The 144179-nt window shown below is 47.7% G+C and overlaps 5 protein-coding genes and 1 long non-coding RNA gene across 8 annotated transcripts; 3 read left to right on the forward strand and 3 right to left on the reverse strand.

The window, feature by feature from the left end:
- Positions 1-34087: 34087 nt before the first annotated feature.
- On the reverse strand, positions 34088-37819 carry LOC100382104 (putative WAK-related receptor-like protein kinase family protein). Its single transcript, NM_001174865.1, has 3 exons — positions 36911-37819; positions 36733-36795; positions 34088-35333 (listed from the first exon to the last, which is right to left on the reverse strand). The coding sequence occupies exons 1-3, from the start codon at positions 37701-37703 to the stop codon at positions 34234-34236; spliced, it is 1956 nt and encodes a 651-aa protein (NP_001168336.1). The 5' UTR covers positions 37704-37819; the 3' UTR covers positions 34088-34233.
- A 2298-nt stretch (positions 37820-40117) lies between these two features.
- Positions 40118-48395, reverse strand: LOC100277089 (uncharacterized). The gene is given in 6 exon segments (NM_001150753.1): positions 40118-40408; positions 41676-41888; positions 41961-42041; positions 42133-42187; positions 48007-48062; positions 48154-48395. Coding segments are annotated over 5 exon segments (609 nt in total). The 5' UTR covers positions 48362-48395; the 3' UTR covers positions 40118-40408; positions 41676-41679.
- LOC103653371 (uncharacterized) lies at positions 42201-47370 on the forward strand. The gene is made up of 2 exons (XR_565437.2): positions 42201-42356; positions 47268-47370. It is a non-coding gene; the product is annotated as an uncharacterized lncRNA (long non-coding RNA).
- Positions 48396-63607: 15212 nt separating the features above from the next.
- On the forward strand, positions 63608-75325 carry LOC100282400 (uncharacterized). Of its 3 annotated transcripts, XM_020551555.2 has the most exons (3): positions 63625-64092; positions 64261-64324; positions 70538-73709. In XM_020551555.2, exon 3 carries the CDS (start codon positions 70970-70972, stop codon positions 73445-73447), a length of 2478 nt encoding a protein of 825 aa, XP_020407144.1. In that variant the 5' UTR covers positions 63625-64092; positions 64261-64324; positions 70538-70969; the 3' UTR covers positions 73448-73709. The 3 variants fall into 3 exon arrangements, with proteins under 3 accessions (XP_020407143.1, XP_020407144.1, NP_001148783.2); XM_020551554.3 differs by lacking the exon at positions 64261-64324 and having other exon boundaries at positions 63608-64092; NM_001155311.2 differs by lacking the exons at positions 64261-64324; positions 70538-73709 and adding an exon at positions 74561-75325 and having other exon boundaries at positions 63671-64092.
- Positions 75326-76190: 865 nt separating this feature from the next.
- On the forward strand, positions 76191-77534 carry LOC109946021 (uncharacterized). The gene is made up of 2 exons (XM_020552555.3): positions 76191-76827; positions 76974-77534. Exons 1-2 carry the CDS (start codon positions 76653-76655, stop codon positions 77270-77272), a joined length of 474 nt encoding a protein of 157 aa, XP_020408144.1. The 5' UTR covers positions 76191-76652; the 3' UTR covers positions 77273-77534.
- Positions 77535-97567: 20033 nt separating this feature from the next.
- Positions 97568-100494, reverse strand: LOC109945743 (noroxomaritidine synthase). The gene is made up of 2 exons (XM_020552087.1): positions 100216-100494; positions 97568-98833 (listed from the first exon to the last, which is right to left on the reverse strand). The coding sequence occupies exons 1-2, from the start codon at positions 100492-100494 to the stop codon at positions 97568-97570; spliced, it is 1545 nt and encodes a 514-aa protein (XP_020407676.1).
- Between the last annotated feature and the right edge of the window lie 43685 nt (positions 100495-144179).

The following is a 144179-nucleotide window of genomic DNA, read 5'->3' on the forward strand; positions in this document are numbered from 1 at the left end:
CCAGTACTGCTGAGGCTGAGGAGGAGGTGGAGGAGGAGGCATCTGCTCTGCATCAGCTTCAGGAGCTTCTCCTGCATCATAACCAGCTTCTTCCTCATCATCTGGGAAGGGAGTGAGAGGCCTGGTGAGGAACCCAATCTCATTCTTGAAGGGCCTAAAAGGTGTGTGAACTATTTCACAGTGCCCCTCAAATCTGGTCTTGGCTTTAATGAGAGCCATAATATACGGAGCATAGGCTAAGTTCTGGTTTTTGTCCATTTTGAGGTCATTTAATTGTCTCATCATGAATAGCACAACATTCATTATCTCACCATTCATGACATGGTGGATAATGTTCCAGAACTTGTCTCTAATTTTTCTCTTGTCTCCACTCTTGGGAAGAATTATGACTCTAGCAATTTTGTTAATCACAGCAGGATGATGCCTCAATCCTGCTGTCTCTCCAAACCTTCTAGGAATTCTCAGCCTTGCTGGCTCATAGAACTGCACAAATTCTTCAAAGTTATCTTCAGTGTATAATTCAATCCCAGCTGAAATTGTACCATAATCCAGACTGTTTGCAGTAGCAAATTCAGCAAATGTTGCAGAATACCTCTTGAAACCAGTCATCCATGTGATGGATTCCTCATCGATATCATTCTCAGCAGTGGATAGGAATTGCTTTACAGCCATCTCACTGAAATCAGTCCTCTGACCCATAAAGTGATAGAGACCACATGCCTCAAATTTTGGAATCAGGTCCTCCATAACTGATTGACCCAGCATAAAAGTCCAATCTGTCACTTGATGCTTGTGAAAGTTGGTATCCATCAGTGTGCCCCAAAAGACATCAAATTGGAGCTGAGTGTGAAAGAATTGAATATTGGTGTTTGAGGGCAAAGCATATTGATTGACAGTCCTCCTGGAGCAATATTTTGCCATAGAGAACCTCCTCTTTGGATAAGTCCATCCTGTGATGTCAATAGGATAGTCAGGATGAGCATGCGGAACATCTTCTGTGTCCATAGAGACACTACCCCCAGCTGAAGATTGGGCTTCTGAGTCTGTGGTTGGATTATAGTCTGCATCGTCTGCACGAGGGCGCTTTGATTTGAAACGACCGGCAAGCTTCTTCCAAAGACCACCTAGATCACTGCAATATATGTGAGAAATAACCATAGGTGAATTGTTGATAACGCCACAATCATAGAGAAAGGTAGTGCAACTTTCTATCAGGGGCCGGACCGTCCGCGCTAGGGGGCCGGACTGTCCATGCCAAGGGTCCAGACTGTCCACGCCCACCAGGCGGACGGTCCGCGACAGTCCAGGAGCGATTCTCTAGAACCCTAGCCGCCCTGATCATTCAATCAACGATTCAGCAGAAAATAACCATCCAAACTTGTTCAAATTTTTGCACAACATTCACAATGAGTAGCACTAGCAATTCCACCAATCAAATTTGTGAATCCATTGCTTAATTCTAGATCAGAGAGAAAATCCGAAGAATCCCCAAATTTGATGAAATCCATGAGATTATGAAATACCAGTATGAAGACATGATTGTCGAACTTCTCACAAGCTTCCGGACAGTCCATGCGCAACTTCACTTCACCGTTCGCTCACAATCGACAAAAGTGACCTTTAGGCGTGTGGAGAGTGTGAGAGGAGAGGCAACGGATGAAAGTGACAAGTTGACTGCCTCTGCCCGATTTAACTGCCTGTCGCGGACGGTCCGCGTAGGGGCAGCGGATGGTCCGTGCCCTAGTAACTCAGACTGTCTGCTCTGCTGACTCGGACTGTCCAGATCCTGATACGGCGGACGGTCCACGGCTTGATACTCAAATCTTCAAACTTTGTCCACTTTCTGATTTTGAATTTCAAATCTGATTTGATGCTCATATATGGACATTTCAACCAATCCAAGGGTTAGTATGCATGCATATACACATTATGTATTTGAGGAATACACATTTTCATATCAAACTACTTATATCAAACTAGAATGAAAAATTCATCAAAAATACCGAATAAATAGCCTAGAGAGCATATTTAGAAGCGAAATGCAATACTACACATGTGCGTTCAACCTCAAGCCACATTTGAGAGATCAATCACATTCATTTCACTTCTTAATGTGCAAAATCTAGTTTCATCCAATGGTGTTGTAAAAATATCGGCCAATTGATCATACGTGCCAATTGAATATATAGAGATGTCTCCCTTTCCAACATGATCCCTCAAGAAGTGATGTCGTATATCAATATGCTTAGTTCTTGAGTGTTGGACCGGATTTGTAGCCAATTTTACCGCACTCTCATTATTACACATGAGAGGCACATTCTTAAAAATGATCCCATAATCCAATAGAGTTTGTTTCATCCATAATAATTGAGCACAACAATTACCGGCCGATATATATTCCGCCTCGGCGATAGAGAGAGCAACGGAATTTTGCTTTTTAGATGACCATGAAACAAGAGATCTTCCAAGAAATTGACAACCGGAGGTGCTCTTTCTATCAACTTTGCAACCCACGTAATCCGAATTCGAATATCCAATTAATTCAAATTGAGCACCTTTGGGATACCATAGACCAATATTGGGAGTATACTTCAAATATCTTAGAATTCTTTTTGCGGCCTTCAAGTGAATCTCTCTAGGTGAAGCTTGAAATCGAGCACACATGCAAACACTAAACATAACATCAGGCCCAGATGCGGTAATATAAAGTAAACTACCAATTATTGAGCGATAAAGTTTTTGATCAACCATAGTACCTCCCTCATCTAAGTCTAGATGACCATTTGTTGCCATAGGAGTCTTGATAGGCTTTGCATTCTCTAAGCCAAACTTCTTGAGCATGTCCTTCAAATATTTTGATTGACTTATAAAGATTCCATCTTTCAATTGTTTGATTTGAAGACCAAGGAAGAAGCTCAATTCTCCTATCATATACATTTCAAATTCTTTTGATATCATTTTTCCAAATTCCTCACAAAACAATTCATTAGTGGATCCAAAAATAATATCATCAACATAAATTTGACAAACAAACAAATCTTTGCCAATTATTTTAGTGAATAGGGTAGTGTCAACCTTCCCAATTTTAAAGTCTTTGGAAAGCAAGAAATCCCTAAGCCTTTCATACCAAGCGCCTGGGGCTTGCTTAAGCCCATAGAGAGCTTTAGAAAGCTTGAACACGTGGTTAGGTCTTTTGGGGTCCTCAAAACTGGGAGGTTGTTCAACATACACTAGTTCACTAATCTTACCATTTAGAAAGGCACTCTTTACATCCATTTGGTAGATCTTGATATTATGAGCACAAGCATAAGCAAGAAGAATCCGAATTGCTTCCAATCTTGCCACGGGAGCAAATGTCTCGCCAAAATCCAATCCCTCTATTTGAGTATATTCTTGTGCAACTAATATTGCCTTGTTTCTTACTAATACCCCATCTTCATTGTGCTTGTTGCGAAACACCCATTTTGTACCAATAACATTGTGGTTCTTTGGTCTCTCAACAAGCTCCCAAACTTCATTTCGAGTGAAGTTTATTTAATTCTTCATGCATCGCATTCACCCAATCAACATCAAGTAGAGCTTCATCTACACGGTTAGGTTCCATACAAGATACAAAAGAGACATGTTCACAAAATGAAGCTATACGAGAGCGAGTTTGAACACCCTTACTAATGTCACCCACAATTTGATCAACCAGGTGATCCTTCACAATAGAATGATGAATTCTTGATACCGTTTGATAATTGCTAGTTGAAGCATGAGGAGGAACCGAATGACTTGAAGTATCTTGATCATGAGTATCCATAATTTCATCATTTTGTTGGCTTTGGTGATCTTCTTCATTTAGGGTTGAAGAGGAAGGAATGACAACCACACTATTTTCATCATCATCTTCCTTTGGCTTTATTTCACCAATGGCCATTGTTTTCATAGCATTTTTCAATTGAATTCCACCAACATCATCAAGATTATCACTTTCATCTTGAGACCCATTAGTTTCATCAAACTCAACATCATATGCTTCTTCAATAATACCATGAGTTTTGTTGAAAACTCTATAAGCCTTACTATTTGATGAATATCCAAGTAGAAAACCCTCATCACATTTCTTCTCAAATTTAGAGAGTCGGCTTCCCTTTCTCAAAATATAGCATTTGCAACCGAATACCCTAAAATATGAGATATTTGGCTTTCTACCAATGAGCAATTCATAGGGAGTTTTCTTCAAAAGCTTGTGACAATATAGCCTATTTGATGAGTGACATGCGGTGTTTATTGCTTCGGCCCAATAAGAATCCGACACATTATATTCCGCTAACATAGACCTAGCCATATCAATGAGAGTCCTATTCTTTCTTTCAACAATACCATTTTGTTCTGGAGTATATTTGGAAGAGAATTCATGTTTAATACCCTTGTCATCACAATACTCATCAATTCTTGCATTTTTGAATTCCGACACATTATCACTTCTAACTTTCTTGATATCAAAATCAAATTGGTTTTGAGCCAATATAGCAAATGACTTGAATGTTTCAAACACATTGGATTTATCCCAAAGAAAGTAAACCCAAGTGAATCTAGAATAATCATCCACAATCACAGGACAATAGGAATTACCGCCAATACTCACAAACGATGTTGGCCCAAATAAATCCATGTGAAGTAATTCCAAAGGTCGATGAGTAGACATTTGACTTTTATTTGGATGAGTATTTGCCACTTGCTTCCCAGCTTGACAAGAGCTACACAATTTGTTCTTCTCAAATTTCACATCTTTCAAGCCACGGACTAAGTCATGTTTGGTTAACCGATTGAGTTGCTTCATCCCAACATGACCAAGTATTTTATGCCATAACCAACCTAGTGAAGCCTTTGAGAATAAGCAAGTTGTGAGCTTTGCCTCACTAGATGAGAAATCAACAAGGTAAAGATTTTCATACTAAAACCTTTAAACTTAAGATTGCTACCATCAACACTAGAGATAATGACATCATCAATGGTGAAATTGCAACTAAATCCTAAATCACACAATTGAGCTACGAATAGTAAATTAAAATTTAAAGACTCAACTAAAAGCACATTTGATATGGAATGATCATTTGAAATAGCAATTTTACCCAAGCCTTTAACCTTTCCTTTGCGATTATCTCCAAATGTGATACTATCATAATTTGAGCAATCTTCCTCACTCATTTGGATGAACATCTTCATATCTCCTATCATGTGTTGAGTGCATCCACTATCCAACACCCAATGATTCCCGCCTTGTAGTTCACCTACAAAAGGAAATCAATCTCTTTTAGGTACCCAAATTTGCTTGGGTCCTTGGATGTTAGTGACCAAGGTCTTTGGCACCCAAACAGCTTTCTTCTTGTTGCCAACAATTGAAGTACCAACAAATTTAGCATGAACACCTTTTGCATTATGAGAAAAATAACAATGCTCAAAACAAGTGGAGGATACATTCTTGAGCTTAGGACAATTTTTCTTAATATGTCCCTTCTTGTGACACTTGTGACACACTTTGTCACATTCTTTCACAAACAATGTCTTTTGCTTTATAAAAGCATTCTTTCCTTTCTTGGGTACATATCCAAGACCCTCACGGTTAAGTAAGCACCATTGACTTCCCAATATGAAATCCAATTTAGCATTTCCACCATATGCCTTCTCTAGAGCATGAGTTAGAGCATTTACTCTATCTACTAACACTTCATTCTTAGCAATGATTTGTGATTCATCAAGAGAAATATTATCATTTATAAGAGAAATTTTGCATTTATCACAAATAGAGTTAGTAGGTAGTGGTTCACTTGTAGGACTATCAAGTAAGTCACAAGTGACTCCAACATCCTCGGTGACCACCACAACTTCATGCACAATAGATGAGTTTTGAGCTTCCGCAAGCTTCTCACAATTCTCTTTTAGATAGTTGTGAGAGGTCTTGAGCTCCTCAAAAGACACTTGGAGGTTTTCATACAATTCCTTCAAGGTCTTAAATTTTTCTTTTTCTTTGTGCATGTAGCCATTGGCCTCACCTAACATTCTAACAAGATCATCATATGAATAGCCATCATCATCAACATCATCAACATCATCATCATCATTTATATCATTTAAATTGGTGATGATTTTTACCTTAGCATCTCCCTTTTCCATGAGACAATGAGGGGATGAGAAAAGTGATGGAGCTTCCTTGATGGCAATTCCGGCATTAAGCTTGGATGAGGTGTCATCATCATCATCATCCGAGCTATCATCTGAATCCCATTCAACTAGGTAGGCTTTGCCATCTTTCTTCTTGTTGTAGAATTTCTTCTTCTTCTTATCATCTCCATCTTTGCCCTTCTTCTTCTTGTTAGGGCAATTCATGGCAATGTGACCGGGTTCCCCGCACTCAAAACATTTTCTATAATTGAAAGCATTCCTTCTTGATGTTTGGCCTCTTCTAGGTTGACCTCTCTTCATCTTCATGAATTTGTTGAATTTCTTTACAAATAGAGTCATATCTCCATCACTCTCACTTTCATTTTCTTCTTCATCACTATCCTCTTTTTCAATTGCCTTAGAAGCTTTAGCTTTGAGGGCAATTGATTCATTCTTCACTTTCTTTGCCAAACTTATAGCATCGGCTTGAGATTTCTTGAATATATCTTGAGTAAGAATTTCCCCCAATACTTCGGTTGGAGAAGTTGTAGATAGATCACTTCTTACTAACATGGTCACAATGGTCTCATACTTCTCCGGAAGAGATCTAAGGAACTTATGAGTGAAATCCACATCCGGTACATTAAAACCAAGTCCCTTGAGTTCATTCACTATCTCATTTAACCGGTTGAACATATCAGATACACTTTCATCTTCTTTCATAATGAATTGCTCAAATTTTCCTTTGCACACATATAGCTTGGAACTCTTCACAATTGTAGTTCCTTCATGAATTTCCATTAGCTTAATCCAAATCTCATGAGCGGTTGTGAGATTCTTGATATGGTTGAACTCATTTATATCAAGAGCATCATAAAATACATTCATGGCTTGATCATTTGTAAGAATGTTTTCATTGTCACTAACGGATGGTTCATCTTCTTTCAACACAACAAATCCATCCTTGACAATTGGCCAAATTTTTCCACCCATTGCTCTAAGATGCATTGACATTCTTATTTTCCAATAATCATAGTTATTTCCATCAAAATGCGGTGGCTTCACAATGTGCACATTGTTGTTACTAGCCATTTTTTCCCACTCCGGGATGATTAGATCCACAAACAATGGAGTCCTCGGCTCCGATACCACTTGAAGGATCTAGGACACCGGCTAGAGGGGGGTGAATAGACGGTTTTGACTAAAATAAAAAACACTAGGGAAATTTAATCAATATAACAAGAGATATAAATTCTCTAGTGATAACAAGTAAATAATCTATGAGAATCAACTAAGGAGATTGAATACTTGAAGAACAATATGCAAAATACTAATTACTTGCACGGCAATAAGTAATACAAGAAAATAAAGACACCGGATTTTATCCCGTGGTATCGGTGATTTGCCGATCACCCCTAATCCGCATTGAGGTGGACTTCAAGCTCTCACTTGCTCCTCTATCAAGAAATAGCTTGATCTTTGAGCCAAGTGGACAAGAAATCACTCAATACCTCGATTCCACTAATGTCACCTTTGCCGCTCCGGCGAGGTAGGCGCGAACCCCTCACAATCAACACCGCGGCTCCTCCACAATCTTCTTGGAGAGCTCGATGGAGACAACACCTGAGCCGTCTAGGAGGCGGCTGTAACACCCTGGGGTCCACAAACACCCCGGAATGCTACTGAACAACACTTCTGACATCTATATATAAAATTTCAGCAGCATCCCCTTTGCAAATTGCATAAATGAGGGGGGCAACAGTGTATAAACATATATCATGACAAAAAAACATACTAGACATTAATAATCTGCTAGCAAAGGGAAGATAATCGTAACGACATGAACTGAATTGACCAGTGTGCACGACTAGTTAAAAACAAACATCCTTTGACAAGAAGTTTCTAATTAAATCATGGATGTGTCTGGGCAGCGTTATTATGATATAATTCTCATCAAGGACAATTAATCACGAATGAACCAACTTATGCCTACATCATACTCTAAAGTATGAACCTCCAAAAGTCAATAACCCAAGCTAATTATTTGGTTCTTTAAGCAATGTGTGCAACGTGTCGCTACTTCCCACTCCCCTTGATAAGCATCAAGCACCTGCATTGAGTAATGCAAGAGTGAGATGAAACATCTCAGTAAGCACATTGTTTTGACGAGATATTTAAACCATAAATGAATTAATAAACAATTTACAAGAATCACAATTAAGATCAGAAATACTTGTAGATATAGAACTCAATAATCCCAATATAATCAATATCATCTCACTTCCTCGAACAACCACAATAGTTTGTATAACATTTCCCTGCGTCAACAATATCTGCGAATATCACTTCAATGAATGCATGTGAATGCAATGCATATGTCCTCTGCCTTCATACCTCTGAGGGTATGAAGCCGCATCGTACCCCTTCTCGGGCAACGTACGATGCTAAGTTGTACCGGTACGGTCGGACCATAGGTCACGACAAAACTTCAAATGCAAATGAATCATGCAATGCATATGGCATGCTGCATTTATCAATATACTTCACTTCCTTCAGATACAATACAAACCTCAAATAATACTTCATCTTCCATTAGATACAATACAAACCTCAAATAATACTTCATATTTCTTCATATACAATACAAACCTTAAATAATACTTCATCTGCCTTCAGATACAATACAAACCTCAAATAATACTTCATCTGCCTTCAGATACAATACAAATCTCAAATAATACTTCATCTTCCTTGAGGGGTGTGAATTAATCTCATGGGTCATACTCGAACATAATCATCATCAATATATGATAGAGCATCAATATAATACAATCAAGTAAAATATCATCATAGAGTTCAATTATGAAAGAATCCAATAATTCTGAATATTAAAGTGTAGGCGATAAACATAACAAGTCAAAACAGTAGCAAACCACCGCTACATTTACTTGCCTTCTCCTAAGAAGAAAAGTTCACGAGCCACGATCCGGAGCAATGCCATCTTCTATAGAGTACACAATTCAATACAAACAATCCATACAACATTTATACAATCAACATGGTGCTTCTATAGTCCAAATCGATATTCGGCCGAACCGACATCACAATAATCGGTAAATAATATAATCGTTGCTTGTCATTGTTATAAATAATTAAAACTGCAATAGCAATGATAACAAATCAATACTCTACATCATCTACACTAAACAACCTTTAAATTTTGCATTCAGAAGATAATTCTATTTTTTACATATACTAATCCATAAATAGTTAACAACTTAACTGAATGATTCAGTTTTGGACAGCAGCCAACTCACTTTGAAATTCCATAGCTCCCAGACGACGCATCCAAATTCAGAGTATAAGCATCCTATGGAAAGCTCATGTAATATACTAAACAACATTCCATAGTGGTTTGTGCAGATTAGGTACTCAAGGTAGATAAAAATGGGTTACAAATTAATAACTCATTGTTGTAATCATTAACTGAATAATTCTATTTTGGACAGCAACACATCTGACTTAGAAATTCCATAGCTCCCAAACGACTTATCCAAACTGGATGAGTAAACAATCTATAGAAAGATCAACTAACCTACCACAAAACACTCCATATAATTCAGAGTCCATTTTGGCTCTAATTATTTATAAAACGGCACCCAAACCTAAACATTGTAACATGTACTGAAACATAACAGAACGCATCGCGTAACTTCAGAAGCTGATAACTTTGTCAATACCCAACCAAAAAAAGTAAATAAATACTTGTTGGAAAGGTTAGAAGATCCTCTACAATTTCTTCCATTATGACTTAACCGGATTTGGACTCTAAAGGCCTCCAAAACGCCCTGAACTACTACAGGCGCATGGTGTTAACCTGACAGCAACAGTAGACGACTTTCATACCTCATAACACCTTTAATCCACAACAGAAAAATGTCGGTAAGTACCCATATGGAATGTACTGATAAGCACTATAAGTTTTGTTTAAAAAAGTATTTCCAGATTCAAGCTCTAAAACCATCAAAACGTCTACACTTTGTTGTAACCTTAATCTGAAAATGAAACTGAAATCGGGATTTCGCGAGTAGGGTTCCTTGGCTGACCAAGAATTGAATTAAAACGACAAAGGAAAAAGTGATTACACAGTTAGTCACCCGAAAGACCAGGATCTCCTTCCTGATATCTCCCTTCTCCCTCCACTGCGCTAGAATTCAGATTTGTCCCCACTCTCCAATCCTTCGTAGGTTGCGCTATGGGATGGAGAGCAAGGGCTGGTCGCAAGAGAGAGACGGCCCCTATGGCTGCTAGGGGTAGGGAGGTAAAATAGAAAAAAAACTCCCGCAACCCTAATATCCAATGGCTCATATCGTCTGACACTCGAAAAGACTCATTGGACTCCAAACAAGACAACTATTAATTGATCGGAATCATCTCGATGAGATCTATACATCTACGACTTCCAATCATCCATATGACACACCATATTTGGGTTACAAAACATGGTTTAATTTTTAGGGCGTTACATTCTACCCCCTTAAAAGAATTCGTCCTCGAATTCTACCATTTCTACAAATCAAGACATTCACCAACTGTGAAACTCAGTCAAAGTCCCTAAATAGACTCATATAATAGACTAGTAGCATTGATGCCATCTTGAAAAAAAGTTTTTCCCGAAACAACCTCTAACTCAGACTAATTTATCAAAGAAAACAATATACCTTGACAACAATCATAAAACAATATAAAATGAAACCCAAGGCATTCTCATAGGTGCAATCAACACTAGGATTTCCCATCATCGAATTTGAATGCAGCTCCCCAGTCTTTAAACAACACTTCACCAAATATGTTAGAACACTAAGCACAACAATCTTCAAATTCAACAACCTCGTTTGTTAATGCCACTAAGGCCAAACATCCATATATCGTCAATGTATCAAACACCTGACATACCACTCTCAAGCACTATAAAACATGGTTGTTTTTACATTAGAATCCAACTACTGGGTACCTCTAAACTATTCTGTTGACATGAGGCAAATGGTGCTCATGTCATATAACGTCTTTTTCTCCTCTCAAAAGAGATAAAATTTGCAAGACTCATAAATCAATGAAGGGATAACAACAAGAAAAACTAATGTACTTCTTGACACAGACTCATGCAAAAGCTCCATAAATAATACTTTCAACACTAAAATAATAACACGATACTATGCTCAATAGGAGTAATTGGACTGCAATAAGATAATCCACATAACCAAACTACCTTGATTAACCACACATACAACAAAACCTCCTATTACTGCACTTGAACAATTTGTACCTCGTGATATCACATGATGCATTCAAAGTAGTAGACATACATGATCTATCAAACCATCATTCATATAAAAAAAATCTCAATCTGATGCAACAACCACATCATTATAGAGATAGATGACTAACAAACATAAGCAACTCCCAGTTAAGCATTGACTTCGTTTAAGATAAAGCGGTCCAAAACAATGATTCAACAAGCATGCATAAGGAAAATGATCATAAAAAATCAAACTACCATATATCGTCATCGAATAAAAAATATATAAAATGGGTTGTCAATATCGTCCACATGACTAGCCTGCAACAACAAAAAATTATGCATAGCCTTTATGGCTATTGAAACAAACCATAGAAGGAAAACATGCACGCCTCTTCAACTATAATATTGACATAAAATCCACTTGAAACCACCCTATTTATTGTTAAAAATAAGGTTGCACACCATAAGAAAACCTATCAGGTAAACATGGTTGGACTTATCAATCTACGTCATCTCACAAATTCACTCGAGTTCTACTAGTCTAAAGATTTCATAGACATTACAACATTGCCTCTGCTCTATAGAGACTAACCAATTTTATACTAAGATCAAGTTAGCAAGTAGCCACACTAGCCTAAAAAAGTGAGGCGCAAAGCATTGCACCCATGGAAATATTACATTGATAAGTTGGGTTGTTACCCAACAGTCAATCAAACTCAACAACACCATAAAACTACATTATATAGTGTTTTCACACTACACCAAGTCGGATTAGACCTAATATACACAAGCTCAATAAACAATCGGTCCTATAAGTACAAGAACCCAAGAATCCTTTTGGGAAAAAACATCCACAGTCAAGCATATAGAAATATATGATGGTAATAGCTCAGAGATTTGAAAACATTGCATCCCAAAAAACATCATGACGATATGTATATAAAACAAGTACATTAGTAGCTTCACTTGCATAATATCTTCAATAACAACCACATCAAGAAACCAATATTAAATAGAAGTAACATATCATATCAAGCATTACGTCGTTAACGACATACCCCATCAAACCATAAAGGGATTTGGAGTAAGGAAGTTTTAGTCATCTATACAATAAAATACTAATATGAAAGATATACGAACCCATACCCTTCCTATATGTGCAAGTGTGTCAAATTTATCTTCAAATTGCATAGAATCTACAGCCTATGCTCTGATACCAACTGTAACACCCTGGGGTCCACAAACACCCCGGAATGCTACTGAACAACACTTCTGACATCTATATATATAATTTCGGCAGCATCCCCTTTGCAAATTGCATAAATGAGGGGGCAACAGTGTATAAACATATATCATGACAAAAAAACATACTAGACATTAATAATCTGCTAGCAAAGGGAAGATAATCGTAACGACATGAACTGAATTAACCAGTGTGCACGACTAGTTAAAAACAAACATCCTTTGACAAGAAGTTTCTAATTAAATCATGGATGTGTCTGGGCAGCGTTATTATGATATAATTCTCATCAAGGACAATTAATCACGAATGAACCAGCTAGCTTATGCCTACATCATACTCTAAAGTATGAACCTCCAAAAGTCAATAACCCAAGCTAATTATTTGGTTCTTTAAGCAATGTGTGCAACGTGTCGCTACTTCCCACTCCCCTTGATAAGCATCAAGCACCTGCATTGAGTAATGCAAGAGTGAGATGAAACATCTCAGCAAGCACATTGTTTTGACGAGATATTTAAACCATAAGATGAATTAATAAACAATTTACAGGAATCACAATTAAGATCAGAAATACTTGTAGATATAGAACTCAATAATCCCAATATAATCAATATCATCTCACTTCCTCGAACAACCACAATAGTTTGTATAACATTTCCCTGCGTCAACAATATCTGCGAATATCACTTCAATGAATGCATGTGAATGCAATGCATATGTCCTCTGCCTTCATACCTCTGAGGGTATGAAGCCGCATCGTACCCCTTCTCGGGCAATGTACGATGCTAAGTTGTACCGGTACGGTCGGACCATAGGTCACGACAAAACTTCAAATGCAAATGAATCATGCAATGCATATGGCATGCTGCATTTATCAATATACTTCACTTCCTTCAGATACAATACAAACCTCAAATAATACTTCATCTTCCATTAGATACAATACAAACCTCAAATAATACTTCATATTTCTTCATATACAATACAAACCTTAAATAATACTTCATCTGCCTTCAGATACAATACAAACCTCAAATAATACTTCATCTGCCTTCAGATACAATACAAACCTCAAATAATACTTCATCTTCCTTCAGGGGTGTGAATTAATCTCATGGGTCATACTCGAACATAATCATCATCAATATATGATAGAGCATCAATATAATACAATCAAGTAAAATATCATCATAGAGTTCAATTATGAAAGAATCCAATAATTCTGAATATTAGAGTGTAGGCGATAAACATAACAAGTCAAAACAGTAGCAAACCACCGCTACATTTACTTGCCTTCTCCTAAGAAGAAAAGTTCACGAGCCACGATCCGGAGCAATGCCATCTTCTATAGAGTACACAATTCAATACAAACAATCCATACAACATTTATACAATCAACATGGTGCATCTATAGTCCAAATCGATATTCGGCCGAACCGACATCACAATAATCGGTAAATGACATAACAGTTGCTTGTCATTGTTATAAATATTTAAAACTGCAATAGCAATGATAACAAATCAATACTCTACATCATCTACACTAAACAACCTTTAAATTTTGCATTCAGAAGATAATTCTATTTTTTACATATACTAATCCATAAATAGTTAACAACTTAACTGAATGATTCAGTTTTGGACAGCAGCCAACTCAATTTGAAATTCCATAGCTCCCAGACGACGCGTCCAAATTCAGAGTATAAGCATCCTATGGAAAGCTCATATAATATACTAAACAACATTCCATAGTGGTTTGTGCAGATTAGGTACTCAAGGTAGATAAAAATGGGTTACAAATTAATAACTCATTGCTGTAATCATTAACTGAATAATTCTATTTTGGACAGCAACACATCTGACTTAGAAATTCCATAGCTCCCAAACGACTTATCCAAACTGGATGAGTAAACAATCTATAGAAAGATCAACTAACCTACCACAAAACACTCCATATAATTCAGAGTCCATTTTGGCTCTAATTATTTATAAAACGGCACCCAAACCTAAACATTGTAACATGTACTGAAACATAACAGAACGCATCGCGTAACTTCAGAAGCTGATAACTTCGTCAATACCCAACCAAAAAAAGTAAATAAATACTTGTTGGAAAGGTTAGAAGATCCTCTACAATTTCTTCCATTATGACTTAACCAGATTTGGACTCTAAAGGCCTCCAAAACGCCCTGAACTACTACAGGCGCATGGTGTTAACCTGACAGCAACAGCAGACGACTTTCATACCTCATAACACCTTTAATCCACAACAGAAAAATGTCGGTAAGTACCCATATGGAATGTACTGATAAGCACTATAAGTTTTGTTTAAAAAAGTATTTCCAGATTCAAGCTCTAAAACCATCAAAACGTCAACACTTTGTTGTAACCTTAATCTGAAAATGAAACTGAAATCGGGATTTCGCGAGTAGGGTTCCTTGGCTGACCAAGAATTGAATTAAAACGACAAAGGAAAAAGTGATTACACAGTTAGTCACCCGAAAGACCAGGATCTCCTTCCTGCTATCTCCCTTCTCCCTCCACTGTGCTAGAATTCAGATTTGTCCCCACTCTCCAATCCTTCGTAGGTTGCGCTATGGGATGGAGAGCAAGGGCTGGTCGCAAGAGAGAGACGGCCCCTATGGCTGCTAGGGGTAGGGAGGTAAAATAGAAAAAAAACTCCCGCAACCCTAATATCCAATGGCTCATATCGTCTGACACTCGAAAAGACTCATTGGACTCCAAACAAGACAACTAGTAATTGATCGGAATCATCTCGATGAGATCTATACATCTACGACTTCCAATCATCCATATGACACACCATATTTGGGTTACAAAACATGGTTTAATTTTTAGGGCGTTACATAACCTCCACGAGTAACAAGTCGGTGACGCTTGCTCGGTGTACCACCTAGTGCCTCAAGAATCACCAATTGATGCAAATGCACTAGGAACACTCAATCTCTCACTAGAATGCAATCTCAAGCAAGGAGTGTGAGAGAATGAGTTGGAGGATCACAAATGAGCTCAATGTGTGCAAGTAATGGCCAAGAGAACCCTCACACATGAGCTCCCCTTCTATTTATAGCACACAACTCAAATCCAACCGTTATGTGCAATTTGCACATTTTCTGCGCACACGCGGACGGTCCGCGCCCTAGGGCCGGACGGTCCGCCGTACACATAACGGCTATTTTTCCCGTTTGAAATCTATCAGAGCTATCAGAAAAGTGAGGTACGAACAGTCTGCCAACCTTGGCCGGACCGTCCACGACCTGGCAACTTGGAGCACCAGAGCTCTGACCAAGAGAAGTTGGCACACGCGGAAGGTCCGCCCTACAAGGCCGGACGGTCCGCGACCTGGGAGTCAGTACTGTCCGGGCTTATCCTCCGGACAGTCCGTAGTACAAATCCCAAAAACCACACAGTCCCTGCCCAAACCAATTTGGCACCTGCGGACAGTCCGCCCTACAAGGCCGGACGGTCCGCACAATAATTCAGGTACTGTGCCGAGAGCAGCCTTCTCTGGTCAGGACTGCAGACGGTCCAGCCCCAAGGCCCGAACGGTCCGCAGTACAAATGAACAGGACCAGTCCGAAGTAAACATACTTCGGACCCCACTGAAGGATCGCGGACGGTCCGCCCGCAAGGCCCAAACGGTCCGCACATCCCAAAACTTGGCAATTTTTCAAACATGCTTTTGAAAAGATTTTTAACTCATGAAATTGGAAGCGATGTTAGTCCTCATGCAAATGCAACCACTAGATGCTCTATGAGGCACTAAGTTTTACACAGATCAAAGTCATTGACCCCTCTTAATAGTACGGCTATCTAGCCTACTAATCTGGTCAAATATCTTGTCTAAACTCCTGGAGACTTGCAAAAACAAAACATATGTTATACCTTTGCCTTCACTTGATCCACAACCAATTCTTATAAATTTCCAAGATTTTTTGTTCTATTTGGTCCAACCCTGCATTCTTATTTCTCCAAGAACTGTTAGTCCACAAACAGTTGTCATTAATTACCAAAACATCACTAAGGGGCCTAGATGATTCACACATGAAAGCCACACATTCATGCCTCCATGTTAATATCAAGATTCAAGGAATAGATTTTCCAGTCAACCTAGTGGTCTTAGGATCCAACGGTATTGATGTGATTCTTGGATGCGACTGGTTGAAAAGTTGTGATGGAGTGATACAATGTGCCAACGGAACAATTATGTTGACAAGTCCTCAAGGTGAAAGAGTCAAAGTTAGCACAGACATGTCAACAAATGCAAAAGGAAAGACAGTGGTAAATCACTTGGAAGAAAAGCCCTTGGAAAATATCTAGGTCGTGTGTGAATACCCAGACGTATTTCCTAAGGAATTACCAGGTATGCCACCTGACTGCGATATAGAGTTTTCTATTGAATTATTACCCGGAATTGCACCTATCTCAAAAGACCTTATAGAATGGATGTCAAAGATTTAGTTGAACTGAAGAAACATATAGAAGAATTACTAGAAAAAGGTTTCATTCGCCCAAGTTCATCCCCTTGGGGAGCCCCAGTTCTATTTGTGAGCAAGAAAGATGGTTCGAGGAGAATCTGTGTTGATTATAGAAGTTTGAATGAAGTAACCATCAAGAATAAATACCCATTACCTCGGATTGAAGATTTATTTGATCAGATGAAGGGAGCTAAGATATTCTCGAAGATAGATCTAAGGTCAGGATATCATCAGTTAAAAATTCGAGCAGAAGATGTACCCAAGACAGCCTTCACTACGAGATATGGATTATATGAGTTTTTGGTCATGTCGTTTGGACTGACTAATGCACTGGCATACTTTATGAACTTGATGAATAAAGTATTCATGGAATATCTGGATCAGTTTGTGGTCGTATTCATTGACGACATACTGATATACTCTCCGAATGAAGAAACACATGAAGATCATTTAAGGCTAGTCCTATAAAAGCTTCGTGACAACCAATTGTATGCAAAGTTCTCGAAGTGTGATTTTTGGTTGAAGGAAGTTGCTTTCTTAGGACATATTGTTACTGATGGTGGAATTAAAGTGGACCCAGGAAAGATAAGTGAGATACTAAATTGGAAGCAACCAAAGGATGTGTCCATGATCAGAAGTTTTCTTGGATTGACAAGATACTACAGAAGATTTATTGAAGGTTTTTCCAAGTTAGTGAAACCTCTTACCTCTCTACTGGAGAAAGGTAAAGAGTTCAAGTGGGATGAAGCATGCCAGAATTGTTTTGAGGAACTCAAGAAAAAGTTAACCACTGCACCAATATTGGTAATGCCAGATATTCACAAGGGATTTGATGTGTATTGCGATGCATCACACCTTGGACTTGGATGTGTGCTAATGCAAGAAGGAAAAGTAATAGCCTATGCTTCAAGACAGTTGAGGAAGCATGAGAAGAATTATTCTACGCATGATTTGGAATTAACTACCGTAGTGCATGCTTTGAAGATTTGGAGGCACTATATGATTGGAAACAAGTGCAAAATTTTCATAGATCACAAAAGCTTGAAATACATATTCACTCAGAAAGAACTCAACCTAAGACAGAGAAGATGTCTTGAGTTGATCAAAGACTATGATTTGGAAATACAATATCACCCAGGAAAAAGCAAATGTAGTGGCTGATGCTTTGAGCCGTAAGGGTCAAGTGAACAACATCACTACTCATTTGATGTCACAGGAATTGTGCTGGGAAATGGAGCAACTCAACCTTGGAATGCTACAGTTATGGAAGCAACAGTTATGGAAGTTGAATCTACTTTGGAACAAGAGATTCGTAAAGGACAAGAAGCTGATGAGAAAATTAAGGAAATTAAAACTTTGATTGGGTTGGGTAAAGCCCTAGATTTCACAGAAGATGATCAAGGAACAATATGGTTTAAGAAGAGAATCTGTGTACCAGAAATCGAACACCTACGCCAACTTATTTTGAGAGAAGCTCATGATTCGGCTTCCTCTATTCACCCTAGGAGTACAAAGATGTACCAGGATCTAAAGGAAAAGTATTGGTGGTACAGTTTGAAAAGAGATGTTGCTACTCATGTTGCATTGTGTGACGTGTGTCAGCGAGTTAAAGCCGAACACCAAAGACTAGCAGGATTGCTACAACCTCTCAAGGTACCGGAATGGAAATGGGAAGAAATCGGTATGGATTTCATAGTTGGACTACCCCGTACTCGGGATGGCTATGATTCAACATGGGTCATAGTAGACAGGTTGACTAAAGTGGCACACTTTATACTTGTGAAGACAACTTACTTAGGAGCCCAGTTAGCAGAGTTATACATGTCGAGGATTGTTTGTCTGCATGGAGTACCGAAGAAGATCGTATCAGATCGAGGAACCCAATTTACCTCGCGTTTTTGGAAAAGACTACATGAGTCCATGGATACCAAGCTAAACTTTAGTTCAGCTTATCATCCACAAACGGATGGGCAAACGGAAAGAACAAACCAAGTGTTGGAAGATATGTTAAGAGCTTGCGCTCTAAAGCATGGTAGAAGCTGGGATAAAAGTTTGCCTTATGCAGAATTATTGTATAACAATAGTTATCAAGCAAGTCTAAAAATGGCACCATTTAAAGCACTTTACGGACGTAAGTGTAGAACACCGCTTTATTGGAATCAGACCGGAGAAAGTCAAGTATTTGGTCCAGAAATTTTCCAAGAAGCAGAAAAGCAAGTGCAGATTATCAGAGAAAATATGAAGACAGCATAGTGAAGACAGAAAAGCTATGCTGACAATAGAAGAAGAGAATTGATATTTGAAGTAGGAGACTTCGTATACCTTAAGGTTTCACCAATGAGAGGAATGAAAAGATTTAAGGTTAAGGGAAAATTATCTCCTCGCTATATTGGCCCATTCAAGATTTTGGAAAGAAAAGGTGAAGTAGCGTACCAGTTAGAGCTACCCGATAGTTTATCGGATGTGCATGACGTATTTCACGTGTCACAACTCAAGAAGTGCTTAAGAGTACCAGAGGAACAGTTACGTATGGAAGAACTGAATGTCAATGAGGATTTGACTTATTCGAAGTACCCTGTCAGAATTCTGGAAACATCTCATAGAGTTACACGGAGTAAAGTCATTAACATGTGCAAAGTTCAGTGGAGTCATCATTCGGAAGAAGAGGCCACTTTGGAAAGAGAAGATGAACTCAGAGCAGAATTCCCCCAGTTATTCTCGGAAGTTTCTTAATCTCGAGGACGAGATTCTTTTAAGAGGGGTAGGTTTGTAACACTATAAAAACCATCAACTAAAAATATGCATTTAGTTATTTATGGTAATTAGGGTAATAAATTTTTATTCAAGCGTTTATATTTATTTGCATTTGAAATAATTTTTGATTGCGCCTGATTGATTATTGGATATTTAATAGCATTTCTCCTTATAGGAAAATCCTAGTAAATAATATAATATAATATAATTATTAGTCTAAAAATAAATATTTTTATTTATAAATAGTTTTGGTATAATTATTATTAATTTTAGAGTTATTTAAAAATGTATTTCAAATTTAGAAAAAAACAACAAACCCTAACCCTAAGGCCCACTAGGGGCCCAACTAAGCTCCCAGCCGCCGCACCCTCCTCCCAGGCAGCCGCCGCCGCCAACCCTCTGTTCTCCCCTTCCCTTTCTCTCTCCTCCCTCTCACCTCTCTATCGTGCGCCGCCAGGGGCTCTTGCAGCCCGCCCATCCGGTCGCCAGCGCCCCGCGCCTCTGCTTCCGCACGCCAAGCCGCCGAGCTAGGCCGACTCGATGCGCCCCGCGACCCCGCCCCGAGGCTGCGCCCGAAGACCCCCGTGCCCTGCAGCCGTCTGAGCCAGCCGACCGAGCAGCGCCCAAGGAGCAGCACCGACGCACCGAGCCCAGGCGCGACGCCAACCGCCCGAAGAAGCCAAACCACGCCACCCGTGCCATGAAGTCCCGCGACCGTTTCTTCTCCCTCTCCCCATTACTCTCCTTCGAAACCGACGCATCTATGGCGTCTTGAAGAACCGTCGGCGCCTCTCTCCCTCCCCGGCCGACCTTCCCTATTCCCTCCCTCTCCTCTATAAAAACCGAGCTCCTCTCTCCCTTCTCCCTACCCGAGCTCACCCCCATCTCTCTCTCACTCTCCTCGCCGTTAGAGCCACCGCTGTCGTCGCCGGAGTTTGCCACGCCGTCGCCGGAGCCTGTGGAACTTGCCGGAGCTACGCCCCCGCCGTACCAAGCCTTCACCTAGACGCATGACCAAGTCATCCGCTGTTCGTCGCAAGATTGAAGACGACCCAAAATATTTTATGTATTTTTGAAATTACTTTTGATTCATTTTGTGGATTGTATATTGATTATGTTGTAATATGAGCATGTTGCGATTCGAAATTCACGTGTATGCGCGCTATGGAATTTTTGGTAGATATATGCGATAAGTAGTGCACCGTGATTATTCATGTTTTCGCTATGGAATTTTTGTTAGATATATGCGATAAGTAGTGCACCGTGATTATTCATGTTTTCGATACGATGACTTTTAGAATGTTGGATTAGAGAGAAATATGACAAAAATTAGTAGTCACACGCTCGTGATAAAAACGCTAGATATGAAATTTAATAGTTAATTTTGGTCACATTGAACTTTGGAAACTATTTGAGAATTATAACCATAGGTTCATTTAAATGGAATTAGTAAATGGTATAAAATTCATGACCATAAAAACATTATAGGATTTTAGATGATTTTAATAATACTTTCTTTTAGAAAGAAAGAAGAAAATACCACTAGTCGTATGGAAAATAGATTTTTACTAGCCAAAATAAAAATGCTCATAAGTATAGCACTTAACTTTTTAGAATTAATAAAATACTTGTTTATATCAAATTAACCCCGCTTATGATATAAAAAAACCCAATTGGTGATTTATATTGATTTTTAGAATATTAATGTTAGTAGATTCATTTTTAGCTATACACATAAATTCTAGTTAGAAATAAAAAGAATAAAATCTATTAGTCTATTTATTAGTGTTAAAGAAAATAATTAGCATTTATTTTCATAAATAATGTTAATACGTATTAATACTAGTTAAAACTATTATTATAGCACCTACTCATAATTTTACCATTAATGACTCGCAATAATAATCATAAATGAATTAATAAGTATTTACGCGTTAGGACGTATTTATGAGTGTGATAAGTGTGATGAATGTAATGTTGAATGATTACCCCTATACTGGTGTATGTTTATTTATTTGGCGTATGTATTCTTTTTTATGTGTGATACGCAAATCGATGCTAGAAGTAGACTGTGAGGTAGACGAGCCTAACACGTTCGAGGACGACCCGCAGGATACGTTCGAGCAAGGCAAGTGGATTCTCCCTCTGCATATTCTATTTATACCCAATTAATGCATACAATAATGTTTACTTTTTGGATATACTGCATAATTTGATGGGATTTACCTAATTAAGGATTTCCAAGATTTACCAACTGTATTCCTTGATTACCCTGGAAAATTACTATGCTTTGCAAATTGATGCTACCGCTCAACTTAATAATTGTTATGTCACTCATGTTTATGATATTAATGTTCTATAAATGAAATTGGTATTATGATGTTAACCCGATGGTTAAACAAGATTATTGCATATTATTTGGAACATTGAGTGACCACCCGGGAAAACAGTGCTACCATGAGGGTGATATGGGACGCCCTTGGCTAAATAACTAGGGAAGTCTTATGTTGGGTGCTGGTCGTGGTCGACCGGAATGGGGGCATCTGGCAAGCGCTTATAGTTCCGGCTCAGGCAGATTGGATACGGGCATAGTTCCCAAAGCTTTACCCTGCAGTCTGGACTATAAGATGGTTACATTAGGTGTGCTCTATGCAGTTTGACCATTTCCAGCATTTGCATATTGAGGACTCTAGGGAAAAGCCTCGTAGTGAGACCCTAACCATTCACCTCGGAAGTGAATTGGGTCTAATCAACCTAGGTAAGAAGGGAATCGTGGGTCATGGGTAAAGATGCGCCACCTCTGTAGAGTGTAAAATTGATATGTCAGTCATGCTCACGGTTAAGAGCAGCCTGGACTACTCACATGATAATTGAACTTGAAGATGGAAATAAATCGAGATCTGATGATCTACCAATGGTTTGCTTAAGTGGTTTCACTTAAGTGTTTTTGATATACTCTTATACCTTTGTTTAATGGGAATATTTGGGATACACACTTATTAGTAAGACAGGTGTTGTTAATAAAATACTGACCAACTAAAATGCTTACTGCTCAACCTTAGCCTCACCTTGTTAACTTGCATTAATTTTCCCCCACTTGCTGAGCCTCGACCATAAGTGAGCTCACCCTTGCTAATATTTTGATCAGAAGGTGATGCTGGAGACTTCGCTGATGACGACGATGAATTTTAAGTTTAACGATGCGCCAATCATCTTCCTGTGGAAGATTACCCATGTTATTTAATTTCGCCTTACTTTGATGTTGATACTTATTAAAGATACAATGATTCAAATGATGTAATAAAGTACTCTACTGTTTTACACCTTTATTGCATTGTCTTTTGATATATTACACTTGGACGTCAACGTATGTGTGAAAATGGTTCTTGGCACACATATGCTATGCGCTCGGTTCTGCCCCCTGGAACCGGGTGTGACACTCGGATCCTACGATTCACACCGGCCCGGCCGAATCGTTACATCGCTTCTAATCTCGGCCGCACGCATCTGATCGAAGGGCTAGGAGACCATCGTCCACCTCACGCATATCTGACACGGTGGAGTTCTCTCCCCACGGCGGTGATCATGGTCGGAGAAGGTGATGTTGCGCCCCAGAGCCCCAAACTCCAAATCGAACAGCGCTACATGAATCGAGTAACCATGCGAACAAGAGGGTGGGTGCCATACCGTGAATCGCTCAGCCATAATCTTCGGCCACGGCGCATGGCGGCTTCACGGAGACGCCCCACGACGTTGAGCAATCCATGCGACATCGGCGATCCTTGCAATTGGCAGCTCCATCACCCAAGTACCGAGGCCCCTAGTGACACCATAGATGCCGATAGCCAAGGATATGTGGCCCTAGGCGTAGATTTCCTTGACGGCGGCCACTCCCTCCCCGTTCCATGGTTCTCGGCGACATTGCCCTAGATGGTTGTGAATGGAGGCAGCATTGGCCGTCTTATATTGCTTAAGGGAGGCTAGAATCATGGGAATACCAACAGAATCGTGATTTCACAGGAGTTTGCAACAACTCTTTGTTGCGGCGCTTTCGGGAAGAAGACTGACAGTGGTGGCCCACCACTCAGCGAAGAAATCGGCTCAGGCGCGCGCGGCGTGCGCTGGCAAGCGGGACCCACTATACAGTGACACGAAATGCGCGGGTGGAGGTAGATCGACGGCGCGTGAGGGGTTGAGATGGGCCAGTTTGAGCAACTGGGCCGAGGTGGAGGGCTACTGAGGGAGACATTCGGCCCAAGCGCAGGACTGTCTATTTTTTTCTTTTTTATATATTTTCTATTTTGATTTCCATTCAAAACTAAGTTGTGCACAAATAAGAAAACTCCAGTGTTGGGGACTTGTTCTCAAATGCTATGAATTAAGAACAAGGCAACATAGAATATTAAACATCAAAGCCCTTCGTCCTTCGAAACATTATTTCCCCTTGGGTATAATGAATTTCGGACGAAGGTTATAAAGGTCATACCTTCATAATCATAATAAGAGACAAGAAAAGATTTATGCATGAAATAGAGAGAATAACATAATTATTTTAAACATTATTATTGATTTATTTCTATTTCATTTTACTTGTATAAACGATGACAAATTATAAATGTACCTTCGGTCTGAAGGAAAGCGAGGGTACAAGCGTGATGCAAATGCCAAGTCAGCGTGAACAGTACGGGAGTACTGTTCATCTATTTATAGGCACGGGACGCAGCCCGTGTAAAATTACATTAGTGCCCTTTACATTTATCAATAACTCTACAGTAATTCTTCAGGGTCTAATTTGGCTTTTCATCTTTAAGTCGGTTCCCCTTTTCTACTGTCATGCCGAAGCTTATCTGCGCATAGCTTCGTGATGATCTTTTCCTTCGTCACAATCGCCTTCCGTCTCACACAAGCTTCGTCTTGACCATACTCTTATATACTCGTAATCCAATTCCGAAGATACCTGCTCACACATTTCACTTGGAAAACATTGTCAAATCATGTTTTTGAGGACCTTCGGAAGCCGAAGGCCCCCAACAGTAGCCCCTCGCAATATTAATTTGTTGTACTGATAAATTCATATTGCGATATGGACGAAGGCCTTAAGCCGAAGGTCCGAAAAAACACCCTCCCTTTGCTAGAATAGCAATCAGTCTTTGACAAGCGGGACCCTCCAGTTTTCAACGCTCTGGGCGTATAAATAAGAGCTCATCCCGAGTTATTTGACACGCTCTCTTGCCAACTGCTTTTACTCACCCAACCTTTAGCCTACGCGCAACAACCTTTGCTCGGCCTTTTGAATTTTAAGGCTTCGGCATTGAGAGCACTTTCTCAGCGTTTGCAAGGATGTCTGAAGATAACAAAGTTGTTGGTGATTCGAAGCTGAGTCTTTCTAAGGAAATGCATCTGGGTTTTCTTCAATCTATGTCGAAGACTAATACAGAGAAGATTACTAAAGACATTTTGGAAGGTTTATCTGAAGATACTGGTGACAGCGACAGCTATGATGTGGATAGTGGTGGTGAAGACTCCGAAGATCGACCTTGGCGACCAAGCCATGCGGTTTTCGGCAAATCAAGTATTAAAGAAAATCATCTTGTCAATATGAGGGGAAGATATTTCCGGGGCTTGTCCGTTGTGAGGGCCGACGAAGGAGAGAAGACTTGTCCAACTCCTGAGGAAAATGAAGTCGTAGTATTCCGAAGCTTCTTGAAAGCTGGACTACGATTTCCCCTAAGCAGCTTTGTTGTAGAGGTGCTAAAGATATTTGAAATCTACCTTCACCAACTTACCCCCGAAGCAATCATAAGGATGAATATCTTCGTGTGGGCCGTGAGAAGCCAAGGCCTGGAACCTGATGCGAAAAGTTTCTGCAACATACACGAATTGTTATACGAGACAAAACCCTGGGGTAAGGAACAGTATCACAACAATTTTGGCTGCTACAGCTTCGGCTCCCGGTCTGGGTCAAGCTGCCCAGTGCCGACCTTTCGAAAGAGGTGGCTTGGCGACTGGATGACGGAATGGTTTTACGTGAAGAATGACTTGAAATCACGAGAAGATATAAAGAAGATCATTATGTGTCCCATCTGGCAACGCTTCGGCCTGCGGAGGCCGAAGGTGGAAATGAATGAAGCAGCCGAAGGATGCCAGAGAGCCTTCGGAGTTGTTTGCTCTTTTATTGGGACGAGGGATTTGGTCCAAGAACACATTGCCTTCAGAGTATGGCCGCTTGTGGAAAAATGGGAAATGCCGCAGGAGACCATTAAAGAGGCTGACGAAGGTGGACTAGTCAGGCTGAAGTACACTTTTAAGTTCGGAGATAAATTCATTGAGCCAGATGATGACTGGCTAAAAAGCATTGAAACTGTAAGTGATGAACTACTTGGGGTATATTCAAAGGCCGAAGATACTGCATTGTCAGCAGCCTTCGGAGGCCGAAAAAAAGAAGAGACTGAACCGAGTGTTTGACGCAATTGGGTTCGTGTACCCCGACTACCACTATCCAGTGCGGGGTCAAAAAAGAAAGAACACTTCCTCTGCGAAGGAAACTACTTCAGCCGCTCCTAGTGAGCCGGCGCCGAAGAGGAAAAGGGTAAAGGTTCTCACACACCGGCCACGTTACATTGAACTGGCCACAGTGCCTGAGTTCGCCGGTGAGACCTCTTTGGCCACCGAAGCTAAAGAATCAACTCTGCTGCCAGGAATCAAAGAGCTGGTCGAAGAGCCAGCAACAGAAAAGATAGAAGAAGCAAAAACTGAAGAAGCGAAAACATTAGAAGTTTTAAGTCCTTCAGCAAAAATTGAGTCAGAAAAAAGCCAGAAGGGTCCAATAGTGACCCCGAAAAGAAAAAGGATGGTTAATGTGTTAGATGTTTTAGAGACAATTAAATTTTCGAGCATAACTCTAAAGAAAACCATTGGAACTTCTGAAGTGTCTACTGAAGCCTTTGTTGCTGAAACTTCGAAGCAACAACTTGAAGCTGAAGCTGGGCCTTCAGAGCCCTCCAAGGAACAACCTTTGGAAACCGAAGAAACAAAGGTTACAAAGGCAGCATTGGAAGCCGAAAAAATAAAAATGTCAGAGCCAATTTCGGTTGAAGGACTTGACACTGCTGCCCCCGAAGCACCTTCCAACATAAGCGATTACATTGTACGACATGCTTCGGGGAAAAACTATCTGAAGAAGAGATTTATGAAGCTAATCACTATGCTAGAGAATTAAAATATCCGAAGGGAGCATTAGTGTTCAATGGAACAGACAAAGATGACTTCCTATACTGCCTCTCTGACAATAAAGAATTATCTGTCTGCCGGGAGATGGCTAGGAGTATGGGGTTTCCGAAGCTTGAAGCTGGATTATGCGCTATGATGAAGGAGGATCTTGCGGATAGCCTTGCATACAATAGCCTGAAGGTGCGAGAATTGTATATTTAGAAATTTACAATTTTGAATCATTCTTTTATTCTTATACTAATTCTTGTATATATAGGGTTTAATATTGAGTAACGCGCTGAGAGCGCAAAAGAATGCCGAAGACGAGAGCTATAATATTGCTTTCGACAATCTACGATCAGAGGTTATTAAGCTGAGGAACGAAGCTTTGGAAAAAGATAAAATTCTGCTTACATTGGTGGACAAGATAAAGGAAGACGAAGCTACCTCTAAGGCTCAAGCTGAAGCCCAAAAACGCGAAATTAAAGATCTTCAGAAACAGCTAGCCAGAGCTAAGGAAGAGCGTATTCTTGAAGAGACAAAACGAGAGCTTAGTGATCAATGGGCCAATCATTTAGAAATAAATGTTAAAGAGCTTCGTGCATCCCAGAGAAGATGCTATGATAAATCCATAGTGTGTGTCAAGAAGATAAAATCTAGCTTCGCCAATGTTGGCGCATTCTCTAGCGAAGAGAATTTCTCAAGAGGCAATCCCGAAGGTCCGATGGAATGGATCAGTCACGAAGCTGAGGCCTTCAAAGAAATCCTGAATAGCCGCGGAGACATATGTGCTTTTTCAGGTGCTAGAGGAATTGCTACTGTTTTGGAGAAGAAAGGTTGTGAGCATGTAAAATCTCTAGCGCAATCTGAAGCTACCTTGTCCTCCGAAGACATTAAAGACCCCTCAGCCGAAGCAAGCATGATCGGCGGAAAAAATTTCACCGATATCTGGGACAATGGCGGCCGAGAAATGGCGCAAGAAATTATTCAAAAGAGCGAAAAAGGCATCCATGATGCTAGAAAAGTAGCAGAAGCTGCCGAGAAAAGTACAGAGCCCGAAGGGCAAATAGGTATTAACTAGTGGTTTTTATTATGTTGTAATTTCTAATTCCAGACTTTGTTCGCGGTTTGTAATAGTAATATAGTCGTATCTTCTCTTCCCTCAGAACCTGCTGAGGCATCTCCGGGCCCCCACCCGAAGGGGGATGATGAAATTAGAAAAATGGCCGAAGCCATTATGGACAAGGTTGTCGACCAACTACTGAACGAAGCTGCAGAAATAGTTCTTAAGGAGGATTAAATGCTATTGTAAAAACATTTGGAACGTAACATGTGTAATACATTGTAACTTTGAATGTAATATATAATCTATTTATAGTTTAATTCTTTACGATGCATGAAATTTTGCATACATACCATTTTTTGAGCCTTCGGCGAAAAAACACCTTCCCTTCTTTTCATGCTTCGTGAAGAAAATCTTTTCTATATCACAAGAATTTGCATACTTCTCTGATGAAGAATATCCAAGCTTCGTGAAATATTCTCCGAAGCTATAAAAAAGTTTTATGTTGCCTCTCTGATGAAGCTACACTTCTTCTCGATTTATCTTGTGCCTTAGCACGATTTTCTCTTTTCCAAAATATTCTCTGAAGATCAACATTGTATCCCCTTCTTGTTCCACATGCAATATGCTGTATGATGCTTATGTTATGCAGAATGATGTGATGATGTTATGTTATGCAAAATGATATTTGTATCGCAGATACATATCCCTGTAATAGAGCACACACACTTTTTATATCAGCGCTGACTTTTCGCTGTAAGCCTCCCTTAGGAGCTTCTTCGCCTTTTACTTTCAGCGGAATCAACGTTTATTTTTCACTGTAAGCCTCCCTTAGGAGCTTCTTCGCCTTTTACTTTCAGCGGAATCAGCGTTTATTTTTCGTTGTAAGCCTCCCTTAGGAGCTTCTTCGCCTTTTACTTTCGGCGGAATCAGCGCTGACTTTTCGTTGTAGGCTCAGAAAACTTACACTGTGCTCCCTTAGGAACGACTTTTTACTGTTTCGAACAATTTGCACTGTGTCCGTTAGAATAAATTTTTGATAATACAAAGGTCCTTCATGCCACCATAAATTCGTATGCTTCGGCAACTCAAGCCTATGGAAAAGACATATTTTTATTATGGTAAAAGACGAAAGTGTTACAAGAAATTGAAAAACGATAAAAGACACTTAAACTTCCCATAATTGTTCCTTATTAACAAAAAAGTAATACTGAATGTAAAAATGCGAAAAAACTGCTGTTGAGGTAGGATATTTATCAATAAATGTGCTTCGACTCTGGCATAGTGCTATTGACTGTGCGAGCTTCGGACTCCTCTCTGAAGTCCCTCTGAAGGTGATTGTGCTGACTCCCTTCTGGCTGCTGTCCTCGCTGCGTCGGCGGTGGCGGTGGAGGCTGTTGCCAAGATGCTTGAGGTTGGCTTGCCGAAGCAACAGAAGCTGCAGGGTGGTTGCCTACATATTCTGGAATATAAGGCGAATGATACGAAGTTGTATGCATGACCTGCTTCGGCTGACTTTGTTGTGCTGCTGCTTCTGCTATCTCCTTCTGCTTCTGGATGGTAACGTGGCACATCCTGGTGCTATGGCCCTTGTATGCACCAAAGAATAGGCAGTAAATTTTTCTTGGCTGATCTCCAAACCTTCCCCCGAAGCCCCTGGCGCCTCTGCCCCTTGGCGCTGACAGCCGAAAAGAACTTTGCTACTGCCTCGAAGCTTGTGAAGAGTATTGTGGCCTTTGCTGCTGGCTCCCTCGATCATCACTTTGAGTAGAGTTATGAATTGACCTAACATGCCTCGGGTGAAATCTTCCTCCGAAGCCCCTGGTCATCTCAGAGAACCTGAATGCTTCCTCCCTTCTTTGGCGGAAGTCATTGTCAGCTCGAATATACTCGTCCATCTTCTGGAGCAGCTTCTCCAAAGTTTGTGGTGGCTTCCTGGCAAAGTATTGCGCTGAAGGTCCCGGCCGAAGCCCCTTAATCATGGCCTCAATGACAATTTCATTGGGCACTGTTGGCGCCTGTGCCCTCAGACGCAGAAACCTTCGGACATATGCCTGAAGGTATTCTTCATGGTCCTGGGTACACTGGAAGAGAGCCTGAGCGGTGACTGGCTTTGTCTGAAATCCTTGGAAACTAGTTATCAACATATCCTTCAGCTTCTGCCAAGAGGTGATTGTCCCTGGCCGGAGAGAGGAGTATCAGGTCTGAGCGACACTCTTGACGGCCATGACAAAAGACTTTGTCATGACTGCAGTATTGCCACCATACGAAGATATGGTTGCTTCATAGCTCATCAAAAATTGCTTCGGGTCTGTATGACCGTCGTACATGGGGAACTGAGGTGGCTTGTAAGACTGGGGCCATGGTGTAGCCTGCAATTCTGTTGATAGAGGAGAAGCATCATCGAAAGCAAAATTTCCATGATGGAAATCTTCATACCAGTCGTCCTCATTGTAAAAGCCTTCCTGATGGAGCTCTCTGCGCGGAGGCCTTCGGCTCTGGTCATCTTGAACAAGATGACGAACCTCTTCGGAAGCTTCATCTATCTGTCTCTGAAGGTCAGCTAAACGAGCCATCTTCTCCTTCTTGCGTTGCACCTGTTGCTGAAGGATCTCCAGGTTTTGGATTTCCTGATCCAAGTCATCTTCCGGAGGCGTTGGACTAACAGCCTTCCTCTTCTGGCTTCGAGCCTCTCTAAGAGAAAGGACGTCCTGATTGGGATCCAACGGCTGCAGAGTAGCAGCCCCTGTCGCTGAAGCTTTTTTCGACGGCATGATGAAGGTGATGCTTGCCGAAGGTGTTCAAAGCTCAAGAAATGGAAGTGAGTTCACTGGAGGTGGGCGCCAATGTTGGGGACTTGTTTTCAAATGCTATGAATTAAGAACAAGGCAACATAGAATATTAAACATCAAAGCCCTTCGTCCTTCGAAACATTATTTTCCCTTGGGTATAATGAATTTCGGACGAAGGTTATAAAGGTCATACCTTCATAATCATAATAAGAGACAAGAAAAGATTTATGCATGAAATAGAGAGAATAACATAATTATTTTAAACATTATTATTGATTTATTTCTATTTCATTTTACTTGTATAAACGATGACAAATTACAAATGTACCTTCGGTCTGAAGGAAAGCGAGGGTACAAGCGTGATGCAAATGCCAAGTCAGCGTGAACAGTACGGGAGTACTGTTCATCTATTTATAGGCACGGGACGCAACCCGTGTAAAATTACATTAGTGCCCTTTACATTTATCAATAACTCTACAGTAATTCTTCAGGGTCTAATTTGGCTTTTCATCTTTAAGTCGGTTCCCCTTTTCTACTGTCATGCCGAAGCTTATCTGCGCATAGCTTCGTGATGATCTTTTCCTTCGTCACAATCGCCTTCCGTCTCACACAAGCTTCGTCTTGACCACACTCTTATATACTCGTAATCCAATTCCGAAGATACCTGCTCACACATTTCACTTGAAAAACATTGTCAAATCATGTTTTTGAGGACCTTCAGAAGCCGAAGGCCCCCAACATCCAGCATGATGAATATTTATTATTGTTATTCTTATTTCTCTAAGTAAGAATATTTTAAAACATATAACTTAATAAAGATTAAACCACACCATCAAATAATTAGGGATCTCTTTTCCTATCACTCATTGAATAAAATAAGTAATCAAATTAAGTATTTATTACATATTCATCATGAGACCTTTATTGGTCCACACTTTGGTGAAACTCATTTAGGGAATCCTTCAAAGCATAAGTTGTAAATGAAAGGATTATTTTAACTCCTCGGGTCTCTTTTCATTTAGTAATTTGTTTCACATTATTTTTTCATCTTGAGATAAGTTTTTCCTATTTTACCTAAAACATGATTTTGGGGTATTACAACGTTACAAGGGAGCTGGGCCCCGATAGGTGGACCCAGGAGTTACTACAGTACCAAGCGACGGGTAGAGCTAGCGGTGCCAGAACTTCTAGGCGTGTAACTCCTCTTGGTTGTTGTGTTGGCTCTTTGGCGTCCTATCCTCTTGCCCGTCTAATCGAAACACAGGCGCAAGCCTCGGTGTAGGTTGCGGCGTAGTCTGATACGCTGTCGTACGTAGGGGTGTATGGACGCTGTTGCCCCTTCTCCTCCGTCTGTCTCTTCATGTGTCGGTAACACACGAGGAACAATAAAGGTTATAATCAGGGGCGTCCAAGCGGTGCATTGAGTCAATGCCCTTGCCTTGAAAATGTGCGTGAAGTGTATATCGTACGTTGCAAACTGGGCGTACCACGTGCAGTTAATGCGGGGGTATGCCACCTGCCCTTTAGTGTGGGCAAGTGCACATTCCGCCTGCACCTAGTGCTGGTGGGCCCCATGCCAGAGGCTTAGGCTAGGCACCACCTGACGGCTTACGTCAGGTGTGCCTAGCCACATGTCGGTACTAGACCTCTGTTTGGATGGGAGCAAACCCGGGGCGTGTGGCGACTTGGCACCTCCAGGCCCTCCCTAACTGGGGACTCGGATCATGCTTGAGGGGGTCTGGCCCCCTAGCGGTATTGGCCTAGACACGTAGCAGCACCTGATCTCGCTTGGCTTGAGGTTCGGATGACACACGTGGGCTCTGGGACCACTTCGGGGGTCCAGAATCGATCTCGCTACTAGAGGGTGCCTTTTCTCCAGGGTCGCGAGGGCCCTCTAGACCTCCTCTTCGAGAATCTGAAGGGTCTATGTGTAGGTCCGAGTTCCATCTGTGGGACCCTAGACATACGATTGAAGTTGTTGATTACTCCCTTTATGGGACTCGTGGCGATGGCACTCCAGCCTAGGGAAACAAGCCCGGATGGCCCCGCGGTTTCGTATGGTGGATCTTAACCTAGAGCTGGTCTAGCCACCTGGTAATCTCATGGCTATGGGCTACCATAGGGGTCTCATCTTGACCCAGCATGAGTGGGTACCCCATATTTAGGGTACCGACAACGATGTTGCATTTAGCGATTCTATTAGGTTTATTAGGGTGCCTAATATATTGTAGAGCTAGTCACTAGTCTTGGCTTAGAGCATTTGTTGGCCTTGAGCTAGGGCTAGGATAGATGCTATGGCAAAGGCTTGGCCCATGCCCCCCCTAGGTTAGGAATCTAGATGCATGGATGAGCCCCCAATTCTTGGGTGATGGTTTGCTCGACTTGACACCTTAACATTGTGGGCCTTCTCGAGGGAGTATATTTTATGGTAGTTGAGCCCCTTTTTCATTGTAGTCCCTCTTTGGAATATAGGGATTTTAGATGAATCATACAAGAATTTCACAGGAATCAATTAATGTTCATAGAAAAAAACACATGAAATAGGAAAATTTCATGCATTCCAAAGGACGCCTAAGCTTTTGATTTTCCACTATGATAAGTGTCCCGTTGTGTATCAGGACGCATCCGGCTACTGGTTGATTCGATGACATCCTACTTGTTGAAGGATTGATTGTGAGAGCGGCCATTTCAGAATTTTTTTGATTGGCTCTCAATCACCTCATCTCTGATAGTATATAGCCTCCAAAGAATTGGGATCATTGATTTGTCTTAAGTATAGTTGTTAGTGGTGCTACAAATTAGCAATTATACATGTCTAATTAATAAATACTCCATCCATGGCCAGTGATCACACCCTACAATTACATAGGTCACACAGGCTTTATCTTTGAAACTAAATCCCACTAATAAAGATGCAATCCATACCTGTTTAAATCTATAATATTTAGATTAGATTCTAAAACATGGTATGTTTTGTTCTTTACATCTTTTGGGATTAATGATTTGTGAATGGAGTTTATGTTACTCCAGACTTTCCTTCCAAATGAAAATATGGGAACGCCTAAATTTCCGAACTTTCTCAAGCGTAAATCATATCATGATGACACATCTGTTGCGTATATAGTAATTATTGACTATTTCAACAACTCTGGTATCAGAAGAGTATTACAAAATAGGAGTATCTTGATTTCCGAAGATATTCATACGTTCTAGACAAGTTCATATCACTCGCTGGAGTCTAGGCAAGTTCGCTGCTGCTCGATAGGATGGCCGGCGGCCTCGATGTTGATGATGTACTCGATCTCCTCTGCAACCTCCTTCATGGACGGCCGGTTCTGCCGGCGCTCCTCGAGGCACCCGAGCGCTAGGAACCCGAGCGCCTTCATGGTGTCGAGCTGGAGCTGCGTGGCGCCGTCCTTGATGGCCGGGTCGACGACGTCCATGAGCCTCTCCTCGTCCGCCGCCCGCTGCACGTGCACGGCGAGGTTGACGTCGTCGGCGCCGCGGGCGAAGTCGATGGCGCGCTTGGACGTGAGCAGCTCGAGCAGCACGACGCCGAAGCTGTAGACGTCGCTCTTGTCCGTGAGCTGGTAGTTGCGGTAGTACTCCGGGTCCAGGTAACCCAGGGTGCCCTGGGCGCAGGTGGACACGTGGCTCAGCCCGGGCTCCGCCAGCCGGGACAGCCCGAAGTCGGAGACCTTGGCGTCCAGGCGGGCGTCCAGCAGGATGTTGCTGGACTTGATGTCGCGGTGGTAGATGGGCGGCACGGCCGCGGAGTGGAGGTACGCGACGCCCTCCGCCGTCTGGCGCGCGATGGCCAGGCGCTGGCGCCACCCGAGCGTGGGCGGGCGGCTCAGGCTCGTGGCGCCGTGAAGGTGGTCGGCGAGAGTGCCGTTGGGGACGAACTCGTACACCATGAGCGGCTGGTCCAGGTCGACGCAGCAGCCGAGCAGGCGGACCAGGCTGCGGTGGTTCACCTGCGACAGCACGCGCACCTCGTTCAGGACCTGGTCCGTGGACTTGGTGTTGCCCAGCTTGGCGCACTTGACGGCCACCACCGTGCCGTCGCCGAGCACGCCCCTGTAGACCTCGCCGTAGCCGCCGGCGCCCAGGAGGTTGTCGCGGGAGAAGTTGCCCGTGGCGCGCTTCAGCTCGCGGCCGGAGAAGTTCCTGGCGGTGCGCCCGCTCGCGTTGTTGGCGTTCAGGATCTCCTCCCGCTCCTTGGCCAGCCTCTCCCGGGCGAGCCGGACGCGCCGCTGCCGCCGGTACGCCAGCAGCCCCGCTGCGGCGAGCAGCAACGCGCCGCCGAGGCCGCACACCAGCCCTGCGTCGCGTCACAAAAACCATCACAACATTTGAATCGATCGCTGAACTTTAATTTTTGAAGGCGAGGAATTTTAAGTTGACTCATCAAAAGCCTTCGACTAATTGACTGCCGGCCGGCCGCCCGGCCGTGTGTGAAATTCCATTGGAGACTTGTCTTAATCTACGGAAAGTCAGATCTGTCGCGTCGAGTATCGATGAGCTTGACAACGAGAACTGATGACTCGAAGTTGTGTTCGGTTTATGTGGCAGTAGTTTATGGACTTGGTGAATAATGCTTGTCATGGTTTTTTACAGAGTGGAGCCTAGGCTGTAAATAATGCTTGTATAGTTTTAGGCCTGATTTTCTTTTTTTAAATGAATCGATTCTTTATTTTTTCTTCTTAGGTTCCGTTTGTTTGGTTGGAATTAAATTCCATTCCAATAATCATAATTTAGACACAAACTAATTAAGTTATTATATTTGTATATGTAATTTATTTGTATATTAGCTTAAATTATATGAGAGAAATAGTTATACACTGTAGGATGTTGCTGGACATCTATAAAAAACAAGTAGAAAAGTGTATTATAAGTTGTATATTAGAAAAGTAGCATGTAAATCTATAGAATCAGTTTCTATATGTCACCCATAAATTTGAGATATGTTTATATATAAACGTTGAAAAGTTATGAAATATCAAATTCTAAAAAAATAGACTACTTCATTAATTAGTTTTCAATTCCTCAAAATCAAGGTAAACAAACGGGCCCTTATACTAATATATGCCGGAACAAAACGTTCTCAGATCTTTATAAAAACATAACGTAGAGTGAGCCGTTGATCTGGACCTCATGGGCTGATAGTTGTCTTGTCTGCTGCCAGCCGCCAGTCTTTGCAACACACATTCATGGAGTGGTCAAAGCTTATCCCTCTATGACTATGGTCCATGCCATGAGCCCCCCAAAGTTGACCATACCATTGTGGCTTATCAAAAGGGTAAAGGGTTGAATGCAGCGTACCTACTGTCGACTGGACTAGAAGGGTCAAAAGGGTTGCTTGAGTCGACCAAACCACTACCTCCTCTTTACCCAACGCGTCATATGAGGGATTTGTACTACGCCGAGGAAAATTGTTGTCAAAGTTTTAGCGGTTAATATGAGGTATGTATTATACGGTTACCCGTGACAGTAGATGGCAATAAAAAAAAGACGAAGCAAGCACTGATCTAGAATTTTCCGGTAGGGTATGTCATCTAAAATTTGTATATATATTCAATCAAACTATCTAGCAATTTAGAAACATTTTTATGTGGCATCTAATCATTTGTGTCAAGCAGTAACTAAATATTTTCTTTTTTTTTAGGTTTTGAGATTTGTCGAACACTCTGAACGACAAGAACACGGAAGCAAGCGGTTACCTGCAATGAGAGGCGCATGGTTGGATCCTCCGCAGCCCCCAGCGATCTGGCAATCAGAGGGATCTGCACCAAACCGAACAAGTAGTACAGGAGTTCCATTTAATTCAGGACCTGTCCATCCTCGTCCTCGAGTCTTCGATTCAACGGCGTGCAGATGCAGCGGAAAGAAATTACGTACTCAGCTGGCACGCGCCGGCGAGGGGGCTCCACGAGAGCCCGGGCACGCAGAAGCAGCGGCGGGCCGCGGGCGTGAGCGGGTCGTCGGCGCAGGTGGCGTTGGCGCCGTCCTCGCAGTCGGCCTGCGTGCGGCAGAGCGGCTCCCTGGGCGTGGCCCACTGCAGCTCCAGCCCGAGGCGGCGGCCCCACGTGGCCGGCGGCTGCGCCGCCGGGTCGAGCCCCACGAAGCTGCGGTACGCGCTGCAGAACTGCGGGGACACCCGGATGCTGTAGGACGTGGACGAGCCCCCCGCCACGAAGGTGCAGCAGAGCGGCAGCGGCGCGCAAGCCGCCGCCGTGGACCCCGTGGCGTTGGCGTAGACGTGGCAGAGCGAGTTGGAGGAGCAGTTGAGCGGCGACAGCAGCAGCGCGCTGGTGCAGTTGAGCAGCATGATGGTGTTGGACGAGCTCACGTTGAACGGCAGCGACGCGTTCAGCTGCACCCCGCCGCCGCGCCCCTCCGACACGCACCTGCTGCCCTGCGCCACCAACGGCGCCGGCGCGACCACCAGCCGCTGCGTCGCGGCCGAGATGGACGTGATCCGGTACGACGTGCCGTTCAGCGCATCGAACATGAGCGTCGGCGACGACGTCGACGAGTTGGTGGCGGCGGCGCACCGGACCTTGTACGCCGGGTCGCCGCAGCCGTCGCCTGTGCTGAGCGGGTACGGCACGGCCGTCGACCCGCACGGCGGGCACACCCGCGCATGGCTCGCCGGCAGCACCAGCAGCAGCGCGAGGAGAGCGATACCCATCTCGGAGACGGAGTGGAGGACCCAAATGCTTACCTTGTCTCCTCGCGCTTGTCGTATGTAATATGTATGAATTATTTCTTCTATTAAGGAGGAGGTTTGACTTTTTATCTGCCTGCTGTCCGTCCCCATCAACCTGCATGATTTTGGCCTTGCGATGAATATAAGAGGAGAACTCCCAAAACGATTCCATACAGGAGTAAAAGCATCATGCATGTTAGAGTGGGTGTTTCGTCGTTGCTGGTTGTTTGGTCGGCACTACAAATTACATTTAGAAATCGGTAAACTTAAATTTTAGATAAATCTGTTTTCATGGTTCGACGGTTCCACGGACGTAAACTTTTGAAAACCCCCTTAATTTTGCTTCAATCAACTCGTGATCATCCCACCTTCGCGACATATAAGCCCTTGCAATTTTAAAACCCCATCAATTTTTCCTAGATCAACTCACGATTAAAAGACCAAAAATGAGTGCAATGCTAGAGTTTGAACTATCGCCCTCCCTTCTCACATGTATAGGTTCTAACCAATAGAATTCGCAACCGTTTGAGTTTAATAGGGAATAGGTATTGTAAATATTCTGAATATAGAAACTGTAGTAACACACAACAACCAACTAAAATAATTGGTCTTCAACTATTCTAATGAGGACATGTTTATCATTGGAAGACTTGATGGCTCACTGGATAAGAAATTTATGGAGTGTTTAGTTTGAGGAATGATGTAGTCCATCATCTTCTCACTCCTTACTTTTTTGTTTGGTTTGTGGAATGGAGTGAGTTAATCCATCACCACCTCATTCCTCATAGTTAGTTGTTTAGTACTAATATGTGAAATGGAGTCATCCCACCAAATTTGAGAAATGAACTCATGATGCACCACTTCATTTTGGATAGAGTGATTCATCAAACCAAACACCTCATTAGAGAGCATGTCAAATACGTTAATTATATATATAGTGTACCACACATATTCGGTGTGGTACTGAATACCACACTATATATGACACCAAGGGAGCATGTGAACATGCATATTTTGGTTTTGAACTCATCGGACACCTCACATAGTTAACAGCTAGTTTAGATCTATTAGATAGGTATTGGACGTATCCAATGCAGTGATCGATGGTGCACTAGACATGTTTGATGCCCTCAAGTTTAATTTTTCAAGTGTTAATAGTTAGATTCCTTTGTGGGGCTACAAATAGACTCCTTGGCCAGCCTTAGTCGACATCTCTAAACCACCAACACTTGCATAACCTCTTGAGGATAAAGAAAAACACTTCACTCATAACTCATAGTTCGTCACTTGAGTGAGATTGGAGAAATCCTAGTGCATTGCATATAGTTCAAGCATTTTGTGGCCCTAGTTGAGTAACTTCGACTGATTACACTATTATTACTCTTGGTGATTGATGTCAACTAGATAAGCTGGAGTTTGTGGGATTGTTGAGCAACTATTGAGGATTGACATCGGCTCTGGTCATCGTTGTAAGGAGCTCTTATGCTCATTCCTTGGAGGAGTTTTGTGAAGGGCAACTCTACTGATATCATGGCTACTTGGAATGACTATCTAGAGTTACTCTTATGGCATCCTTATTATAGGCTTGGCTTGTAATGTCAAATAGCATATGGATCATCTAGCTTGGATTTGCCACAATGAGGATGTAAGTTTCTAACAAGCAATCGAACCTCGAGGGTGATTCTTGTCTCATATTTTGCCTTGTGTGGTTTACACTCCAAATTATTCTTGTAATTACACTTACTTGTTATATCATTTCTTCATCCTCTCCTCTTGTTGTCTGCAAAGTTTAAAGGCAGTCAAAGAAACTTTGCTCGAGCGACACCATCGTACCTCTGAACAACACTACTACACCCCGACACTAGGACATTTGAGTGGCACTACCGCTCTACTGTGAGGGTCTTTTGTTTGGTCTTTTGGTGTTCAAATCAAGCTCTTTTGGTTTAATGGATTGTTTGAAGCATCCAATCAACAATTAATTAATATATTCTTGATTTGACCCATTTTGGAGTTTTTGGTATCTATAAGGTTGGGTTGAGCAAAGAATGCTTCAATGTAAGAATTTTTATTGGCTCTCATTCATCACCTCTAGTAATTCATCACCTTCTAGTCGCTTATTCTATCCTCCATAGGTAATATGATCTTAGGTTTTCAATTAGCTAGAGTATCCAAACAACGACAGCTAAACTTAAGTTTAGCTCTAGCAATTAGCTAGCTAAACTTTAGTTGGGTGGCAATTAGCTATCTAAACTTAAATTGGGGTGGATTCAATCGAGACCTATGTCTTGTACAGTCTGAGTACTCCAAATTGCTGGAGGTCATAGATCTTGTTGTCATTCGAATATATAGATAGATAGCACTCATTATATGGGGTACTGTAGCACATAAATCATATATTGCTGCTCCAGTTCCACTAGCAAATAGAATGTCAAAATTCTTTCCGGAAAGAAACTCAGATAAATTGCACTCAAGATTCGAGGCCAATTGCTCCCAGAACTGGGGAATTAAGCAAGCCTATGCAGCTTTGCTCCATTCCCTGTTACATGTAGAACAACACAGCAATGCAGATAAATTCATCTTCATCACCACAGCAATGTACATAAGTTTATCTTCATCACCAGGAACTTCTACCTTCCTTTATCCTAGCCGATGAATCAGGCATGTAATCTGGTAAGCGCCCATTTTTTCTGCATGCAAACAGAACATAGCCATAGGTCAGAAATGTCCAGAAAGGAAAACAAGCTACAGGCCTACAGTACATACATGACAAAAAAAAAGACATATCTCTAACTAGGTCAGAAGACACTTTGTAGAAAGAGTATGATTGCAGTGAAACAGTGATTGATGGAAGCTAGGAGAGGGTTGTTTGTCATGTTACATAATCTGAAACTTTTTCCAAGCAACAAAGAATATGTACACACATCACAGTACAGATAACTCTTTACCCAAATAAGTATAATGTCAACATTTTAAGTTGTGAATTGAAATTAACATAATTAAAAAAATCATTCCAATACATGGCCCTATCAATTGATACAAATGTGCCATCTACTAACACTTTTGCAAGCAGAATGCGTGCAAGGAAACATACAGTTGGCCACAAAAAAAAAGATTGCTGTATTGTATATACCACAATCACCAATAGATACTTCTATCCAAGAAACTGCTGCTCACAAGGCCATGGCCCTGTCAGTTGCGTGTGTGTGTCTACCAAAGTATCAAATTCTGATAATCGAAGATCTTATACTGTTAACAACACAAAGTATAGGGCACAGAAAATTTGCTTTCACTGGCAAAGCTGCCATTGTCTAGATAATCAAATGATTTACATCTTCCATCAAATGGCCATACTCAAGATAAAATTTTCACTATAAGACCTAGCACGACATCAACATTCCATGTTTAACTTTCGCAGTAACAGCTAGGCAACTGTTTAACAGAGCACGTGTTTCACCAAATATGTTGGCATAAAATGATTGCGATGCTAAAAGTTAATCTGAGACTCAGTGTGCTTATCGTAGAATTATGAACATAGACTGAACCATTATTACATAAATAAAGTTACTTAATTTAAGTTTTCACCATTGACATTATTGTACAAGAAAGAACTATTTAAACATGAGACAAGATGAGATTTGTGTTAGCTAGCGGAATCTCACAATTCTGATGCCAAGTGTCTGCAAACTGCAATAATCTATAAGTATCTATATTAACAATCAAGGATTGTCAGTGCCATTTATTTTTATGAAGACAGATCAGTGGACCATGATTTTGTGGCCAATATGCCATATATGTCCTCATGTCTGAGTATGTTACAATGTTGTACACATCAGCATGTAATGTAAGTAGGCCTGGTGTGTCCAGCATTGCTTTTGCAGTAAGAACAAAGTCAACAATGACAAATCAGCAGTATAAATATTTGATTATTTCACAAATTGACAAAAAACAACATACTGATCTAGTCCTCATCTTCATCAGAAATGAGTATAACAGGACCCTTGACCCTGCTATCACTATGTCCAATAAGTTCCTGAGAAGCCTTTGCAAGGAACTCTTCTGCAGCAGCACGAACAGACTTCTTTTCTACTGAAGGTTCAGGCTTTCTCTTCTGCCCAGACCAACTCCGCCTTTCTCCTCTACTTATTTCATGCATGCTCCTCTTCTGATCTGAATAAAAGAATCTCATTTCCATGCCATAATAATCAAGAATCCACATAAACTTAATGTCCAAGTATGTACCGGATGTCAGATGGGAAAGTGAGTGTCCAATGAACCTTGCTGCTGCTTGTGTATTTAGTGTAGTAGAAGGGCGAAGTGGTGCTGCAATTTAGTTCAGGTAGTAACTGAGTACCAGCATTACATATTTCAGATAAAAAAGAAATGAATAAGCGTGAAATACAGAGTAAAGTACCTTTGTCCCAGTTCTCAAATTGATTTAACTTCTCCTGCATTAGGCTTAACCTTTCCTGGAAAGAAATGAATCAGAACTCAGGAAACAAAACTTCCAGTTGGAATGGAAAACCCTAACCCTAATCAGGGTTGGGTGTAGTATTAATAGACTTAGGTAATTGGGCCTGGCCCATTACAAAGGGTTGAGATAGTAATTACATGGGGAAGACCCCAAACCCTAGACAGGTAATCTAACACCCCCCCGCAGTCACAACTCTATCCTGTACAGATGTTGAGACTGGATCGAAAGTCTGAAAAGACACTCGACGGTAACCCCTTGGTGAAGATGTCGGCGAACTGTAGCGTGGTGGGGACGCTGAGAACCCGAACGTCACCGGCAGCGACACGCTCGCGGACGAAGTGCAGGTCGATCTCCACATGTTTCGTGCGCTGATGCTGCACGGGGTTGGTGGAGAGGTAGACCGCGCTGACGTTGTCGCAGTAGACGAGGGTGGCGCGCTGGAGGGGACTGTGGAGCTCGTGGAGGAGCTGGCGCAGCCAGGAGGCCTCTGCCACGCCGTTGGCCACGGCACGGTACTCGGCCTCAGCGCTGGAGCGAGAGACGACAGGCTGACGCTTGGCGGCCCAAGAGACGAGGTTGGCGCCCAGGAACACGGCGTAACCTGAGGTGGACCGACGCGTGTCGGGACAGCCAGCCCAGTCAGCGTCGGTGTAGACCACGAGCTCCGACGTCGGGGATGGTCGGAGAAGGAGGCCGTAGTCGAGGGAGCCGCGGAGGTAGCGCAGAATCCGCTTGAGCGCGGTGAGATGGGGCTCCCGCGGAGTGTGCATATGCAGGCACACCTGCTGGACGGCGTATGAGATGTCGGGCCTGGAGAAGGTGAGGTACTGGAGCGCGCCGGTCAGGCTCCGGTAGGACGTCGCATCGGCGACCGGAGGCCCGTCGTCCTCAGAGAGCTTCGCCTGAGTGTCGACAGGCGTGGAGCAGGGCTTGCAGTCAGACATGCCAGCCCGCTCCAGGATGTCGATGGCGTACTGGCGCTGGTGGAGGAAGAGACCCTGGGGCCGGCGCTCGGCGGTGATGCCGAGGAAGTGGTGTAGGGGCCCCAGGTCCTTCATCGCGAACTCCCGCTGAAGGGCGACGATCGTGCGGTGAAGAAGGTCGGCGGTGGATGCCGTGAGCACAATGTCGTCGACGTAGAGCAGGAGGTAGACGGTGTCGTCGCCGCGCCGGTAGATGAACAGGGACGTGTCCGACTTGGCCTCAACGAAGCCGATGGAGGCCAGGTAGGAGGCGAAGCGACTGTACCATGCCCGTGGCGCCTGAGCGCCCGCCACGACACCGTCCGCGCGTTGCCTGCTTGAGGCCGTACAGGGACCGGTTCAGCCGACAGACCAGATCCGGACGGTCAGCGTCGACGAAGCCGGTGGGCTGGCTGCAGTAGACAGTCTCCGACAGAGTGCCATGGAGGAAGGCATTCTTGACATCGAGCTGATGGATCGCCCAGTCGCGGGAGAGGGCGAGGGAGAGGACGGCGCGAACAGTGGCGAACTTGACGACGGGGCTGAAGGTCTCGTCGTAGTCCACTCCGGGGCGCTGAGTGAAGCCCCGAAGGACCCAACGGGCCTTGTAGCGGTCGAGGGAGCCATCCGAGGTCAGCTTGTGGCGAAATAGCCACTTGCCGGTGACCACGTTGGTGCCTGGCGGACACGGCACCAGGTCCCAGGTGTGGTTGGCCAAGAGGGCCGCGTACTCCTCCTCCATAGCACGACGCCAATGTGGGTCGGCGAGGGCAGTGCGAACGGAGGAGGGCACCGGGGAAGCGTCGGGTGGAGTGCTGGACGTATCAGCTGCCAGGATCAGCCGGTCAACGGGGCGAAGAACGCCGGCGGCGCGTCGAGTCACCATCGGGTGGACGTGTCCGGGGTCGCGGTGGATGGCGACCGGGTGGTATACGGACGGCTCGGAGTGGACCGCCGGAACGTCGAGAGCGGCGGGTGTGGTCGGCTCGCGGCGGTGATAGACGACGGCGGGGTCGGCGAAGCGGGTCGCGCGTGTCGACGGGCCCGAGTCGGGGGGCGCTGAGGTAGTGGCGTGGCCGCGGCGGTGGTAGACGAGCGTGGGGTTGGCGAAGCGAGCCGGGGTCGACGGGGCCGCGCGTGGCGCAGGCAGGATCGACGGGGCCGCGCGTGGCGCAGGCGTGGTCGACGGGGTCGTGCGTGGCGCAGGCGGGGTCGACGGGGCCGCGCGTGGCGCAGGCGGGGTCGACAGGGCCGCGCGTGGCGCAGGCAGGATCGACGGGGCCGCGCGTGGCACAGGCATGAGCGACGTGGCCGCGCGTGGCGCGGGCGGGGTCGACGGCGCCGCTCGTGGCGCGGAAATGGGCGCAAGCTGTGGCGTCGTGGCTGTGCGAGGAGCAGGTAACGGCGCAAGACGGGGCGCCGGGGGTGGGGGGGAACCGGGTCGGACTCGAGGAGGGAGTCAAGATCGGTGGGTGGGGTGGAGCCTGCAAGGGGAAACACATCTTCGTCAAAGACGACGTGACGAGAGATGATGATGCGGTGGGAGGTGAGGTCCAGGCACCGATACCCCTTGTGGTCAGGGGAGTAGCCGAGGAAGAGGCAGCGAGTGGAGCGAGGAGAGAGCTTGTTAGGGGCGGTAGCGGAAATGTTAGGGTAGCAGGCACAGCCGAACACGCGCAGGTGGTCGTAGGAAGGTGTTGTGCCGTACAGGGCGAAGTGAGGTGTAGGGTGGCTCACCGCCTTCGAGGGAAGACGGTTGAGGAGATGCGTGGCGGTATGAAGGGCCTCTGCCCAGTAGGTGGCAGGGAGAGACGCCTGAAAGAGAAGGCAGCGGATCATGTTGGTGGTGGTGCGAATCATGCGCTCGGCCCGACCGTTCTGAGCAGAGGTGTAGGGACACGAGAGACGCAACTGGACGCCGTGAGTGAGGAAGAAAGATCGGGAGGCGTTGTTGTCGAACTCGCGGCCATTGTCGCACTGCAGGGCACGGACCGGGCGCCGGAACTGGGTGGATACCCAGGCGAAAAAGTGAGTGAGGGTGGTAAACGTGTCGGACTTCAGCCGAAGGGGGAAAGTCCAAAGGAAATGGGAGTAGTCATCCAGAATGACCAGGTAGTATTTGTAGCCGGAGAGGCTAAGGATAGGAGATGTCCAGAGATCACAGTGGACAAGATCAAAGGCCTGAACAGCCCTGGACGTGGAAGTAGAAAAAGGAAGACGGGAGTGACGGCCGAGCTGACAAGCATGACAGAGGCGCTCAGAAGAGCCCCGAGTATATGATATGTCGGAGTGGCCGGAAAGCTGGGACATGACGTCAGGTCCAGGGTGCCCGAGGCGACGGTGCCAAATGGCGGAGGAGGTGGTGGTAGTAGCAAGAGCATGTGATGTGGTGGTAGTAGTAAGTACAGGAGATGAGGTTACTCTGGTGTGGGGAGTGGAGGGCAAGTGAAGAGAGTAGAGGGGGCCGGAGCTGTCACAGCGAGCGAGCACAGCATGTGTGGGAAGGTGGCGAATGGTGAGGCCCCAGGGGTCGAACTCCATAGAGCACTGGTTGTCACTAGTGAAGCGACGAACCGAGAGGAGGGGATGAGTTAGTCCGGGAGCAACAAGGACGTCGTTAAGGCAGAATGGTCCTGGAAGAGCCGATGTACCTACTGAGGTGACCGGGAGGGTGGAACCGTTGCCGACGACGATGGAGGTAGGATGTGAGGGGTGGGGTGGATGGGAGTGGAGTAACGAACTAGTGGTGGGGGTAGTGTGGAAGGAGGCCCCGGAGTCAACCACCCAATCGGTGGTGGTTCGGGGAGGTGGTGTTGGCGAAGGTACGGTGTGAGTGGAGAGGGCCAAAGAAGGTGCCCCGAGGGAGGCACTAGGAAGGGAGGGAGATGACACGGGCTCAACCGCTAGGGAGGCGATCGCAGCACGTGGGAAGACAAGCGGACCAGGGACGTGACGGCCGGCCTGAGGGTGGACCTCGACGCAATCCCGAAGAATAGGGTTCCAGACTGAATCGAAGGACACGAACGTGCCCCGGATGAGCGGACCGTCATGGAGGATGACACGCACAGTCACGAGAGCGGCGGGCGAGGTAAAGCTCATGGATGGCGGGGGTGACGCCATGGAGCCGGTGTGGGAGGAGATGACACTGGTAGGAGAAGCGCAGCTGCGCGAGTAGTGATGGGAGTCGTCAAGAAGGGCGCGCGCAGCCGCTAGGATCAGGTCGGGCGGCGAGGCAGGGAGCCGCGGCGGGGAGCGCAAGGGCGCGCGCAGCCGCTAGGAACGGGTCGGGCGGCGAGGCAGGGAGCCGCGGCGGGGAGCGCACGCGGCAGGGAGAAGGGCGGCTGGGGACTAGCGCCCGACGGAGAAGACCGGCAGAGAGGGCGCGCGGCGCCGGGGTTGGAGGAAGAAGGCGAGGCCAGCAGCAGCGTGGCCAAGCAGAGGAGGAGACGTGCGAGCCACGTGGTCCGGTGCCGGGCGCCTGGGCGCGGCTCAGGACATGGCTGGACGCGCGGTTCCGGGCGTCCTGGGCGACGCGACAAGACGGGGCAGAGAGGGCGCGGCCGGCAGGCCGCAGGGCGCCGGGGGCGCGGTGGGGAAGGGGCGCGCTCGGCGGGCGGGGACGGCTGGCGGCCGAGCGCACAGGCGCGGCGCGAGCGACGGTCAGCCGCCGGGACGGCACGAGCAGGCAACGCGCGGACGGTGTCGTGGCGGGCGCTCGGCCGCGGTCCACGACCGGGCGCGTCGGGGCGTGACGCGCGACGAGCAGGTGGCGGCGGCCGGCTAGCAGAGGTGCAGAGCGCGGCGGCCGCAGGAGCTCCTGGCGGGCGCAGCCGAGGAGGGTGGAGCCGCGCGCCGCCGGTGGGAGAGCCGGGCGGAGGCGGCTGCTGGGAGGCCGCCGGCTGGGAGGGGGGAGCAACCTGGCGGCTGTGGGGAAGCAGCCCGGCGGCTGTGGGTGGGAGGGAAGAGAAACTGGCTCTGGTACCAAGTTGGAATGGAAAACCCTAACCCTAATCAGGGTTGGGTGTAGTATTAATAGACTTAGGTAATTGGGCCTGGCCCATTACAAAGGGTTGAGATAGTAATTACATGGGGAAGACCCCAAACCCTAGACAGGTAATCTAACACTTCCAACTGCAGAGCCAAACTAGCTGGCAAATCAAACATTGCATTTTCACTTCAAGTAGTGGCCACATAGACTCCACAAAAGAGTCACAAACATCAAAAGTTTCTCCCAGCTCAAGTAGCAGAATAGCTGGAAAGGTATGAAGATTGAATTCACATGGCTATGTACGACTCTCCATTTAAGGATAACAAAGTATCAAACCTTTTTATAACATATAACTTCGAACAGAATAGCTGTCAAATACGAAGACTGTTTTTTTCAGTTCATGCTGCATCAATAGAACTCTTCATTAATGAACTATTATTGTTAAAAAACTATTCTTCTTAAATTGAAGTTCCAACATAATTAGAACAAGTGTGACAGATAATCATAGAATTTTCTATGTAAGATGACCCCATAAAGAATCCCAACTCAGCCACACAAATCCTTCCCCAAAATAGCCTCTGCCAAAACAGCAACAGCAGTACACCACAACATGTCAAAGGTGATATTACAAACCTACAAGCTCTGTTCTGACCTAAAAGAAACCTACAGTAAATCCATGTGCATATTTTCAAAGGCCCATGCCAAACCTCTCTATCTTCATGCTCAATACTCCCAGACAATATTACAAAAAAATATACTGTCATATTGTTTTGGTCAATTAATAACATCAAAACAATCCCCTACTCCAAGGGCATCTGAAAGATACACTGAAAGATCCAGGATTTAGAGCTAAGAGGAGCTTACAAACTCCTTTCTGATGGGGTGCTCGTCAGGGTCAACTCCCGAACACCTTAAACGAACTGCAAAAATCCCGTAAAAAGAGAATAATCAGAAAAAAAAAACCTAAGCTTATGCAACGAGAAGGAGAAGCGCCGGAAGTGCGGTGCCTACCTCCGAGAAGGGAGGTCGCGGCCTGCGCCAAGGCAAGGAAAGCGCGCGCCCGGAGAAGGGGTGGGAGCTCGGCCACGGCGTCGGGGTCCGCCGCCGCCGCCGCGAGCAGATGGGAGAGATGGTCCCCTACGGATTCGGTATATCCGAGCGTCTCCTCGGCAGCTGAGACCACAGACGACGGAACTGCCGAGGCGGTGTCGGAGGCCATGGTTCTGGTGGACGAAGACGGCGGCGAGGAATTCAGGGTGGTGGGTCCTCTGAGTGAACAGTAATAAAGGTTCTCTTATTTCAGATTTGGGATCAATTCGCATGCATCTCTAGGCTCTGGAGGTTCACCAAATCGGTTACTTCCAAAAAGCGGTAGATAATATCCGATTAATCGCGATAAATCGAGAGAAACAGATAGAAACCGACTAAATTCACATCAAGACCAATTTTTGATTTGAAACGGCTCGAAATTGATTAATCGACCGATAAGACCGATAAATTTGTCATTAATCGGTCATTGAATCGATAAATCGATAGAAATCGACCAAATTCACATCCAAACCAATTTTTGAATTGAAACGACACGAAACTAATTAATCGACTGATAAGACCAATAATTCAGTCAATGAATTAATAAATCGACAACACTGTCGGCGTTTCGGACCCGCGGGGACGGTCAACTGACCAGTAAATTTGTTGCTGCGTGTCCCTGCCCAGATGGGTTGATACAAGATGGAACACAAGAGAAGAAATGATGCTTATGTTATCTCGCACCGGGGTGCTCGTAGTAGGGGTTACAAGCGTTGCGAGGGAGCGAGGGTGAGAGCGAGAGAGAGACAGAGCCCCTGCGTGCGTCCGTCTCTGCCCGTCTCGTTTGCCCCGCTTAGACGTGTGTTAACGTGAACGTCAACCCCCCGTCGTCCCTCGTCGACCTGCCTTAGGAAGACCCTGAACATCTCCTTTTATAGACACAAGTAGATGCCCAGCTATACAATGGGGTGTAGCTTTGTGCTATCGTGGTTGTCGGAGAAGCGCCTTGAGCCCTGTAGACGGGCTAACGTGGCCGTCGGAGAAGCACCTTGAGCCCTGTAGAAGCACAGCTGTCGGGCGGCATGGATCCTGATGACGTTGTCTTGCTTCCGTAGGGAGTTTGAGAGCAACCGGCGTCATGGGCGCACGCGGGGAACCATCATTACCTGTTACCGGAGTAACCTTAGATGGGACACCGGTCTTGTTCCTTCATAGCCTGAGGCAGCTAGCTAGGAGTAGGGTAATGATGTATCCCCTGTAGCGTAGTCGGTCCGAGGCCCAGGTCGGGCGAGGCGGAGACTTCTCCCGAGGCCGAGGCTGGGCTCAGGCGAGGTTGTGACTCTTCCCAAGGCCGAGGCCGAGGCCTGGGGTCGGGCGAGGCAGAGATCTTCCGAGGCCGAGGCCTGAGGTCGGGCGAGGCGGAGCTCCCTGTTGCGCCCGAGACCGAACTCGTGGGAGATCGTGACTCAGTTTTATCCTGGTGGTTGGCACGGTAGCCGGAGCGGGGCGAACAGCGCTATTTTCCTGTCAGATCGGTCAGTAAAGGGGCGAAGTGACTGCGGTCACTTCGACCTTGCCGACTGAGGCACGCGTGTCAGGATAAGGTGTCAGGCGATCCCCGCATTAAATGCGCATGCGATACGGTCGGCTGGTAAGGCGATTTGGCCAAGGTCGCTGCACGACAAAGTCTGCCCGGGTTGGGCTTCGGGCGAGCCGAGGGTGCTTCTGCCGACTGAGGGGACCCTCGGGCGAGGCGTGAATCTGTCCGAGACTACTGTTCCTGCCCGAGGCTGGGCTCGGATGAGGTTGTGTCCCTCGGTAGACGTGGCCTTGACTTGAACCGTGCTTTATCAGCCGTGTATGGTTTGTTCTGGAGATGTTTTCCAGTCGGATTAAGGAGCATCAGGGGTAGCCCTAATTACGGTACCCGACAGTAGCCCCCGAGCCTCCAAGGGAGTGCGGGCACTCGCTTGGAGGTTCTGCCGGATTTTTGCAAGGGGACCGGCTCTTCTCGGTTATATTCTGTTCTGGTGGGTGCGCGCGAGCGCATCCGCCGGGTGTAGCCCCCGAGGCCTCGGAGGAGTGGTTTGACTCCTCTGAGGTCTTAATTCTTTTTGCGATGCCTCGGTCGGCCTTGTTGTTCCCTCATGCGGTCGGGCCGTAGCCCGGGTGCATGGTCAGGTTTCGAGTTTTCACGCTGGTTTGTTGATGTGGTCAACGGTTCGGCCGTAGCCTGGTGCGAGAGCAGCCCCCAAGCCTCTGCACGAAGCGAGAGAACGATCAAGGACCGTCTCGACTTTTATTGTATGCCCCTTCGTCGCCTTTCCGCAAGGAGGAAGGGGGGAAAAGCGCCATGTTACCCTCGGAGGGCACCGAACATGGTGTTTCCGGTGAGTTGCTAGCGGGTGATCCGAGTGGACGCCCGAGCCCCGTTCGATAAGGGTCGGCTAGTGGCCCAGAGGCGCGCTCCAAAAGTACCTGCTGGTGATTTGCCGGACCCGAACCCATTCGATAGGGTCCGAGGGCTCGATGCCTCCCTCCGGTGGGATTCCGTTATAAATCGTTCCTGCTGGTCTCGGAAATGTCCTAGGGTACCTCGGGAGCGTAGCCCGAGCCTCGGCCATGTAACGGACGTACCCAGGGTCATCCCTGACTCTGCGTGCTCTGGGGCGGCTGTCGATCCCTTCCGAGGGGCCAGCCTTCGAACCCCTGATCAGTAAAGGGCACAGAGCCCGAGTGCTCTGGGGCGGTTGCCGAACCCCGGAGGGCGCAACCTTCGAACCCCTGATCAGTAGGAGGGCTCGGGGCCCGTTTCCTTCGCTGGGAAGGATCATTTTTCGAAATACCCCTTTCCTGGTCCCTGTGGCAAGAGAGAGAGAGAGGGAAAGAAAAAGGACATTAATTTTAATAAGGCGACGCACCTTTTTTGACGCGGTCATCATGATGGAGGCGAAACGGCGCCCGTTTCTCCTGCCGGAGGTGTCGCTTGCCCTGCCAAGGAGTTAATGCGATGGGACGGGTGATTCGTGGGGCGCCTGTTGCGCGTGCGCGAGCTGTTCGAGGAACAGAACACGGGCGCGTCATCTTTACTCCGTGGGAGAGGGCTCCCCTGCCGTTTCTGAAGAGGGTGCGAGCCTATAGGTGATTGGACCACTGCTTCCGCCCGCCTGCTGCTGCAATTACTGTCGGTTCGCTTTTGGCCATATCGACCGTCGCGCCTCTCCCCGCGGCTGACTGACCCGTGATCGTTGCACTCAATTGGCAATGTTGCGTCACGCGCAGGGCTGCCTCGAGTCGTGGTACTGGTTTCGCAGTCGAGAAGACGCGGCATTGGCGCGAGTGGCGATGCGATTTCCTTGTACGCAGTAACCGTTGCGCCGGTTACATGACATGTGGGCCCGGGCCTCCATGCTGGTCCGCCGGATGCGACAGAGCTGAAAGGGTGTACAACCGTGGTGCGGTTGCATGCTTCCTGCGTGGCGGTCCACCCTTTCGACCGCTGGTTTCAGCGAGGATGGGGGATGCTTATAACCGCGAAGCGGTTACATGCTTCATGTGCGGCGATTTGGCTTCTTCTGTTTTGGGTTCGCTCGCATGACGTGTGGGACCCAGCCCCCGCGTCGGAGGGTGAGAACCCTGGAGCGCGTTGGTGAAGACCTTGCCCGTGACGCTTGAAGGTGCGAGTGAGGAGATCTGCCTTTAAAAAGGGACCGATCCCCCGGGCAGTAACCATGCCTTCACACTTCTTGCATTCATCGCGCCCTTCCACCTTCCGAGCCCCCAGATGGGGTGCACCTGTGTTGCCTTCTTTTTGCTGTTGTTTGAGGAGAGCGACCCCGTGGGGTTGGCGCTCTTCAATCACCGCTCGGCTTTAAGGATTTTCATCATGCAGCCCGGCTGCAGTCCCTCACCAATGGTCATCCGTAGGGATGATCACCGGCCTTGTGGTGGGGAGAAGCAAGTCGGGCTGTGGCCTCTGACCCGCCCTCAGCTTCAAGGATGTTTATCATCCGGGCTGGGGAGGAGGGCGCTCCGAGTTGGGGCCTGTCTCCGCGTGGGCCGGCGACCCGCTTCTTCCTCCAGCATTAGGGGGAGAAGGGCATCCTCCAGCTCTGCGGAAGAGGCGTCCTCCAGCCATGCGGGGGAAGGCGAACTGTTGCTGCCTGGCCAGGGTGCAACTGTCCATCCTCCGTCCGGGCGATGGTCGTGCCGTGCGCAGGTGGCTGCTGTCGCCGGTGCTGAAGTGGTGGTCACCGCTGGTGAGGCTTCCCACCGCAGCGGTCGCCTCCGCCGACGAGACCGTCAGTGCCACCTGCGCTCGGGGCCTCCGGCTCTTTGGCTTTAATGGCTGGTTCTCGTCCCCCGTGAGGGGACGCGAACGATGGCCTTTCAGCAGTAGCGTTTTCCCTGAGGCCATTGCTGCTGTTGTCTAGCCGTCCGAGGCGGAGGTCGTTGTCGCGCTGCTGGTGCAGTGGTCGCCGGCGAGCCACCTGGAGTTTGTTATCCCGCAGGCCTTCCAGTGTGGAGGTTGTTCATTCCTGCGGGAATGGACCCAGGGTCCCGTTTGTAATGGTACCCTCTTGAGAGCAAAGTGTAATAGCTTTAGGTACTAAGACATCTGCCGTAGGTCGGGACAACCGCCGAGGGCGCTGCCGACGTCTGAGTCTAGGTACCATTGTTATCCCAAGTATGTGTGTTTGTTTTTTGTGGCTGCTGAGGCCTGAACATTTGGGTATAAAGTCGTGCTTCTTTCCTCTTGTTTCGAGCATTAGGACTTGTTCGTCGGTAGCAGAATCACTTATCCGAGCGTGAGCTACCTTTCGCTGAAGGTGACGAGTGAGGTATCCGTATCCCGGAGGCATAGGAGTCCCTCGGCTCGGTCGGCCTTGCCGCTCAAGGTCTCTCTTGCTCGTCATTAGGATTCTGCTGTCGACGCAGTGGAAAGGCACGAAAGTCGTTTTGGCGAAAAACTTCCGAGGAAAGTTTTGACGCAGAGGGGGCTTCCCCCTTTCTAGATCCGAGGCGACCGCTCGGGCCGGGACCCTTGCGGAGGGTCTGGCTGTGGTCGTCGGGTTTGCCCGAGGCATGGCCTCATAGCGGCGTGCCCGGGCCGAGGGTATGTTTTGCCCGCTCTGTGACTTTGTTTTTGTCTCCATTCTTCTTCTTGCGTCTGAAGAATGTTGTCCTGCTGTCTACAGGGTTTGAGACGGCTCTTGACGAGGCCGTCAAGAACTGCAAGGCGCTTGCCGAGGCGGCTGAGCAGAAGGAGGCCGAGCGTGTGGCCATGTCCGAGGCTATCTCGGCTTTCTGCCAGGCCTTTGGCCTCGACGGCGTCCCCTCGGGTAGCTCCCCCTAGAGTCATCTGTGGGCCTTGGGCGGCCATGTGCGCAACAGACTCCGCGGGGCGCTGCACCACGGCGTCAGGCGGGCCTTCGCCGTGCTCGCTTCCCACTACGACGTGGATCTGGAGCGGGTTAGCGAGGGGTATTGCTTACCCGACGAAGAAGAGGTTGCCTTAGCCGAGGTCCAGAGGCTTGACACGGCTGTCGAGGATCCAAGTGCGGCGCTGGCTTCCTCCTTCGAGGTGGAGGTCCTTCCGCCCGTGTCGTCGCCTGGGGCCACGCCAGATTCTGCCGAGGGTGGAAATGACACCGAGCGTGCTGCTCCTCCCCCTGCCGATGTCTGAGCCTGCAAGAACAGTTTCTAAGCATGTGTATGTTTTTCGCGGCCGCCGAGGCCTAAGCATTTAATCGTCGGATTATAAAGCTGCGTTTTCTTTCCTCTCATTTCGTGTGTTAAGACTTGTTCGGTAGCAGAATCCCTTGTCCGAGCGTGAGTCACTTTTCACGGAAGGTGATGAGTGAGGTATCCGTATCCCGGAGGCATAGGAGTCCCTCGACTCGGTCGGCCTTGCCGCTTACGTGGTCCCTCGTCGTTTTTAGGATTCCGTTATCGACATAGTCGGAACGGCACGAAAGTCGTTCTGGCAGAAAAGTTTTCGAGCGTTAGGACTTGTTCGGTAGCAGAGTCGCTTATCCGAGCGTGAGCTACTTTTCGCGGAAGGTGACGAGTGAGGTATCCGTATCCCAGAGGCGTAGGAGTCCCTCAGCTCGGTCGGCCTTGCCGTTCAAGGTCTCTCTCGCTCGTCTTCAGGATTCTGTTACCGACGCAGTCGAAAAGCACGAAAGACGTTCTGGCAAAAGACTTTTCCGAGGAAAATTTTGACGCAGAGGGGGTTCCCCCCTTCTAGCCCCTGAGGGAGGGTCGGGCTTTGCCGAGGCAAGGTTGATCCTTCCTTGATGGTTAGACTTTATTTATGCATGTAAAGAAAGCAAGGTATATAAACGACTTGAAACATTTTAAGGGTAAAAGCGACGTAGCTGTTGGATGTTCCAAGCGTTGCTGTAGACCTCGCCTTGATCATTGGCCAGCTTGTATGTCCCGGGCTTCAAAATCTTGGCGATGATGAAGGGCCCTTCCCAGGGAGGGGTAAGCTTGTGGCGCCCTCGGGCGTCTTGTCGCAGCTGAAGTACCAAGTCTCCCACTTGGAAGCCTCGGGGCCGAACCCTTCGGGCGTGGTAGCATTGCAGGGACTGTTGATACCGCGCCGAGTGTAGTAGGGCCACGTCCCGAGCCTCTTCCAGCTGGTCCAACAAATCTTCTCGGTTGGTCTAGTTGCTTTGGTCGTCGTAAGCTTTTGTCCTCGGGGAACCATATTCTAAGTCCGTGGGTAGGATGGCCTCGGCCCCATAGACTAGAAAGAACGGCGAGAAACCCGTGGCCCGGCTCGGCGTCGTCCTCAGACTCCAAACCACCAAGGGTAGCTCTTTTATCCACCGCTTGCCGAACTTGTTGAGGTCGTTGTAGATCCTCGGCTTTAGTCCCTGCAAAATCATACCGTTGGCGCGCTCCACCTGCCCATTTGTCATTGGGTGAGCCACGACAGCCCAGTCCACACGGATGTGGTGGTCTTCGCAGAAGTCCAGGAACTTCTTCCCAGTGAACCGCGTGCCATTGTCGATGATGATGGAGTTCGGGACCCCAAAGCGATGGATAATATTTATGAAGAACGCCACCGCCTGCTCGGACCTGATGCTGGTTAAGGGTCGGACCTCGATCCACTTGGAGAATTTGTCGATGGCGACCAGCAGGTGATTGAAGCCCCCGGGTGCCTTCTGCAAGGGACCAACGAGGTCCAGACCCCATACGGCAAACAACCAAGTGATGGGTATTGTTTGCAGGGTCTGAGCGGGCAGGTGTGTCTGTCTCGCGTAGAATTGACATCCTTTGCAGGAGCGTACAATCCTAGTGGTGTCGACCACTGCGGTTGGCCAGTAGAAACCTTGTCGGAAAGCGTTTTCGACGAGGGTCTGAGGTGCTGCATGGTGACCGCAAGCCCCTGAGTGTATTTCTTGTAGTAGCTGTTGTCCTTGGGCGACGGATATGCACCGTTGGAGAATGCCTGAGGGGCTGCGGTGGTACAACTCCTTTTCATCACCCAGTAAAACGAACGACTTGGCGCGCCGAGCTTCGGCCTTGTCGAGGGGCAGCTCTCCTCGGAGGAGATATTGCAGGTACGGGGTCTACCAGTTTTGGTTTGGCGCAACCCCATTCCGCTGTTCCTCGATGCGCAAGGCCTCACCCTCGGCGGCCGAGGGTACCTCGGGCTGGGCCGAGGTCTCGTCGGGCTCGGGCGCGTCGTCGAGTTTCACGGATGGTTGATATATGTCCCTGGAGAAGACGTCCGGGGGAACCGTCGTTCGCCCCGAGGCTATTTTAGCTAGCTCATCAGCGGTCTCGTTGTACCGTCGAGCAACATGGTTGAGTTCCAGCCCGTGGAACTTATCCTCCAAGCGCCGAACTTCGTCACAATAGGCCTCCATTTTTTGATCGCGACAGTGGGAGTTCTTCATGACTTAGTCAATGACAAGCTGCGAGTCGCCCCGAGCGTCAAGGCGCCAAGCCCCTAGCTCGATGGCGATGCAAAACCCATTAACCAAAGCCTCGCACTCGGCCACGTTGTTCGACGCCGGAAAATGGAGGCGCAACACGTAGCGCACATGTTTCCCGAGGGGTGAGATGAAGAGCAGGCCAGCACCTGCTCCTATTTTCATCAGTGACCCATCGAAGTACATGGTCCAAAGTTCGGGCTGGATTGGAGCTGTCGGCAATTGGGTGTCGACCCATTCAGCCAGGAAGTCCGCCAAGACTTGGGACTTTATGGCCTTCCGAGGGGCACATGAAATTGTTTCGCCTATGAGTTCCACTACCCATTTTGCTATCCTACCCGAGGCCTCACGGCACTGGATGATCTCTCCTAGGGGGAAGGATGACACCACAGTCACCGGATGAGACTCGAAGTAGTGTCGCAACTTTCGCCGTGTCAGAATTACTGCGTACAGTAGCTTCTGAATTTGTGGGTAGCGGATCTTGGTCTCGGATAGCACCTCACTGATGAAGTAGACCGGCCTCTAGATGAGCAGTGCATGCCCCTCTTCTCGTCTTTCTCGACTACGATTGCGGCGCTGACCACCTGAGTGGTTGCGGCTACGTAGATCAAGAGGGCTTCTCCTGCAGCGGGGGGCACCAAGATGGGCGCGTTAGTAAGGAGTGCCTTTAAGTTTCTAAGGGCTTCCTCGGCCTTGGGGGTCCAAGTGAAGCGCTCGACCTTCCTTAAGAGGCGGTACAAGGGCAATCCTTTCTCACCGAGGCGCGAGATGAAGCGGCTCAGAGCCGCAAGGCATCCCATGACCCTTTGTACTCCTTTTAGATCCTTGATGGGTCCCATGTTGGTGATGGCTACGATTTTCTCCGGGTTGGCCTCGATGCCTCTTTCGGAGATGATGAACCCCAGGAGCATGCCTCGGGGGACTCCGAAGACACACTTCTCGGGATTGAGCTTTACGCCTTTTGCACGCAGGCACCCGAAAGTTACTTCGAGGTCGGAGAGGAGGTCGGAGGCTTTTCTTGTCTTAACAACGATGTCGTCGACGTATGCCTCGACCGTTCGGCCGATGTGCTCCCCGAACACATGGTTCATGCACCTTTGGTAGGTTGCACCTGCATTCCTCAAGCCAAACGACATAATAATATAACAGTACATGCCAAAGGGTGTGATGAAAGAAGTCGCGAGCTGGTCGGATTCTTTCATCTTGATTTGGTGATAACCTAAATAGGCGTCGAGGAATGACAGGGTTTCACACCCAGTAGTGGAGTCCACAATTTGATCGATGCGAGGCAGAGGGTAGGGAACCTTCGGACATGCTTTGTTTAGACCAGTGTAGTCTACGCACATCCTCCATTTTCCGCCTTTTTCTTCACAAGCACAGGGTTAGCTAACCATTCGGGATGGAATACCTCTTTGATGAACCCTGCAGCCATCAGCTTGTGGACCTCCTCGCCTATGGCCCTGCGCTTCTCTTCGTCAAAGCGGCGCAGGTGCTGCTTCACGGGTCGGGCTCCAGCTCGGATATCCAGCGAGTGCTCGGCGACATCCCTCGGTATGCCTGGCATGTCCGAGGGACTCCACGCAAAAATTTCGGCATTTGCACGGAGAAAGTCGACGAGCACTGCTTCCTATTTGGGGTCGAGCTCGGAGCCGATCCTGACTTGCTTGTCGGCGTCGTTGCTGGGGTCAAGAGAGACGGTCTTAACCGCCTCAGCTGGTTCGAAGTTGCCGGCGTGGCGCTTCGCATTAGGCGCCTCCTTGGAGAGGCAATCTAGGTCGGCGATGAGGGCCTCGGACTCGGCGATGGCCTCAGCGTACTCCACGCATTCCATGTCGCACTCGTAGGCGTGGCGGTACGTGGATCCGACGGTGATGATTCCCTTGGGGCCCGGCATCTTGAGCTTGAGGTATGTGTAGTTGGGGACGACCACGAACTTGGCGTAGCATGTTTTCCCCAGCACCACATGATAGGTTCCTCGGAACCCGACCACCTCGAACGTGAGGGTTTCCCTGCGGAAGTTGGAGGGAGTTTCGAAGTAGACGGGCAAATCAAGTTGCCCAAGGGGCAAGACGCGCTTACCGGGGACGATCCCGTGAAAGGGCGCTGCACCGGCCCGGATTGTGGACAGATCTATCCCTAAGAGCCCTAGGGTCTCGGTGTAGATGATGTTGAGGTTGCTGCCTCTGTCCATGAGGACCTTGGTGAGCCTAGCGTTGCTGATGACGGGGTCGACGACGAGCGGGTACCTTCCTGGGCTCGGCACATAGTCGGGGTGGTCGCCTTGGTCGAAGGTGATGGGCTTGTCGGACCAGTCTAGGTAGACCGGCGCCGCTACCTTCACCGAGCAGACCTCCCGACGCTCCTGCTTGCGGTGCCGAGCCGAGGCGTTTGCCACCTGTCCGTCGTAGATCATGAAGCAGTCGCGGACCTCCGGGAACTCCTCATCCTTGTCGCCCCCTTCTTGTTGTTGCTTTGGTCCTTGCCACCTTCTGCCGAGGGTCCCGCTTTGACGAAGTAGCGCTGGAGCATGTCGTATTCCTCAAGGGTGTGCTTGACGGGACCCCTGTGATAGGGGCACGACTCCTTGAGCATCTTGTCAAACGTGTTGACTCCTCCGGGGGGCTTCCGAGGATCCCTGTGCTCGGCAGCAGCGACGAGATCCGCATCAATGGTGTCGCGCGTTGCTTGCGCCTTCTTCTTGGCCTTCTTTTTCGAGCCACGCTGGACGGACGCCTCGGGGGCGTCTTCCTTCTATCTTCCTTGAGGCTGCTTGTCCTTCCGGAAGATGGCTTCGATCGCCTCCTGACCAGAGGCGAACTTGGTGGCGATGTCCATCAATTCGCTCGCCTTGGTGGGAGTCTTGTGCCCCAGCTTGCTCACCAGGTCCCAGCACGTGGTGCCGGCGAGGAATGCCCTGATGACGTCCGAGTCGGTGATGTTGGGCAGCTCGGTGCGCTGCTTCGAAAACCGCCGGATGTACTCTCGCAGGGATTCCCCTGACTGCTGGCGGCAGCTTCGGAGGTCCCATGAGTTCCCAGGGCACACGTACGTACCTTGGAAGTTTCCCACGAAGGCCTTGACCAGGTCGTCCCAGTCGGAGATCTGCGCAGGAGGCAGATGCTCTAGCCATGCCCGGGCAGCGTCGGAGAGGAATAGGGGGAGGTTGCGGATGATGAGGTTGTCGTCATTCGTCCCTCCCAACTGGCATGCCAGTCGGTAATCCGCAAACCACAACTCTAGCCTTGTCTCCCCTGAGTATTTGGTGATGGTAGTCGGGGCTCGGAACCGGGCTGGGAACAGCGCCCGTCGTATGGCCCAGCTGAAGACCCTCGGCCCTGGCGGTTCGGGCGAGGGGCTCCGGTCCTCCTCACTGTCGTAGCGTCCTCCGCGCCTGGGGTGGTAGCCTTGGCGCACCTTCTCTTCGAGGCGGGCTCGACGATTGCGGCGGTGGTGCTCGTCGCCGAGGCGATCCGGGGCTGCAGGCGTCCCGTCCCGCGTGCGCCCGGTGCAGACCGAGGCGTCCCGCATGAGTCGGGAGGACGTTGCGCGAAGCTCCGAGGGGCACCCTTGCCTTCGGGAGGCAGAGCTCTCGGCTTGTCGGACCACTGCGTTTTCCAGGAGACCCTTGAGTTCACCCTGGATACGCCGCCCTCGGTGGTGGACGGCTCCGACATTGCTCGGAGTAGCATCGCCGCTGCAGCTAGATTCTGGCCGACCCCGCTGAAGGCCGGGGGCAGCCCTGCCCTGGCATCGTCAACGACACAGCGTTGGACATCTCAGGCCCGATGAGGCGCTCCTCCGGCAAGTGCTCGGCCTGCCCACTCCTGCTCGATGTTTTGTCGGAGCTGCACAAGCTACCATGCTTCTTCGTTGAGCCTGGCCTACATCTCGTGGAATTGCTCGAGTTGTGTGTCCTGACCCCCCGCAGGGACTGGGACCACAGCTAGCTCCCGCGGGATGTCAACGCGAGACGCAGGCACATGGGCGTTGTCATCTTGCGGCATGCCGAGGTGGTTGTCCTCGCCGTGATCCCCTGATCGATGTGGAAACACTCGCGGCTTGGGTCGCAACCCCCGTTGCCGAGGCTATAGCCATCGTCAGAGCAGCCGGAGAGGCAACAGTCACATGCGGACATGAAGTCTCGCATGTCACTGGGATCACTGAGTCCGGAGAAATCCCAACCGAAGTCAGAGTCGTCGTCTTCCTCGGAACCCGTGGGTCCGGAGGTTGAGACGGTCGTCAGTCGGTCCCAAGATGACCACATATGATACCCTGGAAGGTCAGGGTATGCCCTTGCGAAAGCGCTCACCGAAGCGGGGTCGCTTGGTGGATCGAAGCTGAATCTAAAAGGGACGGGGTGGAAAACGGACGGTACCTCTTGGTCGAGGGACGGTGGCGAAGTCGCGTCGGGGACGGACTGCACCGTTATCTCAAGTACGAGGCTAACGCCCAGCACGTCCTTTGCGAGGGTGCTGGCATCATTAGTCCGCTTGGGGTTGGCACGGAGCGGGGAAGCGATACCCGTCGTTGTCTCAGGTGCGAGGACAACACACGACATGGCCCCCGCAGGGGTGCCGGCGTCGTCGACTCGCTCTAGCCCGACAGCCAACGAGGTGCCACCTCCTGCATGGCCACAGTTGCCCTGTCTCCTCCTCCTTCGGCGAGGAGGGTGGCGGAGCAAACCCGGGTGTTCCTCTTCTGCCACGGTGGGAAGTCGTCGTCGAGTTCGCCGCTGCCGGGCGGGCCGACGATCGTTGTTGTTGTCGCGCTGCGGGGGGAGGAGTACCATGTCGTAGCTGCTGTCAAGGGACATGAACTCGAGACTCCCGAAGCGGAGCAGCGTCCCCGGCTGAAGAGGCTGCTGGAGGCTACCCATCTGGAACTCAACGGGAAAGCGTTCGCTAACACGCAGCGAGCCCCTACCTGGCGCGCCAAATGTCGGCGTTTTGGACCCGCGGGGACCATCAACCGACAAGTAAATTTGTTGTTGCGTGTCCCTGCCCAGATGGGTTGATGTAAGATGGAACACAAGAGGAGAAATGAGGCTTATGTTATCTCGCACCGGGGTGCTCGTAGTAGGGGTTACAAGCGTTGCGAGGGAGCGAGGGCGATAGCGAGAGAGAGAGAGAGAGAGAGAGAGAGAGAGAGAGAGAGAGAGAGAGAGAGAGAGCCCCTGCGTGCGTCCGTCTCTGCCCGTCTCGTCTGCTCCGCCTAGACGTGTGTTAACGTGAACGTCAACCCCCCGTCGTCCCTCGTCGACCTGCCTTAGGAAGGCCCTGTACATCCCCTTTTATAGACACAAGGAGATGCCCAGCTGTACAATGGGGTGTAGCTATGTGCTATCGTGACTGTCGGAGAAGCGCCTTGAGCCCTGTAGACGGGCTAACGTGGCCGTCGGAGAAGCACCTTGAGCCCTGTAGAAGCACAGCTGTCGGGCGGCATGGATCCTGCTGACGTTGTCTTGCTTCCGTAGGGAGTTTGAGAGCAACCAATGTCATGGGCGCACGCGGGGAACCATCATTACCTATTACCGGAGTAACCTTAGATGGGACACCGGTCTTGTTCCTTTATAGCCTGAGGCAGCTAGCTAGGAGTAGGGTAATGATGTATCCCCTGTAGCGTAGTCGGTCCGAGGCCCAGGTCGGGCGAGGCGGAGACTTCTCTCGAGGCCGAGGCTGGGCTCGGGCGAGGTTGTGACTCTTCCCGAGGCCGAGGCCTGGGGTTGGGCGAGGTGGAGATCTTCTTCCGAGGCCGAGGTCTGAGGTCGGGCGAGGCGGAGCTCCCTGTTGCGCCCGAGGCCGAACTCGTGGGAGATCGTGACTCAGTTTTATCCTGGTGGTTGGCACGGTAGCCGGAGCGGGGCGAACAACGCTGTTTTCCTGTCAGATCGGTCAGTAAAGGGGCGAAGTGACTGCGGTCACTTCGACCTTACCGACTGAGACACGCGTGTCAGGATAAGGTGTCAGGCGATCCCCGCATTAAATGCGCATGCGATACGGTCGGCTTGTAAGGCGATTTGGCCAAGGTCGCTGCACGACAAAGTCTGCCCAGGTTGGGCTTCGGGCGAGCCGAGGGTGCGTCTGCCGACTGAGGGGACCCTCGGGCAAGGCGTGAATCCGTCCGGGACTACTGTTCCTGCCCGAGGCTGGGCTCGGATGAGGTCGTGTCCCTCGGTAGACGTGGCCTTGACTTGAACCGTGCTTTATCAGCCGTGTATGGTTTGTTCTGGAGATGTTTTCCAGCCGGATTAAGGAGCATCGGGGGTACCCTTAATTACGGTACCCGACAAACACGTATAAAGAAACCGAACCACTTGCATTTGGCAAATAAAGTATATTGATGTCACAAAGTTTAAATAAAAGATGACTCAAATATTATCACAAATTAAAAGATTTGAAGTTAAAAGGAAGAAAATTCTCAAAACCTAGCTACTAGAGGCCACTGGTTTATCCCTACCTAGGACAGCTAGGGGCGACTAATTAGTAAAATCGATCGATTTTTATTTTTCATAATTTATTTGATTTTTAGTTTGAAATCGGTAGTGTCTATTTGTTTTAAATGGAAAGTTTTAAAACAATATATATTATTTATAGAAAAATTGATATCAAATTTGTTTAAAATTGATAAAAATATATTAAATTCAAATGGATAAACGGGTGATACGGCTAAACCCGCAGGGACCGATTACCGATTAATTAGTTGGTTAACCGAATTTATCGACGGGTTTGATGACCCTTGCTAGCAGCCTCACCCGAATCTCTTTTCAAGCTCCGTACAAAATAGAGCATGTTCCTGTACATAATCTATCTGTCTATATATTCACAAATTAAATCTAGTCTCTTTGTCTCATAAATTTTATAAAAAAAACTCTTTGACGCTTTTTTTTGTCTCGTGTCCAGCTATATATTTGTAAAAAAGATATTCTTAACCGTTTAATGCTTTGTTTGATTACATTTAGATCAAAAAAAATTAAGAGAAATTAAATCCTTTTCTATTTAATTTTGACTAGGGAGAGATTTAATCTTCTCTAACAAGCCTTAAGCCTTAATTATTGGATGAACTCAGATCAAATTTATACATATGCTTACGGTTGAGTCATCTGGCCTGTTTGTTTCAAATTTTGGCCAGATTCTAGCCATTGGAAACAGTTTTTGATCATCAAAAGTTTTGCTTGTGTAAAAATTGTCTAAATCAAAATGAATGTAAAATCCATCGTGACAAGAAAAAATCATCACTTTCTAAAATCTAAACCAAGTAGACTTTCTCATCCTCATCACTTAAGCCCATCAATATTTAGATAATCGTGATAAATTAGGTTTGTTCGAAATGTCTAAAACTAATAGTTAGTAGCTGAAATTATCTGAGGGGTTTAGAACCTGTTAGCTAATGAACTAATTAATTGTTAGCTATCCGTTGTTAGCTGGTTCAACATTGCTAAAATTAGCTAATAACTTATTAACTGGATAATAATTAGCGCAATAGGTTTGAACAGGTTCTTAGATAATCCATTCTCACAAAAGCTGTTCTGACAGCCCTACATAGGATATGTTCGCCTTTCCAAAGGAAAAACAGAGATAGAATCCTACCTATCTAGCATGGCGACCGGCGACGAGTCGGAGACGGCGGTGCGGGCGTCTGAGGAGTTGCGGGACTGGTCCGACATGACGCCAGTGTGTCTTGCCGAAGCGTTCTCGCGGCTGGCGCTGGAGGACCTGTGGCGCGGCGCCATGCCGTGCTGTCGCTCCTGGCGGGACGCCGCGCGCTCGCGCCCGGGACTCTTCGCGGTGCTTGACCTCGAGCCCGGGTTTGCTGAGTCCACACCTGGCGCCGAGGCGGCAGCGTGGTGGACGCCCTCCTTCCAGCGCCGTGTCGACGCCATGGTGCGCTCCGCCGCCACGTTCGCCGTGGGGGAGCTGTGTGAGATCCATGTCCGCCACTGTTCCGACGACGCGCTCGCCTTCGCCGCCGAGAGGTTTGTAGGTTCTTTGATTTGTTAGAATTGATGCCTGGAGGGTGTGGCGTGCTCCCGGCCTCACGCGCTCACACGAGGAAGTGTTTTAGCAACATTGGGGCTTTTTTTTCAGCATGTAAATGTTTATTGGTAATTCTAATGCAATTGAAGATCTACATGACTTTGTAGGAGAATCAGATTATCTGAAATGATGCGTATGCAATTGGATGCACCTCCCTAAGCAAAATTTCTGGTTAAGTTGTTTAAATTGCAGAGGCAATTCTATGTGTGCATCTTTCTGCTTGAGGTTTCGAAATTTTATCTTTTCATACAAAGTAGCGAATTCCCTAGAGAACCCAAAATTCCAAGTTCTGGTCCTCGTTCATGTGATGGTAATGGCTTGCTGCATACTCTCATTTCATGACTTTTTAGGCAGTGGCTTGCTAGGACTAATGAATTGACAGACATGTTTATGGTAATTTGAACTGAGCTAAAGCAAAGAGGGATATCTTTGAAATGGAACACTTCAAAGATGGTGAGTTTATGGCTGGATTTTATTCTCTAAGGATGGTGCTACTAATGTTTGTATGTTATTCTGAACATATTATAAACGATAAACGAGCACTGAAGATTCTAGTATTATTCCTCCCGTGCAGAAAGGGGGTCATCTTGTCCAAAATCTAAAAATCCAAACCATTTTGGGTGTTGAGTTGCTATCATTTCAAGGAACTCAATTGTTGGGTTTTGTTTTGGCTCTTTTTTTTTAAAAATAAAGGAACTTAAACAAGAACAAACAGGCATAAATTTTTAAGTAATGCATTTTCAGGTATAAACTCGGAACCAGCACATATATTCTATTTTTACACAAGCTGGTAGGAACATGTTTATAGGAAACAATATCTTCTGAACTAGACATCCCGAATGTATAACAGCTTTTAGGATTTGTTGTGTTCTGGGCATCAATTTCGGGACTGTATTAGACAATTATTAGCCTTATCACGACAAAATAGTCCCATTCCCATATGTTCTTGATTTAAGCTTGCCAGTGTATTGCTCTTTTGTTTTGATCTTTTCTTGTTTTCCATGATTGAGTCATGACATTTTGATCTGGTAGAGTCGGATTTGGTAGATTGAATCATAGTTTGATCTATTAACCTTGGATTCATGCAAGGCAACCCAAATACCCAATAGTCTCCATTATTGAAGGTTTTGATAGATTGTGGTTTGCAAAGTCTCTTTTCGGGCCTTCTTTTAGTACAACAAATTCAAGACGTGTATACCAGGCAACAGAGGATTTAGTGCTTTGTGTGTGTGTTTGTGTTCTAGAAAAGGCACTTTGCCTCTTTCATTTGAATTTCTTTTTTAATGATGGCACACAATTCTCTTGTGTAGTTTTTGAAAAAAGGACTTGTGTCAACTATCTAGTTAACAGAGTCAAATTGTAGCAGTGTGCACATGTGCAGTTGACATTTATGGATACTGAACGTCTACAACTCTACGCAAGTCTTAAGTCTTAACCATGGTTTTTAAAGCGGTAAGGTGAGCCAAGGCGTTGGACCACCGTCTGGACGCCTAGGCGAGGTAGGCGGGCAAGGCTCCTACGCGTTGGACCTCCGCCTGGATGCCTAGGCGTCGCCTAGGGGCTAGGCGACGCCTTAAGAACAGGGGTCTTAACGCATACATGTTTGTGGACTGAAAGAATTGAAACACAGTGTTAAAGAATTTGCTTTGTTTGTTATGGACCAAATTACAGATTAGGCCCACTGTTTTTAAGGCACCACCTAGGTTAATGACACTCAATGGGGGCAAGGCATGGCCCATGTCTAGAGGGAAGAGTGGTCTCCGTCCATGGAGAAGAAGGAATAGAAGGCGTACTACTAGGTGACTATTTGGGGGTGGAGTGGGGCTCCATTTGTGTGGATGCAAGTCACTCAAGATGCTTGGGGACGGGCCTAGGTGATAAGAGGCTGGTAGATCACCACGCCTCACCTTAATGCTTAAGAACATTGCTCAGGTCACTTGTATAGGTGGTTCAAGTAGTATGTGCAGATTCCAGAAACTTGAAAAGTAGATATTAACCTGGACTACCAAACAAGTGTACATGCCTGAGATACAACAACAACAACAACAACAACAAAGCCTTTTTATCCCAAGCACGTTGGGGTAGGCTAGAGATGAAACCCCGTATGAAAACCTCAGAGCTCAACCCCAAAGAAAAAAAGGGGAAACAAAGGCAAAGGAGAACCGAAAAACGATGAAACGGGGAAACACATAAAAGAGATAAAACCCACAAGAACCAGCAAGATCTAAATGGGCACAAGAAAAGGTCAAACGATTAAAGAGGAGAAGCGAAACTATAAATCAAGGTTCTGGCACGTGAATTGCACACTTCCACCCCTTCCTATCCACGGCGAGCTCTTTATCAATATTCCACTCCTTCAGGTCCCTCTTCACAGCCTCTGTCCACGTCAAGGTTGGTCGACCTCTACCTCTCTTCACATTCTCGGGACGCCTAATTATTCCGATATGCACTGGTGCCTCCTCAGATCTTCGTTGGATATGTCCAAACCATCTCAAACGATGTTGCATAAGCTTCTCCTCAATTGGCGCCACTCCTACCCTCTCTCGTATATCATCATTCCGGACTCGGTCTCTCCTTGTGTGGCCACATATCCAGCGCAACATACGCATCTCTGCCACGCATAGTTGTTGGACATGTCGTCTTTTAGTGGGCCAACATTCTGCTCCATACAACATAGCCGGCCCGATTGCTGTCCTGTAGAATTTGCCTTTTAGTTTGTGTGGCACCCGGGGGTCGCATAAGACACCCGCCGCTTGCCGCCACTTCAACCATCCAGCTTTAATTCTATGACTGACATCCTCATCGATGTCTCCATCCTTCTGAAGCATTGATCCTAAGTAACGAAAAGTGTCTTTTTTGGGTACCACTTGCCCATCAAGACTAACATCGCCATCTTCATACCCCGTGGCACTGAAATCACACTTCATATATTCCGTTTTAGACCTACTAAGCCTAAAACCTTTTGCTTCCAGCGTCTGCCTCCACAATTCCAACTTTTGCGAAACACCACTCCTACTCTCCTCAATAAGTACCACATCATCGGCAAAAAGCATACACCACGGTATATCTCCTTGTATGTCCCTTGTGACCTCATCTATCACCAAAGCGAAAAGATAAGGGCTCAAAGCCGACCCTTGATGTAGTCCTATGTTAATTGGAAAGTCATCGGTGTCCCCATCACTTGTTCGGACACTTGTCACAACATTAGTGTACATATCCTTAATAAGATTAATGTACTTTGTTGCTACTTTGTGTTTTTCCAAGGCCCACCACATTACACTCCTAGGTACTTTGTCATAAGCCTTCTCCAAGTCTATAAAGACCATATGCAGGTCTTTCTTTTGTTCTCTGAATCTCTCCATAAGTTGTCTTAGTAAGAAAATGGCCTCCATAGTTGATCTCCCGGGCATGAAACCGAACTGATTTTGGGTCACGCTCGTCATCTTTCGCAGGCGGTGTTCAATGACTCTCTCCCATAGCTTCATTTTATGGCTCATGAGCTTAATTCCACGGTAATTAGTACAACTTTGAACATCTCCTTTGTTCTTGAAGATTGGTACTAATGTACTCCGCCGCCACTCGTCGGGCATTCTGTTTGTCCGAAAGATGGTGTTGAAAAGCTTAGTCAGCCATACTATCGCTATGTCTCCAAGGCATCTCCATACCTCGATAGGGATACCATCAGGGCCCATCGCCTTTCCTACCTTCATCCTTTTTAGCGCCTCCTTAACTTCATATTCTTGTATCCTTCGTACAAAACCCCTGTTGTTGTCATCGAATGGTTCGTCCAATTCTATTGTAGAACTCTCATTCCCTCCATTGAACAATTTGTTGAAGTACTCCTTCCATCTGTTCTTGATCTCTTCATTCTTCACTAATAGTTGGTTTGCTTCATCCTTGATGCATTTGACTTGGTTGACATCCCTTGTCTTCCTTTCACGAATCTTGGCCATCCTATAGATATCCTTTTCTCCCTGCTTTGTGTCCAACCGTTGATAAAGGTTGTCAAAGGCTTGACCCCGGGCTCTACTAACCGCTCGCTTTGCAGACTTCTTCGCTATCCTATACTTCTCTATGTTTTCCGCACACTTGTCATGATGTAAGCGTTTGTAGCAATCTTTCTTCTCCTTGATAGCCTTTTGGACATCTTCGTTCCACCACCAAGTGTCTTTAACTTCCCTTCTGTTTCCTTGACTCAACCCAAACTCTTCTGAAGCTATCTTTCGGATGCACACCGCCATCTTCCTCCACATTGTTAAGGCCCATTAGGCCCAGGTCTACTGCCTATATATATATTATATAGTCCTTAGGGACTAATCATCATTTGTCAATCCTAAGGTTAGTAACATGGTATCAAGCAGGTTACGATTAGGGTTTTTCCTAATTTTTTAGCCGCCGTCGCGGCCTTCCCATCCTCAGCCGCCGGCCGCCGTCGCGGCCTTCCCATCCTCAGCCGCCGGCCGCCGTCGCGGCCTCCCTATCCTCAGCTGCCGTCCGCCGTCGCGGCCTTCCATCCTCAGCCGCCGTCGCGGTCCCCCCATCCTCCGCTGCAGTCGCGGCGCCGCCGTCCCTGCGCGGATCTCCGTCCCGCGCTGCGGCCCGCGCGGATCTCCGCCCTGCGCTCCGCCGTCGGCTGCGGATCCGTCGCGGCCACCCATCCTCCGCTGCAGTCGCGGCGCCGCCGTCTCTGCGCGGATCTCCGTCCCGCGTTGCGGCCCGCGCGGATCTTCGCCCTGCGCTGCGCCGTCGGCTGCTGCGGCTTGCTGTCGCGGCCACCCGGTGCCGCCGCTCTTGCGCGGACTCCGCCCCGCGCTGCGCCGTTGGCTTCTGCGGCGCCATCTCCTGCACGGATCTCCGCCCCGCTGCTCTGCGTCATCCATCTGCGCTGGTCGCCTGCACCGTTGTGGATCTGCCCCACCACTCTGCGCGGATCTCTGCCCCTGCGCGGATCCTTCTTTCTGCGCGGATCTCTGCCCGTCTGCTGCGCCGTTGCTGTCGCTGCAGTCTCCTGCGCGCTGTCCCCGCAGGCTCCTGCACGGATCCGTCCGGACTCCTGCGTGCCATCAGCCGCACACAGGCCTGTGCACTGTCTGCAGCGCCGGTCAGATCTGCTGCTGCAGCCCCGGCCAGATCTGCTGTAGCAGCCCCCGTCAGATCTGCTGCTGTCCTGTGACTTCGCACAGTCTCGGACTCTCGGTACCATCAAGCCAGTTTTTTTTTTCAGATCTGCTAATCTTCAGCATTTTATTGCTATTCACTATGTCGACCAACGCTATTGTTGTCAATATTGTGCTTGATGGGCAGAATTATCCAGAATGGGCTTTTTGTGTCCAGACTGCATTAAGAGGTCACGGATTACTATTTCATTTGACTGAAGATTCTCCAGTTTTAGCAGCTGATAGAAGCAATGCTGCTGCAATCAAGACTTGGCAGATAAATGATGGCAAGGTAATGGCTGCAATGGTCAACAGCACTAAACCAACTATGATTATGAGTCTGTCCAAATTTACCACTGCTAAGGCTATCTGGTCACATCTGAAGGATCGATTTGTTCAGGATAGTGGTGCTCTTCTACATACCCTTATGCAACAGACTCATGTGATTGAGCAACATGATATGTCCATTGATGAATATTATTCAGCTTTTGATCGGATTATGAGTGCATTGACCTCCATGGTGCCCGCTTGTACCGCTGTGCCTTGTCTAGCCCACAAGTTCATTGATAAGTTCTTTACCTACAGATTTGTTATGGGAGTTCGACCTGAATTTGATTCCCTTCGTGCAAGGCTCCTTCACAGTTCAGATACTCTCACCATGGCTCAGGCTTTGTCCGAATTGCTTGCTGAAGAGACTCGTCTGAAGTCTATGTCCTCTATTACTGGTGTGAGTTCTCATAGTGTGTTGGCTGCTACTCAGAGGTCTAGGAACACTTCCTTTCCGCCTTGTGAACACTGCCAAAAGACCACTCATCGGTCTGAGAACTGTTTTGCTAAGTTTCCAGAGAAGCTGGCTGATTTTCGTGTCCGTCGTGCTACTCGTGGTCGTGGTACAGGACCATCTTCTAGAGGCTCAGTTGCGGTTGCTGCTACTTCATCTGCTGGTGCTTTGTCATCATCTTGGGTTCTTGATTCTGGAGCTTCCTTTCATGTGACATCTGATAAGTCACGGCTGACGTCTACTACACCTGTCACCGAGGGTACTTCTGTTCAGACTGCTGATGGTACTTTATGTCATGTCACCCACAAGGGTTCTCTTTCTGATTCAACTTATACTGTCCCAAATATATTTTTTGTACCTCAATTATCCATGGATCTACTATCAGTTGGTCAAATTACCGATCACAATTGTTTTGTTGGATTTGATGACTCATCTTGTTTTGTACAGGATCGCAAAACAGGGGATGTGATTGGGACTGGCCGTCGCCGTAAATCTTCGCCTCGCCTTTACATCTTGGACACCTTGCGCCTTCCTTCATCCCCTACAACTACACCTCATGTGCTCGCTGCTTCGGGCCCCACGACGTCATTCGCCCAGTGGCATCATCGTCTAGGTCACTTATGTGGATCCCGTCTGTCTACTCTAATAAAGTCAGGATGTTTAGGCTCTACTCATGTTGAGTCTAGTTTTCATTGTAAAGGTTGTCATCTTGGAAAACAAATACAACTTCCATATTTTACTAGTAATTCCCATTCTGCTAAACCTTTTGATCTAATTCACTCTGATGTTTGGGGTCCAGCTCCGTTTGTTTCTAAAGGTGGTCATAAATATTATGTCATTTTTATTGATGATCATTCTCGTTATACTTGGCTTTACTTCATGAAACGTCGCTCGGAATTGCCTTCTATTTACAAGTCCTTCACTCGCATGGTTCACACCCAGTTTTCTGCTACTATTAAAGTTTTTCGTTCAGATTCTGGTGGTGAATTCCTATCTGATCATTTTCGCCAGATATTGACCATAGAGGGTACTCTAGCTCAACTTTCTTGTCCTGGTGCTCATGCCCAAAATGGTGTTGCTGAACGCAAACACCGTCATATTATTGAGAGTGCTCGTACTCTTTTGATATCTTCTTTTGTGCCTTCACACTTTTGGAGTGAAGCTGTTTCCACTGCCGTGTATCTCATTAATAGACAACCTTCATCAAAACTTTCTGGTAAATCACCGGGTGAAGTTCTTTTTGGGACTTCTCCACGATATGATCATCTTCGAGTGTTTGGATGTATATGCTATGTCTTGTTACCACCACATGAGCGGACTAAATTGACTGCTCAATCTGTAGAGTGTGTATTCCTTGGATACAGTCCTGAACACAAAGGCTATCGTTGTTATGATCCATCTACTCGTCGTATTCGGATTTCTAGAGATGTGAGTTTCAATGAAAATCGCCCCTTCTTTCACAACCAGTCTACTCACTCCACCTATTATCCCACAGAATCTACTTCTTTCATGTGTCTTCCTTCCATTCCTCCATCTGAACCATCATCTTCTACATCCACATCTGATATTCTCATTCCCATAACACCACCTTCCACCTCCACGTCATCCACCTCTTTCTCTTCCAAACCACCTATCATCCAAACCTACATTCGTCGTTCCCGCTCTATCCCTACGGCTGGTCCTGATACTGATCCTGTACCTGAGTCTTGTACTAACAACTCTGAGTCTAATGATGTTTTTAATCAGGGATATCGTCTTCGTGATCGTGGTACTATTGAACCTCCAGATCGTTATGGTTTCCCTCGGACTGCTGTGGCAATTGTTGAACCCACTACTTATCAGGAAGCTTCTGGGATTCTTGAGTGGCAGCTAGCAATGATTGATGAATTGGCTGCTCTTGAACGCACTGGTACATGGGATATTGTTCCTTTACCCTCACATGTTGTTCCTATCACATGTAAATGGGTCTTCAAAGTTAAAACAAAATCCGATGGTTCCATTGAGAGGTATAAAGCTCGTCTTGTGGCTCGTGGTTTCCAACAGACTCAAGGACTTGATTATGATGAGACTTTTGCACCTGTTGCACATATGACTACTGTTCGAACCTTGATTGCAGTTGCAGCCTCATCTTCTTGGACTATCTCCCAGATGGATGTTAAGAATGCTTTTCTCAATGGTGATCTACATGAAGAAGTTTATATGCATCCTCCTCCGGGGGTTGATACTCCATCAGGGCACGTTTGTCGTCTCCGTCGTGCATTGTATGGGCTGAAACAAGCTCCTCGTGCTTGGTTTGAGAGATTCATCTCTGCCATCACAGCTGCTGGTTTTTCTTCTAGTGAACATGATCCTGCATTGTTCGTTCATGTCTCTCCAAAAGGCCGCACTTTACTTCTATTATATGTGGATGATATGCTGATTACAGGCGATAACTCAGAACATATTTCTCATGTCAAGCAGCATCTTAGTAAGGAATTTCAGATGTCTGATTTGGGTCCACTTAGCTATTTCTTGGGCATTGAAGTTCAGCAGACTCCAAAAGGTTTTTACCTGTCGCAGTCCAAGTATATACAAGACCTTCTTGATCGCTCTGGAATTACTGATACTCGCACAGCTGCAACACCAATGGATATTCATTTAAAACTTCGTCCGAAGGATGGGACACCTCTAGCAGACCCCACTCGATATCGTCATATTGTGGGTAGTCTTGTTTATCTCACCATCACCAGACCTGATATTGCTCATGCTGTTCATATGTTGAGTCAATTTGTATCTACACCAACTTCAGTTCATTATGGTCATTTGCTTCGGGTGCTTCGATATTTACGTGGGACACGATCCAGATGTTTACTCTATGCTTCTGATAGCCCCCTTCGGCTACATGCGTATTCTGATGCCACTTGGGCAAGTGATCCTGTTGATCGTTGTTCTACTACTGGTTACTGTATTCTTCTTGGATCCTCTCCTATTGCTTGGAAATCCAAGAAGCAAGCGGCCATATCTCGTTCCAGTGCGGAAGCCGAACTTCGTGCTCTTGCTACTACCACTGCTGAAATTATTTGGCTCCGCTGGCTATTGGCTGATCTTGGTGTCTCTTGTGACACTCCTACACCTCTGTTATGTGATAACTTGAGTGCTATACAGATTTCTCATGATCCAGTGAAGCATGAACTTACTAAACACATTGGTGTTGATGCATCATTTACTCGGTCTCATTGTCAGCAGAAGACTATTGATCTTCAATATGTACCCTCAGAATCTCAATTAGCAGATTTCTTCACCAAAGCACAAACAAGAGCACAACATCAGTTCCACTTGATCAAACTCAATGCTTCAGATCCTCCATTTCCACATTGAGTTTGAGGAGGGGTGTTAAGGCCCATTAGGCCCAGGTCTACTGCCTATATATATATTATATAGTCCTTAGGGACTAATCATCATTTGTCAATCCTAAGGTTAGTAACATACATGATATTTATGTCTCCCTCTTCTGCCCAAGGGCCCTCCTCGATAACTCTCTCCTTGAAAGTTTGGGCCACATCCCCTTTAAGCTTCCACCACTTTGTTCTAGTGACCTTGTTATGCTTATTCCGTTGTAAACGAATCTTAAAACGGAAGTCAGCTACGACAAGCTTATGTTGGGTTACCACACACTCTCCAGGTATAACCTTGCAATCTAAGCAGGCATGCCTGTCCTCTTTTCTCAAGAGGACGAAATCAATCTGGCTAGTGTGTTGGCCACTACTGAAGGTCACCAGGTGGGATGTCCTCTTCCTAAAGAAAGTGTTTGCTATAAACATGTCATAGGCTAGGGCAAAGTTCAGGATTTCCTCTCCTTCTTGATTCCTAGTCCCAAAGCCGAAGCCTCCATGCACACCCTCGAAACTGGTGCTAGATGTACCCACATGGCCATTGAGATCTCCTCCTATGAAGAGCTTCTCGCCAACTGGCACACTACTAACCATGTCCTCCAGGCCTTCCCAGAACTCCCTCTTTGAGTTCTCATTAAGGCCTACTTGAGGAGCATACGCGCTGATAACATTGAGAACCAAGTCCCCAATGACCAGCTTTTTCTGCTGTAATACACGCATGTTCCATTACAAGCTTTAGAAGCACATTTCTATCTTCATTTGATTTAAAGTAACATGGGTCAAATCCTGCGTAGCTAGCTGTTCTAGATTTAGCCCTCTTATTGATCATCTGTTCTAGCTTGTTCACTGTTCTTGTTGGGAATGTAACCTCAGTAACAGGGAATGAAAGATGCTTTCTTTTGGTCCATATACCGAAAGTAGTTCCTAGTACCCTTTTTGATTGGCTTTTGCTTGCTCCATGAGTGAGTCATTCTGGTGCTATTTCTTTTGCCTAATTTTTTTAATCATTGTTATGATGTTAGGTACTCTTTTTAGCATTTTTTCTTCACCTCGGTCGAAAGTGTTACTCGGAGCTCTTAATTGATATAATCATGTGCAGGTCTCCAAGACTTAGTATCCTTTCGGTCAAAACTAGCCCGGCAGTAACCGATCGATCAATGCTTATTGTCGGAGCATGCTGCCCCATGCTCACAGAACTGGACATCAGCAACTGCTACGAGATTTCATACAAGTCACTCGAGGTGATCGGCCAAAGCTGCCAGAACCTCAGGGTCCTCAAGCGCAACGTCTTCAACTGGATCGACCCATCGGAGCATGCCGGAGTAGTTCCTGAGGACTATCTGAGAGAATGCCCCGAAGACGGCAACAGGGAAGCCATTACGATATCCAGGTTCATGCCGAAGCTGAGACACCTCGAGCTGAGGTTCTCGAAGCTGACCGCCGTCGCCCTCGGCTCCATCCCTGAAGGATGCAAGGACCTGGAGGTCCTGGACCTGTTCGGCTGCGCGAACCTTACGAGCCGGGGAATAGACCAGGCCGCTGCTAGTCTGAAGAGTCTGGTGACGCTGGTGAAGCCCAACTTCTACATACCTCGCTCCTCCTTCCACATGGGGAGGTACGGCCACTGGCAGCTCTACGACGAGAGGTTCCAGACCAATGTGTTTCAGATATGATCATAGTCTCAGGTCAGGTACTCAGGTGCTCCCTTTGACCTATGGTTTATATTCTGTGTATGTGGGCGCATATAGTGGCACCAATAACGTGTGGTTTGAATCGTTTCTCTCGACAACATTTTGTACAGATGGTTATGCTCCAGCGGTTTGTGGAGTGTGGTTGGTTTTAATATAAATGACTTATTGCCTGCAAAAGAGATGTTTTGTTTTGGCTCTCTACTTTGGTTCCAAGAACGTGACATAACATGGTTGGCTTATTCGATCCTGATTGCAAGGCATCTTTGGTGCCTGGCCCTGGGTGTCGTCTTCCTGGCCCCATGTTGCACTTGCGCCCGACCGTGACCGCTCGCTCGATGGCGTTACCAGAATGCCAGCCATGTTCGTGTCATCCGCACCGAAATCCGATGCGTTGTCGACTTGTCGCGCATCACCTTTCGGGCAGCTGCCTGACTGTCTGCATCTTTTTTTTCCCAGCAGCAGAGATGAGGCTATACAGAGTGGCTCCAATTATATCTAATCCCCAGAAGTATTTCCTCTAGCTTCTGCCAAGGGCAGAGCTGAGTTGAGACATGGAAATTGCACGCATGCCTTCCTCGAAAAGGCTGAAACCTTCCCTTTAAGATGCTGTTTGGTTCACGAAATGTAACACAAATGGTAATAGTAATGGTTACACTTGATTACTGACGGTAACAAGTTTGAATAGACTGGTATCAATTTTTAGTGTGGTATCTAATTACAGTTGGACTAAAACAAACATGATTTAACGTTATCAGTTACTTATTACGTTATAAATATGTGAACCAAACGGCACCTAAAAGACCAGCTTTACCTTCCCTTTCGTTCAACGACATCACACTGTCCTTTTCAAGGTTAACATATGCGTAACATACATGTGGTTGATCTGCATTTACAGTTCGTGAAAACTACATATCAGAAAGAGAAAAAAATAGTGGACAATGTATCCCATCCCTCCGTTTGTACCAGTCGGTGACTGACAAGAGATGGAAATCCAGTTGGCTGGCTTGATCCTACACTGTGGTTGAGATCTGGCAAGCAAAGGCCAATGGTCCATGGAGACGGAGCAGCAAAAGGCCACCGAATCCGCACATTGCTGGTTCCATATGTCTCTCTTTTGCCTAGCAGCACATCACTAGAACCCAAAGAGAGAGAAAAACACAAGTGCCAGAATCAGCAACCTCTGCTGGGATTTAGGTCCCATTATTAGGCCTGGACTGTCCCTAATTTTGTTTCTAAACGCTATATAATCCAACGATGTGTAAAACAAGAACAGATGAACAGCTCCATTCACGTGGTTTCCTGATCTTTTTCAGATTGTTTGCCGTCGAGAGAGAGAGAGAGAGAAAAGGTCATAATGGAATCAGGTGCCGTCTTGCCAAATAAGGTGCTTGCCTTATCTTGGCACAGCAGTCAGCAGGATTTATAAGAAGAGTCTCCGGGGAGACTCCACGTCCGAGACTCAGACCTGTGAACTGCTTCTGGTGGCCTGTCCATCCCAAGATGAAGAGAGGCAACACCGTCCTCGCCACCTCCATCTCCGTCTTGGTCCTCCTATCCCTTGCCTCCCAGGTCTCACGGTGTGCAGCAGCAGCAGCATCTGAGGGAAGCGCCGGAGGAGTCTCCACGGAGCGGCGGCGGGTCAGGCCTTATCTCCAGGTGCAAGAACAATTGGATGGTACGGTCAGCATTGCTCTCTTTTTTTTTTCTTTTCTCTTAATTGGTGCCTGAAATATTGCCGTGTCGCCATGCATGATTGCACAACTTATCCTACGGAGAATAACTCGTCTGCGACAAACTGATTGGCTTGTTCGTGAACTGAAGGCGACATGAAAGACCACCTGGAAACCGGGAGTCCTAGCCGGAGGCTTGGGCCTGGGCATGAGGCGGCGGGCACAGTGGAGCTGGAGCATCATCACAGGAGGATTACCACCGGGCACAAGGGTGGCAGCGCGGGTGGAGTCGCCGGCGCCGCGGGCGGGCGGAACGTGGGCGGCGGCGGCGCCGTGACGAGGCCGCACGGATCCAAGAACGGCGCGGCGGCGCTTCCGGTGCCGGTGGCGTCCGTCCTGGCGGCGCTCGCCTTGGGCTGTGGCGTCGCTCTGTCAGCCTTGAGCTCCTGATGAAATAAAGCTCTTGTCTTTCTCGATTTGTTTCGTTATATTAAATATCATATCAAATTATCAATCATGGTGTGCAATGACATTTCACGCGAATTCTTTTTTTATTCTTACCCTTTCTTGTTTCTGTCCTCGGACAATTTCACATGGAGGAAACTTGTGTCAAATTTCTGCGAACTTCTGTTTATGCTTGATTGATGTGGAAAAATCGATGTATTTACTGTTACCAGCGTGGTCCTTTTGTAATTTATTACGTTGATCTTGATTCGTTGCATTCAGGCACTTGGTTAGGCTCTGCTGTAATATAATCAGATTATAAAATCAAACCTTGATCTAAACATGATTAATTATATAACATATATTATAACAAAACGTTTGATTATTATAATCTTATGATCTAGGTGAGACTAGATTACAAGGGACTATGCCCTAACATGCTAAAAGTCTAACTTATTTTCAACTGATGGTCTAACATACCAAACTATAATAGAGGATAAGATAGAAATTTTATACTTAGGGTCTGTTTGGTTGGGCTGTGGCTGTGAAAAAAGTTGCTGTGGACTGTGAGCTGTGGAAAAAGTTGCTGTAGTCTGTAAGCTGTTAAAAAGCTAAAAACCGTTTGGTGGAAACCACTAAAAGTCGTTAAAAATTCTTCGATATATGTTTTCACAGTTCCATCAGAAAAGTCACTAAAAGCAGGTCCAGAGGTGCTTTCAGATTTGCACTACGAGAAAGTCGGCTTTTAGAAAAAGCTGCTTCCTGGATCCAGCCCTTTGGTTGGCTTTTGGCTTTTAGGGGGCAAAAGCCAAAGCCAAAAGTCAAACCAAACACACCCTTAGCCTACCATAATCAATCACTTATATAATCTATAATTCTGATTATAATTTAGATTATAATAATCGAGTCGTGATCAAACAGACCCTTATAGTCATTTGTGGACAAGCGTCAGCAGTACGGTTTTTTGTCCAAAATCGCGGTCCTCCTGAAGATTAACCTTTAACCTAGCTCGAACATTATATTTCCTCTAGTTCTGACTGAATGGTCCTCGCCCCCTTCTCATTTTTTTTTGCAATAGAGGAACTGCTGGCCCGTGTACTGGTGGGCACAACTGGTTTTATTTTTTCTTTGTTTTTTTTCCAAAGTCCGCTTGTTTATTCTTTTTTTTTTATCTGAGAAAGAGACAACTGGTGGGCACAGTACAAATTGGAGGGTTCTGAAATTAATGCGAAACAATTTATTACAAACTATAAACTACCCCAACTGATGTCCCATTATTTATTATTTTAGATAAGGTTCAAGTTAAACTTATAAAACTTTAACTATAAATATTTATTTTGTTATCTCTACTACTACTTAAAAACGTAGTGTAGGCGTCCACAACAGGATGGCACACAGTTCTGCCCATTCCCGGACGCGCCCATACCCCGCCTCGTCTGTCGCGCCGCGTCTCTGTGCCAAGAATCGCGACCTCTCGCCCCCGCCCCGTCTCTCCCTACGCTCCCCTGGATCTCGCGTCACGCGTCCCCAACACACCCGCCGTGATGAGATCTTGGATCCCCGCGACATCCTCCTCCACCGCGCCATGGCCGCCCCCGATGTCCTCCGCGCCGCGCTCGCCCCGACTCGCGATGCGCAAGCCCGCCTCCACCACCGCCGCCACGCTCTCCTCGCACCCGCTGACCCTACGTCGTCTGGCCTGCCTGCTCGTCCTTCTCGGCCTCCACGCCGTCCTCCCCCGCGCCAGCGGAGAGGAGGTTGAGGTGACGCCGCAGCAATGACGCCGACGCTATGCTCGCCGCGGCAAACCGCACCTTCGCCATCATCATCCAGATCCAGGTGAGACCCCATCCCTTGTCGTGAATACGGTTGACCAGACGGTGCAGGCCACCTCGAGCAAGCCGGTTGCGTGCGTCAGCGACACCCCCTCGGGTATCGGCAGCAGCTGCCCCACCGGCGCCACCACCTTATCCGCGTACCCGCCGCCGCTGAGGAGCACACAAAACTGTGAAGCAAAAGCACAGAACCGACAACTGGAACATCAGCAGCAAACCTACCTTCGGTTGCGATTCCTCCTTCCCTGGCCGTGACCTCGAGAGGCACTGTGTCGAGTTCCTTCACCCGCATCTGCTCATGGTCCTTAAGGCCATCCATAAGAAAGGCTGTTCTGAACAAGACCTCAAGGACCTTTCTCAAAAGCTGGAAAAGGTTTTGCCTTTCTCACCCCCACTGATCGACCTGCCTTTTGAATTGGATTCAACACTCACCGTCCTATTTGCTTCCGATATACATACAATGTTTGTGATGAGATTGAGTTTTAACAGAGACGCCCAATTTGGTCTGGTAACCTTGCCAATCTTTTCAACTGATTATTATATAAAATAAACATTAGTTTTTTGTCAAGACATCTTACTAATGTTGTCAAGACCTTAGTAAACTGGCTAAGGCTCTAGATGCAATTAGATGCACAGGATGATCTTGATATCCCTTCCCACTTTTTTTCCTGTAGTTTGATGGATATGGTAAACTAGCTAAGGTTCTGGATGCAAGACCTCTTACTAATGTTGTCAAGGACCTCGAAGCCAAGATGAAAGGTGGACAGTCAATTTAAAGGGGTTGGGTCTTTCATGCAGATAGACTTCACAGGATGGATAATGTCATTGTTTAGTTGAAGATATGGTCCCACGCGCAGCATACATATAGAGAAGAATATGAGTTTTGTTTTATTCTTATCTCCTTCACGGGTTTTTTAATTTTTGGCTTCACTTTGCTCCCTGTCACAATCAAGCCAATTGTCAGTCAGTATGCATAGTCGTCCGCTATTGCTCTGTATCTTCAGCTTTTGTATGAGGATATTATATCATTTGTTTTGGTATATAAATCAAAGAACAGACCATGTTTCCAGTAGGCTTGTTCTGTACCAAACTGATCACTTGTTAATTATGTTGAATGAGGCCTGCTGATATTCACATTGAACAACAGCTAGGTTAATGTGTTGCTTGTGCCAGTCGAGCTACTTGGGTTGGGTGTACCTCAAGATTTTGTTTTGGGTAGAAAGACAGATGATCAGTATCCAACATAGATGATCATGCCAGTGGCCTAATTGTTGAATTCATTAGGCCCTCGCTGCTAGGTAGGGATAATGCAGGAGCCTTAGGAGTTGATTGGTCGTGGGATGAATTTTGAACCCTTAATATTTGCAGAACTCTACCACTCTAAAGGGACAACATGTTATGAAATTATAAATATATTAGTTTTGTTGCTCCAGATTATGCCAGACTTCTCATGCTATTGCATTTTTTATTTTGGGAATCCATTGATTATTTTTAAATAAAAAAGATACTACATGTATTGTCTTATTGTCACGATCCCGTAGCAGTTTTCATATGTGAAGATAGTTTATTTTCTAGATAAACTTCGTCTTTCATTTAAACCACTCATCAGCACTATAGTTATTCTTGTTTTCTCCATGTACTGGATTCCATTTGAAGAGTATTACATTTACTTATTCCTTAATTTTTATGTATGATGAAGCTGGAGACATGAAATCGCTCTGCTATACTTGTTTTGGTGTCATAATTACCCAATTCTTCCTTTGGAGAGTTGTCATACATGATTATGCACTTATTTGCATAATTGACAGGTTTATCTCTTGCTTACTGTTCCCTGCTTTATTGAGTGCTGCCAAATATCACGTTACTGTTAGAAATGTTATTTGATATTACTGTGTGGTATATTTGTTTTTCTATTGTGTGACCATGATACAAAGTCATAAGCACCCCCTTGATATTAATATTTTTAGTTTGACTGGATGGCTTGTGCTAACCCACTATAATGGCTCAATAGTTTTTTTGTAGTATGTACAGTGACACGAGATGACATCGAATGAAATATGTTACATGCCCTAGACTTTTTTTAACAATTATTTTTCTCATGTTTTAATATTTTAAAATACGACCCTGAATATCTTCCTTGTTTTAATATTTTTGGCTAGCTTTGGATCCTTGAATGATGTCTAAGCTTAGGCATTTCAAATAATTCATTGTTCTTTTCAGATGCTCATGACATTTCCCAATGCAACAAAATATCTGAAAAGTAAGTTCGATAAATTTTCTGGCTATGTGGATAAGCTATAATGTACTGACAATCTTTCATTCTTGTTTTAAGCAATTATAAGCTTTGGTAAGGTTGATCATGGGCACAAGGAAAAAGTTGAACAGAGTGTCTTGTCCATCTGCTCATGGGAAGAGTTTCTGTAACTAATAAGGTTCTCCCTTTCTAGCCAAATCACAGATGGAATGAATACATGCTTAGTCACAAGAACATTAGTAATGTGTCAAGGCTCAAGGCTATAATTTTAAATTTCTAGAACTATTTTTGATAGTTGTCGTTTTCAGTTATGTAGTGCTCTACTTACTGCACCTATTGAGATATTTAATAGAGAAATTAAATAAAGGATACTGCTACTCATATAAATATAGATATATTCTTGCTCCCTCAATATTCAAAACGTGCAAATCACAACCCTAGGTGATTATGAGAGAGCTTATGTGAAGTAATTCATATATAGAATGGCCCACGTGGCATATGGCATCTCACATTCTATGCCTCTTTTCTTTGCTATATGTGAAGGTAGGACTCACTAATACCATAGACGAGTTAGATCAGTAGAAAATGTTAAGCTCTCTTATTATTGGGGTTCCTAATGCTCTAGATCTACCGTAACTGATGGATTTGATTTAAACATTAGATATATCGACAATTAAGGAGATCTATGATAATGGTTGATGGAGCAAGCATATCTTGATTTTAGACGATCGAGGGAGTAAAATTCGGCACCCTAAAGCTCAGATTGCTGGTGCATGTAAAAATACTGGACCGGGAGGCTCCCAAACCCCTTTCTGGTTCAGTATATGAAGTATTTTTTACTCCTATAAGTTCAGCTGTGAAGTATTACTAAGCAAATCATTCACACTTTATGGTGATCTGTTAGACTGTTACTCTATACCATGACATGGTAATATGGTAGATACTTTTTGTTTCTTATATGTCACTTCTGAGTATATGTTGTTGAAACCTTACTATTCATGCTCTTGTTAGTTTCCTTACTTTAACCCTCCTTTTTTATACGCATGTTTGGCTAGTACACTGTTCAGGTGAATTTCAACGGATAGCTTTTTTCTTCTTCTAGAATATGCACGACAGTGTATTCAGTATCTTTTTCAGCTACATATATGTGTTACATGCTCGTACCTTTGCCTTCTTACAGGGCAAAGAAAGATGTCTCACTGAACTGAGAAATGAGCTTAAAATATTGGAGACTGAACATGCAGAATGTCTTGTGAAGGCGAGATCAAATAGGCAAATCAAGTCTTTCAGGTGAAATATTTAGTAATTAGTATTGGTTCTCACAGTAAAACATATATGCTCAAAGACTTCTCTGTTCCACAACTCCAGATTTCTATGATTTTTTCAATTTTGATGCTATTTGTTGGCATGCCGTACTTTTCATGTTTTTGTGTGGCCTAGATATCTATTTTCATGTTCTTGTTTCTTTGTATTACCTAAACAAACTCTCCTAAATACTGAACATCGTCGTACTAGATATATTACAAAATAATTTACGTGAACTGATGTATTTCTTGTCATAGTGTCGGCTTGCACTCCAAAGGAAACACTTGCAATACTGAAGTTATAAAAGGATTTTTCAGATCTTGCCTGCATACTACCGGATGCTGGAGGTACCGTGTTTCAGATTCACTGCTTGGAGCGATCAACATATCTATCAGTGTTATGAGCTCTGTGCTGTGACAAGCCCACCTCTCATTGGTACAATTGTTACCTATACAATTTTCTCTACAAGCTCCAGATATAAGTAATCAAATCATAGATGATATAATCATTGGATAAATTGTATATTCTTGTACTGTATTCCCTTAGTTCCGAATTATAGTTCACTTTGGTTTTGTCCCAATTCAAACTTCTTAAATTTTGAGTAATTTTATAGAAATTCACACCAATATCTGCAGCATGAAGTTTATTTCATTAAATTCTCCATGAAACTAATATTGGAAGAACATTTATTTGAACCTCAATATGTTGACACATTTTTTGAAAAACAAGGTCAAAGTTAGAGAGGTTTGAATGTTTGACTCAGGACAAGCTGAACTGCACTATAATTCGAAACAGAAGCATGTTAGTTGTTTGCTTTCTTCAGTACTCTTTACCTATACGTTTTTGCAATTGCAGGTCAAGCTTCTATCTGAACTAAAAAAATGAACTTAGAATCTCACACATTGAGCATAACGAAGTTCTTATGAAGATCATTTTAAATGAGCATGTCAAGTCATTGAGGTGAGACATTATGGAAGACACTGGGTGTCATGATACAAAATTATTAGTCAGGTCTCGGGTACATAACATCTAGGCTTTCACTTTTTTATTTTCATAATCTGACTGCTAAGTGAAGGACAGGCCTGGCACAGTGGCGAGAAGCCTCCCCACTGATCCAAAGGTCCTCGCTTTGACGCAGTCTCTCTGCAAAAACAGTGTTAAGGCTTGCCTTGGTTATTCTTTCCTCAGACTCCACTCATGTGGGAGCCACCAGCACTGGGTCTATCCTAAATCTAACTTCTAAGTGCTATGATGGCTTACACTTATAAGCAATGCTTGATTCATTACATACTTATTATCATCTTGAGAGGACAGACTTGTTTACATTTGTATCTGGTTTAAATAGTTATTTCATGAGGTGTTTCACTTGTTGCATGCAACAATAGCTCTTGTCATCTTCTTTAGGGAGTTTTCAGTTCTACTCCAAGTAAACTTTCTAGCAGTAACATTAACTATAAAATTTACTATGTACAGAATTTAATTTGGTCCATCTCTTTCCACCCTGTAGAATGGTTGGTTCCCAAAAATTTTCATTGTTCTTCTCAGGTTAGTACACGTCTGACCTTTTAATTTGCGTTTATTATTCTCATTCTGCACCCAAAGAAACATGCAGGGATTTGTGATGATATTACATGGGCTCATCACACGTTTATGTGCTTTAACCTACGCTTGTGTTGCCAGCATGACTCACAAAAACATGTTTTTGTGCTTCTTAGTTTTTGTGACTAGAAGGCTGCAGTTCAGTGTACAACTGTACATGACTTTCTTTTGATGGATGTAATATTTTTCATATTCTTTTGCATTTCAACTTTATTGTGATTTTCTGTTGCATCGCCTCTCAGTATAAAACTGTCGAACTGTAATCCTTCCAAAATCATACTATTACCTAAAAGCTAAAAACGATATGTTTGATCCAGCAATGTTCTGTCTCCGTATTCTCTGTCATGGTGCACTTATTAAAATTGCAGCCCACTTTTACTTTTTATATCGAGAGAATATGACTAAGAATCTAGTTTTACTTGATTCTTGACTTGTAGATACCTTTTTCTTCATATGAGACCCCACAAACTGCGTCGACCCCGACCTGGCCACCACGCCGCCATACCCTCATAGTACTTGCATTTGTTTCATAGAAACAATCTACTGTTCCTCGCAAGACGGGAGTTTATTTTGTATTGTAAGGTTAACCTTCATTTATTTTTTTCAAATGGTGAAATTCTGGAATCAATAGTATGTGTTTGTTTGATTTGGAGACATCTGGATTATTTTTAGGCGTACTGTGTCTGGGGTTTGCGTTTTTTTGTTCAGTAGCATAGATGTAATTCTGTTATTTGGTGGGTCTCATCCTCCCTTTACAGGAAGGCTTGTACTTCGGACATTCTTCTCTTTCTTATAAATACAAAGATTTACGACTATTGCAAGTTAGAGGTAAAAATAGTGTGTTTGTGCAAGCTCAAATCTTTTCTCATAACCATATAACACACATTTGTACATAAGTTATTGTGGTATTATATGTTTTCGTTGCAACACATGGGCACTCACCTAGTTTAGTTTTGAAACCTAATAATTATATGTTGATTTGTCTTAAAAGTACTTTTATAAAAGTACTATTTGGAGTTTATTTGTATTAAAAAACATTGGTCGAAGTTATTTTTAGAAACTGTGTGGTTGTCCTAAACGTCAACTAATAGAACACTGGATGGAGTACTCTCCAAGAATCTTTTGATGCGAAACCATTACACCATAGTCCTTGGATTTGTCTAAGCTTCTTCAACTCGCTAAAGTTAAGAATCTGTTTGTCAAACTCTTGATTCTATTGTCTGATTTAATGTCTTTATGATTTGAATTAGAGGTGGTCCTAGGATCTAGCCAATAAAATACATGTTTATACACTTTTTTTATGTTTTTTTATTTAGACCCAATGACTCTAATCTTGTTTACACACTTTTAAGATTAAATTGATTATTAAAGCATTCACTACATAAACAATAGATAAGTCATACATAATAAATAAAAGTATGTCCATGTAGAAAATTAAATCTATCTTGAACGCATCTAACAGAAGCACCAACGTGAAATTCATCATTACTCACAGCGATGGTCGTTCTAGCCTGGTTGAAGATGAGTTCATGATGTCGATGAAGTTTGTAGATAACACAGTGTAGGCCAACTTGGTGAGTAGTGTTGTGAGAGTTACCCAAAAACCTGATTTGCCCAAACTCATGCAGGTTCTTTAGCAGAGCGACGTTTCAGAGACACTACTCTCTTCATCGTTGTTATCATGCCGACGCCAGGAATGGAGGAGCCTGAGGTCGCACAACACCGAGGACTCCCTCGTCTATAATCCTTATATATAGTAGATTGGTTGTTTCTTATACCTTTTGGGAAGAACACCCACTACAATTTATAGGGGATTAGGATCATGATAATCATGGGTAAATAGGTAGGAAACTGACCCGCTTAAGGTCTCTATGATCTAATAGATTTAGTTCCAAACTTGTCATACAAGAAAAAGTCGTATTATTGTAGAAACCGACAAAAGGTAGAAACATAATTAGCACCAGTCGCCACATACCAAGCCAAAACTCACGCGAATAATCACACGAAAAACACGTACAAACGTTTGCATATATGTCCTTGTGGCTTTAGTTTCCTCCTTAGGCTTCCTTTCAAGATACAAGTTATTTAAGTTGGCTTCATCCCCTTTTATTTTTTATGTGAAATTAAAATTCACCTTTTCCACTCCCAGCACACATAAGAGAGTTTTTAATATTTATTTTGTGTTTTATTGTTAAGTAAATGGACCTAGCATTATAAACTCTAGCATTGTTTCAAGAGGTGTGCATCCACTGATCTATTGATCTGTCATTTTTGTGTTAGTACAAATCTTTATCCTCTATTAATTACGAGCAAGGCATACAATCTCAAATTCTGAATAATTTCCCCTTTTTGATAGAGATAGGGTTGAACTCAATTTGGAAAGTTATCCTCTTAAGTGCACCCTTGTTTATTCTTTTGCTTTTCTTCCTTTATTTTTTAGGAACAAGATCTATATAAGGTGGCTAATACAAGGAGAAAAGTAGTCATGGTTGCACAAAACCAAAAATTCTAGAGTATTCATCGTGTTCTTGAGAGTTCATGGTGATCAATTCATCCTAGCCGAAGCTTCAATCATCATCGGAGAAGAGTGCAGGCTAACATCTAGTACCAGAACCGTACGAGCTAGTGATGGATCACCACTATACTTTTGCCAAATAGTGGTCATTAAGGGCAACCATGTTGCCACATTTTGCCCTCGCATGCACAATATAGAGGGTGTAGTGAGGTCATAATCCACCTCACCATCATGAAGACATTCTCCACTAGGACTCAATTCCCCATGTTCATGTGTACCAACTACTAGGAGTGGCTGATGTTGATGTAGGTGAACTTGGAGGCAACATGGTGATCATACAATCAAGTTAGTGGAAGTCAATAAGATCATTTACCTCCACAACCACTTCACACTTGCCACAATCCTGCACTACATGCCACCCGACATGCTGAGCAGTCTTAGGGAGAGGAGAATGGTGGCAACAACACGTGTGTCGATTAAGCAGATCCATGTTAGGGTCTAGCAGGTGTGTGAGGTCAATGCGCAGTAGATCCACTATGAGTTCATTGCCTTGGTGTGGAAGGAGGTGGAGAACGCAAAAGATTTTGTGAACCACATCACTGGCTTGTTATTGACCTATGTTTCCTTGGTGACAACATCACCAACACCATGGTAGTGCAGAAGATGTTGCAGGATGTGCTACAAAACCTAGCTTATATTCCAATTTCTATCAATACCCTGCTCGACATCAACAACACCTCCATCGAGGAGGTGACTAGCAAGTTGTGTGTTATCAAGCAATGAGACAAGCTGTCACTCATTCTCAACAATCAGGGCTGATGACTTCTCTGAGAAGAGGACTAGTTCGTTAGGCTCAAGCTCCACAAGTCTGAGAAGAGGGGAAGTGGGAGCAGCTCCAGTGATGCTAGTGGCACAAAGTGTGGTGGTTGTGGGTGTAGCAAAGGCAAGAGCTTTGGATCCACATCATGCGATGGCTACAAGGTCTAGTTTGGTGGTGGACAACCCTCGAACCATTACAAGTGCAAGCACAACGACAAATAAGGCCATTGGGCTAGGGATTATCGTAGCAAGCCCAAAGGCAAGGACCACATTGTGCAAGCTAAAGAAGACTCAAAGCCCATGGTGCTCACTGCCCAAGCCACTGTCTTCCCCAATGTGTCACCATCACCATGAGCCACCATGCCTCTATCATCGTTCGATCGCCAGTCACCATGTGTTATTAAGGGTAAGGTCTTCATGTAGCTCAATGGTGAAATCGAGCTTGACGATATAGCAAGGCAACCAATCACATGTTGGGATACCAGGATGCATTAACCAACATCGACACGATGATCCATGGCACCGTCAAATTTAGCGAGGGCTTAGAGGTCATAATCGAAGGCTTTAACACTATGTTGTTCAAGGGCAAGACCAATGAGCACCTCTCGCTCATGTGGGTGTACTTAAAAGGCCAACCACCAACATCATTAGCCTTGGTTTGCTTGATGAGGACAAATGTGGCATCCACACCAAGCATGATAACCACTAGATCTGCCTAAAAGTGGCCTAGAGGGGGTGAATAGGCCACACTTAAAAATTTTACAACAAACTTGAAATGAACAGAGAATAACTCGTTCAATTGGTGTAGGCTGGTTCAACTGCTACCCAGGGGCAATTCAATTGCTTTGAACTAGTTCAACGGGAAAACAAGAAATAAACTGAATTGGTCTCTAAAATCACCAAACAAACTTTACGTGTGTGATGTCCTTGATGTTCCTTGGGGTCCAAAGTAGTAGATCTAAGAAGGGCACTTCTCAAAACCTACACACCAACAAAATATGGGCAAATCTTCTAAAGTATGATGAGAGAATGAAGAACAAGAACAATCACAATAATCAAGAGCACAAGAAACACAAGATTTATCTTAAGGTTCAGTCACACCACCAAGGTGCCCTACTTCCTCGTTGAGGCACCCATAAAGAGCCGAGTCTTTTCAAACCCTAATCCTCCCATCACCAATCACAAAGATCCAAGTGAGGTCACTTACTAGAGCTTGCTCAAAAGAGCAGGTAATACAAACTTCTTAGGGTCTTCCACAAGCTTTGGAGACTCACAAGCGACGCCTAGCCATCTAGGAGCTTGGAGCTCTAAGATTAATGAATCCACAAAGATCTTGTTGTTGCACCAAAGCTCGAATTAATAAGAACCAGATGGATTTAAAGATGAAGCACAAAGACCCACAACTCTCAATCCCACTCAAAGATTTCTCTCCAAAGATTTGAAATCAGAGAGGCAAGAGATGTGTGTGAGAGAGTGGGAAGTGTTCCTTAGGTTAGAAATGGAGTTCAATGTGTGCTCTTCTTTGGAGGAGAGAGGTAGAAGTGAGTATATATAGGTGGGGCTCCAAATCTAGCCGTTTGGGACTTTCTGCGCAAAAACCGGTTGAACCAGGGTCAAAACCGGTTCAACTACCTGTGCCATAGTCTGTCAGTCTGACTAACAGGCAGATGGCAGAATGGCTACTCAGCCCTGAAACCAGTTGAACCGCCCTCCAAGCCGGTTGAATTGGTTTTGAGCAGATCCAATCCAGATTCAACAGACTAGTTCAACTAGAAGCTCAACTAGCCAAAACCGGTTGAACTAGTGTAAGACCCTAGTTGAACCGGTTTTGAGCAGAGCTAATCCAAGTTCAACAGGCTAGTTGAACTAGAAGCTCAACTAGCCAAAACCGGTTGAATTAGTGTGAGACCCCAATTGAACTGGTTTTGACTAGAGGCAAAATAGGTTCTACTAACAGCTCAACTAGATTTTCTAGAGAGCATTATGGTGAAGTTGAACTAAAAAAGTTGAACTACATACTTCACCTAAGGATTAACAATGGTAAAATAGAAGTTTTGAATCAAGAATTTTGAGCTTTTAGTGTAACTACCTATACTCATTTGTGGATCCCTCTTGATAGTACGGTGACTCCTAAACTCACTAACTCAAATAAAAATTGAACTTAAGCTCCAATAGACACTTGGAACTCCAAACTTCAAATCTAAGTAATCATCGTACCTCATTGAGTTCCAATATGCTGCAATGTTCACCAAGAACATGTCCAAACACTAGAATGACCCAAACTCTGATTCTTTCTATATTTTCACTTTGTTGTCATTTTTCTCAAAGTCCACACAACCATGAGCCCTTTCTAGGTTCTTTCTTTGATACCTCTTCCTTGGACTCGTGACCGTTCTTCTTCACTTGTCTTGAGCTAGCAACCCTTGTGTCTTATGATTTAAATCATCTCATCATATATGAGTTAAACTGATGACCTCAAATCACGTCTTCTAATAATGTTGTGATCTTCATCACTGTATGACTCTTCATAATCTGATTAGTCTGTCGACATCTTGCACGTACTCTATTCTTCACCTTAGCCATGGTACCTTGCTCCACAAGCCATCTGCTTGTCCATCACCTTCTCTTAGTCCCTAGGAGCCTTTCCTTGCCTATCTTCACCCTATTTGACTGTCTCCAAGTCACATTACATTGAGCATTCATTCAAAATTCATTTATTCAATATTGTGAACATGGCTTGAATGTCATGTCATATTCATTTTGGCTTGACACTTTCTCTCATTCATTTCAATCTCCATCTTCATATTCCTAGCTTGATTATACCAATGCATAGTGATTTTCCAAATCTTTGTCCATATAAGAAAACCAACATAAAGACCATATTATATAGATTATACATTGTCTCCTTTGATGTCTAATTATCTGATAGATGATCTTTTGTCTTTTGATCTTCATGGAATATCCCATTTCCATATATCAAAATGATCTTACTTATGGGATATCCCCATCATTGTTTGGTGTTGATCCGTTATACCTTTATATCATGAAGCAATCCATGTATATGAGACATTTTCATATCGAACTTTGTCTCTCGACTATTTCCAATCCTGATTGCTTCTTCAACTTTCTTGTTCAACACTTAGCAAAACTGATTAATGCTTTAAATGTGTTGTTATCCAAATCACCAAAACCCACAAAGGGGCTAGATTCACTTTCACTGCTGCAATGATAAGTAGTGCCTGATTGCGTGAGTCGAGTCCTTGTTGAACCATCTATACTCACTACATGTGAAGATTAGACGACTACTATGTATGACTCCACACACTAGAAACAACATATGGTTTTGGCATGAGTGCTAGACCACCACCTCTTTGATGTCCCATGTAAGATTGAGAAGCGAGGCATGGTGCACGAGCTACCCCACATCGAGCACGCCCACTAACTCTATGACCGACTACATCAGCACCAAGCTAAAGAGGAGTTCGTTCTCCTCATAGGTGAAATGACGGGAAGAGGGGTTGCTAGACCTGGTCCATGGTGACATTTGTGGTCCTATCACACTAGCAACACCTAGCGATAAGGAGTACTTTCTTCTGTTGGTTGATGTCTAGAGTAGGTACATGCAGGCGACATTTCTCACCATTAAGAGCAAAACACTTGCTGCTGTCAAAAAGTTCCAAGCAAAGGTGAAGGTAAAGATAGACCAACGCCTACGCATGCTATGCACTGACAACATGTCGTTCACCTTTGTTGAGTTTGTGGAATACTATGTTGAACATGGTGTTGAGCGATATCACATGTTGTCATACACACTACAACAAAATAGTGTCATCGAGCGGTGGAACTAGACAATTCACCATGACACATAGTATACTAAAGAGCCAGAACATGCCAATGATGTTCTAGGGCAAGGCGGTCACCACCTCCATCATCCTACTAAATCGAGCACCCACCAAGGCCAATGATGACATGACATCATATGTGGCTTGGCATGGGCACATGCCTGATGTCTACTTCATGCACATGTTTGGGTGCATGATGTATGTCAAGATAACAAAGCCACGCCTGAAAAAGCTTGTTGATCGTGGCACTCTAGTTGTCTTCCTTTGTCTATGAGCCTAGTGCAAAAACGGGGCGCTTTATGGCCTATCAACGCGTCACGCCATTGTGTCTAGGGATGCGGTCTTCAACAAGCTAACATCCTAGAGCTAGAGTGTCAAGGATGGAGACCTAGAGGCTAGCGTAGACTTTGTCATGGAGTACCACTTGATGGAGCTGGTGTCAAGCATATCAATGCCAACACCACTACAGACTCATCCGAGCTCCTGATGATGCCACCCTCTACAACAAGCCCTAGCACTTAGAAGGCAGGGACATCAGTGGTGTCGCTCATGACACCGATCCCTCCTCCGTGACTCCAACACTGACACCGACCACTCCAGTCACAGTTTATCTCACCACCTCTAAATGTGGAGGAATTTTAGGATATCTACAACGACAATGTCCTGCCAAGGTATCGCACCATCAACAACATAACATCCTTACTATTTGGCTTCACTTTTATGATAGATAGCTATTGAACTTCCTCTGTAGATAAGGAGGAGCTAGCCACCTTCGCTGAGGCCGAGAAGCACCAGTCCTAGTAACATGCCATGATTGAGGAAATAGACTTCATTGAGAGCAACTAGAGATGACATATGTTGTCTCTTTTGCTCAGTCATTGACCGATCAGGTTGAAATGGGTGTATAAGACTTGGGCGGTTCACAAATGAGTCTATCTAATAGGTTAGGCTGTCTCCAGTAGATCATGCATATGGTGGCACAAAACACTATTTTGCACTGTTCATAAAGTGAAGTTTGAAATAGGAGATGGAATGGGAGATAGGATAGTAATCTGTTGGAGACAGCCTTACGAACCAACCTGGTTAATTCTAGAATCAACCTAAACAATTTTGATGCAAGTCCATGATGAAACCTTTCAAAAATTAGATGTATTTCATCAAGATTCCATATATGGTGATCCATATATGTCCTTTTGATCAGCTCTATGAGAAGAACACAATGGTGTAATCCAAAAAAATGCTAACAAAAAATTAGATCACACATTAGATAGAACTAGACCACATGAGCCACCACAGACCGAAAAACACAATGAGGATATCATACTTATGTGGTGAAACATGAAGATGTCTACGAGTAAACCACCAAAGGATGATAAATTGGTGCCTGCGTGACCAAGCACAACTAGTTTCGAAGAAAACTAGCAAAGAAACTAGCAAGGCTCTAGCTTGAGAAGGATCCATAGGGCAAGGATATTGTCAGGTTGTCCTTGGTCCGTCAAACTCAGGGTGCTAATCTTGATCGTCTGATATTGATAAGGTGATGAATGACAACATTAGGTTGTAAGATGGAAACAAGTACATATTACAGTCTATGGGTGTTTTCAATCCTCTCATGGCAACAAGAACGACAACATTAGTTGTAAAAAATTAGTTGTATACTAGATGTATCATCCTCTTATGTATATACTAGGTATGTGTCCGCACGTTGCCACGGTGCGGGAGAGCGTAGGGAGCGGCGCCTAGGCTACAAATATAATTATTGTTTATTTCTAAACACTAAAGTATGCGTGGTCTGGTGGTTAGCCCCAAATTTCTGGAGTAGAGGGGTGTGAGTTCGAGTGCTCGCTTTGCACTATTTTTTACGGGTGCTGGGTGTGGTGAGGGTGAAGTCGTGGTAGCACTAGGTGCTCATATTAGATTCTTAATCCTCTTATTATACTAAGTATATGTCCGTGCATTGCTACGAAATCAATATGATAAAATGCATTCATATGCAAAAACACTAATTGTTATTCTATACTTTTGTTAGCATCACTAAAAGTGGATGTTTACATATCTTATAAGATTAGTTAGGTGTCTGTTTGTTGCTATGACTATCCTCTGGGGGTGAAATGAGCGGGAGCGAAACCTAGGAGGCAAACTCGACAACAGAGAGGGCGACAACGAGCAGGGTGGGAGAGGAAAACCCTAGCGCGTCAAGGGTGTCAAAGGGGCACAGGTGCGGACCTCCGGTTTGCTAATGACCTGCAAAAGGCTTAATATGCTCAGAGGCCAGAATAAAGAATATAAGTAACCACAAGTTTTAAAAGAATGACAATACATAGAAAAAGCTGGCAAGTTAATTAGGATCCAAAAGCAAGACACTGAACCTTTGGGGCTCGCTTTGCTGTTGGTAGTGGCAGAGCAGGAAGTTGAGGTTGGTAGCCCTAGACGGCGCTGACAAGAATGGGAACACGAACGCCATGAGCTGCTACTAAGGGGGCACGACGACGAGTGCCTTGGCGCGCATGACGACTCGCGAGGGCGGCATCCAGAAGCGGCAGGTAGAGCCATTCTCGCAGAACCCATGTGCGAAGTGCATGCAGGTCCTCCACGCTCCGGTGCCGATGACCTCGGTGTCGCTGTGCGAGAAGCTGCGGTGGTGGATAACACACTGATCATAGTTAAAATGATTGTAATTAAAAAGATGTCCAAACTTAGTGATGCAGCAAGTATCCGAAATTAAAAAAATGGGAATGCACAAACCAATAGCACAACATTGTATGTGCTTGGATATAGTGCTTTTGCAAAAAAAGAACTGATCACGTGCCTTGTTAGAGGAAGAAACATGTTGTGAAAATATTCATAAATATTTACCATTTTTCATTAATGATATAGAAGTGGAAGGGAAAAACTTGTTTTAATTTTGGTAGCTTCAACAAGTAATCCTGCTCAAGTTGGATGAATTTGCAAGCAGGCCAGAGTAGATCTAGATATATAACACAAGTACTGAGCTAGTGGCCTAGATACAAGACAAAATACACCAATAGCAGCAACACTACTAGTTTTTTGCATCAGCTGAAGCAACTGGAAGAAACATTCTGTTCTAGTTAACATTTGGCAAGAAAGGCTTAGAGGTGAAAGAATGATATGAACATTGTATGGTATTATTTGAAGCCTCCAATCATCTACAATTCTACATCATACTTCAATACAAAAAGAAGACCATTCTCATCTTCAAGGTAAGCGAGAATTTAGAATAGAAAAGCCAAAGTAAGTATGATATTAAAACAATAAGTAGTCGTGTTTGTAGCTTACATCATAAAGGTCCCTCTATGACTGCAAAAGCAGTAATGTTGACATCCCACCGAGACGAATAAAATAGTTGCCTGAGGTGAGTACAAAAGGGCACTGAATTTTATATGCCATGAATCTCGGAGTTGACATCTAACAACATCCTTTTCTCAATTCAACAACAACTTCAATGAAAAGAAAAGGATACCTTAAGAAGACCCAAACACAAGTATGTGCATCCATAGTGATAAGACATGGCTCTAAGTAGAAATGAGCTATCATGGTGGTTCTAATATCCAACACTCCAGGAAGACAAAAGTTTGCCATAACAGGAGGTAGTTCTGAGGCAGTTAATAACTCAAGTAAATCTACACAACATAACTTAAAATACATTATGAGGCGGTGGCAATTAAGATGAGAATTTTACAAATACACATAACACAACTCCAAACAAATCAAGATGAGAATTTTACCAAGGAATATGTGGCGATGGCAATTATGAGTAGGCCAGCAGACCTAATTTTCAGAATGGAGCAACAAATGCAGTTAGTAACCGAATTATATCCATGCAGTTTTGTGCCACACACAATGCTTTATAAATCTGAATTGCAAATACATTTATGAAGTATATGTTCAATGACAAAGTGTCACCAAAATTTGGCCATGAAATTGGACAAAAATAGCCACAATTTAGCAGCCAACAGTATAGTGTACAGATGAAATTAATTAGCCTGGGATTCAAGATAGATTAGTGAAAACTTTAGCTCCCAAAGGGAGCTAATGGCTAAAGTGCCACTCTTATTTGCACATATAAATAGGAGTAGTTTTTTGCTTGCTTTGAAATGATGCCTCAATATTTCTTAAAAGGAAAGATACACAAAATTACAATTTGGTGGAATGAAACTTAATATTTTTTTAAGACCACGAAGATCCTAGTTTTCTTTCCTATTCACTTTGAGGTAGAGGACAACCTTCACATTGTCGTAGTCACTCTTGTTGACTTGGACATGCAAGAAATATATCAGTGTGATTTAAGGAAAAAGTTGTTATAACAAAAATGTCAAGTTCAAACAGCTAATGAAATCGCCAGTTTCAAGGGTGCATACCTTGATTTGCAGCAGGGTACAATCATTTATAAACTAAGCAAAAAGCATCTACCAATTGAATCAACTCTACCACAAAATTCTGAAGAATATATTTGTTTGTATCCAATGTCAACTCTAAATCACGAATCACCAAACAAGTTATCACTATCATCGGTTGAATTCATGTTTAAATTCATGCTATGTGTCTTCTCCTCCACGGGCTGATCATCTGATTTGTATGCCCAAGATGAGCCCACTTTTGCTGGAACAGAATCCCCACAAAGGTCACTATAGATTCCAGGTATTGTTGCGCTCTTCACTCTTTTAAGGACCGCTTGTAGTTTATTTGATATAAAAGGCTAGGAGTTGGGAATAGAGCAGTTATGTTCTTTCGCAAAAGTCACTGTCCAACTTCAAGTTCAACAACATTGTCTTTTGTTAATCTCTCATTTTCAATAAATGTGCCATGAACTGATTCTAAGTCAATAACATAGATGCAGAAATGAAAAAGCATGGATATGCGTTTAGTAGTAAACCTAGCAGCCTAACACAGGAACTCACAACAAAACAAAGCCTTGGAATGTAGGTAGGTTGTATGCAACTGCTCGAAGGTGAACTCTTGGAATGTAGGTAGGTTGTATGCCTCCTCGTCATCCGTCACTATAGATAGAAAAAAGTGTTACAGTAAAAATACTCCAAATTCCATGGAAAATCTAATCCACTTGACGAACAAAGCCTATTGCAGGCAAATCAGTAGCCATCAAAGAGTCCCAAAATCAGAAACATTTCCAGTAAAAAACCCACATAAGTTGTGTGGACACGCAACTACAATTATCACCAATCGTACTGGATGGAACTCTACTCAATCTAACAACCATCCAAATGCGGATGTGGCAGGCGGGAGACCGTGGAGGGTCACTTGTTGGAGGAGGCGGGCCCAGGCGGGGGCAGGTGGTTGGAGAAGGACAATGAGGAGAAGGCGACGATAGTGGTGGCGGGGTCACCCCCGAGGTCAGCGGAGTCACCTGCGAGGTCGGCGGCGGCCATGTCTAGCATGCGAATGAGGGAGATGAGGAGGTAGGCCAGCGACAGTGCCGGGTCGCGAGGATGGGCGGGCATCGCTCGGTGGGGGGGGGGAGAGGCGGGCGTGAGGGAGATGAACTGATGAACGCGCGGTGAGAGGGTGGGGTGACGGTCCGAGGGCACGATGAGGGGGGGTGTTGGGGGCGGGCATCACGACGCCAGGGGAAAGGGGGCGCGGGCATTGTGGCGTCGGGGGGTGATTGTGGAAGGGCGGTGACAACGCGGATGGCAGTCGGGGCACGTGGGGGCGGTGATGGCGCGCGGATGGTGGCCGAGGCGATTGTGGAAGGAAGGTGACAGCGCGGATGACAGCGGAGGCACATGGGGGCGGCGATGGCGCGGTGGCGGCCGAGGCGCGTGGGGAAGGGCGGTGATTGTGCGGTTGGGAAGGGCGGTGACGGCATACGGCAGTGTGGCGAGGGCATGGTGAAACGTGGACGCTCACAATATGATCATATAGAGTAGTATATATATATATATATATATATATATATATATATATATATATATATATATATATATATATATATATATATATATATATATATATATATATATATATATATATATATATATATATATATATATATATATATATATATATATATATATATAGGGGCATGGTCTTGTTCTATAAGAAAACAAGTACAGAATACAGTCTAGTAGTGTTTTCCATGCAGCGATGTCTAGTTTATGGCTTATTGCGTTCCTCTCTCCTAGTGACGGTAACCATGAGTCCGTTCTCCATCTGTAGAAGGATGGATAACTTGGGCTTGATGCTCTGCTCTTCCAAGACCTCCACATCGAAGTTCCACACCACGGCGGCAACAATGGTCTTCATCTCCATGATCGCGATGTCCTTGCCTAGGCACATCCTCGGCCCTGAGCTAAAAGCCAAGAATTTGCAGGACGGCACATACCGTAGCTTGGTTCCATCCTCGGAGAGCCACCTCTCAGGCCTAAACTCATGGCTGTCCTTGCCCCAGACACTCTCCATTCTGCCCATAGCATAGATGGAGACGAGGATAGCCTCGCCACGGCGCACCCGGTGACCGCTCGGCAGAACGTCATCGGCCACCACGTTCTTGCGCTCCAGTGGGCCTGGCGGGTACAGCCTCAGGGACTCGAACAAGGTCGCTTGGAGGTAGACCAGCGGTTTCGTCTCTGATGGCTCGAACACAACCATCTTGCCCCGATCATCTTTGCGAGAGGCGATCGGTGCCAGTTCCTTGCGGATGCTGGAGACGACGCGAGGGTTGTTCGCGAGGCTGTACAAGAGCCAGGGCAGCGCTGTGCCGATCGTGTCCCGCCCGCCGATCATGTAGTTGAGAAGCGTCTTGCGCAGCATGGCATCGCTGCATTCAGGGTCATCGACGTAGTGAGAAACGATGTCGACCACCTTGCCGTCTAGTACTCCCCCCTCACTACCGAGCTGCCTTGCGGCGTTCCTCTTCTCCATCATCTCCGTGACGAAGCCATGCAGCACTGTGTGCGCGGCCGCCAGCCTCCTCTCCGGCCCGACGTCTAGCCACCTCATCGCTTTCCATAACGAGGGGGACACGGTCTGGCGGAAGAAGCCGACCTCCATCACCGTGTCCATGGCGTCCGCGACACGCATAGACGGCATGTGAGGGGACAAGCAGCCAGGGTCCACGCCGAATACCGGCGTGGCGGTCTGGTCGAACACCAGCCTCGCGCACAGTTCCTGCATGTCGAACGGAGCTGCTGCGCTCGCCATCCGGGCCAGGAACGGGAGGAGGCCGTCCGCCACTTTACCGCGGCAGCAAGTGGCCATCGACGAGACCATCTCTGGGTTGCTCAGGATGCCCTGGGTCTTGGCTCTCTGCCGGCGGCAGGCCTCGCCGTCTACGGTCAAGAGCGTACCGCTCACGACGTCGAAGGCTTCGGCGAACGCCTCTCCCTTGAGGTAGTTGGCATGGTTCGCGGTGAAGATGTGCTGTGTTGGAACCGGACAGCCGACACATGGTGTGTCCGTCGGGGCCGCCCGCACACACGGCGCGCCCACCTAGGCTGTCGGGCCGCGACACACGCGCCCGCACGTATAGCAGCGGGCTTTAGGTCTCTTGGGCCAACACTCCCCCTAAAAAGCTAGCCTGATAGGGGGTTGAACCCTCAACCATATAAATCATGCTTTTCCACTCTCACCAGACAATGTGGGACTATTCCCAACAATCTCCCCCTCACACATTGTGAGCCGAGATTTGTCTTGAAAATGCACTGGGCCAACCTGGCTCTGATACCAATTGTTGGAACCGGACCACCCACACATGGCGTGTCCGTCGGGGCCGACCGCACACACGGCGCGCCCACCCAGGCTGTCGGGCCGCGACACACGCGCCCGCACGTATAGCAGCGGGCTTTAGGTCTCTTGGGCCAACACTCCCCCCAAAAAGCTAGCCTCATAGGGGTTGCACCCTCAACCTTATAAACCATGCTTTCACACTCTCACCAAACAATGTGGGACTATTCCCAACAATTCATTGTTGGGAATAGTCCCACATTGTCTGGTGAGAGTGGAAAAGCATGATTTATATGGTTGAGGGTTCAACCCCCTATCAGGCTAGCTTTTTAGGGGGAGTGTTGGCCCAAGAGACCTAAAGCCCGCTGCTATACGTGCGGGCGCGTGTGTCGCGGCCCGACAGCCTGGGTGGGCGCGCCGTGTGTGCGGGCGGCCCCGACGGACACACCATGTGTCGGCTGTCCGGTTCCAACAATTGGTATCAAAGCCAGGTTGGCCCAGTGCATTCTCAGACAAATCTCGGCTCACAATGTGTGAGGGGGAGATTGTTGGGAATAGTCCCACATTGTTTGGTGAGAGTGTGAAAGCATGGTTTATAAGGTTGAGGGTGCAACCCCTATGAGGCTAGCTTTTTGGGGGGAGTGTTGGCCCAAGAGACCTAAAGCCCGCTGCTATACGTGCGGGCGCGTGTGTCGCGGCCCGACAGCCTGGGTGGGCGCGCCGTGTGTGCGGTCGGCCCCGACGGACACGCCGTGTGTCGGCGGTCCGGTTCCAACAATTGGTATCAGAGCCAGGTTGGCCCAGTGCATTCTCAGACAAATCTCGGCTCACAATGTGTGAGGGGGAGATTGTTGGGAATAGTCCCACATTGTTTGGTGAGAGTGTGAAAGCATGGTTTATAAGGTTGAGGGTGCAACCCCTATGAGGCTAGCTTTTTGGGGGGAGTGTTGGCCCAAGAGACCTAAAGCCCGCTGCTATACGTGCGGGCGCGTGTGTCGCGGCCCGACAGCCTGGGTGGGCGCGCCGTGTGTGCGGTCGGCCCCGACGGACACGCCATGTGTGGGTGGTCCGGTTCCAACATGCTGGACGTTTGCTGGGTCGCTTGTGATGAAGAACCTGGCGCTGCTTGCCCCAGCAGCTCCGACCTTGAAGTTGCACCCTGACGCAGCGAGGACGGCGGTGAGGTAGTCATGGAAGTTGCGGAGATTGGCTACGAATGAAGGGAGGATTCCGACTACTGGCCAGTCTATGGGGAGCAAGGGGTTCTCTGATCCTCTTGATTTTATGTACATGTAGACTGATACAATTAGAATTACTACTGTGGAGATGAAGAGATATAGGAAGATGGACAAGGCCATAGTTGGTATTATATCTAATCACCTGTTGTACGTGAGATGCAAGTATCGATCGTGAAGCAGTGAAATTAAAAGAGAAGCAGGGAGGGAGTTTATATAGATGCTTCAGTTCTTTTTGCTAATCAAAGCAAACCAACCACCAGGATCCAACTATGCACAATAAATGGCGCAAAGGACTACCTCGTGAAACACACCTCTCTAATTAAGGGGGTATTTGAGACCGTTATAGGTTCCAACTTAAATTTAAAGTTATAGTTTATAATATAAATTTAAACGGTTAAAACATATTTTTAATCTAAATAAGAAACAAAATAATTTATCTATATGTTTCTAAAGGTCTACAAGTTTACAATTTTCTAAAGCTCCTGATAACCTGTTTCACTGACTTTACCGAATTTTATAAGGGCATGTACAGTGGAGAGACACCAAAACGGTTCTCCAAGCACAGGAGACAACCAAGAGACTCTATTGTACAATGGAGTGTCTATAAGCGTAGTCTATTAATAAATACAGAATTAAATGTATTTGTATAGCATCAGATCGATAGAACAGACGATAAATTCGTACAGTGGGAAGTGAGGCGTCTGTTGCTACTTGGTTTACGAGCCAGAGGCGTCTCTTCACGGAGAGATGGCTCTAAGATTTTTTTGCAAATAACCCCCTTAAACAACTTAAGAGACTCCACATTAAACACCACTGTACATGCCCTAAACTCAAGCAATTCTAAACGACGCCTAAATACCGTCACCGTATTTTTGGTTGGAATTTGGGTCAGTTGGCACGTAAAATTAGAATAAAGGAGGAAAGTGTTTCACCTGCCTGGAGTCCGCGCGCCAGGATGGTCTCCTAACTTGGCTAGATCAGATCACTAGGCTAGCTAGAGTAGTTGGCTAGATTTTGGTGGTGATCGAGATCAACTTTTGCAAGTTTGTCAAATCAGTTCATTTTGAAATTGGTTTTTGAATTTGTTTCCTATCAGGATAATACTACTCTCTCTATACGAGAGGACCACAGTTGATTGAGGTATCCAATATCCAATTAATCAAAAATACATCTAATACCCTTTTATCCTCCCCCTCTACTTTAGTGTTCGTCATGTCTCCGGTGAGATTTGGTAGCAGTGTATGTTAGAGAAATAGACATTTTCAGTTTTAATTTAATCCAGAGAACCAGAGTGATATATGTGACGACATGTATGCGCATGTGTATCACTACTTATATAAGCAGTAAACAATAGTAAAATATGCACAAATATGAAGAACAGAGTGTACCCCGCGGAGGGACCGATGCTCAAGTCATCAGTGGCTCCATTCACATGAGACATCTCGTGTGTATGTTCGATGTAATCGTACACAGTTGATGTAGGCAGATGTACGTAGTGCTGTCCCACGAAAGGCGCCGACGGCGAAGAACTAGATCAGCGTTAGTCGAGCGGACAGAGCGAGCGGTCGCGAGTACGCTCCCAAAAACCTGATCGGCCCATGCAAGTGTAGCTCTGCGGACGGCGATTTCGGAGGTTTACTCTCCCACTCTCTCTGTGCTCGTATAAGGTGGGACGAGAATGGGCGGTGTGCAACTCGTCTGAGAATCTTTCCACGTGTAACCAGAAGCAGTCTCACATCCTCCATATTTGTACACGCGTAGAGGGAGGCGAATGGACAGTAACAGTCGCCATCAGAGCTACCGTTACAGCCAGCCAGAAACTGACGCCATCAGAGACGCCCGTTACTAGCCGACAACCATTACAGCCCATCCGTTACTAGACATAACAGAGGAAACGACCAGTAACGAACGACAGTAATGGACGACCATCACTCCAGGCAAAATGCGCAACTATTAGGAAGAAATATTCGGACCAAGGTTCGATCTACCACGGCCACGGCCTCGGCCTCGGCCTCGGCCACGACCCTGCCCGGCCGACGGCGCGAGCGCATGTGACAGTACTTCATTATTTTCTCAACTTCTCAATAGATGCACCAATGGTCCACCTATTTAAGTTGATTGATTTGTCCCTTGAACTTCTGGTATGGTACTAAAGTATTAGTACACCGTAGCATTGAAGTGTGCCTTTAGCATTGACTATTATTGAATATTAATTTACGCTAGGCCCACATTAATCCAACAATCCCCACCAAATGCTAAGTCACACTAAAATGCTCTCATCATCTCAAACATTTGATATACTCGTGTTTCGATGGAGAGTGTTAAGTTAAACATCCACCTAGAACCCAGACTACACTTAACCATAACTGCACAATGGACTAGGCCTTGAATTGAAAGTTTTGCATGGAATAAGTTTCATCTAAACTCTTTACCAGTACTAGATTGCCAAGCACATCCTCTCTAGTTGGAGCATATGAGTCAAACTCCATAGCCTTTCATGGGTATCTAGAGACCACCCAGATCTCATAAACTGTGACTAGCAGTTAACCCATATAGGTATGTTCTCTAAAGATGTTCTATAGGACAACATCTTTGCTTCACAAAGCCATTTGAAACATATTAAGTTATAAACACCAACCTACCTTACAGTAAGGAAAGACGTGCATTTGAAATGAACCTTATTAAGGGTCTTTCCTCTCAGTCTACCACTAGCTTGTTTCACCATTCTAATTCATGGGATCTCTGATCATATAGAACATGTTACCACTATAATAAACTTTAGGTGGGTCTCAAGCTCATCTCACTTATGCACTATCTATCACACTACGTGATAACCCCTTAGTAAATTGATCCGCCAGATTTTTAGACGCATGGACATAGTCCAACGCTATTACAAGTTTCTCAATTTCCTGATAGATTTTAAACGCCTCTTTATGTGCCTTGTCGACTTCATATTATCCTTAGAACTGTTTATCTTAATTATCACAGTCTGATTATCACAGTTCATAGAAATGGTCGACACAGATTTTCAACCACCGGTAAATCCATAAGGAGTTCATGAGGCCACTCAGCCTCAACTGAAGCGATATCTAATGTTGTGAGTTCTGCTTCCATAGTCGATCATGTTAAGATGGTCTGCTTGCAAGACTTCCATGAAACAGTGCCACCTCCAAGTGAAAACACATATCCACTTGTGGCATATATCTCATCAGCATCAGACATCCAATTTGCATCACAATAACCCTCCAGTACTGTTGGGTACCCGATATAATGGATGCCTAAACTCATAGTACCTTTTATATAGCGCAAAACTCTCTCAAGAGCACGCTAGTGATCGTCTCCCATATTTGAAACAAATCAGCTAAGTTTTCTCACAGCAAACGCGATGGCAGGCCTTGTAGCGCTAGCTAAGTACATGAGTGAACCAATTATTTGGGAATATCTCAATTGATCCCTAGGTGTCCTTCAATTTTTCTTCAATAGCTTACTAGGATCATAAGGTGTTGGAGCAGGTTTACATTCGCTATAACCAAAGCAACTCAAAACCTTTTCCACATAATGGGATTGCACAAGTATGATCCCACCATTGCCTTCCCTCAGTAGCTCAATGTTAAGAATAACATCAACTTCTCCCAAATCTTTCATTTCAAAATTATTAGACAGAAAGTCTTTTGTCTCTTTAATCACATGAAGACTCGTCCCCAAGATTAGAATGTCATCAACATACAGTCATAAAATTACTCCCTCACACCCACCATACCGATAATATACACATTTGTCTGCTTCGTTCATAACAAAGCCGACAGATGTCAAAGTTCTATCGAACTTTTCATGTCATAGCTTAGGTGCTTGTTTTAGGTCATATAAATATTTCAATAACTTACACACCATACCTTCTTGATTGTTTGCTACAAACCCAGCTAGCTGCTCCATGTAGATTTCCTAATCTAGCTCTCCATTTAGGAATGATGTCTTAACATTCATTTGATGGACGAGAAGATCATGAGAGGCAGCTAGAGAAAGTAGCACACGAATTGTGGTCAATCGAGCCGCATTTAAATAAGTATCAAAGAAATCCTCACCTTCCTTCTGTGAATAACCTTTAATTACAAGCCTCGCATTGTACATTTCAATGGTATCATCAGGCCTAAGCTTTTTCTTGAACACCCATTTACTCCCAATGGGCTTACACCCATAAGGACACTCAACGACCTCCCAAGTTGCATTAGACATAATAGAATCCATCTCACTCCTTATTGCTTCCTTCCAAAAGTCAGCATCAGGAGAGGAATATGCCTCTTCAATGGTACTTGGTGTGTCATCCACAAGATATACAATGTAATCATCACCAAATTAAAGGACTTTGCAATCCTTGGTCTCTTACTCTTTCGAGTTGATACATTCTCATCTTCCATAGGATTATGTATATGGGATTCCTCAGTGTGTTCTACCGGAATAAAATGCTCATGGGGTATCATTGGTTCATCTTTAGACGTATCATGTGTAGCTTTCATGAGAAATTCGTCCTAAAAACGTAGCATCTCTGGACTCCATAATAGTACCAACCAACATGTCTGGTACTCCAGAGTTTATAATTAAGAACCTATATCCAATGTTGTGGAAAGCACACCCAAGGAAAACACAATCAATAGTTTTCGGTCCTAATTTGCGCTTCTTGTTAATTGGCACACTCACTTTAGCCAAACAACCCCATGTGCACAAATAGGAGATATTTAATTTCCTCTTTTCCCATTCCTCGAATGGTGTGATTTCTTTGTTCTTTGTGGGAACTTTATTCAGGACATGACACGCCGTCAAGATCGCCTCACCCCACCATTCCTTAGATAGTCCCGAAGTCTCTAACATGGCATTAACCAAATCAGTTAGAGTACGACTCTTTCTTTCAGCAACCCCATTAGATTGTGGTGAGTATGGCGATGTCCTCTTATGAATAATACCATATTCCACACAAAAATCAGAAAAATCACCCGAAAAATATTCTCCACCACGATCAGACCTTAACCGCTTAATTTTCTTCTCGAGTTGATTTTCAACTTCAGATTTGTAGGTCTTAAAATAATGCATAGCTTCGTCTTTTGATTTTAAGAGGTACACATAATAAAATCTAGTAGAATCATCGATAAAAGTAATAAAATATCGTTTGCCTCCTTTAGTCAATATTCCATTCATCTCATATAAATCAGAATGTATTAAGTGTAGTGGTGCCAAGTTCCTCGCCTCCGCGTCCTTATGAGGCTTGCGAGGTTGCTTAGATTGCACGCACACCTGGTACTTAGAACCTTTGACCAAATCAAATTTCGAGATTAAATTTAAATTTGTTAACCGCAAGACACAACCAAAATTGATGTGACAATGTCGTGAGTGCCAAATATATGACTCATTCGAAATAATATTGTTCACAGACTTCTTACACATATCATGCAAAGATAAGCGAAACAAGCCTCCACTGTCATAGCCTTTTCCAACAAACGTCCCATACTTTGATAGTATGCATTTATTAGATTCGAAAACAAGTTTATAGCCATCTCGACATAACAATGAGCCACTAACAAGATTCTTTTTGATGGAGGGGACATGCTGCACGTTCTTCAATAGCACCGGCTTTCCCCAAGTAAACTTTGGAATAACAATACCAACACCAAGAAAACGCGCATGTGATCCATTCCCCATCAGCAAGGCTCTAGCCCCTTTGCATTGATAAGAAGAAAACAAAGAAATATCAGCACACAATGAATGTTAGCACTAGTGTCATCCCACCACTCAGGGGATTGACACACCGAAAGAATAGTAGGTAAAAGATTACCATACCTTGATGTTTCTTCTATGGTGAAGGAAACAGGTGACGCCAAAGAGGGGGGTGAATTAGGACTTCTAAAACTTTCACTAAACTAGGCCACAAATAAATCCCTAGAGAAAAACCTATGTAATTAATCAAACTAGAATGTGCAAACTAGGTTTTGTTCTAAGTGTTTCTATGTCTACCACAATGGTAAGTTTCAATCTAAAACTATATAAGTATAAAGACAAGATTGAAACTTAAATGCTTAATATAAATGCGTAAGCTAAAGAGCAAGGTAGAGATGCAAACTCTCGTGGATGACGCCGGTATTTTTACCAAGGTATCCGAAACCACGCAAGGTCCCGACTAATCCTCGTTGGTGCCCCTACACAAAGGGAAGCCCACACGAGGGCCAAGCACCTCGGTCGAGTAACTCCGTAGAGAGTTGCGGGCCTTCTCCATGTGCAAGTGGTGCTTCGCTTCCGGCTCCTCTCGGACGCTCCCCGCCGTCTCCACTATCGAGCTTCCGGCTGAAAACGCTGCAGACCTCGTTCCGTCCGGTACACGGTGGCAGCCGTGACACAAACGCGATTGTCACGGTCTCACAAGACTCTCGCCTCACTCGGTACAATTACAATAGCTCACGCAAGAGCCGAGGGGTTGTGTGGTTTATCTAAACTCACTCAACTAACTAGGGTTCACCTAGAGCAAGCGCTAAAGCGGTATAACTAACCTAAGCAGTTCGCAAAGCACCTACGCTAATCACTGAGTGATTCTATTAAGAACTTGGGTGTATGAGCTCTTGAAAATGTCTAGTATATGCCTTGGTATGTTGCTTGGGCTCACACACCTTCAAATGGTCGGTTGGGAGTGTATTTATGGCCCCCAACACAAGACTAGCCGTTGGAGAAAAGTTGCTGCTCTCTACGGCACACCGGACAGTCCAGTGGCGCACCGGACAGTCCGGTGCGCCTAGCCGTTGGATCTGACACCGCAGGTGACCGTTGGCCCGCAAGCTTTTTACATCGGACACTTCGGGTGTCACACCGGACAGTCCGATGGCTTCTCTCCACTAGTGCCACCGGACTGCTCCTTGGTGCACCGGACAGTCCGGCGTGTGGCACCGGACAGTCCGGTGCTCTAGACCAGACAGTCCACATGCAACACTTCCTTTGTTTCTTGGACTTCACTTGATCTTCATAATATCTTCTTTTGAGGTGTTGCTTTCCTCAATGTCTTGGTCCAAATAACTTTAGCATCATGTGAACTATAATCATAAACACTAGCAAATTCATTAGTCAACAGGCTATGTTGATCATCAAACACCAAAACCTATTTAGCTAAATGGCCCGGGGTCCATTTTCCTTACAATCTCCCCCTTTTTGGTGATTGATGACAACACAACCAAAGCAAGCAAATATTACAAACATTGGAATGTAAATATGCAATCTACTTGCAAGGATGCATGTTTGTCCCCACAATGTAATATTATGGACTTAAGCCTCCCCTAACTCCATATTCACTTACTTCCTATTTTAAACCAAAGAGCCAAAACTACTTGAAGGAATAATGATTGAAAATTTTAAATTTGGTGGTGTTTAGTGTTTGATACAATCTTCATTGCTTTGGTCCCTAAACTTCTCCCCCTTTTGCATCAACCACCGAAAAGGAAGACATTAAAAGCATGTAGGAAGCAAAAAGACTTGCCCTCATAAATGATTTATCAATTAAAACCAATTGAAGAACTTGACATTATAACCCCCTCTAAATGAGTGTTCTCCTTTAGAAATAATTTTCTCCCCCATTAGAGACGAAGAAATACTCTCCCTGACAGAGATCTTCTACTTTAGGAAAAAGCATGTGAAGAATAGAGGTGCAAGACATGATTTGATTAGACTAACTTCCCTTTTGCATAGGTAACGAAATATGATTTAACCACTTATGCATGTGTAGCAACATGGTAAGTATAAGATATGAAATATAGTCTAATAAAATATTGGAGAAGACATGTAAATGATGCCAAATGTAGTCTCAAAGTTACCAATTGAAAATCATTGGCAGACCATTTGAGGACAATAAGAGTTCTTATAGATTTGCAGTGGAAGCTTGTTGTCTTTCTTCGGGGACTTCATATTCCTTACAATGAGACTACTACATGAAATAGACTTGAAAAAGGTATTAGTCTCAAAGTCTTAGATTATAGAGTAACCTCCCCTAAAAATGTGCATACAAGTTTTGAATACTTGTAGAAGACATGCACTTTGATTTGATATCAAGAGGGGCAAATTATCCATAATCCGAGCTTTGGCACATATAAGTTAAATGATACCAATTGAAGCATACCAAATGAAGTATAATTGAAATGTTATACCACTTTAAGTATTTCACCATATCAATTGATGTATCATTTTCTTAGGAATGTTGAGTAAGCTATGTGCCGTGCTTATCATTTTAAACCATGTAGAATTGTTCAAGAGTATGAATTTAAAGCGAGCAATCCTACCATATGATTTACCTAGTATGCATGCATTCAAACAAAAGTAAATGCCAATTGAAATACTAGGCATCAAAAGTAAAACTAGATACAAGGAAAATAGATACACATATCTAAAAACAAGAAATACAATAAATCTAGTTACCTTAGTCATGGGTGGGGAAATTTGGGTCTAAAGTATTCTCTAACCCACTTGGCAATAGACTTGATCCATTATGATGTATCCCATGATATACATCCCAATTTTGTCAAGTCTCCAAATTCCCCGTAGTCCTTCGGACATCTCACTTCCCTCTCTGGATCCAAACCTTCTTGGTGCTTTTCATGGTTGAAATAATTTCCTTTGGCACCCAGATGCGTTTGGCCCCCTTTCCTTTGTTGGCTTACTTGTTGGCCTTGATTGCTATCACCTTTCCATTCTTTTTTTGATCAAATATGGTGTAGTAGCCTTTTTGTCCACCTTGTTGATGTAGGTGTTGGAGATTTTGCTGGTTGGCTTTTGCTTGAGCTTTTGCCTTTGCTTATCCTCGGTCATCGCCTTGCATTGGAAATACTTGTGGCCTTCCTTGTGGCATAACCTACAAATCACAGTTTCTCCCTTCACAGGCTTGTTCACTCCCACAGTGGTGTTATCCTGTGGATGTTGGATTTGTTTGGCTATGCCTTTCTTGTCATACAAAGCATTGCCAAGGCGAGCCACTTCTTTCCTTAATTGCCCATTTTTCTTTGCAACCTCATCCGAACAGCTCTCAACAAGAACTTGGTTGCAGGAGTTAGAATCATCAATTAAATCAAAGCAAGAAGTAGAAGCATATTTCTTAATAATTTTAGGAATTTCAACTAAATATGCCCCTGGGGTGCTACCAATATTTTCTAGCTTAGTAGTTAGCTCATTATTGTGAATGCTAAGAATTTCCATTTTTCCTAGCAACTTTTCAATAGCTTCTTGGGAGCTAGCTAACTTAGCCTTAAGTTTTTCATTCCTTTTAATAAGGCCATCATCGGTAGCAATGGATGGAGCACTAGATTCTAATTGCACAATTTTAGTTGATAGCTCACAATTTAAATTTGCAAATGTTTCAAATTTCTCTAGCAAACCTTTGTAATCATTTTGAGAGCTAATCCACTTATTTTTCAAAGTTTTAAGTTGAGCCTTTTGCTTAGTGTAGACATCCTAAAAAAATTTAATGGCTTTCGTAAGCTCATCTACGGAGGGCTTTCCCTCATCTTCATCATCAATACTACTTTCATCACTAGAGGATGGAATACTCATTTTACCTCTTGTCATAAGGCACTTGCGTGATGACCGTGATGAGGACCGGTGACTGCGCATCCTTGGAGGTTCATCTTCGCTTGAAGAATCATCCCAAGTTTTGACACTTGTTAGCGCCTTCCCTTTGTTCCTCCCCTTTTTGGGCTCGGCCATAGTTGGATAGCTGTCCCTGAAGTGGCCCTTCTCCCCGCATGCGAAGCATCCTCTCTTTCTTTGCTTTTTTCTGTCAATGTTAAATAGAAGATCCTCTACCTACAGAGGCACACCCATTATATTAATCTTGCAGATCATCCCCATTACCTTTCCGACGTGTTGGATTGTTTCTTCGTCCTCGGAGGATGATGTTGATGGTTGATTATCTTCATCATCATCACTTTCTTCTTCCTCCTCTTCTTCACTTGAGGAACTTGGAGTGGGAGCCTTTTTTTACCCTTCCTTTCATTACATGCAAAAGCATATGTCCTTGAGGAAGTTGGCTCCTCTCCTTGACACATTTTTCACGACATCTTAAAGACTGCGATTTTCCCAATCACAATGGCCGGGGTCATTGTACTCAAGTCCTCCATGTTGTGAAGAATAGTGATCACGCTCTCATATCTTTGTTGTGGTAGCAGGGAGATAATTTTCCTCACATTGTCCGCATCACCTAGGCCCTGTTTGGCACAACTTATTTTCAGCTTCTTCACAAATTTAAGTAGAAGTTCTGTCAAATAGACAACTTTTGCAGCAGCTTATCAGTTCAGCTGCTTCTCAAAATAAACTAAAACAGCCAACAAGCAGAAGCTGCTTTTTACCAGCTTTTTCAACAAGCAGCAACAGTGCCAAACAGGGCCCTAGCTTATTAATGCCAATGGAATTGAGCTCATTGATGATTAGATTCAAACGAGAATACATGTCTCTAACAAGCTCATTATCCTTCATAGCAAAATAATTATACTCATTTAAGACTAGGTAATGTTTTTGCTCATGGACATTTGATGTTCCGTCATGAAGCTCATGCAATTTTAGCCAAATCTCGTTAGCAGTTTTCAATGTAAAAACTTGATTAATCCATGCAAAGAGATTCATATAAGTAATTTTGGCTCTAGCATTTAAATGAATTTCTTGTTCCTCACTCGTGGTGGGTTTCTCAGGATTCTTGGGTGGTTTCATCCTATCACGAGTGACTCTCCAAGCACCTAGATCAATGGCCTCTTGGTAACAAGTCAATCTAGCACTATAATATGGGAAGATAGTGCCATCGAAGTGTGGTGGCCTATGGGTATCCATCCCGTTTCTCTAAAAAGCGTTGAATCTTTTAGCGGTGAAGCTAAAGCGTTTCAAATGAGCCAAACTAGGCTCTGATACCAATTGAAGGAAACATGTGACGCCTAAGAGGGGGTGAATTAGGAATTCTAAAACTTTCACTAAACTAGGCCAAACCTATGCAATTAATCAAACTAGAATGTGCAAACTAGGTTTTGTTCTAAGTGTTGTTATCTCTATCGCAATGGCTAAGTTTCAATCTAAAATAATATAACTGTCGGCGTTTCGAGATCGGGGGGGTCCCTAGGCCGACAAGTGAATGTCGCCGCGTGCCCCAGCCCAGATGGGTCGAGCGCGAGGCCGAGCGCGAAGGGGGGAAGCTAGGTGGCCGGAGACCGGCGTGAGAGAGGTGGGAATCCCGCGGCCTTCGTGTTCGTCCCGCGCCCAGGTCGGGTGCGCTTGCAGTAGGGGGTTACAAGCGTCCACGCGGGAGAGGGAGCGAGCGGCTTCAAGCGAGCGCGTGTCTCGTCCTCGTCCCCGCGCGGCCCACCCTCTCTAAGAGGGCCCTGGTCCTTCCTTTTATCGGCATAAGGAGAGGATCTAGGTGTACAATGGGGGGTGTAGCAGAGTGCTACGTGTCTAGCGGGGGAGAGCTAGCGCCCTGAGTACATGCCGTTGTGGCAGCCGGAAAGATTTTGGCACCCAGCTGGTGTGATGTCGTGGCCGTCGGAGGAGCGATGGAGCCTGGCGGAGGGACAACTGTCGGAGCTGTTGAGTCCTTGCTGACGTCCTCTTGCTTCCGTAAGGGGGCTGAGAGCCACCGTCGTCACAGAGTATGCGGGGCGCCATCATCGCCTATCTGGCGGAGCGAGCCAGATGGGACGCCGGTCTTGTCCCCGTGGCCCTAGTCAGCTCGGGGTAGGGTGATGATGGTGCCTCCTGTTGACGTGGCTGGTATGCGCCCTAGGTTGGGCAACGTGGAAGCTCCTCCGAAGCCGAGGTCGAGTCTGTCTTCCATGGCCGAGGTCGAGTCCGAGCCCCCGGGTCGGGCGAGGCGGAGACCGTCGGCTGAGGTCAGGGCGTAGTCCGAGCCCTGGGGTCAGGCGGAGCGGAGTTCATCGTCTTCTGGGGCTGAGCCCAAGTCCGAGCCCTAGGTCGGGCGGAGCGGAGTTCGTCGTCTTCTGGGGCTGAGACCAAGTCCGAGCCCTGGGTCGGGCGGAGCGGAGTTCGCCGTCTTCCGGGGCTTAGCCCAAGCCCGAGCCCTGGGTCGGGCGGAGCGGAGTTCGCCGTCTTCCGAGGCCTAGCCCGAGTTCGAGCCCTGGGTCGGGCGGAGCGGAGTTCGCCGTCTTCCGGGGCCTAGCCCGAGTCCGAGCCCTGGGTCGGGTGGAGCGGAGTTCGCCGTCTTCCGGGGCTTAGCCCGAGTCCGAGCCCGGGGTCAGGCGGAGCGGAGTTTCCTATGGTGCCTGCGGCCGGGCCTGACTGCCTGTCAGCCTCACTCTGTCAAGTGGCACCACAGTCGGAGCGGCGCAGGCGGCGCTGTCTCTCAGTCGGGCCGGTCAGTGGAGCGGCGAAGTGACGACGGTCACTTCGGCTCTGTCGGCTGGGGGGCGCACGTCAGGATAAAGGCGTCAGGCCACTTTTGCATTAAACGCTCATGCGACTTGGTCGGTCGGTGTGGCGATTTGGTCAGGGTTGCTTCTTGGCGAAGACAGGGCCTCGGGCGAGCCGGGAACACGTTCGCCGCTGAAGGGGGCCTCGGGCGAGACGGAGATCCTCCGGGGTCGGCTGCCCTTGTCCGAGGCTAGGCTCGGGCGAGGCGTGATCGAGTCCCTCGTATGGACCGATCCCTGACTTAATCGCACCCATCAGGCCTTTGCAGCTTTATGCTGATGGGGGTTACCAGCTGAGAATTAGGAGCCTTGAGGGTACCCCTAATTATGGTCCCCGACAGTAGCCCCCGAGCCTCAAAGGGAGTGTTAGCACTCGCTTGGAGGCTTTCGTCGCACTTTTTTGCAAGGGGACAAGCCTTTCTCGGTTGCGTTTTGTTCCGGTGGGTGCGCGCGAGCGCACCCGCCGAGTGTAGCCCCCGAGGCCTCGGAGGAGTGGTTTCACTCCTCCGAGGTCTTAATGCCTCGCGTAATGCTTCGGCTGGTCTGGTCGTCCCTCATGCGAGCTGGCCGTAGCCCGGGTGTACGGTCGGGTCCCAAGTTCTCGGGCTGGTATGTTGACGCTGTCAACGGTTCGGCCAGAGCCGGGTTTGCGAGAGCAGCCCCCGAGCCTCTGCACAGGGCGAGAGGATGATCAGGGACAGACTCGACTTTTTTACATATGCCCCTGCGTCGCCTTTCCGCAAGGAGGAGGGGGGAAAGCGCCATGTTGCCCTCGATGGGCGCCGAACATGGTGTCTCCGGTGAGCTGCGAGCGGGTAATCCGAGTGGACGTCCATGCCCCGTTCATTGGGGGTCGGCTAGGGGCCCAGAGGCACGCCCAAAAGTACCTGCGGGTGATCTGCCGGACCCGGTCCCCTGGCGATGGGGTCCGAGGGCTCGATGCCTCCCTCCGATGGGATTCCGTTACAAGATCGTTCCCGCTGGTCTCGGAAATGTCCTAGGGTACCTCGGGAGCGCAGCTCGAGCCTCGGTTATGTATCGAACGTACCCATGGCCATCCCTCGCTCGGCGTCTAAGGCGGTTGTGAACCCTTCGGGGGCCAGCCTTCGAACCCCTGATCAGTAATGGACGCGGAGCCCGAGTAGCCTAAGGCGGCCGTGGAACCCTTCCGAGGGGCCGGCCTTCGAACCTCTGACCAGTAGTGGGTGTAGAGCCCACGCGATCTGAGGCGGCTGTCGAACCCTTCTGAGGGGCCAGCCTTCGAACCTCTGATCAGTAGGGAGGCTCGGAGCCTGGTTCCTTCACGGGGAAGGATCCTTTTCGGGGTATCCCCCTTTCCCGGTCCCTGTTGCAAGAGAGAGAAAGAGGAAAAAAGGAAAATGATACGAAATAGAACGACGCGGCGTACCTTTTCTGACGCGGTCATTATGGCAAAGGCGAAGCGTCGCCCGCTTCTCCTGCCAGAGGTGCCGCCTGTCCCGCCGCGGAGCTAATGTGACGGGGCGAGTGGATGGCGGGGCGGTCGTTGCGCGTGTGCGAGCCGTTCGAGGAACGGATCACGGGCGCGTTGTCTTCACGCCGTGAGAGAGGGTTCTCTCGCTGCCCCCGGATGGGACGTGAGCTTGGCGGACGACGGGGCCGCCGCTCCTGCCCGACTGCCACCACCATTACTGCCGGCCCATTTTTGGCCGCATTGACCGCCGCGCCAGGCTGGCACTGCTGGGTCGCCTCGAGTCGCGGTATTGGTTCCACAGTCGAGGAGGCGCGGTAGTGGCGCAAGTGGCGGTGCTGTTGCATGCACGAAGCATTCGGCGCGCCGGTTGCATGACGCGTGGGCCTGGGCCTCCATGCTGGGCGTGTTGGGAGTCGGAGAAGTGCGCCCACTTGGCGCGGTTGCATGCCGCCTGCATGGTTGCCCGCCCCTTTCGCCCGTTGGTCTGGGCAAAAGTGGAGAGTCGCTTGTAACCGCTGGGCGGTTGTACGCACCGCGCACGGCGGTTTGGCTTCTTCTGCTCTGAGCCGGCTTGCATGACGTGTGGGACCCAGCCCCCGCGCCGTAGGGGAGGACCTTGGAGTGTGTTGGAGAAGACTCAGCCCGCGACGGTTGGGGGCGCAAGTAGGGAGAGTCGCCTTTAAAAGGAGGGTGACCCCCTTTGGAAGGCGACCATGTCTTCGCGCTCTCTTATGCATCGTGTCTTTCCACCTTCCAAGCCCTCGGATGGGGATTATCCGCCGTCTTTCCGGATCGTCGTTGGAGGAACGCGACTCCATGGGAGTTGGTACCTTTCAGCCATCGTTCGGCTTCAAGGATTTTCATCATGCAGCCTGGCTGCACCCCTCCGCCGGCGGTCACCCAAGATGGTGACCTCCAGTTTGATGGTGGGGGAAAGCGAGCCGGGCTGCGGCCTCTGCCCCTCCCTCAGCCTCAAGGATTTTCATCACCAGGGCTGGGGAGGGGAGTGTGCCGAGTCGGGGTCAGCCCCTGCGTGGGCGGTGGCCTGCTCCTTCCCTCAGTGATCGGAGGGAAAGGGCGGTCGTCGTCCGTGGCGCCGGCAGCTGCAGCGTGCCTGGCTCTCGGACGCGAGTGGCTTCGGAGCCGCTCCCGGTGCCGGCGTCTGCCACGGCAGCTGGAAGAGGTTCTTCTGCCGACGAGATGGCCAGGGCCGCCCACGGACCGACCTCCAACTCTACGGCCTTCTGCTCGTCCTTGCCTCATGAGTTTGGGCATGGGCGGGGGCCTCTTGGCAGCAGCATCCGCCCTGAGGTCAGCGCTGCCGCTGTTCGGCCCCCCGGAGCAGAAGTCGTCGTCGTCGCCGCTGCTGGAGTGGGCGACGGCGCACCGTTCGTCGGTCTTCTGTTGCTCCGTAGGCCCCCCCATCGAGTGGGGTTGTTCGTACCTACGGAGGTGGAACGGAGTTCCGTTTGTAATGGCACTTTGAATGCCAGTGTTTTTGTTCATTGTGGCTGTCGAGGCCTGAACATGTGTGTATTTTCGGCACGGAGCCGTGTTTTTTCCTCATTTTCGAGCACTAAGACTCGCCTGTTGGTTGTCTGAACCGCTTCACCAAGCGTGAGTTGCCCCGTGTAAAGGTGATGAGTGAGGTATCCGTATCCCGGAGGCGTAGGAGTCCCTCGGCTCGGTCGGCCTTGTTGCCCGAGGCTTCTCTTGCTCAGTTAAACGGACCCCTCGGCCGCTCTTCGATGAGCCGAGGCTAGGGGTAGTGGTGTCAGCATGAACAGAGGCAGAGTTGGCTCGAAAAGAAAACCTGGTTGGCCGGAGCCTAGCCGGGTCGTCCATTAGCGGGACCGACGCCGGAATTGACCAGCCGAGGCCTCGGGTCGGGCTGACGTCCTCAGGGGACAGCTGGCCGAGGCCTCGGGGGTGGCCAGCCGAGCCGCCTGCCTGAGCCGGATTCTTGGAGAAGACCCTGGCGGCGACGGCCCGGGCTTGGTGATGACGTCGTCCTTCAGAGTGGGGATCTTCGGACCGCGTCGCCGTCCGAGGCTAGGTCGGACCTCGCCGAAGGTGTCGCCGATGCCGAGGGTGCTGCTGCCCCCTTCCAGCGTCAATACCGGAGCCTGCATGATCGGATTGTCTTGTAGCGTGTGTTTCCTGCGGCCGCCGAGGCCAAAACACACCCTCGCTGTGTTGTAAAGCTGCGTCTCTTTTCCTCTTGTTTCGAGTATCTGGACTTTTTTGTCGGTAACAGGGATGTTTGTGCGAGCGAGAGTTGCTTCTCGCGGAAGGTGATGAGTGAGGTATCCGTATCCCGGAGGCGTAGGAGTCCCTCGGCTCGGTCGGCCTTGCCGCTTACGCGCACTCTTACCCGTCCATGGGGTTCTGTTCCCGACGCTGTCGAGAAGGCTCGAAGGATCGCTTCGGCAGAAGAGCTTCCGGACGTGAAGACTTGTTCGGTCCGCGGAATCACTTATCCGAACGTGAGTTACTTATCGCAGAAGGTGATGAGTGAGGTATCCGTATCCCGGAGGCGTAGGAGTCCCTCGGCTCGGTCAGCCTTGGCTGCTTACGTGTACTCCGTCGTTTTCAGGATCCACTTTCGAAGTAGTCAAAAAGCACGAAAGACATTCTGGCAGAAAAGATCTTTTTTCGAGGAAAATTTCGACGCAGAGGGGGTTCCCCCCCTTTTAGCCCCCGAGGGAGGGTCGGGCTTTGCCGAGGCGAGGCCGACCCTTCCTTGATGACTAAACTTTGCGTGGGTGCGAGGTATATGAACAACTTGAAAACATCTTAAGGGTAGAAGCGACGTAGCTGTTGGATGTTCCAAGTGTTGCTGTAGACCTCGCCTTGACTGTTGGCCAGCTTGTATGTTCCGGGCTTCAGAACTTTGGCGATGACGAACGGCCCCTCCCAGGGGGGCGTGAGCTTGTGCCGCCCTCGGGCGTCTTGTCGCAGCCAGAGCACCAGGTCGCCCACCTGGAGGTCTCGGGACCGGACCCCTCGGGCGTGGTAGCGTCGCAGGGACTGCTGGTACCGCGCCGAGTGTAGTAAGGCCTTGTCCCGAGCCTCCTCCAGCTGGTCCAGCGAGTCTTCTCGGCTAGCTTGGTTGCTTTGGTCGGTGTAGGCCCTCGTCCTCGGGGAGCCGTATTCCAGGTCTGTGGGCAAGACGGCCTCGGCCCCGTAGACTAGGAAGAACGGCGTGAGGCCCGTGGCTCGGCTCGGTGTTGTCCTCAGGCCCCAGACCACCGAGGGGAGTTCCTTCATCCATCGCTTGCCGAACTTGTTGAGGTCGTTGTAGATCCGAGGCTTGAGCCCTTGCAGAATCATGCCGTTGGCACGCTCTACTTGCCCATTTGACATGGGGTGAGCCACGGCGGCCTAGTCCACCCGGATGTGGTGATCCCCGCAGAAGTCCAGGAACTTTCTGCCGGTGAACTGGGTGCCGTTGTCGGTGATGATGGAGTTCAGGACCCTGAAGCGATGGATGATGTTGGTGAAAAACGCCACCGCCTGTTCGGACCTGATGCTGTTTAGGGGTCGGACCTCGATCCACTTGGAGAATTTGTCGATGGCGACCAGCAGGTGCGTGTAGCCCCCGGGTGCCTTCTGCAAGGGGCCGACGAGATCCAGACCCCACACAGCAAAAGGCCAGGTGATGGGTATCGTCTGTAGAGCCTGAGCGGGCAGGTGGGTCTGCCTTGCGTAGAACTGACACCCTTCGCAGGTGCGGACAATTCTAGTGGCATCGGCCACTGCCGTCGGCCAGTAGAAGCCTTGTCGGAAAGCATTCCCGACAAGGGCTCGAGGCGCTGCGTGATGGCCGCAAGCCCCCGAGTGTATCTCTCGCAGGAGTTCCTGACCTTCGGCGATGGAGATGCATCGCTGGAGGATGCCAGAGGGGCTGCGTGGTAGAGCTCCTTCTCATCGCCCAGCAAGACGAACGACTTGGCGCGTCGCGCCAACCGTCGAGCCTCGGCTCGGTCGAGGGGTAGCTCTCCTCGGTGGAGATATTGCAGGTACGGGGTCTGCCAGTTTTGATTAGGCGTGACCCCGCTTCGCTCCTCCTCGACGCGCAGTGCCTCACCCTCGGGTGCCGAGGGTGCCTCGGGCTGAACCGAGGGTGGCTCGGGCCGGGCTGAGGGTGCCTCGGGCCGTGCCGAAATTCCTCGGATTGAGCCGAGGGTACCTCGGGCTGGGCCGAGGGTGCCTCGGGCTTGGGCGTGTCGTCGATCTTGATGGAGGGTTGATGTAGGTCTCGGGAGAAGACGTCCGGGGGAACCGTTGTTCGCCCCGAGGCTATTTTAGCCAGCTCGTCCGCAGTCTCGTTGTAGCGCCGGGCTATGTGGTTGAGCTCGAGCCCGTAGAATTTGTCTTCCAGGCGCCGAACCTCATCGCAGTAGGCCTCCATCTTCGGGTCACGGCAGTGGGAGTTCTTCATGACTTGGTCGATGACGAGCTGCGAGTCGCGGCGAGCGTCGAGGCGTCAGACCCCTAGCTCGATGGCGATCCGCAACCCGTTGACCAGAGCCTCATACTCAGCCACATTGTTGGACGCCGGGAAATGGAGGCGCAACACGTAGCGTATGTGCTTCCCGAGGGGCGAGATGAAGAGTAGGCCTGCGCCGGCTCCCGTCTTCATCAACGACCCGTCGAAAAACATGGTCCAGAGCTCCGGTTGGATCGGAGCCGTCGGTAGCTGGGTGTCGACCCATTCGGCCACAAAGTCCGCCAAGACCTGGGACTTGATGGCCTTCCGAGGAGCGAACGAGATTGTCTCGCCCATGATTTCCACCGCCCACTTTGCAATCCTACCCGAGGCCTCTCGGCACTGGATGATCTCTCCCAGGGGGAAGGATGACACCACAGTTACCGGATGAGACTCGAAGTAGTGTCGCAACTTCTGCCGTGTCAGGATCACCGCATACAGCAGCTTCTGAACTTGTGGGTAGCGGATCTTGGTTTCGGATAGTACCTCGCTGAAGAAGTAAACTGGCCTCTGAACGGGCAATGCATGCCCCTCTTCTTGCCTCTCGACCACAATCGCGGCGCTAACCACCTGAGTGGTCGCGGCGACGTAGACCAAGAGGGCTTCTCCGGCAGCTGGGGGCACCAAGATAGGCGCCTTTGTGAGGAGCGCCTTCAGGTTCCCGAGGGCTTCCTCGGCCTCAGGGGTCCAAGTGAAGCACTCGGCCTTCCTTAAGAGGCGGTACAGAGGTAGACCTCTTTCGCCGAGGCGTGAGATGAAGCGGCTCAGAGCCGCGAGGCATCCCATGACCCTCTGTACGCCTTTTAAGTCCTTGATAGGCCCCATGCTGGTGATGGCTGCGATTTTCTCTGGGTTGGCTTCGATGCCCCGCTCGGAGACGATGAACCCCAAGAGCATGCCTCGGGGCACCCCGAAAACACACTTTTCGGGATTAAGCTTGACGCCCTTCGCCTTGAGACATCAGAATGTCACTTCAAGGTCGGAAAGGAGGTCGGAGGCTTTCCTCGTCTTGACTACGATGTCATCGACGTAGGCCTCGACCGTGCGGCCAATGTGTTCGCCGAACACATGGTTCATGCACCGCTGGTACGTCGCGCCCGCATTCCTCAAGCCGAACGGCATGGTGACATAGCAGTACATGCCGAAGGGTGTGATGAAAGAAGTTGCGAGCTGGTCGGACTCTTTCATCCTGATTTGGTGATACCCCGAGTAGGCATCGAGGAAAGACAGGGTTTCACACCCAGCAGTGGAATCCACGATTTGGTCGATGCGAGGCAGAGGGTAGGGAACCTTCGGACATGCTTTGTTGAGACCAGTGTAGTCTACACACATCCGCCATTTCCCCCCTTTCTTTCTCACAAGCACAGGGTTGGCAAGCCATTCGGGATGGAATACCTCCTTGATGAACCCTGCCGCCATTAGCTTGTGGATTTCCTCGCCTATGGCTCTGCGCTTCTCCTCGTCGAATCGGCGCAGAGGCTGCTTGACGGGTCGAGCTCCAGCTCGGATGTCCAGCGAGTGCTCGGCGACATCCCTTGGAATGCCGGGCATGTCCGAGGGACTCCACGCGAAGACGTCGGCGTTCGCGCGGAGAAAGTCGACGAGCACTGCTTCCTATTTGGGATCGAGCCCGGAGCCGATCTGGATCTGCTTGGAGGCGTCGCCGCTGGGGTCGAGGGTGTCACACCCGGTTTTAGAAGGCAAACCGAATGCGAACCTTGTACGTGCCAGGATCAGTTATTCACGTACACAGCAGTTACATAATATGGACATCATCACACAGTGCTCAAAATAGTATTAATAAGGGAAATAGTCGATTACACCATACGTCTGAGACGTCCATATAGTTCTTACAATAAATCAAAGTGCGGAAAAGAAACGTAGATAACGCGGCCTTCACAGGCAGCCGACTGGGGGTTGCCGCTAACCCACACCTAGAACTCGTCGTAGTCTTGGAACTCCTGGAAGTCTCCTTCCACAGCTTCATCTTCGCCTGAGCAGTGGTTGCAATGCTGACAACCTGGGGGGGGGGGTTTGGTGTGTAGAGCAAGGGTGAGTACACATCAACATACTCAGCAAGTATCCTGTTTGGCTGTAGTGGACTAGCTTTATGTGGGGATAAGTCAAGCAGTTGCTTTTAGTTGGTCAGGTTATTATTTACTAATAGAAAAAAGCCAAGTTTTAGCATTAACCCAAGTTATTAGCCCAATGTATCCTTTCCAAACGGAAAGAATACCACTTACCAATACCATAATCGGAATCAGAACCATCAATCTCATTGTCACCTGTACCAAAGTATCTCTGATCAAGTATCACTAATCTCTGGAGCTCCCTTGGCCGCTCATAACCGTGAGCACGGCTGATATATCAGTTTCATAACACTCTGCAGAGGTTGTGCACTTTACCCACAAGCCGTGATTCCCTCTTGCCTCGGGCCGATCAAACCCTTAAACACTACCAAGGTGAATAGGCAGGGTTTCACTACGTAGCCTTTACAAAGATTCCCCGGGGTTGTAGCCACCCGTTAGGTTTCCTAAATGCACCGCACTCCTCCCCAAGGGGCGAACCCAAACTTGGCAGAGCGAGCCGCATACACCGAGCCCCATTGACGGCACGACGGCTAAGTGAACTACATCCCGGATCCTCTAATTATTCAGCTAAGGGCACCCCATTCCACCCTCATGGTTGCACTGTTTTCCCGGGCGGTCATCCATTGAACAGGTCCTTACGGAGAGGCACTCGAGAAACCGCTCGAGTCCCCTTAAATGCCACAAGTATAATCATAAATAAGAACGGGAAAACAGCGTATCATAGATAACCACATCATGTTCATTGATTAGAGTTTGAGCAATAGCATAAAGCTAAACAGTAATAACCCAACCCAGATAGGTAAACAAGGACATGGATAACAAAAGCTAGTCAATCCTTAGGCATAAATGTGTAAGCGGGAGGTGAATTAAATAATGAATAGGACAGAGATAGGTCAAAGGACACTTGCCTCCACCAAACGACTGCTGCTCAGGGGCTTCTCCTGCGGGTTCCTCGGGCTCTTCAACCGGATCGTTCTCTATGCGAGCGCAAACATACATACATCCACATATTTAATACCAAAGAACAGTACACCATACAATAGAATGCAATAAGTAAACAGACGTTCCACGCGAGCTCGCGAGTACGGTTAAGAGAGAAAGAGGAAAAAACAGTCGAGAAACGATAACGTTACATGATTATAAATTAACCACTCGCTTAAATGGAAGGAAATCTAATGTAGACACTATGTTTAGCGTAAAGTAAAGTCATGTTTCATGTTTAATTATTATAAGCAGGTGGAGATAAATAAAAGGATGGTCGCGCGGCGAGACGCGCGACAAAGCTCTCTAAAACAAATTAAGAAGTTAACGACTCGTCGCACGACCGAGCACGCAACGAGGCACTTCGCCTTAGTTATGAGGAGACGTTAAACGTCGCGCGACGAAGCGCACGACGGCATACGTCCACTAAACTGAGTCCAAAGTGGAATGTCGCGTGAATACACACGCGGCGTTACACCTTAAACAACCTGAAACAAAAATGGATCGTCGCGCGACGAAGCGCACGACGCAACACAAGATAGAATCTGAATTTAGACAAATCCGTCGCGCGGCGAAGCGCGCGACGCAACACGCTAATTAACGAATAATCATCGCGAGCGCGGGCGAGCGAAGATACGGTCGGGCGGGGCCGGGACGGGGAACGGGCGGGCGAGCTGGGGCCAGGGCGGTTGAACCGGCCAGGGGGGCGGTTGAACCGGCCAGGGCCGCGCCGGGGACGCGCCGGCGAGCAGGGGCCACCGGGGCCGCGCCGGGCCACGCCGGGGGCGCGCCGGGGCCGCGCTGCGCGCGAGCAGGGGAGGGGCGGGGGCGGGCGGGCGCCGCCACGGGGCCGGGACGGGCGGGCGCCGCCGCGGGGAGGGGCGGGGAGCGCCGCGCGGGCGGGCAGGGGGCAGGGAGCGCCGCCGCGGGCGGGCCGGGGGCGGGGAGCGCCGCCGCGGGCGGGCAGGGGGCGGGGAGCGCCGCCGCGGGGCCGGGGTGGGGGAAGCGCCGCCGACGAGGGGCGGGGACGGGGTCGGGCGCCGCCGCGCCGGGAGGGGCGGGGACGGGGAACGGGCGCCGCCGCGCCGGGAGGGGCGGGGACGGGCAGGGGCGCCGCGGATCGGGGCGAGGGCGGGCGCCGCCACCGCGCGCGAGGGGGAGGGCGGGCGAGCGCCGCCGCGGCCGGGGGAGGGCGGGGGGCGTCGCGCCGCCGGCGAGCAGGGACGGGCAGGGGCGCGCGCGAGCAGGGGAGAGGGAGGGCGCGCGCGGGCAGGGGAGAGGGAGGGCGCGCGCGGGGGGGGGGGGGGGGGGAGAAGAGGAGGGAGAGAGGGAGAGAGAGGAGAAGGGGAGGGGAGGGGAGCTCACCTCGGGGTCCAAAATCCGGTGATCGCCGTCTCCAAATCCTAGGGCACCACGGGGAGAGAGAGGTGGAAGAGGGAGAGGAGAGGTTGTTGCGCGGGAGATCCAAATGAGAGAGAGAGAGAGGAGGGGGGGCGCATGGGGGGTTTTGGGCGCCGGGGGCGCGCAGGCCGAGGCGGGCCGGGCCGGCTGGGCTGGGCTAGGTTGGGCTGGGCCGAGCCACTTCGCGGATCGAAAACCCACGACAAGCGCGGACCACCAAACGGAATTAAATCGCGAACCGAAATCCGGAACGGAACGAGACGAACATTCAACATCAGACAAAGAAATGCGCTTCGGCATGATGCAACACCCATGACACTTAGGTTTTGGTTTATACATGACACGGACACCTGCCGCTATACTGGTTTGAAGTTGGGAAGAAAGAGCAAACGGGGAAAGAGAAAAGAGAGTAACGCCCGAATTTGGTGAGAGAAAAGAAGAAAAAATTCTACCCCCAAATTCAGGGCGTTACAAACCTATCCCCCTTAAAAGAATCTCGCCCTCGAGATTCAGGGTTGGCTAGCAAAGAGCTCAGGGTATTTAGCCATCAGATCATCTTCACGCTCCCAGGTTGCTTCTTCCTCAGAGTGGTGATCCCATCTGACTTTGCACATTCTGATGGTCTTCCTTCGGGTGACTCTGTCTGTAACCTCAAGGATTTGCACTGGCTTCTCAACGTAGGTCAAGTCCTCCTGGACTTCAAGACCTTCCACTGGCAACTGCTCTTCTGGCACACGCAAGCACTTCTTCAACTGAGACACATGAAAGACATCATGCACAGCAGACAAATTCTCGGGCAAACTGAGCTGATAGGCCACTTCTCCACGTCTTGCAAGAATCTGATACGGACCAATGTAGCGGGGTGCTAGCTTGCCTTTCACTCCGAATCTTCTGACTCCTCGGATCGGTGACACTTTCAGATAGACGAAGTCTCCGACTTCGAAACTCAGCTCTCTTCTTCTTGTGTCTGCATAGCTTCGCTGCCTCGATTGCGCTATCTTCAGATTCTCTCGGACCATCTTGATGTTCTCTTCGGCTTCAAGCAAAATGTCTGGCCCAAACACTTGCTTCTCTCCAGGCTGATCCCATTGCAACGGAGTTCTGCAACTCCTTCCATAGAGCGCCTGAAATGGTGACATCTTCGAACTGGCCTGGTAACTGTTGTTATAGGAAAACTCTGCATAAGGCAATCGCTTGTCCCATCCAGACTGATCTTGCAACGCACAGGCTCTCAACATGTCTTCAAGAATTTGATTGGTCCTTTCGGTCTGGCCATCTGTCTGCGGGTGATAAGCTGAACTGAAATTCAGATGCGTGCCCAAGGCTTCATGCAACTGCTGCCAGAAATGAGAGGTGAACTGCGTTCCTCTGTCTGACACTATCTTCTTTGGAACACCATGAAGACAAACGATCCGAGACATATACAATTCTGCCAATACTGCACTGTTGTAGCTGGTCTTGACAGGTATGAAGTGGGCTGACTTGGTCAAACGGTCCACCACTACCCAAATAGAATCGTAGCCGGCTCGAGTGCGAGGCAATCCGACTATGAAATCCATACCGATTTCATCCCATTTCCACTGAGGGATCTGCAACGGTTGCAACAATCCAGCAGGTCTCTGGTGCTCTGCCTTAATTCTTCGGCAACTATCGCACATAGCCACATGCTCTGCGATTTCCCTCTTCATTCCGTACCACCAGAATTTCTTCTTCAGATCCTGATACATCTTCTCACTGCCAGGGTGAATCGAATAAGCTGTCTCATGAGCTTCCTTAAGAATCAACTCCCGAATGGACTGGACATTGGGAACACACAAGCGGTCTTTGAACCATATCACGCCTTCCGCATCTTCTCGAAAATCTTTGCCTTTACCATCTAGAATCAGTCGCCGGATCTCACTGATTTTCTCATCATTCTTCTGCGCTTCTTTGATTTCGCGCTCCAAGGTAGGTTCCAACTCGACTGTGACTCCTCGCGAATTGTTCAGAAATCCGAGACTCAACCTGTCAAACTCCTTGGCCAACTCATAAGGCATCGGACGAGCGACCATCAGATTGACTTGACTCTTCCTGCTTAAAGCATCTGCCACTACGTTTGCTTTGCCTGGATGGTAATGAATCTCCAACTCATAGTCTTTGATCAACTCTAACCATCTTCGTTGCCTCATGTTCAACTCTGACTGAGTGAATATGTACTTCAGACTCTTGTGGTCTGTGTAAACATCGCATTTCTGTCCATACAGATAGTGCCTCCATGTCTTCAGTGCGTGAACCACTGCTGCCAACTCTAGATCATGGATTGGTAGTTCTTCTCATGAACCTTCAGCTGTCGGGACGGGTAAGCCACAACTCTTCCCTCTTGCATCAACACACATCCCAAACCTGTGTAGCAAGCATCGCAATACACCGAGAAGGGCTTGTGCACATCAGGCAAGACTAGGACAGGCGCTGTAGTCAACTTCTCTTTCAGCGCTTCAAAGGCCTCTTGACATTTCTGGGTCCACTTGAACTCAACTTTGTTGCCTAGCAACGCTGTCATTGGCTTCGCAATCTTTGAAAACCCTTCAATGAATCGCCGATAATATCCGGCCATTCCAATAAAACTCTTGATTCCTCTAGCATCTGTTGGCGCTTTCCAGTTCAAAATGTCTGCCACTTTCTTCGGATCCACAGCCAATCCTTCTTTGTTGATTATATGACCCAAGAACAGGACTTCACTGATCCAGAACTCACATTTACTCAACTTTGCATACAACTGGTGCTCTCGCAATCTCTGCAACACCATCCTCAAATGATCTGCATGCTCTTCTTCGCTTTGAGAATAAACCAGAATATCATCAATGAATACCACCACAAACTTATCAAGGTAATCCATGAATACACTGTTCATCAAGTTCATAAAGAATGCTGGCGCATTGGTCAAACCAAAAGACATCACTGTGAACTCGTACAACCCATACTTGGAAATGAATGCCGTCTTCGGAATGTCCGAAGGTCGGATCCTGAGCTGATGATAACCTGACCTCAGATCAATCTTGGAGAACACACTGGCTCCTCTCAACTGGTCGAACAGATCTTCTATTCTGGGCAAGGGATACTTGTTCTTGATCGTGACCTCATTCAAAGCTCGATAATCAATACACATCCTCTTGGTGCCATCTTTCTTCTCCACAAATAGGACAGGGGCGGCCCAAGGCGAGGTGCTTGGCCGAATGTAACCTTTCTCTGACAGCTCATCAATTTGCTTCTTAAGTTCATCCAACTCTGGTCCAGATATTCTGTAAGCTCTCTTAAAGATAGGGGCGGTTCCAGGAAGAAGCTCTATGGCAAACTCAACTTTCCGCTCTGGTGGCATACCCGGTAAGTCCTTTGGAAACACATCCGGGAACTCAGACACTACCTTGATCCTCTCGATCGGGTCTGCTTTACTGCTATCAACAGCTATCTGATAACAACTTCCTTTCTTTGGCTCAGGCGGGACTAACTCGGTCACCACTTCCTCTCCTAGTGGGGACACCAACTTGATTGTCCTTTTATCACAACTGATAACTGCCTGATACTTATCTAGCCAATTCATCCCTAGGATGACATCTATTCCCTGAGTACCCATTACTATAAGGTTGGCGGGAAACGCTATCCCCCTTATTTCCACACTTATATTTAAACAAATGCTATCAGCTCGAATTCTACCACCGGCTGAGTCAATTTGAATGGGGTTTGACATGGTAGTAATTGGAAGATTATGTGCTTCTACCCATGATGCAGTAATGAAAGAATGCGTTGCTCCTGTATCAAATAACACTTCTGCAATATGGGAGTCGACTGGGAACATACCTACTATCATGCCGGGGGTCTCCTGAACTGCTTCAGCTTCCAAATGGTTCAGCCTTCCATGATTATAGCGCGGCTGAGAGCGATTGCCTGATCCAGGCTGAGGCACATTCTGCTTTGCTGGGGCATTGGGGCCTGACTGCTGCTGGGCTGCCTTCTTCGGACATTGCATCACCCAGTGGCCTTGCTCTCCACAGTGGAAACACGCCCTGTTTCCAACCTGAGCTGGTGCTGCCTGACTGTTCTGCTGATTTGCTGGGGCAGGAAGACGAGGTGCCTGCTGATTCTGCCTTTGAAACTGACCTCCTGACTGATTGCTCTGACGGTTCTGGTACTGGTGCTGAGGATACTGCCTTTGGAACTGCTGATGCTGCTGAGGTGGACGCTGGTTCTGCCTGAACTGCTGAGGTTGATTGCTTGAGAAACGAGGACGATTGCTGCTTCCAGGCTGGGGTCCACTGATCTTGCGCTTACGATCTTCCATCTCCTTACGCTTCCTCTCCGTCATGATTGCTCTGTCAATCAGGTGCTGGAATGTCGGGAAGGTGTGGTTCATCAGTTGGTACTGCAGAGGGTCAACCAAGCCTCTCAGAAAACGGTACTGTCGCTTGGCGTCGGTGTTGACATCTTCAGGAGCATAGCGAGACAATTGCAGAAACCTGTCCCGGTACTCACTGACAGACAATGGCCCTTGCTTGAGGGCCAGGAACTCCTCCTTCACTGTCATCAGACCTGCAGGAACATGGTACTGACGAAAGCTACTTCTGAACTCTTCCCAAGTGATGGCGTCAGGGTGGGCATGGGTGGCGAGGTAAGACTCCCACCATGACTGGGCTGCTCCTCTCAACAGACGGGGACCATACAAGACTTTCTCCCGGTCATCGCACTGAGCGGTATGCAACTCCCGCTCCACAGTGCGTAGCCAATCTTCAGCATCCATGGGGTCAGAAGAGTGAGCGAACGTTGGTGGATGGCCTCTCATGAATTCAGCACGCTTGTCCCTGGGCATCTGAGGCTGAGGTGGAGCCTGCTGCTGCTGCTGCTGCTGCTGCTGAATGGCGGCCAAGGTCTGACCGATGGCTTGAACTGCCTGAGTCTGCATCAGAAACATCTGCTCGATGGACATCGGGGGCGGGGGCGGCAGGTGCTGCTGCTGGGGCACCTCATCCTGTTGAGCGGCTCGCTCCTGCTGAGCACGCCTTCCTCCTCTGCGCCTGTTCTCTGACATCTGCAGAATGCAACCACACATCAGAACTGATCTGGCAAATCTTGCAGCATAAGAGAAGAGAAGAGAATTCTTCAACAGCACTGAGCAGGTGAGCATCTTCACTGATCTCCAACACAGACCACACAGCTTCTCAGATAAAGAGGAAAGTGGAATAAAAGGTTTCCCAACTATATAACTAACTTTATTACCGTAATAGATAAACCAAAATGCAGGGGATACCCACACTCTGGTGACAATCATTACAAAGATCCAAACCAAACATAGTTCATCATGACAAACATAAATGCACAGGATATAGCAAACTACCCTATCTAACTAAGACTAAGACTGAGACTAAAGCTAAGACTGAAGCTTCTATGTATATATATTTCGTATTAATTACAAGATCCAACTCTAGCGATCTATGGTTCTAGATTTATCTTGGTCTTGCAGGCGGGATTGCCATAAGACTGGTGTCCACGCTGAGGTGAGCGGTACAGGTGTTGAGTCCCAACGGGAGCGGGGGAACCACCATCCAAATAACGACGTTCCGCGCGCTCAGCCCGCAGCTGGGCGATCTCAGCACGAGCCCTACTCAGCTCGTCTAATGCATGGTCCAGCTCCGTGTTTAGCACGGCGGCTAGGTTGACTGTGCTGCTCAACCTAGGATTGCCCTCACCGACAGGTGAGACAATCACGCCTCCTGTGCTGCCAGATGGACGGCGGGGGTAATACTTCAGGTCAAGACTGTCAGCTGCCCCACCGAAAACCGAGCAGTAGTGCGAAAGCGCACGCCGTGCAGCATCTTGCATGGCTGCCTCAGCTGAGTCCCGCTCAGAGATAGAATAGTGCTCTGAACAGGCCTCCGCACCCTGGAGACTGTTCTCCGGGCAGCGCACCAAACAGGTTGCCTCCCAGCGGTCCGGGTAGACCCTGCGACTGTGCTGGTAGACCACACAGCGATACTCGACGGACCAAGTATGCCGGTCAAATGCCCGACGTAGCAGGGTGTCGAGCGCATCGTGGAAGTGACACCCGCGAGCAGCGTCGCGAGTGATGGGTCGAGCAACCCATCCTTCCGGCTCAGGGTTAGCAGAGAAGTCGGTGTCGTGGCTCGAGCTTTCGTCGTCATCTCCGTCGTTTGGGTCTCCTCCAGCAGCTACTCCAGAAGCTGGGGCGCCCAGTGGTGGTGCAGGGGGCGGCTCCAGAGGAAGCACAGGGGAGCAGCTCCTCACAGACTCTATCTCCTGGTGGAGCGAGAAGGAAGAGCTCTGCTGCTCCTGTCGTCGACGCTCCTGCTCCTCACGCAGGCGGTGGTGTAGTCTCTCCAAGTGGCTGGACTGTCCGGCCACGGGACGGCGAAGCGGACGCTCAGCAAGGCGGGAGGGTAAGAAGGGGATGACTGACTTTCGTGCAGTGTGTCTAAGTCGAGCCATCTACAAAAGACATCGCAAGCAAAAGGGTGAGAACAGAATTAATATGACCAGCAAGTAATAAGTAAATGAAGGATCAGAATGAAACACAATTTTTTAGCAAGGTATAATATATAGTAAAACATAGGTTTGGTCGGTATGACCAACTTTTGAAGGGATATCAAAGTCAAGGAAGGGACAGAGGTCTATAGTCCTTAGAACGACCATTCTACTCTAGGTTAGCGGTCCTACAGTCAGCACGGCTTTGATACCACTTATGTCACACCCGGTTTTAGAAGGCAAACCGAATGCGAACCATGTACGTGCCAGGATCAGTTATTCACGTACACAGCAGTTACATAATATGGACATCATCACACAGTGCTCAAAATAGTATTAATAAGGGAAATAGTTGATTACACCATACGTCTGAGACGTCCATATAGTTCTTACAATAAATCAAAGTGCGGAAAAGAAACGTAGATAACGCGGCCTTCACAGGCAGCCGACTGGGGGTTGCCGCTAACCCACACCTAGAACTCGTCGTAGTCTTGGAACTCCTGGAAGTCTCCTTCCACAGCTTCATCTTCGCCTGAGCAGTGGTTGCAATGCTGACAACCTGGGGGGGGGGGGGGGTTTGGTGTGTAGAGCAAGGGTGAGTACACATCAACATACTCAGCAAGTATCCTGTTTGGCTGTAGTGGACTAGCTTTATGTGGGGATAAGTCAAGCAGTTGCTTTTAGTTGGTCAGGTTATTATTTACTAATAGAAAAAAGCCAAGTTTTAGCATTAACCCAAGTTATTAGCCCAATGTATCCTTTCCAAACGGAAAGAATACCACTTACCAATACCATAATCGGAATCAGAACCATCAATCTCATTGTCACCTGTACCAAAGTATCTCTGATCAAGTATCACTAATCTCTGGAGCTCCCTTGGCCGCTCATAACCGTGAGCACGGCTGATATATCAGTTTCATAACACTCTGCAGAGGTTGTGCACTTTACCCACAAGCCGTGATTCCCTCTTGCCTCGGGCCGATCAAACTCTTAAACACTACCAAGGTGAATAGGCAGGGTTTCACTACGTAGCCTTTACAAAGATTCCCCGGGGCTGTAGCCACCCGTTAGGTTTCCTAAATGCACCGCACTCCTCCCCAAGGGGCGAACCCAAACTTGGCAGAGCGAGCCGCATACACCGAGCCCCATTGACGGCACGACGACTAAGTGAACTACATCCCGGATCCTCTAATTATTCAGCTAAGGGCACCCCATTCCACCCTCATGGTTGCACTGTTTTCCCGGGCGGTCATCCATTGAACAGGTCCTTACGGAGAGGCACTCGAGAAACCGCTCGAGTCCCCTTAAATGCCACAAGTATAATCATAAATAAGAACGGGAAAACAGCGTATCATAGATAACCACATCATGTTCATTGATTAGAGTTTGAGCAATAGCATAAAGCTAAACAGTAATAACCCAACCCAGATAGGTAAACAAGGACATGGATAACAAAAGCTAGTCAATCCTTAGGCATAAATGTGTAAGCGGGAGGTGAATTAAATAATGAATAGGACAGAGATAGGTCAAAGGACACTTGCCTCCACCAAACGACTGCTGCTCAGGGGCTTCTCCTGCGGGTTCCTCGGGCTCTTCAACCGGATCGTTCTCTATGCGAGCGCAAACATACATACATCCACATATTTAATACCAAAGAACAGTACACCATACAATAGAATGCAATAAGTAAACAGACGTTCCACGCGAGCTCGCGAGTACGGTTAAGAGAGAAAGAGGAAAAAACAGTCGAGAAACGATAACGTTACATGATTATAAATTAACCACTCGCTTAAATGGAAGGAAATCTAATGTAGACACTATGTTTAGCGTAAAGTAAAGTCATGTTTCATGTTTAATTATTATAAGCAGGTGGAGATAAATAAAAGGATGGTCGCGCGGCGAGACGCGCGACAAAGCTCTCTAAAACAAATTAAGAAGTTAACGACTCGTCGCGCGACCGAGCACGCAACGAGGCACTTCGCCTTAGTTATGAGAAGACGTTAAACGTCGCGCGACGAAGCGCACGACGGCATACGTCCACTAAACTGAGTCCAAAGTGGAATGTCGCGTGAATACACACGCGGCGTTACACCTTAAACAACCTGAAACAAAAATGGATCGTCGCGCGACGAAGCGCACGACGCAACACAAGATAGAATCTGAATTTAGACAAATCCGTCGCGCGGCGAAGCGCGCGACGCAACACGCTAATTAACGAATAATCATCGCGAGCGCGGGCGAGCGAAGATACGGTCGGGCGGGGCCGGGACGGGGAACGGGCGGGCGAGCTGGGGCCAGGGCGGTTGAACCGGCCAGGGGGGCGGTTGAACCGGCCAGGGCCGCGCCGGGGACGCGCCGGCGAGCAGGGGCCACCGGGGCCGCGCCGGGCCACGCCGGGGGCGCGCCGGGGCCGCGCTGCGCGCGAGCAGGGGAGGGGCGGGGGCGGGCGGGCGCCGCCACGGGGCCGGGATGGGCGGGCGCCGCCACGGGGCCGGGACGGGCGGGCGCCGCCGCGGGGAGGGGCGGGGAGCGCCGCGCGGGCGGGCAGGGGGCAGGGAGCGCCGCCGCGGGTGGGCCGGGGGCGGGGAGCGCCGCAGCGGGCGGGCAGGGGGCGGGGAGCGCCGCCGCGGGGCCGGGGTGGGGGAAGCGCCGCCGACGAGGGGCGGGGACGGGGTCGGGCGCCGCCGCGCCGGGAGGGGCGGGGACGGGGAACGGGCGCCGCCGCGCCGGGAGGGGCGGGGACGGGCAGGGGCGCCGCGGATCGGGGCGAGGGCGGGCGCCGCCACCGCGCGCGAGGGGGAGGGCGGGCGAGCGCCGCCGCGGCCGGGGGAGGGCGGGGGGCGTCGCGCTGCCGGCGAGCAGGGACGGGCAGGGGCGCGCGCGAGCAGGGGAGAGGGAGGGCGCGCGCGGGCAGGGGAGAGGGAGGGCGCGCGGGGGGGGGGGGAGAAGAGGAGGGAGAGAGGGAGAGAGAGGAGAAGGGGAGGGGAGCTCACCTCGGGGTCCAAAATCCGGTGATCGCCGTCTCCAAATCCTAGGGCACCACGGGGAGAGAGAGGTGGAAGAGGGAGAGGAGAGGTTGTTGCGCGGGAGATCCAAATGAGAGAGAGAGAGAGGAGGGGGGGCGCATGGGGGGTTTTGGGCGCCGGGGGCGCGCAGGCCGAGGCGGGCCGGGCCGGCTGGGCTGGGCTAGGTTGGGCTGGGCCGAGCCACTTCGCGGATCGAAAACCCACGACAAGTGCGGACCACCAAACGGAATTAAATCGCGAACCGAAATCCGGAACGGAACGAGACGAACATTCAACATCAGACAAAGAAATGCGCTTCGGCATGATGCAACACCCATGACACTTAGGTTTTGGTTTATACATGACACGGACACCTGCCGCTATACTGGTTTGAAGTTGGGAAGAAAGAGCAAACGGGGAAAGAGAAAAGAGAGTAACGCCCGAATTTGGTGAGAGAAAAGAAGAAAAAATTCTACCCCCAAATTCAGGGCGTTACAGAGGGGGACGGACTTAACCGTCTCCGCTGGCTCAAAGTTGTCGGCATGACGCTTCACGTCTGGCACCTCCTTCGAGAGGCTCTCCAAGTCGGCGATGAGGGCCTCGGACTCGGCGAGGGCCTCGGCGTATTCCACGCACTCCACGTCGCATTCGAATGCGTGTTTGTACGTGGGGCCGACGGTGATGACCCCGTTGGGGCCCGGCATCTTGAGCTTCAGGTAGGTGTAGTTGGGGACGGCCATGAACTTCGCGTAGCATGGTCTTCCCAGTACCGCGTGGTAGGTTCCTCGGAACCCGACCACCTCGAACGTCAGGGTATCCCTTCGGAAGTTGGAGGGTGTTCCGAAGCAGACGGGAAGGTCGAGTTGTCCGAGGGGCTGGACGCGCTTCCCGGGAATGATCCCATGGAAGGGCGCAGCGCCTGCTCGGACGGAGGACAGATCGACACACAGGAGCCCGAGGGTCTCGGCGTAGATGATGTTGAGGCTGCTGCCTCCGTCCATGAGGACCTTGGTGAGCCTGACGTCGCCGATGACGGGGTCGACGACGAGCGGGTATTTCCCCGGGCTCGGCACATGGTCGGGGTGATCGGCTCGGTCGAAGGTGATGGGCTTGTCGGACCAGTCTAGGTAGACTGGCGCCGCCACCTTCACCGAACAGACCTCCCGGCGCTCTTACTTGCGGTGCCGAGCCGAGGCGTTTGCCGCCTACCCACCATAGATCATGAAGCAGTCGCGGACCTCGGGGAACTCTCCTGCCTGGTGATCTTCCTTCTTGTCATCGTCGCGGGCCTTGCCACCCTCCGCGGGTGGCCCGGCCCTGTGGAAGTGGCGCCGAAGCATGACGCACTCCTCAAGGGTGTGCTTGACGGGCCCCTGGTGATAGGGGCACAGCTCCTTAAGCATCCTGTCGAAGAGGTTGGCACCTCCGGGGGGCTTCCGAGGGTTCTTGTACTCGGTGGCGGCGACAAGGTCCGCGTCGGCGGCGTCGCGTTTCGCTTGCGACTTCTTCTTGCCCTTCTTCTTGGCGCCACGCTGAGTTGACGCCTCGGGGGCATCTTCCGAAGGGCGGCCCTGGGGCTGCTTGTCCTTCCGGAAGATAGCCTCGACCGCCTCTTGGCCGGAGGCGAACTTGGTGGCGATGTCCATCAGCTCGCTCGCCCTGGTGGGGGTTTTGCGACCCAGCTTGCTCACCAGGTCGCGGCAGGTGGTGCTAGCGAGGAACGCGCCGATGACATCCGAGTCGGTGATGTTGGGCAGCTCGGTGCGCTGCTTCGAGAATCGCCGGATGTAGTCCCGGAGAGACTCTCCCGGCTGCTGTCGGCAGCTTTGAAGGTCCCAGGAATTCCCGGGGCGCACGTACGTGCCCTGGAAATTGCCAGCGAAAGCTTGGACTAGGTCATCCCAGTTGGAGATCTGCCCCGGAGGCAGGTGCTCCAACCAGGCGCGAGCGGTGTCGGAGAGGAACAGGGGGAGGTTGCGGATGATGAGGTTGTCATCGTCCGTTCCACCCAGTTGGCAGGCCAGACGGTAGTCCGCGAGCCACAGTTCCGGTCTCGTTTCCCCTGAGTACTTTGTGATAGTAGTCGGTGGTCGGAACCGGGTCGGGAACGGCGCCCGTCGGATGGCCCGGCTGAAGGCCTGCGGACCGGGTGGTTCGGGCGAGGGACTCCGATCCTCCCCACTGTCGTAGCGTCCCCCACGCCTGGGGTGGTAGCCTCGACGCACCCTCTCGTCGAGGTGGGCCCGACGGTCGCGGTGATGGTGCTCGTTGCTGAGGCGACCCGGGGCCGCAGGCGCGGTGTTGCGCGTGCGTCCGGTGTAGGCCGAGACTTCCCGCATGAATCGGGAAGTCGCGGCATGAGGTTCCGTGGGGTACCCCTGCCTTCGGGAGGCAGAGCTCTCGGCCCGTCGAACCGCGGCGCCTTCCAGGAGATTCTTGAGCTCTCCCTGGATTCGCCGCCCCTCGGTGGTTGATGGCTCCGGCATCGCGCGGAGAAGCATTGCCGCTGCCGCCAGGTTCTGGCCGACCCCACTAGATGCGGGAGGCGGCCTGACCCTGACGTCGTCGGCGATGCGGTGCTGGAAGCCCTGGGGCAGATGACGTATTTCTCCGGCCGGAGGTTGGCCCGCCCATGCCTGCTCGACGTCCTGGCGGATCGACTCAAGCGCTCCTGCTCCCTCGTCGAGCCTGGCCTGTACCCCGCGGATTTGCTCGAGCTGTGGGTCATGGCCCCCCGCCTGAACGGGGACCACAGCTAGCTCCCGTGGGATGTCAACGCGGGGCACCGGCCTAGGGAGATCACCAACCTCTGGCATGCCGAGATGGTTGCCTTCGGAGGGACCCCCTAGATCGACGTGCAAGCATTCGCGACTTGGGCCGCAGTCCTCGTCGCCGAGGCTACGGCTACCGTCGGAACAGTCGGAAAGGCAGTAGTCGCATGCGGTCATGAAGTCCCGCATGGCACTGGGGTTGCCAAGTCCAGAGAAATCCCAACAGATGCTGGGCTCGTCGTCTTCCTCGGACCCAGAGGGCCCGTAGGTCGAGACGTCCGTCAGCCGGTCCCAAGGTGACCGCATACGAAACCCCAGAGGGTTTGGACTCGCCTCTACGAGAGCACCCACCAAAGCGAAGCCGCTAGGCGGGTCGAGGCTGAATCCGAAAGACGTGGGATGGGAATCGGTCGGTATCTTTTGGTCGACGGGCGTCGATGAGGTCACGTCGGGAACTGACTGCACCGTCATCTCAGGTACAAGGGTGACGTCCAGCAAGCTTTTCGCGAGCGCGCTGGCGTCATCCGTTTGCCCGGAATCGGCACGTTGCGGGGAGACGGCGCTCGTCTTCGTCTCAAGCGCGGGGTCGATGCCCGGTGCGCCCCCTGTTGGGGTGCCGGCGCTGTCGACTCGCTCGACAGCCGACGAGACGCTGCCTCCTGCTTGGCCTTGGTTGCCCCGCCTCCTCCTCCGTCGGTGGGGGAGAGGACGGGGTGAGCTCGAATGTTGTTCTTCCACCACGCGGGGAAGACGTCATCGATTCCGCCGCCGGCGGGCGGGCTGTCGGCCGCCATTGTCGTTATCGCGCGGTGGTGGAAGGAGTATCATGTCGTAGCTGCCGTCGAGGGACATGAACTCAAGGCTCCCAAAACGGAATATCGTCCCGGGTTGGAGAGGTTGCTGGAGACTGCCCATCTGGAGCTTGACGGGAAGCTGTTCGTCAACACGCAGCAGGCCCCTACCTGGCGCGCCAACTGTCGGCGTTTCGAGACCGGGGGGTCCCTAGGCTGACGAGTGAATGTCGCCGCGTGCCCCAGCCCAGATGGGTCGAGCGCGAGGCCGAGCGCGAAGGGGGGAAGCTAGGTGGCCGGAGACCGACGTGAGAGAGGTGGGAATCCTGTGGCCTTCGTGTTCATCCCGCGCCCAGGTCGGGTGCGCTTGCAGTAGGGGGTTACAAGCGTCCACGCGGGAGAGGGAGCGAGCGGCTTCAAGCGAGCGCGTGTCTCGTCCTCGTCCCCGCGCGGCCCACCCTCTCTAAGAGGGCCCTGGTCTTTCCTTTTATAGGCGTAAGGAGAGGATCCAGGTGTACAATGGGGGGTGTAGCAGAGTGCTACATGTCTAGCGGGGGAGAGCTAGCGCCCTGAGTACATGCCGTTGTGGCAGTCGGAGAGATTTTGGCACCCAGCTGGTGTGATGTCGTGGCCGTCGGAGGAGCGATGGAGCCTGGCGGAGGGACAACTGTCGGAGCTGTTGAGTCCTTGCTGACGTCCTCTTGCTTCCGTAAGGGGGCTGAGAGCCGCCGTCGTCACAGAGTATGCGGGGCGCCATCATCGCCTATCTGGCGGAGCGAGCCAGATGGGACGCCGGTCTTGTCCCCGTGGCCCGAGTGAGCTCGGGGTAGGGTGATGATGGTGCCTCCTGTTGACGTGGCTGGTCTGCGCCCTAGGTTGGGCGACGTGGAAGCTCCTCCGAAGCCGAGGTCGAGTCTGTCTTCCGTGGCCGAGGTCGAGTCCGAGCCCCTGGGTCGGGCGAGGCGGAGACCGCCGGCTGAGGTCAGGGCGTAGTCCGAGCCCTGGGGTCGGGCGGAGCGGAGTTCGTCGTCTTCTGGGGCTGAGCCCAAGTCCGAGCCCTAGGTCGGGCGGAGCGGAGTTCGTCGTCTTCTGGGGCTGAGCCCAAGTCCGAGCCATGGGTCGGGCGGAGCGGAGTTCGCCGTCTTCCGGGGCTTAGCCCAAGCCCGAGCCCTGGGTCGGGCGGAGCGGAGTTCGCCGTCTTCCGGGGCCTTGCCCGAGTCCGAGCCCTGGGTCGGGCGGAGCGGAGTTCGCCGTCTTCCGAGGCCTAGCCCGAGTCCGAGCCCTGGGTCGGGCGGAGCGGAGTTCGCCGTCTTCCGGGGCTTAGCTCGAGCCCGAGCCCGGGGTCGGGCGGAGCAGAGTTTCCTATGGTGCCTGCGGCCGGGCCTGAGTGCCTGTCAGCCTCACTCTGTCAAGTGGCACCGCAGTCGGAGCGGCGCAGGCGGCGCTGTCTCTCAGTCGGGCCGGTCAGTGGAGCGGCGAAGTGACGGCGGTCACTTCGGCTCTGTCGGCTGGGGGGCGCGCGTTAGGATAAAGGCGTCAGGCCACTTTTGCATTAAACGCTCCTGCGACTTGGTCGGTCGGTGTGGCGATTTGGTCAGGGTTGCTTCTTGGCGAAGACAGGGCCTCGGGCGAAGCCGGGAACATGTTCGCCGCTGGAGGGGGGCCTCGGGCGAGACGGAGATCCTCCGGGGTCGGCTGCCCTTGTCCGAGGCTAGGCTCGGGCGAGGCGTGATCGAGTCCCTCGTATGGACTGATCCCTGACTTAATCGCACCCATCAGGCCTTTGCAGCTTTATGCTGATGGGGGTTACCAGCTGAGAATTAGGAGCCTTGAGGGTACCCCTAATTATGGTCCCCGATAATAACTATAAAGACAAGATTGAAACTTAAATGCTTAATATAAATGTGGAAGCTAAAGAGCAAGGTAGAGATGCAAACTCTCATGGATGACGTCGGTATTTTTACTGAGGTATCCGAAACCGCGCAAGGTCCTGACTAATCCTCGTCGGTGCCCCTACGTAAAGGGAAGCCCAGGCAAGGGCCAAGCACCCCGACTGAGTAACTCCGTAGAGAGTCGTGGGCCTTCTCCACGCGCAAGTGGTGCTCCGCTTCCGGCTCTTCTCGGACGCTCCCCGCCGACTCCACTATCGAGCTTCCGTCTCAAAACGTCGCGGGCCTCATTACCTCCGGTACACAGTAGCGGCCGCGACACAAACGCGGTTGTCACGGTCTCGCAAGACTCTCGCCCGACTCGGTACAATTACAACAGCTCGCACAAGAGTCGAGGGGTTGTGTGGTTTATCTAAACTCACTCAACTAACTAGGGTTCACCTAGAGCAAGCACTAAAGTGGTCTAACTAACCTAAGCACTTCGCAAAGCACCTAAGCTAATCACCGAGTGATTCTATTAAGCACTTGGGTGTATGACCTCTTGGAAATTTCTACCATATGCCTTGGTATGTTGCTTGGGATCCTACACCTTCAAATGGCTGGTTGGGAGTGTATTTATAGCCCCCAACACAAGACTAGCTGTTGGAGAAAAGCTGCTGCTCTCTGCGACACATCGGACAGTCTGGTGGCGCACTGGATAGTCCGGTGCCCCTATCCGGTGCGCCTAGCCATTGGATCTGACACCGCAGGTGACCGTTGGCGCGCAGGCTTTTTACACCGGACACTCCGGACGTCACACTGAATAGTCTGGTGGCTTCTCTCCACCAGTGCCACCTGGAACTAGCCGTTGGGCTATTGTTCCATAGTGCACCGGATAGTCTGTTGTGCCATCGGACAGTCCAGTGCTCTAAACCAGACAGCCCGCAGGCAACACTTCCTTTGTTTCTTGGACTTCACTTGATCTTCATAATGTCTTCTTTTGAGGTGTTGCTTTCCTCAATGTCTTGGTCCAAGTAACTTTAGCATCCTGTGAACTACAATCATAAACACTAGCAAATTCATTACTCCACAGGCTATGTTGATCATCAAACACCAAAACCTATTTAGCCAAATGACACGAGGTCCATTTTCCTTACAATCTCCCCCTTTTTGGTGATTGATGACAACACAACCAAAGCAAGCAAATATTACAAACATTGGAATGTAAATATGCAATCTCCTTAGTGATTCCTTGCTAATAGTGCAACATGTGGCTAGAGAACTTCGATGTTTAGAGGGGTCACTCAATATTTATCTTGATTCATGCCTTAGAGCATCTCCAAGAAACAACATAAAGGCTCCCCAAAACCTTGTTTACAGGAGAAATCTGGATTTTATTAATCCAACAAAACCCCATTCGTCACCCGCAATTATTCGCGTCCCAGAAACGAGGCCAGACGTCCCTCAGATTTGCGGGAGTAGATTTCTCCCCCCATCTGAGTCCTGTTGTAACCAGAGACATGTAATCCAAAAAATGCTAGCGACTTGCATTAGAGGGGCCAACGATTTAGACAAAATGGGCCTAGGATTTTTAAAAGCTAGCCCAGTTTCGTTTTCAGTTTTTATTTTGAGGGAACGACTGGAGTAACACCTTATTTCACTCTTACAAAATTTTATGTATGTCCCCTATAATTAGTTTTTGAGGAAAAATTACATTACCTTTTGGAGTTGCTCTTAATATTATATCTTCATTTACCAAATTTTGAATCCAGTATATTCCAAGGCATGGGAATTATAAGGCAAACATGTTGGCTCAAAAGGCATATGATTGCAACGTTAGTGGGTGTATTTTTTTCTATCAAACAAAGGCCAATGAGATTATTTTTACTTGACTCTCAATAGTCAGAGTTGGCTAGGCTAGCTTTAAAAGTTAGCTAGGTTGGCTTTGTTGGTATTTCTATACATGGGATAGATCTAGCTAGTCCGACCATAATGGCGGCAAGATTGACTATCCATCTATGTTGGCTTGTGAAGTTGGCCATACCAATTTCTCTATGAAGGCCCAAATTAACTAATTTAAATCCTGCCAATGCTAAGGTCAATTTGGATGGTTGGAGGGATCCTATAGCAACCTATTTATATATTCCAAGTGCTGAAGTTAATAAAAGTGTTAAACAAAGTCCATTTACGTTTGTACACAATGATGAATTATATCAAAACACTATCAAAGACTTGTTTCTTAAGTGTTTGTATTCTGATCAAGCTAGAGTGGTTATGGGACAAGTTCATGAATGTATATTTATTACACATCAATCAGCTCCAAAGATGAAATAGTTATTGTGTAGACCTGATTTTTATTGGACTACTATTATGGTCAATTTTTTCACTGCTACAAAGGTCGTGAGGAGTACCAACGGTTTGGGACTATTTTGCTTGTGAATGCTTCAATGCTTCATCCTAATCAATCCATTGACGTTTCATGGATGGGAGCAAGACCTCATTTGCAAAATTCATCCCCCATCATCAAAGGGACATTATTTTTCTTGGTTGTTATTGATTACTTGAGTAAATGGTCTGAGGTTATTCCATTGAAGAATATGATACATAAGGAAGTAATTTAGTCTATTACCGAGCACAATATGCAACGATTCAGCATCCCTCAAACATGAACTATGGAGCTGCAAACACAAGGTTGACTTGTCCCTTGTGGTTCGGGTTAATGATGAGTGATCGTCAACGGGTAGCACTCTGAGATAGACAGTGGACTGACTGGAGTGTGAGATTATGCTTGTGCAACCATGTCGGTCAGCTTGTGGTGTGCAGGTGTGGAGCACAGGGTCGGTGGTCGATGGCTGAGGTGAAGGTAATGCGGGCTCGTGCTGATGAACCAGGAGCGGCGAAGGGAGAATGCTAGGTCTTGACTGACGGACTAGAGCAGCCGGGTGACTAGCCGCGGTGGCTGACACCTGGGACATGCACTCGCATGAGGACATGGTGGAGTGGACCGTGTTGCCAGCGTAGTCAAGGACTGGTGGGATACATGTCTGGTCGTGGAGGACACGCACGAGGTGTGGTACTCACGATGAATTTGGTGGATTGGGCCTCAAAACTACCCAATGCCACAAATGGATCGTTTTGCTGAGTTTGGACCTCAAAACTCGGCAACGACGGTTTTGGAGGGAACTAGTGGCGTCACATGGCATGATAGAGGAGGGTGCGTAAAGGCAAAGCAACTCCATGTGAAGGACGTGGTTGTCGGATCGAGAACCTAGGAGTTGGCCATTTCGCCCCCGTTGGAGTGGATAGTGTCACACCCGAATTTAAGGGCAAATCTTAGCGCGAATCAAATGTGTGCTAGGATCAAGTCTCACACATATGATGACCCATGGTACAAAAATGAATGTCACATCTTTACTATATAATAGGAGTTCTCTACAAAATAGCTAAATAATTACATCATATGAAGACAACGATCCTCCGCAACCATAGTTGACTGGGAGATGATGACCTAGACCTCTCACGAACTCATCGCGACATCCTTCCTGCTCCCCATATTGCAGTACCTGTTCTTGACTTGGGGGGATGTGAGTACATCAAGGGTGAGCTCACATATGTTTATCGCTCAACAAGTTTTGGGGAATAATGTGCATGAGCTCACTTACGATGGGGGTTCAGGTGAATTGTAAGGCTTACCAAAGAAGATGATTAAAGCTGAATATTGCTTTTAGAGTTGGTCAAATTTTATTAGCAGTTACTAAGTATAAGTAGATACCAACCCATTTAAATAAAAGATCATAATTAATAATAAAACCCACAATGCAATGCAAATGACAGATTAAGTTTAGTTCCATAAGTTACTCATGTGAGGGTCCGAGCTGCTCATGATCGTTAGCACGGTTGATATATCAGTTTTATACTCTGCTGAGGTTGCATATCTTTACCCACAAGACTTTCCTGTTTAGCCAGGGTTAGCTAGACCCTTGGACACTTCTAAGGTGAATGGCTAGGGATCCACTGCGAGGCCTTTACAAAGTTCCACTAGAGGAGAGAACCCGCTACGGATTCTGCGCCGAAGGTGATGTAGGAATTCCTTTTTCGGAAAGCTAAAAATATAGTCCAACCCGAGGACCTCTCTACACCTGCACTCCTCCACCCCACTTGCCCTTTTTGGGAAAGGATTAACTCACACTAGCTTTCCTAATTATTCAACTAAGGGTGTCCCATTCCACCCTTTTGGTAGCACTGTTTTCCTGGGTGGTTGATCCATGTTCCATTTAACATAATAATCTTATCGTGAACAATAATTAAACTAACAGTATTAATGGAACATTATCATAATTCAATATAACATTAATCCCAAATCCAGGTAGAGCAATAGCGAGTCTACCCGATAGTTCATTTGTTTGTAAGGTGTGGGGTAAATAAAACTAGGGAAACCTATTGGGTCCCATCAAATTAACCTGAGCATGTCACAGTGATTAACAGGAACATTATTAGGTAAAGAAGCATGATCAAGGGCACAACATGCCTGTGACTTGTGATAATAGGCGTTGACCCAAAAGTTGGGCTTCAAGTTACTCGTCACCTCGCCTCTACTCGTAGCAATACATACAATCAAGCAAATAATGGATATGGTAACATTACACCAAAGCATATAAATAAACAATGTAAGAATATTCTACGCGCCGCTACGAGATCGTAGGTTCGAGAACCACTAAAATCGGAGTTATGGTTAAAAATATAGTATTCTAAAGTTTTAGGTTCTTTAAAAAGTAAAACTTTATTCTTTATTGATTAATATAAGTCAGAAAGGATATGAATAAATAATTAATTTATCTTTAATTTAGGTTATAACTTGAGTAGAGATCACATCTTAGTCAGATTATAATTATAGGCAGATTGACTTTGACTAGAATGATTATCAACTATCATAAGTTAAATAAATACCCAATTAAAGAGGTATGTGGAATGATACAAATAATGTTTTTAATGTGTAGACAATTTTACTACAAAGCTAATGCAACTAGAACATACCAATTTGGAGTTAAATCGCAAAAGTTATGGATTTTCTAAGGTTATTGGATTTATTTTTATACTAATAATCATTATATCGGATTTATTTTACTTAATTTAATAAACTGTGGATTGCGAGTACTATTTCTAAGAAGAACATGGTTCAATATATAAATTCTAGGACCAATCCGCAAGACTCTTTACACAGTCTTGGATGGCGGGTTAATTTCTTAAAAATGTGAGGGCTCTTAAGCATATATCCTACGACGAAGGGGGTACGGTTCATTATGGACTGCCCGATCATACCCGAGTGGCCTAGATTAGATCTTCATAACACCTGGACCAATACGAGTTCTCAATAATTGGATCTCAGATTCGTGGTCAAGGTTTGGCCACACCATCGATTAATCTCCTCTATCCGACTCTGATCCAGTGGATCAGATCAAAAAAATGAAGGGGTACGTGGACGCTCAATCTCAACCCTCGGTTACTCGATCAACGGCCATGTGCCTCATCCACACCACAACTCTTACCCACGGCGGCGCAGAACAGGGCCCCACGATAGCGTATTCTCCCCTACGGCGGCGCCATGGTCGCCGAGCACCCAAACTCTCCCCACAGCTCCATCATCGACACGATTGGGAAGAAAACAACGAGAAGGCTACTACGGTTTGGATAGTAGGGGACTTACCAGAGTTGGTGAGGTGATGGCCTGTAGCCACGGCGATGGGAGGCGTTGTGGCTGTGAAGGCCGACAAGGGATTATCGGCCGGTCAAGCTTTAGGAGTCTTCAATTTAGCGCGATGAAGAACTTGGGCACAATTTTGAGCGCAGTATAGAGGCATGGAAGGGGATCACTAACGGTGGCCGCAACCTTTCTCTTCGCCCCGCTGATGGCTCACTCTGATCCCCAATTGCTCACGACGGCGGTGGCTATTAACTTCTATGATAGCCCTCGGCGGTATAGTACTAGATGGCCAAGGCAGCGCCGAGCTCGGGTTTTATATT

This window comes from Zea mays, chromosome 4 (genome assembly GCF_902167145.1).
Source record: "Zea mays cultivar B73 chromosome 4, Zm-B73-REFERENCE-NAM-5.0, whole genome shotgun sequence".
In the NCBI taxonomy this organism is placed as follows: domain Eukaryota; kingdom Viridiplantae; phylum Streptophyta; class Magnoliopsida; order Poales; family Poaceae; genus Zea; species Zea mays.

Excerpts from the sequence above, each read along its gene's own strand:
- LOC100282400 (XM_020551554.3), top strand. The coding sequence starts at position 70,970 with ATGAAACGTCGCTCGGAATTGCCTTCTATTTACAAGTCCTTCACTCGC.
- LOC109945743 (XM_020552087.1), bottom strand. The coding sequence starts at position 100,494 with ATGGCCTTGTCCATCTTCCTATATCTCTTCATCTCCACAGTAGTAATT. Across the intron at positions 98,834-100,215 it reads ACCCAGCAAACGTCCAGCAT|CACATCTTCACCGCGAACCA; the intron begins GTTGGAACCGGA and ends GTTCCAACACAG.
- LOC100382104 (NM_001174865.1), bottom strand. The coding sequence starts at position 37,703 with ATGGGTATCGCTCTCCTCGCGCTGCTGCTGGTGCTGCCGGCGAGCCAT. Across the intron at positions 36,796-36,910 it reads CGCCGGCGCGTGCCAGCTGA|ATCCCTCTGATTGCCAGATC; the intron begins GTACGTAATTTC and ends GGTTTGGTGCAG. Across the intron at positions 35,334-36,732 it reads CCATGCGCCTCTCATTGCAG|GGCTGGTGTGCGGCCTCGGC; the intron begins GTAACCGCTTGC and ends GACGCGACGCAG.
- LOC109946021 (XM_020552555.3), top strand. The coding sequence starts at position 76,653 with ATGAAGAGAGGCAACACCGTCCTCGCCACCTCCATCTCCGTCTTGGTC. Across the intron at positions 76,828-76,973 it reads GGTGCAAGAACAATTGGATG|GCGACATGAAAGACCACCTG; the intron begins GTACGGTCAGCA and ends CGTGAACTGAAG.